At 37.9% G+C, this 124,333-nt stretch overlaps 3 protein-coding genes and 1 long non-coding RNA gene across 18 annotated transcripts; 1 reads left to right on the plus strand and 3 right to left on the minus strand.

Moving 5' to 3' along the window:
- Positions 1-6,890: 6,890 nt before the first annotated feature.
- On the minus strand, positions 6,891-11,637 carry LOC127423783 (uncharacterized). Its single transcript, XR_007894376.1, has 3 exons — positions 9,466-11,637; positions 9,132-9,283; positions 6,891-8,510 (listed from the first exon to the last, which is right to left on the minus strand). It is a non-coding gene; the product is annotated as an uncharacterized LOC127423783 (long non-coding RNA).
- A 5,209-nt stretch (positions 11,638-16,846) lies between these two features.
- Positions 16,847-31,908, minus strand: LOC127423780 (protein SSUH2 homolog). 3 transcript variants are annotated; one of them, XM_051668344.1, is made up of 13 exons: positions 31,746-31,908; positions 31,593-31,642; positions 27,514-27,618; positions 27,261-27,336; positions 23,569-23,698; positions 23,336-23,396; positions 23,012-23,133; positions 22,251-22,313; positions 21,816-21,898; positions 20,783-20,875; positions 20,142-20,247; positions 19,062-19,169; positions 16,847-18,821 (listed from the first exon to the last, which is right to left on the minus strand). In XM_051668344.1, the coding sequence occupies exons 1-13, from the start codon at positions 31,763-31,765 to the stop codon at positions 18,681-18,683; spliced, it is 1,158 nt and encodes a 385-aa protein (XP_051524304.1). In that variant the 5' UTR covers positions 31,766-31,908; the 3' UTR covers positions 16,847-18,680. The 3 variants fall into 3 exon arrangements, with proteins under 3 accessions (XP_051524304.1, XP_051524306.1, XP_051524305.1); XM_051668346.1 differs by lacking the exons at positions 31,593-31,642; positions 31,746-31,908 and adding an exon at positions 29,460-31,556; XM_051668345.1 differs by lacking the exons at positions 31,593-31,642; positions 31,746-31,908 and adding an exon at positions 28,098-28,490.
- Positions 31,909-32,025: 117 nt separating this feature from the next.
- Positions 32,026-82,915, plus strand: LOC127423776 (glutamate receptor-interacting protein 2-like). Of its 11 annotated transcripts, none has more exons than XM_051668334.1 (26): positions 32,026-32,126; positions 33,528-35,035; positions 39,586-39,699; positions 45,418-45,498; positions 48,294-48,429; positions 51,512-51,657; positions 51,939-52,025; positions 54,636-54,711; positions 56,311-56,456; positions 56,907-57,054; positions 57,701-57,855; positions 59,750-59,875; positions 63,098-63,268; positions 64,606-64,792; positions 65,429-65,574; positions 65,723-65,803; positions 65,893-65,956; positions 66,138-66,283; positions 67,058-67,202; positions 73,116-73,255; positions 73,437-73,628; positions 77,281-77,431; positions 79,789-79,909; positions 80,071-80,238; positions 80,349-80,495; positions 81,781-82,915. In XM_051668334.1, exons 2-26 carry the CDS (start codon positions 34,873-34,875, stop codon positions 81,979-81,981), a joined length of 3,438 nt encoding a protein of 1,145 aa, XP_051524294.1. In that variant the 5' UTR covers positions 32,026-32,126; positions 33,528-34,872; the 3' UTR covers positions 81,982-82,915. The 11 variants fall into 11 exon arrangements, 7 of the variants coding, with proteins under 7 accessions (XP_051524294.1, XP_051524299.1, XP_051524293.1 ...); XM_051668338.1 differs by lacking the exon at positions 32,026-32,126 and adding an exon at positions 38,481-38,668 and having other exon boundaries at positions 34,906-35,035; XM_051668333.1 differs by lacking the exon at positions 32,026-32,126 and having other exon boundaries at positions 33,477-35,035.
- Positions 82,916-84,355: 1,440 nt separating this feature from the next.
- LOC127423778 (sodium- and chloride-dependent taurine transporter-like) lies at positions 84,356-115,048 on the minus strand. Of its 3 annotated transcripts, XR_007894375.1 has the most exons (16): positions 114,903-115,048; positions 111,410-111,639; positions 108,480-108,614; positions 103,390-103,624; positions 103,164-103,296; positions 100,854-100,988; positions 100,623-100,726; positions 100,222-100,346; positions 99,301-99,413; positions 95,012-95,149; positions 94,825-94,927; positions 93,393-93,493; positions 93,124-93,294; positions 87,346-87,497; positions 86,379-86,450; positions 84,356-85,528 (listed from the first exon to the last, which is right to left on the minus strand). XR_007894375.1 is itself a non-coding variant. In XM_051668340.1 (15 exons), the coding sequence occupies exons 2-15, from the start codon at positions 111,636-111,638 to the stop codon at positions 86,438-86,440; spliced, it is 1,887 nt and encodes a 628-aa protein (XP_051524300.1). In that variant the 5' UTR covers position 111,639; positions 114,903-115,048; the 3' UTR covers positions 84,356-86,437. The 3 variants fall into 3 exon arrangements, 2 of the variants coding, with proteins under 2 accessions (XP_051524300.1, XP_051524302.1); XM_051668340.1 differs by having other exon boundaries at positions 84,356-86,450; XM_051668342.1 differs by lacking the exon at positions 114,903-115,048 and having other exon boundaries at positions 84,356-86,450; positions 111,388-111,551.
- Between the last annotated feature and the right edge of the window lie 9,285 nt (positions 115,049-124,333).

Here is a 124,333-nt window from a genome sequence, read left to right on the forward strand (position 1 = left end):
CGGCGTGCCCTTCTCTGGCTAGCACTCATTTTCGGCAGGCATCCCGGAGCTGCTGGGCAAATGCAAATGGGCGGCCGACTTCACTCAGTGTAAGGAGGCGGAACTGCTGGCGATGTTGTTCGGGGGTGCGGCCCACCCGTTGCAGGACAGCGGTCTTAAGTTTCGCATAGTCCAGGCGGTCCTCAGCTGGCAGTTGTTGCGCTGCGAGTTGGGCCTCCCCAGAAAGCAGCGGTAGCAAGTGGAGGGCCCATTGGGCTTGAGGCCAGCCGGAGGCTGTGGCTGAGTGTTCAAATTGGCCCAGGAATGCCTCTGGGTCGTCCTGAGGGCCCATCTTTGTCAGGAGGAGGTGTGACTTCATCGTGGTGGAGGATCTGCCTGGAGCTAACCAGCTCCGTAGAGCCTGACGATCCTTGGCCTGGGCTCCTGGAAACGTCGCTCCTGGGCGAGCAGGGCTTGGTGATGGGTCTCGAGGATGCTAGCCAGGGCACGGATGACTTCGCCCAGTGGTGAGATGTCCATGGCGACCAGTCTTCTTCCTTCGATATCCCGGGTTTCGGCACAAGTGTAAAGGTTCCAACAGGAAGGAAGCAGGAAGCGGGTTGGCAGTCCAGGTAAATCAGCTTTTATTCAAGCGTTCAGCTTCACGGACAAAGTATAAGCTTTTCAGCTTCATAAACAAAGAGCAGGCTTTTCAGTTTCACATACACCAAACAGGCTTTTCAGCTTCACAAACACCAAACAGGCTTCACAGATACAGAAGTGGCTTTTCAGCTTCACGCAACTCTCTCTCCCTCACTGGCATTTTCGGTGGCCTTTTCAAGCCCATCTCTGTCGTCACTGTAACGAGAAACAGGTGTTACGCATCATTAATGTGATGGCCCTTACTGCTTCCTCTCTCCCCAGTGACAGACACACGACCATATCCCACTCCACAACCGTTTTGCAGGCAAACCATGAAAGCTTTAAAATAAGAGAATGTAGTCTTACTAGTATTTACATTACTTATATCAATTGTAATGCATAATTGTGATGTCTTATTGTAAAGTGTTACAAAAAAATAAAACGATGTGGTATTTTCTTTTATCAAAACTCTTAGTTTATTTTAACTCATTACATAATTTTTTTAACTACATTTTTACTACAAGTTTGTACAACAAGTTATATTTCAGACTCTTGAATAGTTGTTATTCCTGAATGTCCTCTGAAAAGTGCATTAATCTAAGGAAAGCTTAATAATTCAAGTTTGGTAATACTGAGCTAAATTTCAAGTGTCATAGCAAAGGGTATGAATACTTGTGTCAATGTGATATTTCAGTTTTTTATTTTTAATAAATTTGCAAAGTTATACAAAATCTGTTGTTTGCTTTGTCATTATGGGTTCCCTATCTGTCACTCACTCGACGTTGTGTTGATGTAGTGACACTAGGGGTCACTCTTGGGAGCCCCAAACACCCCTGCTTTTTTGAAAAAAGGCCAATGAGAATTGGCGAGTGGAATTTGCATGCAACTCCCCCGGACATACGGGTATAAAAGGAGCTGGTATGCAACCACTCATTCAGATTTTCTCTTCAGAGCCGAGCGGTTCTGTTCATTGAGCTGAATTCATCCGGCAAGTTCATTCACCTCTCTCTGCTGGATTTTACGGCGCATTCCAGCGGCTTCTCCCCCTCTGCATCTATGGTTTGCAGAGAACGCCCCTGGGCGCTTCGGCAGAAACAACTAAAAGAGCATATTCTAAAAAAAAAAAAAAAAAAGAGTATATTTTCTTTCTAAAAGAGCGGCACACTTGGAACATCTTTTTAAAGATGCCTTTCCGTCTGTGTGTTATTCCTGGTTGCGTTCGATATCTCTCCACATCTGATGGCCACGATCGCTGTCTTTCATGTCTGGGCGCTGCCCACGCGGAGACCTCATTCGTGGATGGATCTTGTCCTCACTGCGAGAACATGACCATGGCAACGTTGTGGTCGCGGCTTGCATTCGTAAGAAAGCAAGCCACCCCAGGGGCTCCCCGCCTCGGTCCTTCTACCTACAGGTATGAGGCCGTGCTGGTTAGCACTGGGGGCGATTTGGGGACCTCAGTGGGACCACCTCTGCCAGGTATCCCCCCACGGACCTCCCATTCCCCAGCACGCTCGCTTGCTCCGGTCGGACACTCGGACGAGATCATCGGCTCGTCTCAGGGCGAGTTCGACATCTCGTTCGGAGCCCGGGAAGAAGATGAGTTATCGAGTGCAGCATCAGAGAGTGGGCCCGTCCAGTCGGACGCAGAGGCTTCGACTGGGCTTCCTACTTCGGGAGTGGTCGTCCAGTCCCAGGCCAATGCGTAAATGATGGACATGCTTTCCTGGGCGGCCGTGAGCGTTGGGCTAGAGTAGAATCCTCCGCTCTCCCCTGAACCCTCGCGGCTCAACGATTGGTTCTTGGGCTCAGGGCGCCACCCACGGTCAAGCCCCGCCCCCGTTCCTTTCTTCCCGGAAGTGCATGAGGAGCTGACAAGATAGTGGGAGGCACCTTTTTTTGCCCGGTCCCGGTCTTTCAGCTCCCCTGCTCTCACTACCCTCGATGGCGGAGCGGCCAGGGGGTATTTGGTGATCCCCCAGGTGGATAAGGCGCTCGCGGTGCACCTGTGTCCGCAGAGCGCCACCACCTGGCATTGGCGCCCGAAACTCCCGTCCAGGGCCTGTAGGTTTACGTTGTCCCTGACGGCTAGAGCCTACGGTGCCTCTGGACAAGCCGCCTCCGCCCTGCACGCCATGGCTCTCCTGCAAGTACACCAAGCCAAGGTGCTAAATGAACTGCACGAGGGTAGTTCTGACATGGGATTGATTCAGGAACTGCGCTCGGTGACCAACCTCGCTCTCCGGGCGACAAAGGTCACGGCGCAGTCTCTCAGGAAGGTGTGTCCACCCTGGTGGTCCAGGAGCGCCACCTTTGGCTTAACTTGGTTGAGATGTGCGAGGCTGACATGGCACGGTTCCTTGACGCCCCCATCTCCCAGGTTGGCCTATTCGGTGACACCATCGAGGACTTTGCCCAGCATTTCTCGGCGGTGAAGCAGCAGACGGAGGCCATACAGCACATCCTGCCCCGGCGTGGCTCAAGACCCCGCACCCCGTCTTCTCGTTGGAAATGGCGTCCTCCTGCAACTACAACACCGGCTCCGCTGCAGCCCACCCCCATGGCCCGGCCCTGGTATGGAAGCAGACGGCACCCGTCTCATGGCTGGCCGCCAAGAACCCGAGGAAGGCTTAGAAGCGCCCCTAAGACGGCCGACCCAGGTGCAAGGAGACCCGCTTCTCCGGAGCTGGTGAGCAGACCACTCCATCCCCCGGTGGAGGGCCGGGAGGAGAATCTTTTGTTTCGTTTTCATTTAATTTGGCCGCATGTCCAAGAGGCTGCGGTAACCAAAAATTCAACAAAAGAGCAGTTTTCTTGTTCCCTGGGTCACATATTCAGTGTGCACTGCCGTCGTCACGACCACCGTCCACCGTCCCATCTTTGCAGGTATGGCACCCCAGTGGCGGTCCCCCCATCCCTGTGTGCCCAGCTGTGGCACAAACACGGCCACACGGGATTGGATCCGGTGGACTACGGGGACAAGACACCTCCTCCCCCCTCCTTGGCCAATCTTATGGTGGTACCCGCGGTGATAGACACGATCACTCAGGTTAGGGCTCCCTCTACGAGGTGCCTGTATGCCTTAAAGTGGCATCTGTTCGCTAAGTGGTGTTCTTCCCGACGCGAAGACCCCCAGAGATGAGCAGTCAGAGCAGTGCTTTCCTTCCTGCAGGAGAGGCTGGAGGGGCGGCTGTCCCCCTCCACCCTGAAGGTGTATGTAGCTGCTATTCACGATGCAGTAGATGGTAAGTATTTGGGGAAGCATGACTTGATCATCAGGTTCCTGAGAGGAGCTAGGAGGTTGAATCCCTCCAGACCGTGCCTTGTCCCCTCATGGGACCTCTCCGTAGTCCTTCGGGGTCTACAGGGAGCTCCCTTTGAGCCCTTGGAGACAGCTGAGCTTAAGGCACCCTCTTTGAAGACTGCCCTCCTGACTGCGCTCACTTCCATCAAAAGGATAGGGGAACTGCAGGCATTCTCTGTCAGCGAATTGTGCCTGGAGTTCAGTCCGGGTTACTCAGGGTGATCCTGAGACCCTGACCGGGCTATGTGCCCAAGGTTCCCACGACTCCTTTTAGGGATCAGGTGGTGAACCTGCAAGCGCTGACCCAGGAGGAGGCAGACCCAGCCTTGGCGTTGTTGTGTCTGGTGCAAGCTTTACGCATCTATTTGGATCGCACGCAAAGCCTTAGAAGCTCCGAGCAGCTCTTTGTTTGCTTTGGTGGACAGCGGAAAGGAAGTGCTGTCTCCAAACAGAGGATCGCCCACTGGGTCATCGATGCCATCACGATGGCATATCAGGCTCAGGACGTGCCACCACCTGCGGGGTTACGAGCCCACTCCACCAGGAGTGTGGCGGCCACCTAGGCCCTGGCCAGTGGCGCCTCTTTGGCAGACATCTGCAGAGCAGCGGGCTGGGCAACACCCAACACCTTTGCAAGGTTCTACAATCTCCGGGTTGAGCCAGTCTCGTCCCGTGTATTGCCAGGCACGAGCAGGTAAGTTCCGGGACAACTGGCTGGGTGTACCGCTTGCGCATAGCGCCTTTCCCCTCCCTTGAGTTGAAGACGTGCGCTCTTGACTCCCAGTCGTGTTCACAGACTGTGATCCCTGGATGACTTTCCTCCTTAGCCCTCTGGCAGCTGAGTTTGTGGAGAAACTCGCTGACCGGCCCAGTACGTGCGCTAATGAGCCCCTGTACTGAGGTAGGTGCTCCACATGTGCTGGCTACCCGAAGGCGACCCCATGTGATATCTTCCGCAAAATTGTTTCCCTGATGGCAAACTGAGTCTTCCTTGGGCAGAGGCCCCCAGTCGCCATGCTTTGTAGAAACTCCTCCCCCTTTGGGTAGGACGTACCATGGGACCTCTCCACATGACATGCTTCCGACAAGACTCGGTAAGAACATGTGACGTATTCCACTCAAAATACCCCCCCTTTTTGGGCGGGGTGTGGTCTCCGCACAAAACCTGAATGAGTGGTTGCATACCAGCTCCTTTTATACCCGTATGTCCAGGGGAGTGGCATGCAAATTCCACTCACCAATTCTCACTGGCCTTTTTTCAAAAAAGCAGAGGTGTTTGGGGCTCTCAAGAGTGACCCCTAGTGTCACTACATCGACACAACATCTCGTTCCCTCCATCAGGGAATGGAGGTTACGAAAGTTACCAGGACGGTATGGAGTGTAGATTGATGTGATTTTTTTTAAAGCATTTTAACATAAGGCTGCAACATAACAAAATGTGAGAAAACAAAAATGAAGGGGTCTGAATACTTTATGAATGCACTGTATATTGAGTTGTCCTCAATAGTATTGCATGCTGCATGAAAAGTTGAATCTCACACAAACAGCTGGTGTGACTTTTTCATGTTTATTCTAAAGACCCATACTCAGGAAACAGGCACATAAATAAATAAGCTACAGCTATGTATTTGCATATAAACGCAGACTGTGATACGAGTTATTTGAAATACACACCTTTAGCATTGCTTCTTATGGTGATCACAATCACTGCAACAGTCATTATAATGAGACCAATAACAATGAAGGAGGAAAAGCCAATATAAGATGAAGACATTCCGTCATGATGATATAAGGCTTCATGGACATAGATTATGATAAATGACAAACAGATGTTTGTATACTAATATACATAACATATAGTACAACCAGCTGCTACTGAGAGTTACTCTGATCAGCTGTTTTTATAATATAGCTTTTCAGATCCCCATACTTTAAGCACATTGGCTAATTTAGCAACCATACTTTTATTTTACTGACCGTATGTGGAGGTCTCGCTTAGCAGGTGCTTTATATCTCCATTAAAATGAAGTTCATGCACACAGGTGAAGGAAACAGGTGGGCTCACGATGGCCTCAATCTGACATATCACCATTCCTAAAGCAGTGTAATTCCTCCACAGTATAGTTATGTTCATTCTCCACTGACAGCTCAAAAGAGCTCCAATCGGACCACTTAATAATTCTGAGCATACACCATACTTTCATATGATCCCTGTCCTTCACCTGCTGGTACACTGTGATGTTAAATAATAATAATAATAATAATAATAATAATAATAATAATGTGTTGGTTGTGTAAAAACTGGGCACATTTATGAAAAAAAAAAAAAAAAGTCTTTATCATTTTAATATGTATAAACGATATAACTGCTGATTTGTTTTAAATTTTTTTCCAGTAACAGACATTTGAGTTCTTATCAGCTTTACTTTCAAAAGATCACAGTACATTTGTGAGGAGCTGTTTGCGACCACATAACCACAGGCAAACCTCTGACATTTTCCATTATACCGTTTGCAGGCAAACCATGAAAGCTTTAAAATAAGAGAATGTAGTCTTACTAGGATTTACATTACTTATAACATATCAATTGTAACGTGTAATTGTGATGTCTTATTGTAGTGTTACAAAAAGGTAATAATAAAACAACATGGTATGTTCTTTTATCAAAACTCTTAGTTTATTTTAACTCATGAACTCATTACATAATTTTTTAACAACATTTTTACAAGTTATATTTCAGACTCTTGAATAGTTATGTTATTCTTGAATTTCCTCTGAAAAGTTCCTTAATTTAAGGAAAGCTTAGTCATTTAAATTTGGTAATACTGAGTAAGATGGTACAAACATCTAAAGGGTTGGAATTTACCCAGGGGCGGACTGGCCATAGGGAGCACCGGGCGGTTACCCAGTGGCGTTTTCCCGCTGGGAATATATATATATATATATATATATATATATATATATATATATATATATATATATATATATATATATATATATATATATATATATATTACACACCGATCAGCCACAACATTAAAACAACCTGCCTAATATTGTGTAGGTCCCCCTTGTGCCGCCAAATCAGCGCCAACCCACATCTCAGAATAGCATGAGATGATATTCTTCTCACCACAATTGTACAGAGCGGTTATCTGAGTTACCGTAGACTTTGTCCGTTCGAACCAGTCTGGCCATTCTCTGTTGACCTCTCTCATCAACAAGGCATTTCCGTCCACTGAACTGCCGCTCACTGGATGTTTTATGTTTCTGGCATCATTCAGAGTAAATTCTAGAGACAGTTGTGTGTGAAAATCACAGGAGATCAGCAGTTACAGAAATACTCAAACCAGCCCATCTGGCACCACTCCATTCATTTGCTCCAGTCTGCGCTGCTTGAGGACACGCAAAGCTTTGGCTTCTTTGAAACTGCTTTCTTTGGTGAAGAAAAAACACTTTTTAGATTTTTTTTTTCTGAAATGTAAGGGACTCGATATTAACTTCTTTTTTATAGGACTGATATACTGTAATGCTCAGAAAAGTTTTTTAAGTGTCTGCACCTAGACCTTTGTCTAAGCTTTTTTAATAATGTATCCTGGTTTACTCTAAATTTGGTGTAGCAACACAGCTAAAAGTCTGTTGTTGTTGTTGTCGATTAACCTACTTTCCTTGCTAAATGTCTGGATAAAGCATCTGCTTTTAATAAATTTAAACTAAAACATAATTGCAGGTCAAGTTTGGCAGCAGCAAGACCCCACAAGTTTTACTATATACTAAAGCATTTTCACTTTACAGTAACAAGACTATTTCAATTACTTTTGTATAAGGAAAGACCTTGCAATCTTTTGCCAGTTTAAGGGGCCATTTACACGACAACGTTTTCAACTAAAAGCGGAAAACTTTTTATGCATTTTGGCTGTTCGTTTACACGACAACAGCGTTTTGGGGCCTGGACTGTGTTTGTGCTGCTCAAGATTTTGAGTTTATAGACACTTCTCCTGCAAAGTGTAGATTTACTGCATCACTACTACAACCAGCGATCGCCATCTTCATTGTTTGTACAGTATTCACCGCTCTGCAGAAGAATGCTTATGTGTGCAGGCGCGTAGTGTTTCTTTACAAAGTCACATCGCCAACTACTGGCCTGGCATGCATAATACAGCGTTTGTAGTCGTTTTCGCGGATCCGTGTGAACGGGTATCATTTTGACAACGTTGTCGTCTGTATGCGAAACTTTTCAAAAACGCAAAGGAAAAACGTTTCCGTTTTTAGTACATCGTTGTCGTGTAAACGTACCCTAATTAAAATGCTATCAAAACCCCATAGTTACAGATAGTGATGTTCATGTAAAAATATTCTCATACAAAATCTAATGAATGTGGCTGCATTTTCTGTTGTTACTGTATTGGTGGTTCTTGTTAAACCTTGACTGAGGAAGTAAAGGGCATTCTAATGTTCTGCTTGTGTTCTTGAAAGAAGGCTGGAAGTTGGACTGCAATCTCCCATGGTCTTGGAGCAAGTTGAATACCAGCATCCACACACTGCCCTTCCTGAGAGAACGGGACAGTTGGGAATCTTCCTAGAGCTGATGGAATGAGCCACACACGTTTCTATGTCAGTTATAAGTTGAATTATTCATCCCAAAACTGTTCTATTTTTACAAATGTATGATTTACGATTAACTTTATGCAAAAAAAAAAAAAAATCACCCAAAAATGAAAATGCTGATATAATTTACTCATCCCTGGCATTTCAAACATGTATGACTTTCCTTCTTTCTTTAACGGAACAAAAAAGTAGAGATTTTTTTACATTTGCTTTGACTAATTTTATGATACTCGAATTGTGCTTTGATGTCATTTTTTAAACTTGAAAGCTTCAGTTCCCATTCATTATTACTGCAAAGAGCACATAGTAGATTCTTCAAAATATCTTCTTTTGTGTTGCACGGAAGAATGTCATTCAAGTTTGGAAAGACATGAGTGTGAGTAAAAGATGGCAGGATCCCTTAAGTAATTATGTTGTAACCAGGTGTAGCAGTGATTTGAAGTAGAAATTTATTTTTATGAAAGTCTTAATTTACTCTTTTGTACCTGTGAAAGGCTCCTGACACAGTTTAATAGATCTGGATTCCATGAAAATCTCCAAACGGTACAGTGAAAAAACCGGAACAAAATAACAGACCTCTTATTACATTTCTACTCACATCCTGACGACATTAGTAAGCTCATAATTCAAGGTTTCCATGTTGGTTATAATTCCTTCTTTGACCAGGGCAGAGCTGTAGCAGTAGTTGTTCGAGATGTATTCTGAAAAAATGTGCGGACTCTTTCCTCTGAGTTGGAAGGAATCTTCTTACTAGCAAAAATAAAATATAAATTTATTGGTGACATTTGTACAAGACATGCACATTCAATAGTGTATGTACATGCAACAGGAGTCATTGTGAGAGATGAAGGATTCCAGAACGTTATGGCCTTTGTTTAAGATTAATAATTTCGCATTGTGTGTTTTTTAAATCTGTAAGGAAAAACCCTTACTTCCACTCTGTTGGCTTTGGGACAGGCTCAGTCACAGGCACTGGTACACATGGTATTGGAGGTGGAAGATATCCACATGTTAAGAGAGAGACACATCAGTTACAAAACTCCATAAAATTCAATTTGATCTAGAATCTTGTAATCATGATACCTGTGGAGCTAGAATAATGACAAAAGTATTTGAATCTGAAATTGGTTCATTTGAAATCTAGATTTTTACAGCATGTTTGATAAATTAGTTTTTTTTAAACAGCAGGATTCTGAGGTGGAATTAGAGGTCAATATTCAGATTATAGAACTAAAGGTTCAAGTACATTTACTTGTACCACCCAGTGGCCAGTGTTTATATTACAACATTTTTACAAGTTTTGCCCATTGTAGTTCATATTCTGGCAATATAAAGTCTGCAATGACAAGAAGTAAGAAGCAAAATAATAAACAAAGGAAAATGAATATGACTTCATACTGTCTGAAAACACAATGATCAGCATCAAAAACAGTTAAGCTTCAGCAACAGTTGTGCAAATCAGTAATACCGTTCATGAGAGACAGATTTTTGTAAACAAAATAATGAATAAGAGGAACATGAGTGCTTATGTGACCCAACAATTCATAATTTTCAGTGGCTTTTCAGTGATACCAAATGTTGTTTGATAGAGGCCCAATTAATTCTTGAATCAATAATGATACAATCTGATAGTGATTCAATAATGCCTGGCCTATAAAAGTGATAAAATATGAATGTAAGTCATATTCCTTTAAGCTTCTTACCACCTCCACTGGCCAGTGAAATAAAAGAAGGGAGAAGTCATATAAAAATGTTGTGTTAATCAGCATTATGCCACAAGTGCTGTTAATTGAGCTTAACTTGTTTTGGACCCGGAATATTCCTTTCATTTGCAAGCATGGATGAAATTCCATTTAAATGTGAAAGATTCTCTAATTTCTCATTGTATTTTGTTTATTTGATCTTATTTTGCTGTTCATTTTTAAATAGATGCAATCGAATGTATCTGCAACAAATTGATGAACAAGCACATTAGAAATATGATGCCATATGATGATCAGTAATGTCCTGACTATACTTTGTGATCAGTTGAATGCCACTTTGGTGAATGAATGTACCAATTTCCTTCAGAAACAGCAAACTCTGTACATTATTCCAAACTTTTGGCTGCCAGTGTGTATATATTTATATCCAACACCTTATCCTTGAGTAATCATGCTAAATTGCTAATTTGGTACTAGAAAATCACTTGCCATTATACCAAACACAGCTGAAAACTATTTGGTTCATTAAATGAAGCTTAACATTGTCTTTGTGTTTGTTTTTGAGTTTGAGTTGCCACAGTATGCAATAGACTGGCATGTCTTAAGGTCAATATTAGATCAAAAATGGCAAAAAAGAAACAGCATTCTCTAAAAACTCAGTCAATCATTGTTTTGAGGAATGAAGGCTATACAATGCTTGAAATTGCCAGAAAACTGAAGATTTTATACAAAGGTGTACACTACAGTCTTCAAAGACAAAGGACAACTGACTCTAACAAGTACAGAAAGAGATGTGGAAGGCCAGATGTACAACTAAACAAGAGGATAAGTATCTCTAGTTTGAGAAATAGATGCCTCACATGTCCTCAGCTGACAGCTTCATTGAATTCTACCCGCTCAACACCAGTTTCATGTACAACAGTAAAGAGAAGACTCAGGGGTGCAGGCCTTATGGGAAGAATTGCAAAGATAAAGCCACTTTTGAAACAGAAAAACAAAAAGAAAAGGTTAGAGTAAGCAAAGAAACACAGACACTGGACAACAGATAATTGGAAAAGAGTTACTTTTGTGGGATCAGCTAGACTGTAAGGTGTGTGAGAAGTGCTACAGGAAGTGTGGGGTGAAATGTCACCCGAGTATCTGGACAAACTGACAGCTAGAATGCCAAGGATCTGCCAAAGCTGTCATTGCTGCACATGGAGGATTTTTTGATGAGAACTCTTTGAAGTAGTTGTGATCAGTTGAATGCCACTTTGGTGAATAAAAGTACCAATTTCTTTCCATAAGAGCAAAATCTGTACATTATTCCAAACTTTTGGCCGCCAGTGTATACAGTATATTGTATATATACTGTAAATACTGTATATGTATACAGTATGTGTGTGTAGTATATATATATATATATATATATATATATATATATATATATATATATATATATATATATACATATACTATATACATATATATATATATATATATATATATATATATATATATATATATATATATATATATATACACACACACACACACACACACACACACACACACACACACACACACACACACACACAACAGGTCTACAACAGTCTACAACAGGGCTAAAGGCACATCATAAGTAAAAAGTATCAAGATCGAGAAAAAAAATCGATTTCTTTTTATTGAATATTGATAGAGAAACAATTTGTGTGAAAAGAAATAATTACAGAAGGTTGTTTTGATTATAAAGTAAGTTTTTAAAAAAAGGTGACGAGGGAGCCTTTTACCCCACACTTGGGATAAAAGGCACCAATGGGTTTTTATAGTGATATTATGCAAAATTTGCCAACTAATGCAAATAATTTTGAGACAGCATGATGCTTTTTTGATTTACAAATCAAGATCATTGGTGGGGGTGCAAGGAGGAAGAGGGAGACGGTGAAATTCAACTCAAAAGGTAATTTACTTTACACTTAAATTTATTTAAAACTCGCTTTCAGCGGACTGTCAACACACTCTCTCTGGGTGTGTGTGCATGGGTAGCTCTTTCTCCCTTAACTGGCATCTGGCTCGCTCTTAAAACCTGTCTTCACTCTCACTGCTATGACAAAAAGCTGTTAGAGACAATCATTGCCAGGTGATGATCCTTAACGTTCTCATCTCATTATCTCGCTCTCGATTCACCAGCTGACATTCACGGCATGCCGCACACCACCTGCAAACATCTCTGTGAATGCCCGGCCAATAAAAACGGGCCATTAGATAGTTTCATTTTTTTTCTCGCCCTAAGTGACCCGCCATCGAATTATGATGAGCCGTCTGGAATAACATTTCCCAACGGCTCTTCGGTATCAACAATTGTGTTGTATCCTCTTTTGTCTGAGCGTCCTGCATCACTCAATACAACCGATCATTTATAATAGAAAAATATGGATATGAGAGTGCGATGTCCAGCTGAAGAGGTTGACCATCAATCACTTTCACTTGGTCGATGGCGTGCCTAAGAGTTTCGTCTCGCATCTGCTCTAGAGGGAAATCCCCTGCAAGGAATCCTCTAAGGGCTGGGGAAGCCGACACTTCCCCCTCCCTTACGTCAGCTTGCCGTGGAACTGACGTAGATGGCCCTGGCTCCGCCTCCCCTGCCAGCGTATCGCAAACCACACACTGAGGTGCTTTGTTACAGGACCCATCCACACAAATTTCCCTCAATAAAGTGTGAAACACTGGCCAATTCGTACCCAAGATTAGCGGATGGGTGATACGAGGACTAACCACCTCCTCGACACTATGGTTTTGTCCCCGGAATTGAATAGTCAGGGTCACTACAGGATAACTATGGATGTCACCATGCACACATCTCACCTTCACCCTGTGACTAGCACCCACAGTCTCGTCTTGAACCAGGCATTGATGGATGGAGGTTTGGTTGCAACCCGAATCCACCAAGGCTTGGTAGGTACCCTCCTTAATACTCACAGGTAAGCATTGGGGACCCAAATCAATGTCCCTACCTCCATCACCGAGCATTGGTCCTGGAAATGCCCAGGCTCCCCACAGCTCCAGAAAACCGGCCCAGAATTTACACCCGTGGCGGCGGATTCACCGACCTGGGAGTGAGAGCGGATAGGGACAGGTTTGGGGGGGGGGGTGTGCTCCCCATTTCCGGGGAGGAGGAATAGGATGAGAGGAAGGGGAGGGAGAGAATGAGGGGAGATAGGATAGAGAGAAGAAAAAAAAAGGATCTCGGGGCTCGCCAGCTCCCGAATACACCGCCATATGGTCCTCTGCCAGCTGGATTAAAGTACCAATTTCCTTCCGAAACAGCAAAATCTGTACATTATTCCAAACTTTTGGCCGCCAGTGTATATACATACTGTATAATATGTATATATTAAACAATACAAAAGCTTATTACTTTTCATTTTTCCAGTTTATAGATATTTAATTCCGGTCAGTTTTATTAATTAAATGATTTGTGGTCATTTATCTGAAAATGTAGCTCAAGATCACCAGCACATTAGTGAAGAGCTGTTGGAGATCACATAACCACAGGCTCATGTGACATTTTCATCGTAACAACCGTAGCCTACATTATTAACTGAAAATATATTATGGCAGCATACTCTTAGGTGCTCTCAGTAAAATTTGCGTTTATGTGCGTAGAATCAGTGTCATGCAAAAACAGTTCTCAGTTAGAGAACTGATGTCACTGTAAAAATGCACTATTCGCAGTCAGATTAATTTATTCAGCGAAAAGCACCGGGTCATGAACTTTACAAAACAAATGCACTCCTTGTCCTCACATACTAATAGTGGAAAATAGGAAGTATTTATGTATAGGCTTTTGACAGTTATTTTATTGGTAGACAGATACAAATGCATAAATGTATCTGATGTGGGAAAAAATGGCATGCTTATTCTTGTCAGAATTCGTGCATTCGAGCAAAAAGCAAAAATATATCATACTATTTAATGCAGAGATTAATGAAGACAGTCTTTCTGTATCTCTCTATCCATACACTGAGTATACAGCAAAAATAATATATGCTATAAAACTTAACTTTCCCATGGAAAATGTGGATATTATTGTTATTAATTGGAGTACAGTATGTTATACAGTTATGACACATTTTTTAATGCTGAAAATGCCTTCTCCTTCCATGCCAGTTTTCACTCTCTATCACTAATACTAAACCACAGCTACACACACATCTACCTTCCACTGAATATACAGTAGGCATACAGTAACTATAGCAGTAGCCTTTTAGAAGTAATAACTATAAAACAAAATATAATGAAAATGCTACATTTGTGGGATTAATCTACAGTGTTCAAAATGTAAATAAAAGAAAAACAAATTGTCATAGTTTCAGATAATTTCCCAAACCAACAAAAAACATTCCAACACAGTCCCAGGTAGACATCATTTAATGAATGATAATCTTACGGTCAGCATTTTTTAAATCAAGCAAGACCACAAAAGAAGTTCAAGATTTCACTCCTTTTATAGAAGTACTGCATGTGATCACTACGATTACTGACTTTCAAGGGGCTTCATCTGAATAATCAAATCTTTTTTCTAGACCCATAAATACATTTCTCAACATAGTTCCCTTTCCACAGTCATGCAATAATATCACAAAGAATGTCACAAAATAAATCCACTGACTTTTTAACCAGACGGTAGACCTTTGTTTGGGTGTAGAAAAAAAACAAAGTATTAATTTGGTGCTACAAAAGGTTTACTGCCCACCCCCTTATCATATGTTGGCATGGGTGGATGTGCCCTATCAATGTTGTAGTGACAGCAGCAGTTCACAAACTTCAGTGCCTCACACAAACAGAGTATAGGGTCAAAAAAGAAACCAAGTATGGGATCAAACCATAATGTTGCAATAAACAGTATAGGGTAGAGGCTAAACTTTAGAAATATGATCAAATATTTGAGAAATACACTTGTATGCCAGAATTTATCAAAATCATGCATGTATGGGTAGAAACAACATAAAGATAGCACAGGCTAAAAGTAGTTGAGAGGGGCATCTGCGAGTGGTATATGTGGACAGTTATGGTTATATTCTATTTTCCTTAAATAGACATATTTAAACAATAAATAGTCCTTTTTTACTTAAAAGAAAATAATGAATATTTTGCACACAAATACACACACATTGAATCATGTAGTATTTTTTCAAATACTCCCTATATAAGTTAGGAAAATATTATAGATTTAATAAGAGGAAATAACTCTGAGATCTGGTGTTTTTGCTATAAGAATGTAACGTGTGCTGACTGCAGGCAATGATGATGAAGACGAAGATGATGAGAACCCAAGTGCAGTTTTAATTACAGAACGTGAAATCCAAAAACCCTAACTAAATATAAACATGGCTTGACTAAAAACTTGACTTGACAAAAACTTGACTTGACAATAAACGTGGCCTGACATAAACTTCTACACTCACATTCAATACTTGACAACCAGACAATGCAAACATGAGGGCTTAAATACAAGACATGGGAGAACATAAACCAATGAACAAACAGAACTCATAACAAGCTAATTAAACAATAACCCAATGAAAACATGACACAAAAACATGGAGGGAAAACAGAAATCACAAGACAAGGGAAACAGGAACACATGACATGAACCAGGAACTAGAATTTCAAAATAACAGACATGAATCAACACAATACACATGACAAAGAAAAGGGAAGTGTTACGAACACTCCCCTCGATAATCACCAGTGGGCGCCGTTACCAGAGTATTAACTGTTCTAACAAACTAAGATTCCCACTATCCTCAGCGGGACTCATTACAATGCACCTGTAACCCATTTCATGGACTATTTGAGCACTGCAAACACAGGGCTCAGTGCAGTCTTGTTTTTCATCTTGATTCTCTGCTGCCTGCCTTTTGACCTTGATCTGTTCCTGGAATACTCTTTGTCATTGTTTTCTGCCTGCCTCGACCCTCTGCCTGTTTTGTGACTAGGATTATTGGATTTGCCTATGTTGCTGTATATTTTGTATACTGATCTCTGCCTGTTGTATATTCTCTGTGACCTTACAAGTAAAGCTGCAAATGGATCTACCTTCTGGTTCTCCTGAGTCTATGTTACAGAAAGATGTACACTGTTCTAGGAGAAAGGAAAGACCAAAGCTGTGGTTTCCATTCATCCAGAAGAATAATGCTTGGATACATTTTTAAGCAAATAAAGTTATTCAGTAGAAGTTACTGTAAAGTTTTTGAATTTACTTAATTGACTGAAAATGTTACGAATGAACTCTATTTATTGCAATAAAATGTAAAGATTTCTGATTTGGCATGATTGGCATAGAAGGAATGAATATAAATGGTTGAATTAAAATGTAATTATAATGAAGAATAGCATGTTAAAGGTTAAAAAAAAACACTGTTCAGGCAGACTATTTGATTGAACACAAAATGTGTGTTGTAATAAATGTGAGTTGCATGCACATCTGATTTTGTGGTCTGGACGTTATATGGACGGCCATACAACAATTTATGGAGGTATATGTTGGAATTCAAAAGACCCTTTGTTGTAGATTTCATTTCATGGAGATCCTGCTAAATTATTAAATGCATCCAAGACTGGCATATAAAATTAAAAGCTGTTTATTATACATAGAAAGACCAAGAAATAGTAATGGCCATTTAAGGCAAGATTTAACATAAACAGACATCTCAACCGCATGGTAGAGATTTGTATCTTCTGAAAATAAAATATGAACATAATTTTTTTTTTTTTTGGAAGTTGTTATTTAGGTGTCTATTAATAAGAATTTGGAATAAAAATAGTTTTCCTTGAATGTTAAAGTGAATGCTAAACATCTAAAATAACACCATCTTTAATATAATATTTCAGTAAGGAATGAGTATACCAATGCAATAATTGAAAAACACTTACTGTAAAATATAAAACTAACAGACCCTAATTATCACATACCATATTTGTATATTAAAAAGTAAAAATACAAAGGAAAAATTTCACATTTCACAAAAGCGGAGCACGAGCAAATGTTGTTTCATGTAGTTCATCCCCCCACACACACACACACACACACACACACACACACACTCACACACGTTGGTGCGGCTATCCTTATGAGGACTTTCCATAGACATAATTATTTTTATACTGTACGAACTATAGATTCTATCCCCTAACCCTACCCCTAAACCTAACCCTCACAAAAAAATTTTACATTTTCAAAAAAACATTTAGTATGTTGTTTGGTTTTTTTTTTTTAATCCCCTTTTCTCCCTATTTGGAATGCCCAATTCCCACTACTTAGTAGGTCCTCGTGGTGACGCAGTTACTCACCTCAATCTGGGTGGCAGAGGACAAGTCTCAGTTGCCTCCACTTCTGAGACCATCAATCCGCGCATCTTATCACGTGGCTCGTTGTGCATGACACCGCGGAGACTCACAGCATGTGGAGGCTCATGCTACTCTCCGCGATCCACGCACAACTTACCACGCGCCCCATTGAGAGCGAGAACCACTAATCGTGACCACGAGGAGGCTACCCCACGTGACTCTACCCTCCCTAGCAACTGGGCCAATTTGGTTGCTTAGGAGACCTGGTTGGAGTCACTGTGCTGGATTCGAACTCGCGACTCCAGGGGTGGTAGTCAGTGTCAATACTTGCTGAGCTACCCAGGCCTCCTAGTATTTTTTTTAATCGATTTGAATTATGGAAACGCTAGAGATGTCCTCATAAACAACATTTATAGCATAATACCCTTGTAATCTAAAAAAATGTCCTAGTAAACCACCCAAATCTATATTTTTACAGCATGTAGTAGTCCTAGTTAATGTTAATTTATCAAAATACAACTGTTCATTGTTTGTTTATAAAGTATTAACTAATGTTAACATTTACAAGTTTATTTCAAACATGTATTAGTATGTTAAAATTAACAGCACTTTTTAACATTTTAATGTTAATGTTAAAGTATTGTTACTAATGTAGTTAACTGATGTTAACATAAACAACCTTACTGTAAAGTGTTACCCAAAAAGGGGGGCAATGTGGTGATGTTTTGTCTCAAAACTTGAGTTTATTTTAATTCAACATGATCTCATTAAATAATTTGTACAAAAAGTTTACTACTGACTATTTTCTCTTACAAATTTGTACTACAAGCTCCTGTATATTGCAGACTCTTGAACAGTTTCTTGATGGAGTGAAAATGTAGTAATTCACACTTGGCAACACTGAGTCATATGCCAAACATCTACAGGGTTGGAATTTACCATGCAACAATTTTGATGGACTACTTTTACTGATAATGCCCAATTCTGACAGGTTATGTTTTGTGAGTGTGAGAGATGTGTAGGCAACAATTATGATGTTTGGATGTAATTACGATGTAATAACTGTGTAGAGTTATGTCAGCCCCAAAAATGACATGTCAGACTTTTCAGAGTTACATCACAGAACAGCAGCAGGTGGCAGGGTAGTCATCAGCGTTCACTTCAAACTCATTTCCATACACAAAGTAAACATGGGGTTTTCCTTTCCACATGTAGTTTACTTTGGTTATGGGAATGAGCTCTATTGTCTGCCTCTGTAATAGGAAATTAAAGAATTTTAAATTAAAAAAGGAAATTAAATTGTCGCAACCAGATTCATGATTCAGCAGTATTGACAAATAGACTGAAAATCATATGGGAAATGTCTTAGTTGCTATTATTATTGTTGTCTCTAGGTAATTTAGGATCTAGACTCTGTTAAGAGTTGATTGAGTTAGATAGCTATTGTAGACAGACAGACAGACAGACAGACAGATAGACAAAGACAGCAGTACCTGTTGTAATATGCGGGAGGTTTGGGCAAATTTCACCTGATGGTCTCTTACTAAACGCTCAGATGCTTGAACAAGAGAGGCATCTGGGAAACCCATCACTGGATATAGCTATAGTAAACACACAATGATCTTCATATTACAAATATACAGTGCAACCATAGAGCCACATTGTTTAATGTATGCATACAGTATACACTACATGGCCATAAGTGGACACTCAAACACCACACCCATACAGTATGTGCTTGTTGAACATTCAATTTCAAAAACCATGAGCATTAATAGAGAGTTGGTCTCCCACAAACAGTTTCCACTCTTCTGGGAAGGATTTCCATTAGATGTTTGAGCATGGCTGCAGGGTTTTTGCTAGTTCAAGCATAGCAGTTCATCTCAAATGTGTTCAGGTCTGGACTTTATGCAGGCAGGTAAAGATCTTCAACACAAGACTAAGTAAACTATTTATTTATGGACTTCACTTTGATTACAGGGGCATTGTCATGCTGGAACAGAATAGGGTCCTTGCCAAACTGTTGCCACACGGTTTAAAGCTGAAGCATATAATTTCTGTGCCACCAAACTGAATTGCAAAAATAAACAATGTTTCCAAAACAGCTTTCCGAATACAGCCCTCGTCAGCTGTTGTTCAAACCATTAGATAGTCCCACCCCAACTCACACCATTGGTTGAGTAACGTTGTTAGGGTGGGTCTAAGTGGGTCACTCTAAAAAAAAAACACAAGAATTTTATAGTGCCACAGAGACACGGTGTTTAGAGTTTGAGAAAATTAACCAATGCATGGCTTACTTACAGTTGTCTCAGCATATTAAGTTGGGATAGAAGTATTTTAACACTGAAAAAGTTACATACTTTTACTTTAAAGCACAAGGATTTAATTGTATGCAGTAGCATAAAGATTAGTTGTCACTGGAATTCCTGGAATAGCCAAACCTTAATTCTAAGTGGGTGTTCACATAGTTTTGGCCATATCGTCTTTCAACATTTCACCCTCATGCTCTTAAGTTTCTTGTTGCTATATAATTGCAGTTTTATCTCTCAATGACCATCCAAGCCTTTGCTTACCATATACTGGGTGTCTCTGAAGAGCTCCTTTCCTGAAACTCTCTCAAGATTGTGCTCTTTCAGACCACTCAACTGTTGTGCTACAAAATCATCCTTCTCTGTGCTCCTGAAATGGTCAGACAGTAGCATTTGGCATGAGACAGTGGAGTCTGAAGACTTTTGAATATTATGAATTGAGTAAAATTAAGAAAAATGTGAGGGGTTAATGGAAATGTAAGTTGTGTTTGCCCGTGCAAAACTTGCTGCTTTGATGCTGGGGTGTTGTGGATGGTTGCCATATGATGCTACGTGTTTGATAAGGTGGTCTTAATGGTTAGTGCATTGCTATGTGGTTGCAAGGGTGTACGCTAGGTGATTACTTACTGGCAAGAACCCATCTGATAGTCTCTAAAATATTCTAGTCCATAGATATGACTTGGGTGCCTCCTTCAACTTAAGTCTGTCTTGTTTTATCATGTGCCAGGTATAAATTGTGAGTCGGATCGCTTTGAAAAATAAAAGCACACCTCTCCTCAACAAGCCGCATGATTTGAGGTATCATTCGGGTTTAAAAAAAACCAACAAACCCTAACCCAAAGTATGGGCAATAGCAATAGTCAAGCTTGTCTTATCAAATATCTCTAATAAATGATGTATCATACCATTTAACATTGAGATTGATGAAGACGAGCAGCTGTCCCTTTCCATGGCAGGTGTCACACTGAAGAGAGCCATTGCCACTGCAAAAACTACAGCTGAAAGAGGACAGACCACAGTTAGATGCACACAAATATAATATATCTATATACTGTATATCTATATCTATCTATCTATCTATATATATATATATATATATGTGTGTGTGTGTGTGTGTGTGTGTGTGTGTGTATATATATATATATATATATATATATATATATATATATATACACACACACGTATATATACACACTATATATAATTTTATATATGTATATACTGTACTATTCATATAGAGTGATAAAAACAAGGTTGGGCAACATAATTTAACAACTAGCTCCATTTCAATTAATGAGTTGGAATTTTAATTGAATTAGCCACACCCCACTGGATTGTTTATACAACATATTGATTAAATTAGAGCATTCTGTGAAATTATGTATTTTTCAACCATCGTCCATAAAATGTAAATAGACAATGCAAATTTCGGTCACACTTTATATTAGGTGGCCATAACTACTATGTACTAACATTAAACACATCCAAGACTATGTATTTACTGTGTAACTACATGTTGTTCTGCAAAATGCCCACATTTGCTGCTACGGAGGTTGATTTGACGATATTATTAACTGATTGATCATATCGTCTAATGATTGAACATGTTGTATTTATTTTAACATGTTTATGGGTCATTCATACTGAAAATGAAATGTATTTATTTATTTGTTCATAAACTAAACTTACTCTTTCAATATTATTTCTTTTTAAATTCTAATTATTTCCTTTGATTCAAATTCAAAATACAACTCTTTGACTTGGAATTGAAAAGGCATTCTAAATTCAATTTCTGAATGGTGCCAAATCCTGGTTAATGATACCTCAGTAAATAATAAAATGAAATAAAGTAGTGCACAGAGGCATTAATTATTCCACTCAAATGATCGAAAAATCTAGGAAAAAAAGCTAAAACCGATACAAGTCGAGTTGACTTACTTCTCACATCCACGCCCATTACAGTGCGTGCAGCGGTCGTCACCTACACGAAGACCAGAACCGTTACACACCCAGCAGACTTTCTGTTCATGCACAACAACAAAGGAAAAATGGTTTGTATAAAGGTAAATGTTCTGTCTTTGTGAATGTTTGGCTTGTGTGCACATTTCCTTTCAATATAATTGTAAACTTTTACAAAGCTGTTTATTTTAATATTCCCAAAGGAACCAGTATTTAATCGAACTGAATCGGAATCAAATCAAGTGCTTTTGCATTGGAATCAAATTAAATTTGGAAATAAGTGCCAATTCTCAGCAACACACAAAAGGGACACTGTCATGGAACACAGTTGGCATATTTCTGAAATTCCTATGTGAACAATGAACTGACTGGCATGCAGATGGTCTGGTCTGTACCAGTCGAGAGGTCACTTACATTTCCAGCTCCAGCACAGGTGGAACACAGGCTTCTTCCCATTCCAAGACACGAATGACAGTTCTGGGATACAAACAGAATTTAATGCTCTAAAATATGATCTGATTGATTGAATATCAGCATTGCTGGTTAGTTAGGTTGCAGCAAAAAGTTTGTGTTTATATTTTTATATATATACAAAAAGCATTTGTATTTTATAGTAACTAATGTATACAAACTGAAACATTTAAATTACTTTTCTAATGAAGAAAGTCCTTGATCCTCTGGAAGTTTTAATTAAACTCTACCAAAACCTTTACAATTTGTAAAAGTCATGCAGAAATGTTTTGATACAGTTGTTTGCTGAATGCTCTGATGTTTGTATTGTTCTTGAGGTTGAAAGGTCATAATTGATCAGTTTACTTAAGGAGATATTTTAATGAATATTGCATCTTTTTCAATACAACGGAGGTGGACATTGCCCCACTTTAAAGCTTAAAAAAGGAACGATATGTCATAAAAGTAGTCCATGAGACTCAAGGGTCAAATACTAAGTCTTCTGTAGACAAATGATAAAAAAAAACAACCTGAAATTTCAGTCATTTTTCAGTGAAAATCTTGAGTGCTTGAGAGAAGTTTGTCCACAGTGCCATGCATGTTCACACGAGAACTTCAACACTAAACAATGCAACTTCTCTCATGAAAACACGGGCCACTGTGAATGAGCTTCTCTCTTAGCGCTCGTTCATTTTTGGGTGAATTATTTCTTTAAAAGGTCAGACCTTGACAGAGGAAGTATAAGGCACTTTTATAGTCTGCTTGTGCTCTTGAAAGAAGGCTGGAGCTTGAACTGCGATCTGCCATGGTCCTGGAGCTGGTTGAGCACCAGCATCCACAGGCTGCCCTGCAGGAGAGCGAGACATAAAGAGTGGAACAACCTCCCAGAAGCCATTAAGAAAAGAAAAAAAAAGGACAAATGAAACTTTTACCACTGTGAAATGAGGAGCCAATGATTTCTTTACTTGAACGGGTCAACAAGTTCTGGCTCAACTAATGGCATGAGTTTGAATCTGAATGATGCAGCAACTGTAAAAGATTTTAGGTACCTGAATAAGGCTCCTGACTCCATTCAGAAGATCTGGACTCTGTGAACGTCTCCAAACGGTACTGAGAACAGAAGCAGTGCAAGAAGTCAAGCCTTGTTGAAAATCACTAACAAACACAACATCAGAATTATGTATATCCAAAATAACTTTGTCTTAATGCATTTACACTGTACTCCATGTGCTTGGGGCAACTGACAAATCAATAAACATCATGAAACTGAATTATGTTTCACCCTGTAAGTATTAAAGGATTCCATGTTGGTTATAACTCCTTCTTTGACCGGGGCAGAGCTGTAGCAACACTTGCTAGCGACATACGTTGCAAGAGCTTCACGCGCTCTTTCCTCTGAAATGGAAGGAATTCTGTAAACAATAAGAAAACAAATCAATATATTGGTGACCTTTGCACACTAGTTGCACATACAATGTGTGCAGCACACCACTTTTCAATCTAGCTTCTATAAGGCCCCTACCACTATTTTAGTGGTCTTTCTAATCTGAAACACCCAATTCAGGTCATGGTGCACTTTACTAATATCTTAAAAGGTGAATCAGCAGATGTGTTAGATAAAGGAAAACAGCCAGGGTTATTATACACTGTTAAAAATAGTAATCGGTAACAGTTACCTTAAGGAGCTATATCTACCTGATTTAACCCTAAATAAAATGTTGTTGGTATAACCTAATGTAGTCAGGTTGATTCAGTGATGTTAAAGACTATTTTTGACTTGTATCAAAGCATTTAATTTAGAAGTTACCACATGAAGCACATTTTTAGGTTAACATTTTTTTTTCAGTGTAGTTTTGAAATTCAAATTAAGTTTTTATTTCTGTTTTTATTTACATTTGAACTTTCAATTTATTTTTGTATTCCCTCTATGATTTTTTTTCAGTGTTTTTTTTATTTTTTTTTATTTCAGATTAGTTTTAGTTTTACAGTGTATTAAGGGTCGAATTCACTAAACAGTTTCACTAAACAGCATTTCAGCGCATAAACCTGCATTATTCAACAACCACCCACAATCTAGTTAGTCTAGTTATGTAGGTGCAACCAGCGCTGAAATAGTGCTGTCTTGAGTATTTAAATTACACTATATTGCCAAAAGTATTCGCTCACCCATCCAAATAATTGAATTCAGGTGTTCCAATCACTTCCATGGCCACAGGTGTATAAAATGAAGCACCTAGGCATGCAGACTGCTTCTACAAACATTTGTGAAAGAATGGGCCGCTCTCAGGAGCTCAGTGAATTCCAGCGTGGTACTGTGATAGGATGCCACCTGTGCAACAAGTCCAGTCGTGAAATTTCCTCGCTACTAAATATTCCACAGTCAACTGTCAGTGGTATTATAACAAAGTGGAAGCGATTGGGAATGACAGCAACTCAGCCACGAAGTGGTAGGCCACGTAAAATGACAGAGCGGGGTCAGCGGATGCTGAGGCGCATAGTGCGCAGATGTCGCCAACTTTCTGCAGTCAATCGCTACAGACCTCCAAAGTTCATGTGGCCTTCAGATTAGCTCAAGAACAGTGCGTAGAGAGCTTCATGGAATGGGTTTCCATGGCCGAGCAGCTGCATCCAAGCCATACATCACCAAGTGCAATGCAAAGCGTCGGATGCAGTGGTGTAAAGCACGCCGCCACTGGACTCTAGAGCAGTGGAGACGCGTTCTCTGGAGTGACGAATCACGCTTCTCCATCTGGCAATCTGATGGACGAGTCTGGGTTTGGCGGTTGCCAGGAGAACGGTACTTGTCTGACTGCATTGTGCCAACTGTGAAGTTTGGTGGAGGGGGGATTATGGTGTGGGGTTGTTTTTCAGGAGCTGGGCTTGGCCCCTTAGTTCCAGTGAAAGGAACTCTGAATGCTTCAGCATACCAAGAGATTTTGGACAATTCCATGCTCCCAACTTTGTGGGAACAGTTTGGGGATGGCCCCTTCCTGTTCCAACATGACTGCGCACCAGTGCACAAAGCAAGGTCCATAAAGACATGGATGAGCGAGTTTGGTGTGGAAGAACTTGACTGGCCTGCACAGAGTCCTGACCTCAACCCGATAGAGCACCTTTGGGATGAATTAGAGCGAAGACTGCAAACCAGGCCTTCTCGTCCAACATCATTGTCTGACCTCACAAATGCGCTTCTGGAAGAATGGTCAAAAATTCCCATAAACACACTCCTAAACCTTGTGGAAAGCCTTCCCAGAAGAGTTGAAGCTGTTATAGCTGCAAAGGGTGGGCCGACATCATATTAAACCCTATGGATTAAGAATGGGATGTCACTTAAGTTCATATGCGTCTAAAGGCAGATGAGCGAATACTTTTGGCAATATAGTGTATGTCATTAGGTGTGTTCGTCTTGAACTACGCCTTGCCTTAACAATCGCCGAGATTTGACGGTTGCAGTCGGGGGAGGAGTTAGAAAGAGAGCAGTCAAGCGGACACTTTGCACTTACCGACATGTGCTGAACCTACATCAGGGTAAACCTTCTTCAAGTCAGACGCCGATCGGTCTGCGCAGTGCTGCATGAACATACCTAAGAGTCATTCCTTTCAAAGCACACAAACGCGCCTCATTTCTATGTAAATTAGGCTCATTGTAGATTGCGTTTTATTCACAAAACTCTATTTGCGAGGTGCAAACATTGTGCTATTACCTCCCGAGGAAAGCAGGCGGTAAACTGGATTTCATTTAAAAGATACGTTTGTGTACATTTTCAATTGATCATGGCAGTAGAAATGTATCAAATTATGCTCAAACGATGGAGAAGAGCATTAAAGCCTGGCATATATCCAGAAGCGCGGTCTAGTCAAGCGCACTTTTGGCATGTTAAAGCAGTCAGAACAGACCAGCAAGATTGGAATTGCGCCGTGCAAATTGCATTCAGCACAGATTTTTCGTTTTGTTGAATGTTTTGCATAATTCTTTTGGTGAATCAGATGCTAAACCAGGGCAGACAGGGCGTGAAAATAAACAGCGCTTTTACCAGGCGCAATTCATTTTTAGGAAACTCCTCCCGTAGTTTTTAGTTTAGTTTTATTATTTTAGAGCTGTCAAAGTTAATGCTTTAAATGATATAATTTTAACATGTTGGTAACACTTTACAATAAGGTTACATTTGTTAACATTAGTTAACAACATGAACGAACAATGAACAATAATTTTACAGTTACTGTTAATTTCAACAGACTAATATATTTCTTTTAACAAACGTTATGTTAACATTAGTTAATGCACCATGAACTAACTAGTAACAATTGCATTTTTGTAAATTAACAGTAACAAAGATGAATAAATGCTGTAAAAAATATTGTACATTGTAAGTTCATTATATCTAATGGATTTACTAATTTTAACAAATGAAACTTTATTGAAAAGTGTCACCAATATGTTTAACTGCATGAGTTTCTTAGGACTATAAAATTTAATAAAATACAAATTAATCTGTGTTTTTGTTAGAGGCACAAAAATCTATTTTAGTTTAGTCTCACTTTTCCCCAGTCATGTTATGTTTTTATTTTAGCCAGGGGTGTCAAACTCAGTTCCTGGAGGGCCGCAGCCCTGCAGAGTTTAGTGCCAGCCCTGCTCTAAAATACCTCCTTGTAATCTTCAAACACTCCTGAAGACCTTGATTAGCTGCTTCATTTATGTTTAATTAACTGTGGCCCTCCAGGAACCGAGTTTGACACCCCTGTTTTAAACTGAAAAGCTGAGGGCCCCCAGGAGCATTGAGATACAATGGTGCAGAACAAACACACCTCAAGCAGGAGTCATTATGAGACATGATGGATAACCATATTGGTACATGTATGACTGTTAAATGTATTGAATGGCAGAGGCGGGTATCCACACAGTGTTTATTTAAGATTAGTATTTTGCATTTTGTATGAGTTTTTTTGTTTTTTGTAAAGAGAAAAACCTCTTACAGCCACTCTGGTTGGTTGGGGGAAGGCTCGGGCGCAGGGGTTGGTACAGACGGCATTGGAGGTGGAAGATACCCACCTGTTATAAGAGAGGCACATCAGCAACAAAACTAGTACAATTGGAAGATTATGTGTGCCTTAATTTGTTGAGTCCTGAACACAGTCTATGTCCATGAGCCCAGTTTCTTTCTAAAGCTGAAGTGTTTTCATCAGCTTCTTTGATGTTTGATAAAGACATAACTTGTGTGCTTCTTACCACCTCCGCCGGCCATAGTTCCCTCATATCCTGGGACGGTGTCGAACATGCTTGCTGGGGGCGCGGAAGGGCCAAAGGTGCCTGCCGCAGGTGGGGCCGACATGGCTGAATGAAATTCAAAGAGACTGGTTAAGGTAGTTTTCCAGTGGTTTACACCATGAATTATAGACAACATTTTATTTCTACTTAACTGACAGCAACCATTGATAAAGTTTCAGTGCAATGAAAGGCTCTTTTACTACAGTATATATTAAAACATTTCTATACACAATATATTTATGCATTTCTATATATTTATACTATACTTATACATTATATTTTTTAACACATTTAGCTTTCCTCTAAATGACATTAGCTAGAATTTAAATTGAATTACTTTACGAATAGTTTAAAAGTGTTCCGAAAAAAATAAAAACATTCACATGGCATGAATATACATCAATCAATACAGCGAAATCCAAATAGTTTATAAACGGTTAAAGGTTTAGGTTATAGGTTATTTTTAGTCTTCAGCTGCTAAGAGAAAATAAGCATTTGAACATATTATTTTTAAAGGCTGCAGTTTGCAATAGTTAAAGACTTACTCTTTGGATATGAAGAACACTTTGAAAAAAGTCCCAATTAATTAAACTATTGTTGATTAAGACATCCAAAATCAGTTGCTTCCTTTGCAGTAACCAGTGAGCTCTGCTTCCTATGGACTTTAGTGCAGTGTACTTACGGTACTAGAATGTGTATATTCTGAGAGCTGCTGCTATTGGATGGCGAAACACAGAGGAAGTGGGTGGAAGATTTAGCAATTGAAAATAGAGAAACTCATTTATTCTCTTCTTGTAAAAGAGCTAAGCTACAAGTTGTGACAGAAGGGAATACCACATACTGAATAATTGCCACATTTATGTATTTTACATTGTGCTCCAACTGTTTTGCTACTTTTTAGTATACCAAAGTCCCTTTCTAGGCAAATCATTCCACTTGCCGGCCATCTTGGGAATGCTCCAGGGCAGCTATTTTCTACAACTGACAATAAGTACAGCTCCTATCTACTTGAATGGGGAAAGACCGAAATCTCCAAACACGGTTGGTCAACATCAAATAACGAATTTTAAATTAGCAGTTAAATCTGACAGCAATGGCATCAAACGGTCCAGTGTCTTATTTAAATTATAATTTACCATGGTAACCATTGTTTCCACAATACTGTAGTTCCTAGTTATTGCATACTAGAATGACTTTAGAACTTTATAAAGATTCGAGCCTGCCTTGTTTGAAGGAGATTTGATTACCCTGCAAGACCAGCATAACCAGCATGCAGTTCCCATGCTGGTCTAGGCTGGTTAATGCTGGCTAGTACTGGTTGGGTGCATCACCATAACTATTCTTTCACCAGCAAAATTTAGCTATAGAAGTTGGTTAAGTTACACTAGCTTCCCATGTTGGGAAACCAGCACCCAAAAACACATGATAAGCTAGTGACCAGAAATGCTAGTCTTTTCAGCAGGGAATTTACAGTAGTAATAATATGTAGCTACTATGGAAATTTGGAAGAACCATATGGTAAATCTTTGTAAAGGATTCTGCATACTATTGTTTAAAAATAGTATATGAAGCAGTATGCAGCGATAAATTTGTCTACAGCAAGTAAAATCTGTGTTGGTTGCACACCAAAAAGTGGTGTTTAGCATTCTATTTTTAAATAGTTCATAAAGCAGTACACAGTGCACAGTGATACATTTGCATAATACTATATGTAGTGTGGCTTTGTACACCATTGAGTGAGGGTTTAGCAGAAACTTTTGGTACTTCCCAAACCTCACACTTCTGCACTATTCTATGTTATTTTGTAGCTTAAAGCTTCACTATGTACAATGTTTTGGTTAAAAATGAACAAATTGCCATTATTGATTGAGTACATCAACAATAAGTGTTGAAAACAATGTCCTTACCTTACCCCGATTCACTATGGTAAGCCTATCAAAATGATTTGTATTTTGAGCTGTTGGGTTCGATTTGGCGTGAAATTGCTGGTTTATGACGTTCATCCTTGCGTCATTACATTATGTCCACACACACAGGAAAGAAGTGCCTGCTGTCTCATGTTCCGGCTGCAGAAACTAACTACGCTGTTCAGCTCAGTTCAGTCACACTCACACAGTTCAGGACAGCATCGTCGCAGTCTAGATGTTTATCTGTTATCCGTTTGGTGAAATTGTTTACCTGCTATAATGATTGGATATGTTTTCTGGTAGGGTTGTTGAAGCTTATATTGCTTGTCATGCTTTTATGAATCGAACATTACTCGTGTGTTAACCGATCGTGATGCATCTACGTTATCCAGTTAAGTTACTTTGACATGTTTAATATGTATGATTTCTGAAACTGACTTCTTGTAATTGTTATATTGCATATTTAAGCATATTATTTTTATATTTAATCAAGAATATTTTATCCCCATAATTATTGAATCCTCCTTTTATGTTTTTAGTTTACGGTGTTATTGTGTGCATTGCATAGACATACTATTGTAGTAACTTAGTCTGGACAATATAGTATAAAAATAATAAAGTCTTCTATTGAACTCGTATCAGCCATATCACGAGTTTAACCTCTTAAATTTAAAACTGTAGTACAATTCAAACTTTAATAGTAGATAAAACACTTGAATAATCATATTAAGATCAACTGGTGGTGGCTGAGGAGAATCCCGTTCTCTTTTCAAAAGTGCTTTGAGTGTAGTGTCAGAAAAGCGATCTAAGTGTAAAATTCATTCAAATATGTAAATAAGAGTGTTGTTTATCTTCATCAAAGCAAGAAATATTTCCGTTTTTAATCGTATAACATAATATCAACATGAAAACAGCACGTTATGACTCTGACTCCAGTCATGATCACACACAGGCGATGTCAAGGTAAACTCAAATTGGGAGATTCATCCGCCAGAAGAGCAGCGCCGAAACACGACTGACGTAATGTATTCTTCTGCAAATTGCTTGCAATTTTAAGTTTCAACCACAGATGTCGCTAGAGGGCACAAAGTTACGTAGTGCAGCTTTAAGTAGTTTGAGTAATATGTTAAAGGTGCACCAAGTAATTTTTTTTCTTCATTTAAAAAGTTTTACTTCTAAAGAAATTAAATGTAATTTTGAAAGATATGCATACAATCATGACTACTCATGTGAGATGAATAGTTAGTAACAGTCATATTAGTAACCTTATAAAAGCTATTTTCTTCTACATGGAACGGGGCGCCTCATGGGGGCAGCCATGTTAGCATCACATGACCAGCTGAATACTACTCGCTTAATCTGAGAAACTGATTACACATATACACAATTCTTTGCTTCAACCGAAATGTAAAAAAAAAAAATTTTTTTTTTTTTAAATGACGGCAATTTGCCCGTAAATATGATGTTCAAACGCAAGTAATGTTAATTCCCACGTTGAAGTACCTCAGTAGATGGGTGCAGAGTATGTATAATATGTATAATTATATTAATATATAATTAAAATAAAGTATTAGACTAAAAGTACACCTGTAAAATCTATTTTCTTTTCTCTTTACATCATTATAACTCTCCTAAAATGTACCTCATGCATTCCCTTCCAGAGGGACTTTGTTCCCGTCTCACACGAAACGCTCGCGCTTGTTAAAGAGTGGCGTGCTGTCATAGCAACCATGTTACGTTCCGTTTCCGTTTGTCCTACGAAGGCCATCTCGTTTAAACGAGACTTGTTTAAAGGAGGACGCTCGGTATACTGCAGCCTTCAAAGGACGCGTCCTACCTAGCATGCAGCCTTCGAAACGAGACACAGCCTTGGATAGCCGTGTTTGTGTAGCTGCACTGTGTTCTTAACTTAGTTTTGATGCGTATCATTCATTAAGAATCATTAACATCATTATCAATCGTTGATATTATGATATATCTCGATAAACACAGCATGAACCAACAATATATTGCGATTACATTTCAGTTAGGGAGAAGTAAAGCTCGAAAGTATTGCGAATATTTACCTCAGTGGAGAGTCATTGTTATAGCGTGTAATGTGGAAATTTGATACAGCCACAACAAATATCTCACCTGATGTTGCAAACACTGGGTTAATGCTGCCATAACTGGGTCCACAGTCACTTCCGGAGAAAGTTTAATAATGTCAGATTGTGTATTCCGAAACACAAACAAACAATCAATGTAAATCAATCCGAATATTCGTTACGGAGATTCTAAACTTACCTCGCGATCGGCCTGTCCATTTTGGCAATGCAATGTGAGTTCCTTAAATCGTTTACAGCTTCCTCTTGTTGTGACCTATTACATTACTCATCATGTGATCTTGTTATTTGGTAAACTATGTCCCTGTTACGTGCGAAAGTGGTCCACAATAAAGCATTGTTCATTTGATTATGGGGGAGTGACAGTGCAGCTACACAACAATGTAAAATCCTCAGCAACTTTATTAAAGTGGAAGTTAACTGCATTACAGGTCAAAAGTGAAAGTAAAAGTTTTAGTTCAGTGTGTCTTTGTGGGTTTCACAAGAACATGTGTTTTATGACTCACCCAGACCACAAACCACCTGCTGCTGCTGATGAGGAAACAGATGCAGTTTGTTGAAGGTCTAGTAATACTGTCTTTATGGTCGTGGTGCCATGATGCTTTGGTAGCCTATTATCTTACTGAATTTAATGGACCTTGTAATGGGGGCAGGTGTGGGTCATTGACAAATAGGGTTAAGGAATCCTTTTAAACATAAGTGTCAAGTTTTTAGAAATGAAACCTTTGTGTCCAATTTAGTTTCAAACATTTTTTTAAACATATATAGCATAAAAAAAAAAAAAAGAAGAAGAAGAAGCATCATCAAGTAAAATGAATTAAATTACTTTTTTCGAACCTTAAATACATGAGGGTGTACACAACTTGAAGGAATAATTCACCCAAAAAGGATAATTCTCCCATTTACCCACCCTCATGCCATCCCAGATGTGTATGACTTTCTTTTTTCAGCAGAACACAAACAAAGATTTTTAGAAAAATATATCAGCTCTGTAGTCCATACAATGCAAGTGAATGGTGATCAGAACTTTGTAACATAGAGGAAACATAAAAGTAATCCATATGACTCCAGTGTTTAAATCCATATCTTCAGAATGATATGATAGGTGTGGGTGAGAAACAGAACAATATTTAAGTCCTTTTTTTAACTCTAAATCTCCATTTTAACTTTCACTTTCAGATGCGAATGTGAAACTAAACAGGCACCACATATGACTTTTAGATATAAAAGTGAAAGTGGAGATTTAGAATAAAAAAGGACTTACATTTTGACCATTCACTTGCTTTGTATGGACCTACAGAGCTGAGATATTCTTCTAAAAATCTTGTGAAGCTTGTGTTCAGCAGAAGAAAGTCATACACATCTGGGATGACATGAGGGTGAGTAAATGATGAGAGAATTTTCATTTTTGGGTGAACAGTCCATTTAATCATTAATTTCAGGAAAGTTTTCAAACATATTTTTCAAGGTAATTATTTTTTTAATTTTTTTTTTACATATATCATGATTTTTTTTAAGTGAAGAATATCAAGAAGTGTTTTTCATGTTACACCACATGATGGCCACAAAATGTGCCATTTCATTATAATGTCAAAACATCGGAAATATTTTTAAAACTTCATACTTAGTCTTGAGGGTCTAAAGGAGTCCTGTCTGTTTTCTGTTTTTTTGTCAGCATTAACAACAAAATAGCTACCTACATGTTAGTTACACCACATGACTTTGATTTGGCTGACACAAATTTTTCAAATACTAATCACATATGAAAACAGTTGTTTCACTGCTTTTTAAGAAAGAATAATAAAATATAATTCTGCTTTACTCATGCCAATTTATATATATATATATATATATATATATATATATATATATATATATATATATATATATATATATATATATAATTTTTTGCTTTTAATGAGACTCTGGATAGTTACACCACATGACAATTTTTACTTTAAAGGGGCCATGGCATGAGGAATCAAATTTTCTGTGATCTTTTCACATGTAAGACCTCATTGTACTATCAAAACATACTGTAAGTTTCAGAACTCAAAGCTTCCTCCTCATTGCAAAAAGAGCATTTGTTGAAACCAAGCTGCCAAAATGACTCGTTCTCTTCTTCCTTAGACATTTGCCTCTGACCGCCTTCATAATAACATATCAATCCCTACTTTACTTTATCATCTCCGTAGCCCTGCCCAGTAGCGGTGAGCAGTAAGATTACAAGGAGAGAGCAGGTCAGTCAAGAACAGAGAGCCAATCACAATAGTGGGTGTTTACTGTCAAGTCATAAAGGAGAAGCAGCACCAAAACTGAGCGTTTCTAACAGAGGGTCATAATGGGGGTTGAAAATGATCATGTTTACAAATATATGAAGTTTTTTTTTACTTTACTACTATTATAAGTGAACCTCAAGGAACATATTAAAATAATAAAAAAAAAAACATGTCATGACCCGTTTAAGCCCCAGAAAAAAATATCAAAATTACTTTGAACTCAGAAATTGAAAATATGCTCATCATAGAAGAGGTATATTCAAGTTTTTTTATTTATTTATTGAATAATTTAATAGATCTGGACAAAAATATGAGTGTCACATCATTGAACCTTGTAAAATTCTGACTTGTTCAATTCAATTTTATGATAAAGTCTTTCTTAATGTAAATAGTTAATGCTATTAGTACTGCCGTTTTGCTTACACCTACAGATGGCAGATAGATTTGAAGTTATGATGGAAAATGAAAAATAATTGTACAGTTGCTGCCAATATCCTACTATATTTATGATGTACCATGTTATTTACATTACAGAATACCATGACATGTCCAAAAACATGGTATTGCCATAATGCATGTCCAAAATAATGTGGTATTACCATAGTATTTTTTGTTAGTGTGATGTCTCAGGATGAATCTTCTCCTGCAGTTCAGGCAGCCTGTGTCTCTGTAGCATGCAGCATCAGTCCATCTGTCCCATCCATGAGCAGCCAACACACACACACACCTGCCCTGCCCGATGTATTTAACTGCATTTGTGATGAAGTCATTCCCAGGTTTGCATGACATGAATATGAAGAGGGTCAAAGGTGTTTCATTCTTAGTAAAACTCTCAAATCTGATTAAGCCGCAGTATTTCCAACAAAGAATGGACAGACAGCTCCGCTGGGATTAAGAGAGATGTAGAGAATAAGGAGGAGGATAAAAAGGAAGAGAATTATAGAGTGAGGAAGTGACCGTGGTTTTATTTCGAAACGCAAAGCAAAGACTAAATAGAGGATTCACATTATATAGCCCAAAAGAGGAGCCATGTGGCGTGTAAATTGTACACTAAATCCTAAACTACTCCCGGACGGGGTCTCTGCTCGGGGGGCTGTGAAGAAAGGACTGACTGGAGGAGTGAAAGGGAAAAGAAGGATGTTCTCTTTTTCTCTGCGATGTCGGATGGGAGTGATCCGAGGACGGGTTAAAGGTAAGAGATAGTGTGTGCACAGGGAGTGGGGCCTTTGCATTTATATACTGTATGTGTGGGTGTGTTTTTTGTGCAGGGGTAAAGGGTGGATTTTATGTAACATAATTGTGGTACACTTTAGGAGTGGCTAAGTGATTATGTGTATGTGCAATATTTTTAATGTGTTTTATTGTGTTTTCTTTAAATGGTGTATGTGTTTGAGCTTCAGAAATGCATACAAGCTTAATAAATGTATCAGTTAAGGTGACCTGCAGAGCTGGCTTCTAGACACATTGGGGCAGTATAGTTTCAAATAACATTTTTAAAACCTGGATTTAGAAATAATCACCCATTCTTTTGCAAAACACAGATGATGAGCTTGTATGTCCTGTTAGTACCAAGTGCCAAGGGAACACATGACATGTTCAGTGTATGTCTAGTGTGTGTGTTTATTTATTTATTTTATTTTTTTGTAGAGTATCAAAATCATCAATTTGCCACAATTTCTCTATTTTGGGCTTGCCCCTACACCAAGACTTTTACTTTCCCTCTAAATTAGTACGTTTGTGTGAAAATAAGGACTTTGTCATATTATCAGAAACAAGAAATTATCAGAAACTAATTTTCCTTTCAGAATATTTCATTTCAGTAATTAACTTAATATTTAAATATTTGCTATTTTATTATCTGAGAGTTGCTCTACTGCCATTATCAAATGCTAATATAATTATAAAATCGGTTAAAATGTAAGAATTTAATTAAAAAACATAGGACTCGTCATTACATCACACACCATTACCATTACACACACACACACACATGTTGGTGCGGCTATCCCAGGCACAGATCTTCTTTCTTAAAATTGCAGAAGCCAAACACTCAAAAGACTCTGTGGAAGGTATCGCCACAAATACTACCCGTCTGGAAAGAAGGATTGTATTATTTTGGTTAATGAAAGATTTTGTTGTTTGGAATTCAAATATATTGCAAATGAAAAGAGAGTTCTTACCCGTCCTGTGCAAAGGGATCGATGTTCAAGCATTTTAAGAAATGCTTGTTGGGATAAAGCTGGGCTAGCCTACTTCATCTGCTCAAATGATGTGAACACATCAAACTTGAACAGCATTTGGCAGCTGGTGGTTGCTGGCCAATATTTGTATCCAAGCAATCACTAATCCCAGGAGTCCATTTACAAGAACAAAGTGGACAGCACATAGCAGGCAGGCACAGGTTGTATGGACCTGAAAACAAACATGTAATTACTATTTGACTAGTATCTGTACAGCACAAGACAAAAGGATAACAGTAAGCCATTATTATGCTTGACCTCACGTCGCCTCCTGGTGGGAAATAAAAAAGTAGAATGAAGTGACAACATACCCCAGAAAGTCACCAAGACAGTCTGCTTTCCTGGGATAATGGTGAAGTCTTGGTTTGGACCACAGGAGCAGATTTGTATTGGTGGAGGAATCGGAAGCAGACACACTGCAGTAAAGAACATTTCAGAAAGTAATATCAGTAATGTCTAGACATTTAGTCAACATAGAGTCAAATAAAATAAAAAATAAAAAACAGTTGAAGCAAACTGCAGACATAGCTTATATTGTACCACTGTACATGTAGAGGATGTGGGTGGAATTGGTTTAAAAAAACATCAATCATGTCTTCTCTGTGATGGAAGACATTTTTTCTGTGGATGATTGAGTCACATGCTGAACAGAGAAACTGACTTCCTGAGGGAACACAGTCTAGACACCGGACAACAGCATCAACTGTTTGACGTTGTTGACAGCAATGCTATTTTACAGTCTCTGCGGCCAACTTGCAATTTAAGAGCTCTGGCATTGCAGACCTGAATTTTTTTTCACAGATGGACTGTCTTCTGGTCCATGCAGACATGGTGGGTGTCTCCTCCACTTCCGCTGATGCAGGGACAGTGACAGAACACAGCAGATTTCTTAGTCTCTGATGGTGTTGATCTAAACTAATAAAATATAAAAAATAATGTAAAAGACAGTTACACTAATGTATTTAAATAAAACAAATACGTCATTTCCTACATGGCTTTGTCACTGCATATGCATCAGTTGCCTATATTTGACATTTTTAAACTGAAAGATAAAGGCTGTCAGAATTCAATATGCGTACCAAGACTTGGGACCTCTTGTGGAATTTCATTTGTCTGCAACTCCTCAACTTCTGAGAGCTCCCTACTGCCGGCAGGTTTAACTGTGAACACAAAATATAATGATGTAGGAAAAATTACTGCTGACCAATAGCATTAAAACTTGTGAACAACAATATAACTGTATTATATTTTACTGACCAGATCGATTCTTCCTAACATGTTGTGGTAGGATGTTCCCATCCTGGTCCCTCTTCCTCCAGGAAACATTGGAGTCTTCAGTTCCCTTTTGCTTTCTTTTCTTTGAAGGCTAAAAGTAAAAACTAAGATGATATATTTGGCTTTACTGGGGCGCAAACCTCCTTTTCAGATGTCTGTGGAGGTGTTTTCTTATAAATTTAGGTAAATGCAATAATAGAGAAATAGTGTATGAAAAATTTAACTTTTTTGTTTCCAACTCATCTGCCATGGTTTCCCCCGCTTCCAGACATTCCTTAAATTGTCTGCACTACTCAGATGCCATTTTTAGATGTTTTTTAAAAGAGAGAATGAATGAAAGGATAAAGTCAAAGTACATAGAAATATAAAGCAAAAACTATGAGTGACAAGGAAATGAGTGTGACAGAGAGAAGGAATAAGAAACTGGCTCTTAAAAGAACCGTTGGATTTAAAATATGTCAATGATAATAGAAAGGTGGTCTGATGTTCAAAGACCTGAAAAATAAAAAAATAGATGAGCTAGGATTAGTTGAACAACCCTGTATTTAACTTGTTGCTGAAATAATCATTTAGCTAAATTCAGAGTAAATTACCACAACGGTCAAAGAGGAATAAGCTGTGTGCCTACAAAAGCTCTGAGAGTACACTAATCAGAACAACCAGGACTCTGTACTAACAGGTTAGAATTGGTCACAGACTGGTCCCTGGTCACTTGTGCCTATAAATCTGAAAGCACTAATGGGGATCATGCATGTTCTGTGTGGCAATAATCTTAAATCAGCAATAACAGGGAATGAACCTGATTCTGACAACCGATTGCAAATCTCACCAATATTGCACCTGCAATGGTTTTAAACATTCTTTAACGTTCTGTACTCCTTTTAACTAGAAGTGGTGGCTTCACAGAATTTAAGCTGAATTTAAGTAATGTTGATAGCTGTAAAACTACTGTGACCCGATAATATTCTGATTAGATCATCTATCAAAAGTTGTGACTCAACCTTAACAGTAAAGAGGCAACATTTTTGGTAACACTTATCAAGATACAGTTTGGGATACATTTACATTTATGCATTTGGCAGATGCTTTTATCCAAAGTGACTTACAGTGCACTTATTACAGGGACAATCCCCCTGGAGCAACCTGGAGTTAAGTGCCTTGCTCAAGGACACAATGGTGATGGCTGTGGGGATTGAACCAGCAACCTTCTGATTACCAGTTATGTGCTTTAGCCCACTACGCCACCACCACTTCGGATACAGTAGGATAACATCGTTTCCTGTGGCAATATGACAGAAATTGCTATTCAGGTCAGAGAATCTGATTAGTCACAGAATTTAGTTTAAAGGTCATATCATGTCTCGGTCTCGTTAGCTAAATTTAATCACTATTTATTTGTCATTCATTTTTATCTATGTACTTCTGCTACCAACAGGGACAATAAAGACAGTAGTCTTTTCTAAGAGAAATGAAATTTGTTTTGAGCAAGTCCCCCTAAATTGTCAGGTATCCAGTTATTTCAGATGAAGGGATATTGCATTATAAAGTGCATGAACTACCTAGCTGGAATGTTTGCATTTGAGCTAGCAACTTATTGATAGGTAAAATCACATTCCTTCAGTGGCATTCACAACTGATTTGTAACTAAAACTGAACTAACTTAGTTACACTTGAATTGCAGACAATCAGCATGATTACTTAAAAAAAAAAAAAAGAAAAATCAATAAAAAAAAAATACACATATACTTACCTTGGCTATGACATTCAGTGAAATGTCTGGGCCACTCCTCCCTCCCTTGGCTCATCACATTTTGAATGATAACGAAGGTCAAAGGTCATTTGATGACGAGACAACCGAGACACGACACTGTTGTTATTTATACGACCGCCAGAGTTCGCTTAACTTTTAAACGTATCTATAGGTCGTAATAAGCTGCTTGCACAATAAATGGGGTCATTTTTTGGAGGAGGACAGTCCTAAACCTAACCCTCACTAAAAAGCATTCTGCATTTTTACATTTTCAAAAAGACATTGTTTAGTATGATTTCTTTAAGCTATTTGAATTATGGAGTCATAAACCACATTTATAACATAATACCCTTGTAATTACCAGTTTGTAACCTAAACAAATGTCCTCGTAAACCACCCATGATTTCATGACCACAGACGTCAGGGCGACAGGTCTGTAGTCATTAAGTCCTGTGATTTTTGGTTTCTTTGGGACAGGAATAATGATTGAGCATTTGAAGCAGCATGGGACTTCACACTGCTCCAGTGATCTATTGAAGATCTGTGTGAAGATGGGGGCCAGCTGGTTAGCACAGGATCGAAGACACGCTGGTGAGACGCCATCTGGGCCTGAAGCTTTCCTCATCTTTTGTTTCCGAAAGACGTGGCTCACATCATCTTCACAGATCTTAAGTGAAGATTGAGTAGCAGGAGGGGGGAGGAAGGGGGTTGCAGGAGGTGTTGGTGTTTGTGTGAAGTGAAGGTCAGAGTGGGTGTGGGGTGTGAGATTGGGTCTATCAAATCTGCAGTAGAACACATCCAGGTTGTCAGCCAGTTGTTGGTCCACCACAGGGTTGGGGATAGGAGTCCTGTAATTTGTGAGTTGTTTCATGCCACTCCACACTGATGCAGGGTTGTTAGCTGAAAACTTGTTTTTCAGCTTCTCAGAGTATCTTCTTTAAGCCACTCTGATTTCCTTATTCAGTGTGTTCCTGGCCTCTATGGCCTGACGAAGCTGCCTGAGCTCTGCTGTAAACCACGGTTTGTCGTTGTTGAACTTTAAATAAGTCCTAGTAGGAATGCACATATCCTCACAGAAACTGATAACAGTATCTGTGAGCTCGTCCAGGTCTGTGGCTGCAGCCTCAAAAACACTCCAATCCGTGCAATCGAAGCAGGCTTGTAGTTCTTTGCACTTTGTATGGTGGAATTTAATAATCATCGAAGCAACATCGTGAAACATTGTGAAACATGAACACCAGCCAAGTGGTAGGCCTACTTCGGTCAGCAGCATCTAAACAGTTTAAGGTTTTTAGAAACAGTCAAGACATTTGTGGGATGTGCGAGACAACGCTGGTCCCGAAAATGAAAGAAATTCTGTTGTTATTAAAATGTCTCAAATGTAAATGTGTCTCTTGTGCAAAAGTACACAAAGAGCATAGAGATGTAAGTGCAAAACAGTAAAAAAACGAGTATTCTTAATGTTCTCACAAAGGCGTAGAACAAGATGACGGGGTCTTTTTTCCTGTCATCTTCCCATTATTTTATTAAACTTTTTTCTCCAAAACTGCATAAAACAAAATTCTGCATAATTTTTCCATTTCCGCTGACATTGTTTTCCTTCATTCACAAGTTGTGCTTAATGGGAAATTCCTAAAAATATATTATATTGTAGTTATTTATTTATCATAATAAGTATTTATAAATATATTTTGTTGCCTAAGTTACCAAAAACAGTTACTTAGGGTCTGTGTCCTCCAGTCCACTGAACACCAAACCATCAACCCTCCCCAACCCCCAGCCGGGAGGAAAAAAAAATCCAAGACCCCCCCACTTCATAACATGTTTGGCCAATACATCTGTGTATCTCAAGTAAATACGATAGTACATGAATATGCAGATAATTACTTTTTATTTTAATTACTGTTTGCCATAAACATCAGTGCAGATAATTGCTTTTATAGGCCAATACATTGGTGCATTTCTAGTAAATACGATGGTGTATAAATATGGTAATTATTAGGTATCATTGTATACTGTATTAAAGTAGCATGGCATTACCATTTGATACTATCACTGTACCATGGTATCCCTACTGCCACTGTACATTTTTATAACAGTGCACTAGCAAAATAGTGGCAGAAAGTACCAAGGTTGGACATATAGTGCTATAGGATTCTTTGATGTACCTTGGAATACCATGATAAACTTGAATATGTGAAACATTCAGCACCCTATTACAGTATCTATCAAAGTACCATATTACCATCTGTTACCATCACTATACATCATTTTGTTTTATTTCTTTATTGATCACACTGGTAGCTAATATCAAGTTACCAGTTTTATTTTAACAGCAATGACAATTAAACTATATTACCATGGTCTGTTTCATGCAGGATGCTTGACTGCTAAATGAAGGGAGAAGGGGCACTTGTGAGAGAAAGAGAGCATGAGGGGGGAGTGTTTGTGCATGAGACACGTGGGGCTTGAGAGAGTGAGGGTGTGTGTGTTTAATACAACGCTATTATGTGTCTACATTATCTTGCCGGTAGAAGGATACTCACTGACAGTGAGTGTAAGACTGTGTGTGTGTTCGTGTGTGTGTGAACAGAGATGATTAATAGGCCAGGGTAGAAAGGAAGAACATGTGTGAATTGCAAGAAGTGAGGGAGGAGCGTTGGAAAGGAGGAGAAAAGGAGACAGTCTGATCTGTCGCTTTGCTTTCCGAGGTGGCTCTCTGCAAAGCACTGAAGCGTTCTGCTACATTCCCATACCGCAGCGCAGTCATAGCTGGATAAACTACCATCTGCTTCGACTCATGCTGCAAACACAGGACTGAATCTGACTGAGCAGAGAAGATTTGTTAAATGGATGATTGACTGGAGACTACTTGCATGTGTTGATTGACAGTTGACATTTGAAGGCAAAGGGGACCACGTTATGGTGTTTAGAAGGGACGAAATGGAGTGACAAAGTGAAATATCTCAGGAAAAATCTAAATCCATTTCTGCAAGATACTTTTTCATTCATTCATGCATACATTCACTCTTACACTCAGACACGTGACCCTGCAGTAATGAATCAGTTGATGTTTAAGTCTTGGAAAATGTGGAACTCTGAATGTTTTGTATAGAGTCTGCCTGTATGGATTAAATAACACAGGAGTTCTGAGTGGACTGGCAATTTGTAGTGTCTGAATTCTTGGATTCTGTTTCTTCAACAATGAATGGATACATCTAGTCTTGTTGCCTTCCCTTGACTAGAAGATTTATCACGTTTTCTTTCAAAAGCAGCTTCAAAGAGTCTTAACTTGAGTTATGGACATACTCTCTGGCATAATTAGGTTAACATGTTATTTTCCAGTTGGGTGATGCAGTAAGGTTGCCTTACGGTTTGGTAAAATTGTATTTGGTTCTCAAACTGGTGTGTTACAGAATGGAGTCGTGACATTCCCAAAATGTTGTGTGGCTTGAGAAGGGAGGGTCGCAACAACAGTGGTGAGTCACAATCTTCTCAATCCATCTATTTCTTTATCCATTGTCTTTATATACAGTACAGACATCCAGTAATGCAATTCCTTTTGAGATGTACAGTTTTCAAACCCAGATGTGAAATAAGTTTCAAGTATCAAAATTACCCTAACAAAAAATTACTGTGGTGGTAGTGCTACCATGGTTTCAGATGGCAGTCCTATGGTACTTTGATATATTCCATGGTACTCAATGATTACCAGGTTCATTTACCATGGTATTTACATGGTATTTTAAGGTTCTTCAAAAAATAACAAGGTACTAACATGGTATTTGTTAAAAAAACATAGTACTACCATGATACATGGATAAAAAATCATGGTACTTCTTTATTGGTATTGCTATGAAACATGTCTGCAACACAATGGCATTACCACTGTACTCCAAGATACTTCAACGATACATGGGACTACCATGTTGCAGTCCAAAAAGCATGGTATTTTCATGGTACCATGTCTAAAACAACGTTGGTATTACCATGGTATATGTCCAAAACATGGTATTACCATAGTACCCTAAGGTATTTCAATGAATACCATGGTACTACCATGGTACAGTCCAAAAACATGGTATTTTTTCTGGTACCATGTCCAAATACATTGGTATTGCCAATGTATTACATAAATCAGCATGTGTTACAATGGTACAATCCTAACATAAAATTGTATTTTCTTGGTACAATGTCCAAAAAATATTTCTATTGTCATGGTACATGTCCAAAACACAGTATTACCATGGTACTTCAATAAAAACTGTGGTACTACCATGGTACAGTCCAAAAAACATGGTATTTTTATGGTACCATGTCCAAAAAAATGTTAGTATTGCCATTGTACATGACAAAAACATGGTATTACCATGGCACTCCAAGGTACTTCATTGAATAGCATGGTACTACCATGATACGGTCCAAAAAACATGGACTTCCCATGGTACTTTTTGTGTACGGTCAAGTTTTAAATGTTTTTGCCTTAAACACAGGATACAGATAAATACAATAAAAAACGTATGAACATAATATAAAGAAAACCTCTTGCTCATACTCTACACTTTTTCTTTAAAACAAAACATTTATATGTTGTATTTTTCAAAATAGATCTGCCATTCTATATTAAAAAAGAAGTTTTAATGGAAAAGCCTGTTCAGTGTTTAGAGCTGAGAAAGTGATGACAACTGGGGCTACTATAAATAAAAGCCCAGCTCTGAAAATAGGCCCTGAGCTTCCATTTGCATTGTTAGAACTTCATCTCTTTAACCTACATCAGGATTGGTGTCAACACAACCAGGGCCACTGGAGTGGTTTGCTCCAAATTAGTTTAAGAGAAAATAGACTTAGAAAACGAGATATCACGGTCCATTATGACAATTTTACTTGGCTCTGTCTTTCAGAGACATCGCTGTATGTGTCTGTTTTTCGTGCTTGTGCCATACAGAAAACGCCACTTTTAAAGATTCATAACATAAAGTATATTATTTTAATGGTGTTGATCATTGCAAGGTCTTAAAAGCATTGGTGTGATGCTGTGACCCTTTGACTTCTAAAACAAATTGTCTGGTAGGCTAATGATTTATTTAGCCTTTTGGCCTACAGAGCAGCTGAACCATCTTTACTGACCAAAAGGATGTTAATTGGCTGTTAATACTCAGAATGGGCTGAAATAGGTTTTGTTGGCCTTACTTTATTTGAGTTGTTGGTACTTAGAAATTACAAATGTTACAAACAAATTTGTGTCTAAATCTTGTTTTTATTCCTTTTAGTATAAAGAATATGTTAAGGGTATCTACAGTATGTCTCATGGATTATGTGTGTTGGGGCTGATGGGGATATAAAGACAGGTACATATACTGTACGTCTTCATTAGCTGGTACAATTCATATGCCTAAACTAACTCTAGGGTTAGCCTGCAATGGAGAGAACAATTCGGATGTATATTATCAGACATTTGGGAGTTGTATAGCCTAGTGTTTAAAGATCTTAACTAGAAACTGAAGGGTTCTAGATTCAAACCCCACCAAGGGACGAGCCTTGAGGTTCACCATTGTTCTTAGATAGCTACTGTGGGGACTGTCCCTGTAACTTAAAGTGAACATGAAACTCCATTTGAAACCTATTTTATTTACATAATATAGCATATTTCAGAGTGAAATAGGGTATTCAATGAGAAAAAAATGTAGGGTGCTACTTGATTTTATCCATCAGGAATTAATTGGATCATGAAAAGAGGGTGTTCCATACCAGAATGGAGTCAGACCTGAATGCAAGTTTTATGGTTGATTTTGGAGTACTATTAGTTAACATTATCCAATATATGTTGTCTGTCGAAAAGGAGTCATTTCAGAGGCGACTTTCCTTTCACGGATGATGTCACCAATCCCACTTATACTGTTTCAACCTCTGACCTCCAATCTATTCTCAATAGATAAAATTAAGTCCCGTCCTCCATATTTTTCCCTTTTAATATAGTGTATCACTGGGAAATACATCAGATTACAGAAGTAAAATGTGTTGAATTAAATTGTTGACTTCAAAGATGCTGTCATTGTATGGCTATTTTTCTTAATTTACGTTGCTTAATAAATTCTGTTTGTTCTTGGTAGTAAGCCAAATAGAGGTTCCATTCTATCAAAATTACTTGGAGTTGAATTTGGAGTCATTAAATTCTAAATATCATAAAAAAGGATCAGTCCTAGCCTGACAAGGGGTTATTCAGTAAAAATGAATTTTTAACCTATAAGGCTGCTTGGCGTGAGCTATCTAAAGAGCATATTCTATTTAGTCTTTTCCATTATTTTTCAGATGATGTCCCGTACACAAAGGGAAACAAAGACTCAGCTGCCAGTGACAGCAGCGGTCTCACCAAGAGGTGCAGTCTTGCTGGTAGGTTGCCATCCAAAACCACAAAGCTTAAAACCTGCAGATAACTTCCTGCTGTTTCAGAAGAAATTCCTGTTCAGTATCAGATGCGTATTCTGTTGCTCTTACATTAAAGGAAAAGTTCACCCAAAAATGAATATGCTGTCCACATTTATTTACCCTCATGAAGATCTAAGCCTGTATGAATTTCTTTCTTCTGTGGAACATAACTTAAATTTCGATCTGTTCCTCATCCAAAGCTATCGAATGGATTCAGAAGCCAATGAGTCTTATAGACCAGTGGTTCTCAACCAGGGGGCCAGGACCCACTAGGGGGCCACAGCACACTTCCAAGGGGGCTTCAAGATGACTTAAAATGTATTTAAAATAAGAAATATTTATATAATTAAAATAATCCTACTTAATTAAAATGCTAAAAAATACTTTAAGATGTATACATACAAATTATAAACCGACTCTTTCTGAAACTTCTAGAATAAAAAAATTATCCACGATTAATTATATTAATCAGACACATAGTTTCGGTCGAGGGGGCCTTCAGATATTGTCTTGGACAGTGGGGGGCCTTGGAGTCAAAAAGGTTGAAAACCACTGGTATAGACCACTTTATAATGATTTTTGTCCTTTTCTGAAGCTTGAAAGCTCCAGTCTCCATTCATTGTATAGTAAATGCATGAAAAAGGAGCAACCAGTTGATTCTTCAAAATGTCTCCTTTTGCATTCCACGGAAAAAGTCTATGGTTTTGAGTGATATAAGAGTAAGTAAAACTTTTTGGCTGAACTATCCCTTTAAGACTCTCTTATAGAGTTGTGTGTGCCGCAACTGACAAACACACACACAGTGTCTTGTACCTTAAGGTAAAGAGACTGTTCTTCTGTGATAATGCTGATATTTGATTTCTTTGGACTGCTGCTGTACCCCCCTCAATCGCTCTTTCTGTTCTTTTCTTCTTCTTCTCCCTTGGGCTTATGAGGAATCATGTCAGTTAAAGTGATGTATCACACTAACATTCTCTATCAAATGGCGATTTACAGCTGCTATTTTTGAAAGACTGCAGGGAGGACACACTTTGGATGGTATATTGTCTATCAGGGACTAAAAACTAAAAATATTTAATTTCACTTCGTTCTAAGCAGAAACAGTATTTTTTTCGTTTCGGTTCCGGCATTTTACAGCCTCCTTGCAAAATGGTAACTGGTTACAACAAAATTAAAGAACAGTTAATAACATTCTTTTTAAAATGACACTACTCTGCACTAAGGGTGGGCGATATACCAGTTGCAGTGTTTCCAGATCTCTCATTAGAATCAAACCACCTGTCGATTAATTTTCTTTCCCATGTAGGGGAATTTTCCGGACAGAAATCATAACAAGCTTAGTACTGTATACAGCAGCCTTTATAAAGTAACGTCTTTTCAATAAATGTATGCTTATTACTAAATATATCCCCAAAAATAATTTTAAATATTTCAAATATTCATTTGGCCACCTAAAATAAATTAATCTCTCTCTCTCTCTCCTGCATGCACGTGCATACTGCGTGATCGCGTTCGGACTACACGTCACCTTTTGAGGACCGGATTATTAGTTTTGTTTTACATTGGTTTTTAAACTAGCAGTTTCCTTCAGAATCGAAGTGCATGCTTATTTCTACTACAAAGAGAGAAGCCTCATTTCTTCGGGCAACAGGAAGTGGTGTAATTCTGAAGATTTACTGTGATAAACCCTTTGGCTTTATGAAAAACTATCGGAACAAAATTAATTGGTTGTTAACTGGTTAAAAGCATAAAAAAAATATCTTTTCACTCTGGAACAATTGAAAGGGATTTTGTTCCAGCTTTCAGTTATGTTCTTCAAAAAATTCAGTTCGTTTTCGGTTTTCGATTTCATTACTTGAACTGTGTATAGTTATGGAATAATGTGTTTTTCATTTGTTCATAAGGATACAAAGGTACATGGTGCAAAATCTCAGTTACTGTAATGGGGTCCCTGAGTATCTTTAGGAGTGGAAAAGAAGAATATATTATGTTCAGTATTTTATAGATGAATAAATGTGGTCATTTAGGAAATAATTTGCAACTAAGAAATACATTTTAAGATTGGTTGTGCATACTGTAATATCCTACAGTTTGGGAAAGAGAGGTTTTGTTTCAATATTTATATAAATGAAAAATAGAAAATATTTTTTTTAATTATTTTAAGGCTCTAAAATTTTCCTCCAGATTTCCCACACTGTTTAGTACACAGAAATAGTATGTAACAAGAAGTTCAGTGTAATTTACCTTAATTCACATTTATCTTTTTTATAAAACATCAAATTTGTCAACAATGAGAGTAGTGGTGGTGCATGTCAACATAAAATGTTATCAAAATGCTTTAAATGTTGCTTTTGTGTGGAACTTTTATTAGAACTAAAAATATACTGTGGAGTGTATTTTGAAAAACCTGGAAATATTAGGGATTTTTTTTTTTTTTTTTTTCAGCCCTGGAAATGTCATGGAAATTAATAAAATCTTAAACGTCATGGAAAAAGCATGGACATATCTATAGTGAATGTACTATTTTGTAATCATGGTCTGATCTAAAACCTTTTATCGGCTAGAAATTGTGCTTGTGTAGAGCTTGTGTAGAGTCAAACTTGCTCACAATCCACAGCAATGTTCAATTTGTGAGCATATTTGCTCTTTTTAATTGATCAGTTGAACCAGTTCAAAAATGTACAGTACTGCAGTAAAAAGTGGTTCCACATTTAACAGGTGAAACCCGTGTGCTGATGCATGTGTGTGTTTGTGTATAGATGAGCAGAGAGGTGTCACCACAGTTGAATTGATAAAAAAAGAGGGCAGCAGTCTTGGTCTAACCATCTCCGGAGGCTGTGACAAGGAAGGCAAGCCAAGAGTGTCAAACCTGAGACCAGGAGGGCTCGCAACCCGGTGAGAAACAGAGAACACATTTTGGAGGAAACTATCCCTTTAAGCAATTTGCTCTTTATTTAATCTCATTGCTGTATAGAAGAAACAATTTAGATATTGAGATATCATTTGTGATTTTTCTAAATGGGCTCATCTATGCTGACAAGCCGGTCAGATTGAGATAATATTTGAGCATGGCGAGTATGTAGATACAGTATGCTTAACGCCAGTGATGTATTATGATAATGAGTGTGTAGTGTTGGTAGGTGCCTTTGTGTTTCATTTTGTGCCATGTTTACTCACAGCTCTTTAACCTCAGGATCTGTGCTCCTGTGTGTGTGTGCGTATGTGTGTAACCTCAGGATGTAGGCTGCTCCTTCACATCAGCCTATGAAAGTGTGATGAGCTGATGCCGTCCTAACTTGACCGCCCGCTCTCTCTGTCACACACACGCACGCACACACACACACAGAGATGAGGAAGATTACAGCTGAATGGTTGGGCTGACCTGCAGGCAACCGCATGACTGATGTGCTTGTTAGTGAGAGAATACATAGTTGCAAATGTTGTTTGCGGACAGGTCATCTAACATTTGCATGAAATCAAATTGTACCTATTTTCTTAATACATTTTTCTGGTCTTACTGTGCACAATTCATCAGTGCATATTGTTTTAAAGAAATTTTTTTCTTTATTATCATTCATCAAAATGTACTCTTAAACAACTTATGAAAATGGGATTATCTTTTTAAGATTTTGGAAATGTACGGGTTTGGGAGTATGTTTATTGGATGGATTAAGTTACTTTATAGATATCCGGTAGTGGCGGTACAAACCAATGGATTAATTTCAGATTACTTTACTCTGGATAGGGGCACCAGGCAGGGTTACCCTCTTTCCACATTATTGTTCTGTCTTGCCCTGGAACCATTAGCAGCCGCGAAAAGAAAGGAGGAGGATTTTCCAGGGGTGATGGCGGGAGGTGTGGTGCATAAGCTTCTGCTTTACGCAGATGATATTTTATTATTCGTCTCTGACCCTTCTAGATCTATGCCTTGCCTCCACAGAATTATTAATTCCTTTTCTAAGTTCTCGGGATACAGAGTTAATTGGTCTAAATCCGAAGCTTTGGCACTGACAGCGTACTGCCCAGTAATGGCTTTTCAGCCGGGTGCCTTTCAGTGGCCCAAACAGGGAATTAAGTATCTGGGTATTTTATTCCCAGCAAATTTGTGTGATTTAGTTAGAGTTAATTTTGAGCCTTTAATAATAAGGTTTTCGAGCGATGTGGGCAGGTGGGCTTCATTACATTTATCAATGATTGGGAAGGTTAATGTTATTAAAATGAATTGTATTCCATAATTCAACTTCCTGCTTCAGTCTCTCCCTATATTTGTCCCTCTCTCTTATTTCAAGCAATTTGATAGCATAGCAAAGTCCTTCATTTGGAATGGTAAACGTCCCAAATTACATTTCAGAAGCCCACCTATCCACATCACATGAGAACAAAAAGTCAAAATGAACTCTAACTAAATCTCTCAAATTTGCTGGGTGGCTCAGCGGTTAAGGCTCTGGGTTACTGATCAGAAGGGCAGGGGTTCAAGCCCCAGCACTGCCAAGATGCCACTGTTGGGCCCTTGACCCTATCTGCTCCAGGGGTGCCATAACATGGCTGACTCTGCACTCTGACCCCAGCTTAGCTGGGATATGTGGAAAAAAAAAGAATTTCACTGTATATGTGCAAATGTATAATGTGTGATAAATAAATAAAATTAATTATTATAATTATAAATTAAATAAAATGCCTAAATACATAATGCCTTGCTTAGGCTATTGAAAGGCACCAGGTTGGAAAGCTGTGGCAGGGCAATACGCTGTCAGAGCAAGAGCTTCCCATTTAGACCAGTTCACCCTGTATCCTGAAAATTTGGAGAAAGAATTAATAATTTTATGGAAGCTAGGTGTAGATCTTACTAGGGTCAGAGACAAATAATAATATATCATCTGCGTAGAGTAGAGAAGTTTATGCACCATACCTAGCTCCGAGGTGTTTAATCGATGGTATATGCTTCTGATGAAGCCACCAGTCCATGTTCTCAGGCTCCCTTCTGGTATGTAATGCCCACTTTTCAAAATCAATTTCAAGTCCCGCACAACATTTGCCCTACATGTACGATTAATATCCTGTTTCACTATGAAATATACCACATTATGGAAGTAAAATGGGTTGTGAGTGCCATTTCTTTTTGCCTTGGAAAAGTATATACAATCTTGGGTTATTGTTATTTTGAAGATTACAGTGAAATCTCTAGTCCAGGTCTAAATGTGTGAGGTGTGTGTGAGATTAGTGTGTATGTTAATGCTTTTTAAAACATTTGCATAATTATGCAAAACCACAAAATTATGTGTTTGGGTTTTGCCTTTGGTTATGTTCTCATGTGTAAATGAACTATTTTTGTGCATTGTCGTTGTGGTTGTGGGTGTGTGCAGTTTCTTGCATGTAGTCGTAGTTAACGTGATGCTTACAGGCATAATCCCAGTGCTGGGTGACAGCAGCGGCTTAAATTAGCTTCTACAACAGTACATGAGGAGTCAGCTCTGCTGACATCACACAGAAATACACACACACACACACACACACACACACGCCCACACACACTGCAGGGATATGCCGCACGACGACAAGCAGGCATTTCTTTCTGCAGAAGATATGTATATGTTCTGTCCTGCACTACCTGCCCCGTGTTTATGTATATCCAATTGAAAAAAATCTAATTTAAAATAAAAAGTTATATATGTTAACATTAGTTAATGCACTTTGAACTAACATGAACTAACAATGAACAATTGTATTTTTGTTACCTAACATCAACAAAGATTAATAAATGCTGTAAAAAATACAATATTCATTGTTTGTTCATGATACCTAATGCATTAACTAATGTTAACGAATGGAACCTTATTGTAAAGCGTTACCGAAAATATATATATAGGCTACTATGAAAGAAAATAAGCAAACATATACTCTTTTTAAATATTGGTTGCCTAAACCTATTTTCAATTTGAATATATCTTTTTCGTTTGCATCTGTGTGTTTGTGGCAGGAGTGATCAGCTCAATGTGGGAGACTACATCAAGTCAGTGAACGGTATAAACCTGTCCAAACTCAGACACGATGAGATTATCAGCATGCTTAAGAACATTGGTGAGCGTGTGGTGCTGGAGGTGGAGTACGAGCTGCCTCCGTTCGGTAAGGACACAAACACACAAGACACGTAGCCAGGATTCAGATTTGCCTTCATCTACATCTACACTCTTGTGTCCTTTTTCTTTTCCTGCTGAAAAGGCCAGCTTAGACCAGGATGAAATGGTGCTGCTCCAAGCTGGTTTGTTCTGTTTAGAGATGATCTCAATATAAGACCTAATGTCATCTTGCTTGTCAAGTACATTTTTTAAAGTATGTTTGCTGTAAAGAAATGTAGATTTCAATCTGTGGAGTTCAGTAACACAAATCCCTCCCTCTGCGTTTAGTTCCCAGCAATCCCTGCAATGTCATCTCTAAAACTATCGAAGTGTGTTTGGAGAAAGAGGGCAACAGCTTTGGCTTCGTTCTGAGAGGTAATAAACCTGATGTTTTTTTGTAAATATTCGATTTGTTTTTACCATAAACTGATGTTATAACCAGTAGCAAAGGCAGAAACCTTTGGGTGGATGGGCCAAGAATAATTATCAATTGCATGAGATCTGTAAACTTTTCATTTATTTTATTTTATTTTACATTTTTAATGTTTAGCAAATTATTTCCAGGGGCATTTTAAGGACATTTAGCTACTAAAGGTTGTCTACAGTACTTTAAGAATATTAAAAGGTCAATCAACAATATTTGTATTTGAGTACATTCAGACATTTTTTATTTTATTTTATATGCATAACATATGGAACGTTAGGAGACCTTGTGGCTGAGAATAGATATTACTTGTTATATGGGGATTCAGTGATTTACCATAGAAATTTTGAAAATTTTACATCTAATAGAATGGACCAATTTTGGTTACAAAATTTGCTGGTGTATCTTTGGATGGATTAAAATGATGGAAATGGGCTTTGTCGCTATGGTGTTCTGTCAATAAAATGACTTTTTTTCTCTGATTGTGTCACTGCGTTACAACTCTACTCTCATTAAAGTGGGGGAGAAATGACCCTGCTGCAATACAGTAAGAGAGAAAAAGCTTAAAGGAATCATGCTCCGAGGTAGAGAAAGATTTCTGAGCTATCTACGTCTGTGACTGTTCCCTAAGTTATGATATTAATTTCATAGCAATAAATTCACCCATATGATATGGATTTTAGTTTAGTTGTACGGGGAAAAAGAGGCTGGAGTTTTCAGAGCATATTTTATCATCCAAAATAACTGATTTAAGAACAGCTTATTAATGCCATCACAAGCTGCTTTTGATGCAACGAATAGAAGTTATACTAGTAAATACAATCCATTCATACATACTGTGTGATATTAGTAATTAATTAACGTTATTTTAGAAAGTGGATGGAGTTTAAGTTTTAGGAGTTTTGAGATCATTTTAACAACCAAAGTTATTTAATTCAGCATCTTATGTCAACTCGATCTGGTTTTGATGAACAGTTACTTAAATATATTGCCTAATTATTACAATTTATAGCAATAAATTCACATACTGTATATTTTAATTTTAATATCCGAAGATTACAAAGTGGTTGGAGCTGCTGCACAATACGGGATGCCCATCAACTGAACGTGCAAGTAATCGTCACATCGGGTGTTTGAAGTAAAATAGTTTTGTTATAATGATAGCAATCTAGATTTATGCTGCTATTGTTTTAAAAGCTTTGATGCTGACATTATCTAGATCAACAGCCTCTGACGTTCGTGGTTCGAGGCCAGCAAGCTTTTGGCTATAGGTGTAATTGGGTGGGCCTGAATGCTAATGAGTGGCACCGTCCCACCCAGGTCCACCCATGGCTACGCCAGTGGCTATAACCCAAAAACTGAGGTGAATTTCACAGTTTTTTGTTTTGTTTTTGTTTTGTTTTTTTAAGAAAAAAAAAAACATATGACCAGAGGTTATAAAGAAACTATGTGCATGCTGTTACCACTGACTTAAAGAAATGTTTCCGGTATATTGCCATGCCTCTTAGTATTCCATTGTAAGTGCATTATTGTAAATGCGTTTTTTGTCAATACTTTAAATTATTTCCTGTGGTAATCAACATCATGTCACAGAAGTTGCTGATCGAGTTTAATTGATAGTTCACCCAAAAATAGAAATGTTCGCATAATTTACTCACCCTCATGCCATCAAAGATTTGTATGCATTTCTTTCTTCTGCAGAACACAAACGAAGATTTTTAGAAGAATATTTCAGTTCTCTAGGTCCATACAATGCAAGTGAATGGTGACCAAAACTTGGAAGCTCTAAAAATCACATAAAGGCAGCATAAAAGTAATCCATGCGACTCCAGTGGTTTATTCCATGTTTCTGAAGTGATCCTATCGGTTTTGGTTAAGAACAGACAAACATATAACTCCATTTTCAATGTACATCTTGTCATTGCAGTCTCTAGGCACGGTCATGATTACAAGCTCGATTAAACTTCCTAGTGCTTCCTAATGCTCAGAGCGCTAGATGGCGCAAGGAAGTGTAATCGAGTGTGAAATCATGATCACCAAGGAGACTGCTGATGTCAAGATTTATAGTACAAAAATAAAAAGTGTTATATTTTGGTCTGTTCTCACCCATAACAGATTGTATCATTTATGAAGACATGGATTGGATAAAGACATGCTGCTTTTATATGCTTTTAGGAACTCTGGTCATCATTAATTTTTATTGTATGGACCAACAAAGTTGAGATATTCTGCTAAAAATCTTCAAATGTGTGCTGCAGAGGAAAGTAAGTCATACACATCTGGGATGGCATGAGGGTGAATAAATGATAAGAGAACTATTCCTTCAAGTTATTTTGAACATGAATGTTCCTTCAAACCTGAATGTTTCCTTTCAAATCTCCTCAAATGATTAAAAAAAAAAAAAAAAAATTCAATTTAAAGAGTTTTTTTAATGGCATTTGTGTTTACTCTGATGTTACACTCAAGGACAGCAGGTGGTGTGTGTGTGTATGTGTTGGGTTGAGTGTTATGACTAAGGGCATCAGGTTGGCACATCAGGTGTGTATTTCATATGCTTTCAGGGGGCTTCCATGAGGACTGGCATAGGGCTCGACCTCTGGTGGTGACCTACGTCAGGCCCGGAGGACCTGCAGACAGGTGAGACAACTATGAGTCAAATTATATGAGTGTGTATGAGATATGTTTATTCCTCAGCTAGAAAGACGAGGATGTGCGGTGTGGCACAAAAATGCCCTGTTTGACCTGGTTGACGTTTATTAATTAGTCCAATGTCTGAATCATCATGAATCTCTCTGACTGTGTGTGTGTGTGAGACCATGCTGATGTGGTAGGTGTTTGTGTATACATTTCTGAAATGGATTTTTTTTTTTGTGTGTGTGTGTGTCTTTATATGTATATATGGTCAGTGTGAGAGCATGCGGTATTGTGTGTGCAATGTATGTGAATGTGGACGGTGAGATTTGAAAGCATACATGCCAACTGAAGCATAGGCTGATTACATTAAAATGAGTGAGAAGGGTAGAACACAACCCAGAGCTTACATTCACACACACACACACACACACAGAACCAAAAACACAAAGACATGCTAATAAAACCCTGCTTTATGCTCAATAGTGAATTAAAATTAGCACATTATTTACAGTGGGCTTCTAAAATTCCTGGAGTCCTGTTATTCCAGTAGCTCAACTGGTAGAGCATAGCAATAGCAACCAAAAGGTCATGTGTGTGATTCCCAGGTAACATACACATTGATAAATGTGCTGAACAGGGGAGACCAGGGCTTGTTGTCATACTGGGAAGTTGTCACAGGGGCTTTATAACTGTACAATACAGTTTGGAGTCAAAAGCCCAATTGTGCAAATGTGTATTTCTAGCAGCAGTTTTGCATGTTGGTTTCAAAAACAGAGTTCAAAACGCTCTTAAAGGGATAGTTCACCCAAAAATGAAAATTTCTCTCACCATTTACTCACCCCCATGCCTTCCCAGATGTGTATGACTTTCTTTCTTCTGCTGAACACAAATTAAGATATTTAGAAGAATATATCAGCTCTGTAGGTCCTTACAATGCAAGCGAATGGAGACCAGAATTTTGAAGGTCCAAAAGGGACACAAAGGCAGCATTAAAGTAATCCGTGAGACTCCAGTGGTTAAATTCATATCTTCTGAAGCCATTTGATAGGTGAGGGTGAGAAACAGATCAATATTTAAGTCCTTTTTTACTGAAAATGTACACTTTCACTTCCATATTCTGGTGTGGAATTGACTTTCACATTCAGCCACATACTGGTTGGGGCATGTCAAAGGTGGAGCTTGATAGTAAAAAGGGACTTAAATATTGATCTGTTTCTCACCCACAACTATCAGTTGGCTTCAGAAGATATGGATTTAACCACGGGAGTCATATGGATTACTTTTATTTACCACTGTAAATGCTAATTAAAATTCAGCATTCTTATAGCTCAACTGGTAGAATATGGCACTAGCAATCCCTAGGTCATGCCATGGATTCATTTCCCAGGGAATACACATACTAATATATACGGTATATATATTAAATGACTTATTAAAAAGACACTTATGATGTTTTTATTTTAAATGCGAGCGTTTGTATCCTTTCTAACTTCTTTGTATCTCTCTCTCTCATCTCTGTACCCCTCCACTGTTTTGTCTCTTTGTGTTTCCACCTGTCTCTCCTTGTTTCTCTATCTGTCTCTATGCCTGTCTCTCTGTCAGGGAGGGTACCCTGCGAGCGGGCGATCGTGTGTTGAGTGTGAACGGCGTTGCTCTGAACAGACAGAAACATGCTGACGCTCTGACCCTGATCATGCAGAGCAGCCAGGAGGCTTTCTTCCTTATCGAGTATGACATCACGGTCACGGGTGAGCGAGCAAACAGATGCGTGCACACGCACGCGCACACACACACACGAGTATGCTTGTATGCACAAATACTCTCATGTGGCCTTAATTAGACTAGAAACATATTCCATTCCCTCTAGATTCCCATAGGAAAGAATAAACACCAATGAGATGTCTTTAATATCTTAATTGTTTCACCTAAACAGCAATTAGATTAAAAGGAAAGTTAATGGAAATGATTTTCATTGATCTGTCATGTGTCTCCTCTGATTTTAATTTGAGTTAAAACATAAACATCTAATTCTTCTGAGACCAAATTATCTAAGCTATGCTATTCACATTCATTTTATAGCTCTATATTCTTACTCTATGCAAACAGTGAAGGTTCCATTCTCTCCCAATCTCTTGATCTTATGTTGTTTTTTCTCTGTGCATCTCTCTCTCTCTGGTTCTGGTTTGGTCTCATGTCAGACTCAGTCCAGAAGTCCTCAGGGCCGCTGCAGGTGGAGATTGCCCACTCCGCAGGCTCAGTACTGGGTCTCAGTCTCACTACCATCTTCTACAGGAACAAACAGGTCATTACAATCCAGAAAATCAAACCTGCTAGTGTTGCAGACAGGTGAGGGCAAATGCACACACAGTCATGCACACTCTCATACATGCATTCAGAGGCAACATTGCATGAAGAATCACCAGCAGAAACGCATTTACAAACACAAATCTATGACCATAACATGGGCAATAGTTTCATTCTAAATTCCCTTAAATCTCTGGATGTGGTTGTAGTGGACAAGTCTCAAAACGTTTTGGACCCCATTTACACCTGTCTTTAGCGCTGTCCTGTTGCAGAACACATCTTAATACCAGGTGTAAACAGGGCCCAAATGTCTTCTTTGATACTTCCATATCATTTTAATATGTTCCTGAATATAACCTTGCACAGGCACTGTAGGTCTGATTATATCCATGCATGTGCACAGTGCATGCAAAACATGATTAAATGAATTTGCGTGAAACTAATTAATTGTAACCTAATTGATCATGCAGTAACAGACCTATTTAGCAATTCTCTTCTCTCGCATTCTCTTTTTCAACCGACACCTTCCCATCTGTTGAGTCACCTCCTGTTTTCACCACGTTTCTTCCCTTGCCCCTTATAAATTAATTTCTTACCCTGTTACAACATCTCTCTCTCTCTCTCTCTCTCTCTCTCTCTCTCTCTCTCTCTCTCTCTCTCTCTCTCTCTCTATTTATTTTTGTCTCAGGTGTGGTGCTTTGCATGTTGGGGATATTCTCTTGGCTATAGATGGCATGAGCACAGAGCACTGCTCTCTGATGGAGGCCCAACAGCTTCTGTCAAACTCTGCAGAACTCACGAAACTAGAGATCCTTCCCTCTCAACACAGCGTTCATGACACAGGTCTGTCTTTTACACCTACATTAGGATATTACACATAGAGAGGTGGTTACGTAGACTGTGCACATAAGCCAATGGACACTTTTCACACAAAAACACGAACTCATATGCTTTGTTTTATAAGACATTTGACATTTATGTTTTTAGTTAGAGCTAATTATATTGACTACAGAGTAACTCTATATTTATTTCTGAGATGATAACTACAAGCTGCTCATGAATTAAACATGCAATGTAGATGTCCTGTGACAACAATGTAACATACCACTGATTGAAATGTTTAAGGTTTCATAATGCATACTTTTTTTTATTTTAAATAATGGATATTCAGTAATACTGCACTGTATGCAGTAAGCTGGTATTCATAGCATTTGTTTTCCACAAGTTGAAGGTGATCCGACCTGATCTATTGTCCAACAGCACAAGTTCATGTCTTTATGTACAGCTCTGCTCTGGGGGGGGGGGGGGGGGTGAGGTTGGTCTCGGAAGTTATAGTGGCCACTTTCTTGCAAGTATCATGAGTCATTCCTAATATGCAGAGTGCTATGGGCAAGACTTCCCCTACCACACACACACACACACACACACACACGTGATTCACTGGATGTGTTTCCAGAAAACTACATTCTAGCTGTATCATTGGATTTGGATGGAATAAACAAAGACAACAGTGGTAAATAATTTGTACATATGCATCCTCTTTAGCTCGATGTTTCCAGCCACAATGCGGCTCAGCTGTTAGAAACAATCTCATATGTGGAATAATTTTCCATGCAATTCAGAACTGAAAACTGAGAATGTGTTCGGAATGGAATGAATACTAGCATACTTTTTACTGCATACTGCACAGTAAATGGGTGTTTCTGGCATTTTCATGCCCCTGGGTTATTTTTTATTTTATATCCCATCGCAATCTCATAAACAAATACTGAACTTTGCATTTTTTATCCAATTTGTGTAAAAATGTATTATTATTATTATTAATCAAACAATGAGTCAAGAAATAGTTGTAAAAAATTATGTCTGATACTCCGGTTATAGATTGTGAAATTCAGCGTCCTATGCAGTGTGCTCTTTCTGAAAATGTAGTAGGTCACTAGCATATTGGATGCATAAATTCACATACTGTGTGCCGTAGTACACATACTGAATAGAATGGTATTTTGAATTTAAGACCAAATTCAGTCTACCTCTTTGATTGACAAATCTGACAGTAAAAACTCTTGCCATGACTAACATGCTATATTTTGACCAAACGCTTGTAAAGATCTGTGACCAAAGTTGTTGGCCACTCAAAGCAATATGGAGAACTAAATAGAAATGGCAGGAACTAGAAAGCAAATCCTCTTCTATGTGAGCGCCTCTCTCTCTCTCTCTCTCTCTCTCTCTCTCTAATGGTTGTGGCATTTCTTAATGAGCATGACAAGAATGTGTGCTTAATTAAGAATCGTTAGCGACACAGCTGCATAGCTACATGTGTCAGAAGGATCCGTTGCTGTCAGCTTTCAAAACAATGTCCTCTGTATCTCTTTCAGAGCATTTGTTTCCTAACACGAGCTACAAGAGAATTTTAAGATGATTCCTCCACTGCTGTCAGCTTTATTGACGCTGGTCAGGAAATGTAAGACAGAGAAATGGAGGGAATAAATGTGCTGTCTGTACACGAGTGAACCTATTAGCAGTGTCTCAGGTTCACACAGACCTCTAAATGCCAATGATCAGCGAATTAGAGTGGAAAATTCTACATGAGATCTTTCTGAAGGCGTATACCAGTTTGAATACCAAAATCTGTTATAGAGTGCTGTAACCATAAGCTTATTCTCAGCAGATATAACCCATTTATCACCCCATTTTGTGTGTATTTGTGTTTGTGTATGAATGTGTGTGTTACCTGCAGTGCGTGTTCAGAGGAGCAGTCAGCGTCAGTGGGACTCTAGTGAGAACTACACCAGCGTTCCTCCATCGTTCCAAAAAACACCTTCAGCCTGGAGTCACACCACTCCTACACCATCACACTGCAGATGTGAGTGACCCCTGTGTGTGTTAGTTTTTGTATATACTTGTGTAATAATGTTTTTTAAGTTTGTGTTAAAGGTTCATTCAGATGTTCCAATGATGATTTAGAATGAGCTTAATTTTTACTGAACCCAGAACAATCGAGGTTACAGTGAGGCACTTACAATGGAAGTGAATTTGAGGGTTTAAAGGCAGAAATGTGAAGCATTTACATTAAATCTGTTAAAACTCATGTATTATTTGAGCTGTAAAGTTTTTTTAAATGGTAATTTTTACAGTTGTTTTAGGGTTTCTTGACATTACATCATCATGGCAAAGAAGTTTTAAAGTTGGCAATATCTTTTCACATGAAAGGTTAGTAAGTGATTTTATCACACAAAAACAAGGTTTACACATGTATTGTTTATGTCTTGTGGCTATACTTTTGAAAGAGTGAGTTTTTTAACATTAAAAAAATTGGCCCCATTCACATCCATTGTAAGTGTCTCACTGTAACCCAGTTTTTTCCTTTGTTTTTAAAGAAAGAGGGGCAAGCCAAAATAAATTTGTTGTAATCAATATTATGCCACAAATGCTGTTGATTGGGATTAATTTGTATTGAACCTGGAATATTCCTTTAAATCAATGTATTAAGTTACTGGTACTAGCCTGACTGGAAGGGGATAACATTTAGGGTATGTTTGGAATGGTATACTACTATGTACTAACACACACACACACACAGGGTTGGGAGGGTTACTTTTGAAATGTATTCCACTACAGATTACAGAATACATGCTGTAAAATGTAATGGAATATGTTACAAATTACATTACTCAAGGTCAGTAACGTATTCTAAATACTTTGGATTACTTCTTCAGCACTGGTAGATTTTTTCACTTGTTTTGACTATAAAAACTCTGCCAGTACAGTAAGACAAAATACACATGTTAAAAATACATTCTCTGAAAAACCGAAATATCTTATGCAGTGTTGTTTCTAAAACAAGAAATCAAATTGAACATGTTTTAAGGATTTAGATATTTTTACAGGAAAATAAAAAAACAATGCAATTTTTGCCCTAATATCAAAGGTCTTACTAAAAAAAAAAAAAAGATCCAACGTGAATTCTTTATTAAATAAAATATGATCGTGCCTGGTAACGTGCATGTAAAATGGCTAGAAATAGCATTAGCTTCGTGCAAAGCTGACAATTTATACAAGGTTTATTTCTATTTCTTCTGCTCCAAACTTACTTCAAACTTCTCTTGTCTGCTCGTATGAATGTAACACATCATAAGAAAGTGTTTCACCGCTGTTCAAATGCACTTTGGATCACATCATTTATATGTATAAATGTTTTCCATCTGAAAGGACTAAATATTAAATGAAACAAATGACAATATAATGCAAAGTAATCTCTTCAGTAATCAAAATACTTTTTGAATGTAACTGTATTCTAATTACCAATGATTTAAATTGTAACTGTAGTGGAATACAGTTACTTATATTTTGTATTTTAAATACGTAATCTCGTTACACGTATTTCATTACACCCCAACCCTGTATGTATGTGTACACACACACACACACACACACACACACACACACACACACACACACACACACGTGCTCAAAAGTTTGCATACCCTTGGAGAATTGGTAATATAGGGATCATTTTTAAAGAAAACCTGAGTGAGCAGGCAAAACTCATTTCTTTTCTTATGGGATTCATATTCAACTGTAGGTTATAAAGGCACAATCATAAAACCAAACATGGCAACAAAGAAAAAAATGCTGACTGGCATTTTCAAGGCTTTGGATATCTTTTTATATCCTTTTCCATCTTTATAAAGTTCCATTACCTTGTTATGCAGGTCTTTTGACAGTTCTTTTCTGCTCCCCATGGCTCAGTATCTAGCCTGCTCAGTGCATCCACGTGAGAGCTAACAAACTTATTGACTATTTATACACAGACACTAATTGTAATTTAAAAAGCCACAGGTGTGGGAAATTAACCTTTAATTGCCATTTAAACCTGTGTGTTACCTTGTGTGTCTGTAACAAGGCCAAACATTCAAGGGTATGTAAACTTTTGATCAGGGCCATTTGGGTGATTTCTGTTATCATTATGATTTAAAAAGGAGCCAAACAACTATGTGATAATAAATGGCTTCATATGATCACTATCCTTAAATAAAAGGATGATCATTCATATTTTCAAAATCAATGCCAAAATTTCACAATTTCTGCCAGGGTATGCAAACTTTTGATCATATATATATATATATATATATATATATATATATATATATATATATATATATATATATATAATATATAATATATATATATATACAAAATACCATATTTGTGAAATAACTGGACACCACTCACCAAATTAATATGCAACATAATGAGGTCATGACAATGTAGCATACTACTGTTTGAAATGTTTACTGTTGCATTCTGTTTCAAATTATTTAAAATTAAGTGCAGTATATACTGCACAGTAAGCATATTTTATACACTAATAGTGTTAACTGAGCCATTAAGAAATGCAGATTCCACCACTGTTTAATTGTGGCCTTTCTGGAGATCTTAAAGGGATAGTTCACTCAACAAAAAAACAAACAAACAAAAAAAACTCTCATTTACTCACCCTCATCCCATCCCAAATGTGAATGACTTACTTTCTTTTGCTGAACACAAGTGAAGATTTTTAGAAGAATATTTCAGCTCTGTAGGTCCTTAATGCAAGTGAATGGTGCTCAGAATTTTGAATCTTCAAAAATCACAAAGGCAGCATAAAAGTAATCTATACAACTCCAGTGGTTAAATCCATGTCTTCAGAAACTATATGATAGGTGTGGGTGAGAAACAGATCATTATTTAATTCCTTTTTTTTACTAGAAGTCTCCACATTTGACCAGCCCTGGCCAGTTGGTGCTAGTATGCACGAAGAATGTGAATCGCCAAAAAACAAAAGAAGAATGTGAAAGTGTAGAATCATAGTAAAAAAGGAATTATGGATGAATTTTATGCTGCCTCTATGTGATTTTTGAAGATTTAAAGTTCTGGCCACCTTTCACTTGCATTGTATGGACCTACAGAGCTGAGATATTCTTCTAAAAATCTTTGTGTTCTGCAAAAGAAAGAAAATCATACACATCATGAGGGTAAATAAATGATGAGAGAATTGTCATTTTTGGGTGAACTATTCCTCAAATGCTCTGTCTCTCTCTTCCAGCTGTGACGTCTGGCATCTCCACAAACACGTCAGGCTTTCACAGTTACACCTGTGGGACTCAGTCATCTTATCCTAATACTTACCCCTGCAGCACCCTGCCCTCGTTCCCCTCCAGCCCCCGCTGCACCGTCACCAAAAGGAGACAACAGAGGAAAGACCACAAGAGTTCCTGTGAGTGAACACTGGATTCTAACATCTATCTTTTCTGCCTTTGGCCAAGATCAAGTGTACCGTCTCTATCAGTACACTCAGTGACGGATAGATCTGTGCGTGCCTGAGTGGTGGGGGGGATCTGGGACCATCCTGCAAAGTTTGGGATCTATACGACATACAGTCTTTACCCAGAAACTTTTATCACAGAAAAGCATAGTAAGAAAATCTGTAAAAATGCAATAGAGTTTCAGCACCTTCTGTGCTTGGACTCCTAATGATTCCAGAACTTTGCAGATGCACATTTAAAAAAAATCAAAAAACAAAACGTAGGTGTTGCACTAAGGCTTATTCTTAATAATTGTGTATTGGACTGTGGTTAATCAGGATTTTGACATTATTAGTTTGATGTGAATAAATAAAAGTACATTTCCTGTATCAACATTATTTGTACTTCAGACCTTTTTGTTTGACAAGAAAAAACTAGCTTCATACCATGTGGCCCACATTTGGTTTTTGGCCATTGAACATGGGTAAAATGTAACTATTTATGAATGGAGCCACATTGAGAGCCCCACATCTCTGGGACTGAACCATTTAGAGCCTTAAAATTGAAGATACAAAAACGAAAGTTTGTTCAGATCCAGAATCTAAAAGGATATGAAGATATCTTAAATACTACTTGAGCTATAGGCACTCCCACTTCGCAAAAACAACACAAAAAAGTGTTTTTTTCCATTTTTGGATTCACACATTGGCATATAATGCAACAGGGGGTGCTGAAATCAACTGATTTTAGTAATAGACCTTCCAATATCTGATGCTGCCACCTTTCTATGGTTATTTTTGATTTTTTTTTTTTTTTTTTTTACCTGTAATTTCACAACAAACCATAGGCAAAACGTCATTTTGACCCCAGCTACAAAATATCTCCGAAAATATTGATTCATAGCATTTATTATTTTGGCTTTCTTCATTTATTTATTTTGAACAGAAAAAAAAATATCAGAAACACAGTAGTGAACCAGGGATCTCTGGTTGATTTTCCATGAAATGACCCAATAAACATTGGGATACATTTTAAATAATTGTCTGATTTCATGATCAGTTAGATATAACTCTTAACTAAATATGGCATTTTTAAAATGTAAAATGTATGGGACATTTTTATCACTTTTGGTGTCATTTGTGCCCGAAACAGTGTTAATTTCTAACCCTGATCTGACATGAAGTTGCAAAAATAATTTTAGTCACTAGTTCTACACCTTTATTGACCATTTTAACCCTTTTTTTTTTTTACATAATATCCCATTTAACCTCTGACATTATTTACTCTGTCTCTCTCTGCCACTCGTCAGTGTCTCTGGCGTCAAGTACAGTGGGCGCTGGTGGTCAGGTTGTACATATAGAGACCAGCAAGGTGGTTCTGAGAGGAGATCCTCTTACTGGGTTCGGGCTTCAGTTACAGGGAGGAGTGTTTGCTACAGAGCCACTGTCAGCACCTGCCTGCATCCGCTTTATAGAGCCAGACACACCCGCAGAAAGGTGAGAGGACGCTACTGCTCCGAGCTGTCAAACTCTAGACATGATGCATACTGACAGGGTTGTCTTGTACATTTAGTGCCTGTGGATAGATGTATTTACATTTGCACAAACACACACACACCTGGCTTCATGTGTGAAAGCTGAGACATTGTATTAAGATCTCCTGTGAATGCTTGGTTCAGGATTGGATATGTTAGTTGCAAAACTAACATTATTGTTTTGACCTAAAAGTCCCAAATTTGCGAACCTGCTGCATTTATCCAAATGGTAAATGTAAAAAGATACTGTATAGCTGTATTTATAGATATACTTGTTCAGATACACCATGATGGATGAACTACAGTTATTGTTCTGTCATTGGAATATGGAAATATGTTAATGACTTGCATCTGTTTAAATGTATTTACAGAAGAGACTATAAAACTACCACTCATTCACTTTTCACTTAGTCAAGTAAAAATATATGAAAAATTGACATCTTCAAATGATAATAAATATTAATTTGTCTTCTGCATTTTTGTATTGATGTGTGTATGTAAATGTAAGTTGCTTTAGATAAGTGTCTGCAAAATGAATACATGTAAAATGTATTTGTGTTTATTTGCATGTGTGTCATACTGTATGTTTGTGTTCCAGGTGTGGGCTGTTACAAGTCGGCGACAGACTTCTTTCCATTAATGGAATTCCCACTGAGGAAGGAACAATGGAAGAGGCCAATCAGCTGCTTCGAGACGCAGCATTGGCCAATAAGGTCACACTGGAAGTGGAGTTTGATGTTGCAGGTAATAAATAGCTGTCAATGAAAAGATCAGTATCTCAAGCTATTAATTATTATAGATTAATATGATTACAAAGCTACAGTCACATGTATTTTTTTAATTATTTAATTCCATTCTTCATGATTCTCTCATGTTTCTCTTTATAACGCAGAGTCGGTTATTCCCAGCAGTGGCACATTTCAGGTGAAGCTGCCCAAAAGATGTGGAGTAGAGCTGGGCATTACTATCAGTGGTGAGTGATGAGATTGATCAACAGGGGGTCAGAAGTATATTCTACAGTTTTTCTCCACAAGTGAATACTATATCAATTGTGACTTGCAGCAAGCAAGAAGCCAGGAAAACCTCTGATCATCTCAGAGATACAGAGAGGGAGTATTGCACACAGGTACACCTACAATACATGTGAAACAAATTCATTTCATATACTTCAATATTGTCAAAGTTCCTATACGTTTGTGTTTTGCAGAGTTTCATAGGTAGACTGTCAATGTTTCACTGTGTTTGTCTTTTTTTTTAGCTGTGCATTAAGCTTTTGGAATGGACCTATTTTGTGTTTGGGTGTTTAGAATAGGAACCCTGGAGCCAGGTGATCGATTATTGGCCATTGATAATGTACGACTGGATAATTGTGGAATGGAAGAAGCTATGATGGTTCTCCAGCAGGCTGAGGGCATGGTTAAACTGCGCATTCAGAAAGATGAAGATAACTTGGGTGAGAGTGTGCGTTTCTGTTTGCACTTAAGAAATGATAATTGTCCTCTGGCATCATTGTTTCTTGAACCAGGGGTTTATAAATTGGGGTCCAGGGGCTGAGAGTGGGGTGCAAGTTGGTCTGTGGAAAATTTCATAACTGTAAAAACAATATTTATATTGTTATATTTGAATTTTGCACTTGCACTTTTGTTTTTGTGGTTTAAACAATTAAACTCGCATTTTACACATTACAAATTAATATTTCTATTAATTAATATTATTAGTTATCATATTCGACATGCTTTAATTTTTTGGATTATTTATTTTGGTAGGTATTTATATTACATACAGAAAAATTATTATAAACTTGATACAAAACTATAATGTCATTAATTATTATTACAACATCGGTTTTATATACCAGCGTTTTCATGCTTTCGCTGACATGAAAAGCTGATGGTTAATATTTCAGTATGTATCGATGGTTATAGCCGATGGTTTTAATTTGTTCAATAATTGGCTGATACATTGGTGCATCACTACAGATGGCTTTAGGACAATAACAATATAAAAGCTAATTATTTAAATTGTCTTTATAATATAACACTTTGCATTTTCTTAACTTTCTCTGGTCTTTAAACACAAAAATATATAGTGACTTACCGGTATATATTTTAGGAGGGGGTCTCTCGCAAAGTGATTGTCATATTTTGGGTCATCGGCATCAAAAAGTTTGAAAACCCTTATGTCTTAACCTACTGTATTTAACATTTTATATGTGCATATTTTGTAGATGAATTGGAGTCGTCCGGTTCTGTTATTTTCACAGTCGAACTCAAGAGACATGGGGGTCCTCTTGGAATCACCATTTCTGGCACTGAAGAACCTTTCAACCCCATTCTGATCTCCAGTCTGACCCGCAACGGTCTCGCACACAGGTACACACAAACACTCATATCCTCGTGTCTGTAGTGTTTTTTGCAGTGATTTATGCAGTAGTACATGAAAATGCACAACGCAGTGAACGCACACACACAAACTTGCATGTTTCATTATGTATGTCATTTGACAGCACCAAGCTCACACGTGAAATCTAGTGCACAGTCTAAGAACTTAAATTCGATCATAATGTAATGCAATGGAATGTAATATAATGTAATTTTTACCCTGCTCAATTTTTTTATACTATTTTCCACCTTTTAGAATAATAGCAAAGTCATAAAAACTATGAAGTAACAAATTAATTATACCAAAGAAACAGTAACATAAATGTTAAAGGAATAGTTCACTCAAAAATGAAAATTCTCTCATCACTTATTCGCCCTCATGCCATCCCAAATGTGTATGACTTAATTTCTTCTGCTGGACATAAACACATTTTTAGAAGAATATCTCAGGCAAGTGAATGGTTGCCAGAACTTTAAAGCTCAAAAAGTGCATAAAGACAGCACAAAAGTAATCCATACTCCAAACTCCAGTGGGTTAAACTGTCTTTAGAAGCAATATGATTGGTGTGGGTGAGAAACAAATCAATATTTATTAGGGCTGGGAAATTTAACATGTTAATTTCTGCGTTTTAATATTTTTTTTGTTCAACACATAAAAAAAATAAAAAAAAACAAATTAACACAATTTATGCAGTTTTTATATCTGTTTTTTTTTTTCTCCCTGAAACTTTACACGATAGGAGAAAGGTGTCCTTAGTTGTTCCTGGAAGGCTACACAGCCTAAGTTGGCTCAACATAAGCAGACTCAGACAACTCGATTTGGATGGGGGTGGGGTGTCAACACTTGTGACTGTTTTCACTGATCTTGCCCTCCTAGTCAGTTAGCCTGCCACAGATTAAAAATAGAGGGAAGGTGTCACACTTAATGACTGCCTTTGACTTTTCTCAATGCTTCACTGTCACGCCCCATTTTCACAGCCAATCAACCTGAAGCTTTTGAATACACAGGTATTTGTTTATACTACTTCAAGAGTCTGCAGCATCTGCTATGTTTGGTTGTTTGATAAAGACATGTCCTATTGAGAATGCATAGCAAAAAAAAAAATGGCATCCTTTTCTTTCACACATTTATTGTTACATTGTGCAATGAGCTGGGCAACAAACGTGTGTCATTTGGTAAAAAGTGAATTATTCAAAAGTATATTAAAGCACCATAAACTAAAATAAAGTACAAACTTGTAAAGTATGCATATTTATACATAATGTTATATAAATGCCCTTCCTGGATCGGGGCCTTGTCGTGGCAGAAGGGCTTACTCACAAGTCTCCGGCTGGCTGCCTCACAGTTGGAGTTTGTCCCGGTAGACGAAAGGGTCGCCTCAATGTGACTTAAGGTCGCAGAGAGGAAAACTTTGACTGTTGTGTGTGCTTATGCACCAAACATCAGTTCAGAGTATTCAACCTTCTTGGAGAGTGTGGGTGGGATTCTGAATAGGGCTCCACCTACAGACTCCATAGTCCTGCTGGGGGACTTCAATGCTCACATTGGCAATGATTGGGAAATCTGGAGTGGGGTGACTGGGAAGAATGGCCTGCCTGATCTAAACCGAATGGTGAAATGTTATTGGACTTCTGTAATGGCCTTTAGGGCCATGGTTTGTCCATAACAAACACCATGTTCGAACACAAGGATGCTCAGTGTATTTGGTACCAGAGCTCCTGGGATCAAAGTTCAATGATTGACTTTGTAGTCGTTTCATCTGATTTGAGGTCACATGTTCTGAACACTCGGGTGAAGAGAGGTGCTGAACTGTCAACCGATCACCATCTGGTGGTGAGCTGGATCAGATGGCAGGGAAAACTTAGACAGACCCGGCAGACCCAAGTGCATCGTGTGGGTGTGCTGGGAATGACTGGCAGAGGACCCTGTCCAGAATGATTTTAACTTGCACCTCCATGAGAACTTCTCCCATGTCCCGGAGGAGGTGGGGGGCATGGAGTCCGAATGGATCCTGTTCAAAACCTCCATTGTGGAAGAGCAAGGTGCAGCGGTGGACAATAGCTTGTTGGTGCCAGTCACGGTGGCAACCCAAGAACCTGCTAGAGGACACCAGTGGTGAGGGAAGCCTTCAAGCTGAAAAAGGAGGCCTTTAGGGCCTGGTTGGCTCTGGGGACTACTGATACAGCAGATAGGTTCCAGCAGGCAAAAAAGGCAGCAGCGGCTGCGGTTGCAGAAGCCAATTCCAGAGCATGGGAGGAGTATGGAGAGGTCATGGAAAAAGACTTTCAGTTGGCCATAGAGAGGTTCTGGAGAACTAGCCGGCAGCTCAGGAGGGGTCAGAGGAGCCTCGCTCAAGCTGTGTTCAGCAAAAATGGAGAAATTCTGACCTCAAATGAGGACATTGTCGGAAGGTGGAAGGAACACTACAAGGAACTCCTAAATATGAGAGAGATGCCTCCCTTACAAGAGGCAGGGCCAGAGACTTCAAGGGTATCAGAGTCCATTTCCCTGGTGGGAGTCACAGAGGTAGTTGGGAAGCTCCTCAGTGGCGAAGCTCCGGGGGTGGGTGAGATTTGCCCGGAACTGATTAAGGCCCTGGATGTTGTGGGACTGTCATGGCTGAAACACCTCTGCAATGTTGCATGGACCTCGGGGACAGTGCCTTTTGGATTTGGAAAACCGGGGTGGTGGTCCCTGTATTTAAGAAAGGGGACCGGAGAGTGTGTGCCAACAACCTGGGTATCACGCTTCTCAGCCTCCCCGAGAAAGTCTATGCCAGGGTGCTGGAAAGGAGACTCCGGCTGATATTTGAACCTCACATTGAGGATGAACAATGCAGATTCCGTCCTGGCCATGGAACAGTGGACCAGCTTTTCACCCTCTCGCAGATAATTGAGGGGGCATGGGAGTTTGCCAATCCAGTCTACATGTGATTTGTGGACTTGTAGTAGGCCTATGACAGTGTTCCCTAAGAAATTCTGTGGGAGGTGCTTCGGGAGTATGAGGTGCCGGGGCCACTACTGCAGGCCATTCAGTCTCTGTACACATGGAACGAGAGCTGTGTCCGCATACTCAGCATGAAGTCAAGCTTGTTCAATGTGGATGTTTGACTCCACCAAGGTTATGCCTTGCAGCCGAGGTCAGGAGGGCATTCTATGTGGGGGCCGGAAGGTGATGTCTCTGCTTTTTGTGGATGATGATGTCCTTTTGGCACCGTCACATGGATGCCTCCAGCATGTGCTGGGATGGTTTGCAGCCGAGTGTGAAGCGGTTGGAATGAGGATCAGAACCTCCAAGTCTGAGTCCATGGTTCTCTCACAGAAAAGAATGGAAAGCCCCCTTCAGATAAGGGGAGTAAATGTACCCAAGGTAGAGGAGTTTAAGTATCTTGGGGTCTTATTCATGAGTGAGGGGAGAAGGGAGCATGAGATCAGTTGCAAACTGGGAACAGCGGCAGCAGTAATGCGGTCCCTGTACCGGACAGTAGTGGTATAGGGGGAGCTGAGCAATAAGGCAAAGCTCTCTATTTACCAGCCAGTCTACATCCCTACCCTCCCCTATGGTCATGAACTCTGGGTAATGGCTGAAAGAATAAGATCACGGATAAAAGTGGCTGAAATGAGTTTTCACTGCAGGGTGGCGGGACTCGCTCTCCGTGGCAGGGTGAGGAGTTCTAACTCGGAGTAGGGCCACTACTCCTCCACATTGAGAGGAGCCAGTTGAGGTGGTTCGGGCACAGGCAACTGGGACGAGACCCCGAGGTCAGCCCAAGACCCGCTGGAGAGATTATATCTCCCAGTTGGCCTGGGAGTGGCTGGGGATCTCCCGGGTTGAGCTGGAGGAAGCTGCAGGAGACAGAGATGTCTGAGCCTCTCTGCTCTCCCTATTGCCACGCGACCCTAATGGACTAAGTGGAAACGTAAATGGATGGATGGTTATATAAATGTAGACTACAATATATTTATATATTCTAAAGCTGCATATGTAACGGTGGCCAGCTGATAGATAGCTGTGCAATGTGTATAAACCTCACTCCTGACCTCGAGGTGCACTAGCGACTGATGCTAGAGGCTGTAGCCTTTAGCCTCCTTGTTAGCGCACCCGCCTCCCATGCCGGAGATGCCGGTTAGAGTCCCGTACGGAGCTGGTAGAACAGGAGCGTCACAATGGTGCCGTGACCTGGATGGGAGTGAGGTTTAGGGGGGTGAGTGTAATGGTGGCCAGCTGATAGATAACTGAGCAATGTGTATAAACCTGACATATGACATAAAAAACACGAGAGCAGATTTACTGTATGGAGAATGGAGACTTCACCCACAAGCGGTGAACCAAGCATGCGAGAGATCGGGGCAAGCTGCCATATCTCTTTGCATCACCCGAAAACGCTCATTCACTTTCATCCGAACTAGTGTCAAAAGCGAAACCGCCCGAGAGAGACCCAACATGTTCGCGATAGAGACCGAGAGGGACATGGTCATTCAACAAGGTACAGACAGGTATACTAGTAGAGACTGAACAGCAGCCAGAGAAAATAATAGTTTTGAGATTTTAAACTTCAGCATTCAATGTTTTATATCTGTATATATAGTGTCTAATAATGAATGGGCAAATGGCAATGTACACTTGTTTCTTTAGCTAATAAAGTTGGATATGAATTAAATCTGCCCATTTGATCCTATTATTAAAAAGTACACTGGAAAATGTCAGGAGATTTTGCCCAAAATGTAATTTCAACATGTCCACTGATTTTATGCCATTTATACATATATTTGGATCAAAGATTAATACCTGTAAAAATATGTCTAATTAACTCCATCCACAAATGTTTTTTTACATTTTAACATGTACATATTTAAATAATTAAAATAAATGATGACTAACCAATTTCTTGCAAGTTCTTTGAGACAAAGTATATTTTAAAAGTAAATATATTTATTTTAAATGTTTGTTGTAATGTGTGATGCCATAAATTAATCGAGATAAATCACATTCAACTGTGCGATTAATTTGATTTTTTTAATCGATTCACAGCCCTAATATTTATAAATCTCCTCTTTCACTTCCACATTCTTGTTTAGTTTTTGGTGATTTGCATTCTTCATGCATATCACCACCTACTGGGCAGGGAATTTAATTTATATTAAAAAAGGACTTAAATATTGATTTATTTCTCCCCCACATCTAACATCATATGGATTACTTTTATGCTTTATGTACTTTATGTGCTTTTTGGAGCTTCAAAGTTCTGGACACCATTACCTTGCATTTGAATTGACCAACAGAGCTGAGATATTCTTCTAAAAATATTTGTGTTCAGCAGAAAAAAGTAAGTCTTAAACATCTAGGATGGCATGAGGGTGCGTAAATGATGAGAGAATTTTCATTTTGTGTTAACTATTTCTTTAAACATCTTACTGTACATTTTAGCTTCTTAAAAGTGGCTACCTTTTGTCTAGATTACAGCTAAACAAAGGTGCATCCTGGGATGCTTTTTAAATGGTATTGAGGAAGTGCCCATGTATACTTGACAGCTTTTGACAGCTTTTCATTCATTGTCTGCTCCTACACATCCATTTCTAAACAGTGTGTTTGCAATTAAAATTTGTTTTGTAACTAAATTAATTTTTACAGTAAACACACTTTAAATTATTATACAAAACTATATTAAGCATTAAAATCATACTTAGACCATTAGATAAAATGTTTTGAAAGATTATGACATAAATTCAGTTGTGTGTCTTGATTTTCTAACCATATACAATTAATATTTCTACTCAAGTCCAAACCGTTGTCAAGATACAATCATTTCAATGCTTTTCTTTTTCCCCTAGCATAAAACTCAATGTGTTTCTGGGATGACAGGCCACATATGATATGGCCGTTTTTAAATGTTTTTGGTGCAGGACTGGCGCTCTTCATATTGGTGATCGTGTCTTGGCCATCAATAGCATGAGCTTGAAGGGAAAACCTCTTAGCGAAGCCATTTACCTCCTGCAGACAGCTGGAGACACGGTCACACTCAAGATCAAAAAACGGTCTGATCGTAAGTGTCACACATACCTGTACACGACTGGGCCAATTAAAATCTAGAACAACCTGTGTGTGTTTGGAGAAGTGTCAATAAACATTTCCTTTAAAAGAGCAGACAGATGACCATTGCCGTGAATAATGCATAACATCACGTCCTCGTGACATATATCTGTCTTTTCTGCCTCCTCTACCAGCGCTTTTGGAGTCAGACAGGGGCAGCCCGTCCCGGACGGCCTCGTGCGTGAGTGACACTGAAGACGATTGCTCAGATTCTCTCAGGCGCGGTAAATACTCAGAATTTCACCGCCTGACCACACCTCCCAGTTTGGATTCAGCTATGGACTCGTGGGATAGCTCTGCCCTGGATGCTGGCTATGGAAGTCAAGGTGAGGAAGACCTGTGATTAGATAATGAAGTAATTGAATGGCATCAAGGGCTGACTGAAGTTTTACATAAGGTCAGCAAGGGTTAATGAACTAATATGGATATTAATCAAGTGGGCTGAAGGGTTCCTCAAATTAGATGACTGTGCCTGGATTAGAGTACGTCCTATGAGTTTTCTGTTATTGAGGTCGCTGCAGGATGATTGGTAAAATTTAAAGCAATAGTTCACCCAAAAATAATATTCTCATTATTTACTCACACATCTGGGATGGCATATGAATATGACTTTCTTTCATTTGCTGAACTCAAATGAAGATTTTTTTGAAGAATATCTCCGCTCTTTTAGTTCATACAATGCCTGTGAATGGGTGCCAAAATGTTGAAGCTCCATAAATCAGCATAAAAGTAATCCATATGACTCCAGTGGTTACATAAATGTCTTCAGCAGCGATCTGATAGGTGTGGATGAGAAACAGATCAATATTTAAGTCCTTTTTTTTTTTATTTAACTAAAAATTCTCCTCTCTGCTCAGTCATTCTCCACTTTCACTTTTACATTCTTCTTTTGTTTTTGGTGATTCACATTCTTCATGCATATCACCCCCTACTGGGCAGAGAGAATGATTTCTACCAAAAAACAGGTATTGATCTGTTTCTCACCCACACCTATCATATCATTTCTGAAGATATGGATTAAAACACTGGAGTCATATGGATTACTTTTATGATGCCTTTATTAGCTTTTTGGAGCATACAAATTTTGGTCACCATTCACTTGCATTGAATGGACCTACAGACCTGAGATATCCTTCTAAAAATCTTTGTGTTCTGCAGAAGAACGTCATACACCTGGGATGACATAAGGGTGAGTGAATGATGAGAATTTTCATTTTTGTGTGAACTATCCCTTTAAGGGATAGCGCACCCAAAAATAATTTTTTTGTCATTTACTCACCCTTATCATTCCAAACAAGTATACATAGAGAAATCTGAAACATGGCAATATCTGCAAAACACATATTAAATATTTTCATATAAGATGTAAAAAAGTCACATACTTGTACAGATATTCAACATACAGTATATTTTAAAATAGGCCTACTAAATCAATGGCCATTTTCATATACAGTGGTGGCCAAAAATATTGGCACCCTTGGTAAATATGAGCAAAGAAGGCTGTGAAAAACAAATCTGCATGGTTTATCCTTTTGATCTTTCATAAAAATAAAAAAAAATCACAAAAATCTAACCTTTAATTGAAGTAAATTTTCTCAAACGCATTGGCTACCCTAGAAATTCTTACGAGTAAAATATATCTGAAGTATATTCCCATTCATATTTAAAACATTTTTAGTGCACCTGTGTGATTAGGAACATGAAATTGTTCAGCCATGACTTCCTGTTTCACAGGGGTATAAATATGAGGTAACACACAGGCCAAATTCCCTTAATCATCAATCACCGTGGGATAGACTAAAGAATATAGTTCATCTATAGAATAAAATATGGAAATGCCCATTTCCACCATCAGGGCAATAATTAACAAGTTCCAATCAACTGGAGATCTTAAGAATTGGCCTGTAAAAGGACATGTGTCTATATTGTCTCCACGCACAGTGAGGAGGATGGTTCAAGTGGCCAAAGAATCTCCAAGGATCACAGCTGGAGAATTGCAGAAATTAGTTGGGTCTTGTGGTCAGAAAGTCTAAAAAAAAATATATCAGACATCACCTACATCACTACAGGTTGTTTGGGAGGGTTTCAAGAAAAAAAGCCTCTGCTTCATCCAACAACAAACTCAAGCATCTTCAGTTTGCCAAACACCACTGGAACTTCAAATGCGACCGGGTTCTATGGTCAGATGAAACAAACAAAAAAGAGCTTTTTGGCAGCGAACACCAGAGACGGGTTTGGCGCACACAGAGATGAAGTAGTCCCCAATGCCCACAGTTAAATGTGTTGCTGGATATTGAATGTTGTGGGGCTCAGATACATGGCATCACGGACTCTATCAAATACCAACAGATAAACAATCTAAACCTGGCTGCCTCTGCCAGAAAGCTTACAATGGGCCCTGGTTGGATCTTTCAGCAGGACAATGATTCAAAACAAACATCAAAATCAACACAAAAATGGTTCACTGACCACCAAATCAAGGTTCTGCCATGGCCATCCCGGTCCCCTGACCTGAACCCCATAGAACATTTGTGGGGTGAACTGAAGAGGAGAGTCCTCGGACATAGACTTCGGAATTTGAAGGATCTGTAGAGATTCTGTATGGACGAATGGTCTCAGATCCCTTGCCAGGTGTTCTTCAACCTCATAAGGCATTATAGGAGAAGACTCAGAGCTGTTCTCTTGGCAAAAGGAGGTTGCAAAAAGGGTGCCAATAATTATGGCCAATGCATTTTGGAGAAAAATATTTCATTAATAATGAGAGATTTCCCCTGTTTCAATTGTTTTACTTCAATTAAAGGTTAGATTTTTTTTTTTTTTTTTTTTTTTTTTTAATTAAAGTTCAAAAGGATAAACACTGCAGATTTTTTTTTTTCACAGACTATGCTCATATTTACCAAGGGTGCCAATATTTTTGGCCACCACTGTATGTAATATATATATATATATATATATATATATATATATATATATATATATATATATATATATATATATATATATAGATATATAGATAGATATATATAGATATATTTCCCCCAATACTAGTGGGATTTGAATATGCACATACAGTATATGCTCAAGTATATGAACTCATTTTATATACTGTGAGTGTTTCTTCAATTCAAGCACTTTTATCACTGTGGATTTCTTAAAGGTATTATACAAAAAACAAAACAAAAATCATTAATAAAAACATGTTAAAATTTTACACCCGCTGGTTTATTTTAATTTGTCTACTAACAATGTCCAACAGTTTAAATACATACATCACAGGAGATTTGTCTTTTTTTTTTTTTTTTTTATGAAAATCATGAAAATTCCCACCACACTGTAATTTCAAGTTTCAATCTCAAATGCTGTATTATGTTTAATAGAATTCTCTTGTGAAAATGATGGAAATGACATTTTAAATGTTTTTAAAATGAAATGTCAGACTTTTGCTAAGTCTAATTCCACTAACATTTTATGTATCCTAAATACACACAATTAAAAAAATATTTTCACACTTTTTGCATAGTTTGGCAAAATTAGAACTTGACTGGAAATGACGGCCAATAAAAACAATTCTGTGCACAAATTATATTGATCTTTTTTTCCTTTTTCTTCAAACATCACTGGTCTCATAAGCATGCTCTTCACTGAGACTTTTGTCTTTGGTTATCAAGTATACTAACTTTTTTAGGAGTGAAATTACAGTCATAATTTTGAAAGATCGATAGAAATCATTTTACACACAAAATGTTGTAATGGTTTGTGAAATAAACTCTGTTAAGATTATCATAGTTTTAAAGATGAAATAATTTGTATTTTTATCATGTATTTTCATAGTTTAATATTGAAAATCTGGATCTTGGACAAGACTAAAACAATAAAATCTGTACATAAAAGGCATTTTTGAAAGTACCAACTTTCTAAGTCAGTTTTAATGTAACCTGAAAAAAAAAAGAGGGTTATCTACCCTTAATTTGTTTTCAGGTGTCTATATCCATAGGACGTCTGATTTTACACTTCACCCTAATGACTGGAGACGGGCCAATCACAGGAGCCCACTGACCTCCAGAAGACACGCCCACCAAACCCCAGTGTATGATGGGAGGTTGGGTGAGGACGACTGGATGTATTCTGGGTGAGAGTTCGCTCAAGTTTATTCAGGGACACAGCATGCGTTTTTATTGTTCATTCTGTTGGTACTGTTAAAACACTTGCCTTCATCTTTCCTATCTTTAGAGATACTAGACAGGAACTAGAAGGTTGAATGACCATAAAGGCTGATTTCAGATTTGTAGGAAAGGGACATTTACTCCTTTGACCTCTCATAAAACGTATCCTAGTAAAGCTTGGTTTATAATTTTCTTTTCTGGTAAACGTACCACATCATTGCTATGCAACAGCTTTCTCTGTTTTATTTGTTTTGCCACCACACATCAGCATCAAAATGCCGTTAAACTCCGTGATAACATTTGGCAGAAAGGCTTTTTGTTCCGTGTCTACTTCGTACCCAAAGGAAGCTAGTTATTTTATCATAAGACAAAATCACTCACTGTTCCTGTAAGCTGTTGACAAAGCTTGACAAAGAGCTTTAGGTTGAATATCTGTCCAATTTGATGACATTTTTTGATTCTTGAGTCACAGTAAACCATTAAGCATATGGACTTGTTCACACACAACACCAAAACAGAACTTTTCTGGTAATGTTACAACTTCTGATTCCGGGAATTTGCTGTAACTGATTACCGGTATTTCCCAACAGGTCCTGTTCAGAAATATCGTAGTATTGTAGGTGCAAAAATGTATTTATTAAAAATATATACTGATTTACATTAGGTCTTAAAGGTGCACTCAGTAATTCTAATCCAATACATTTTTTGTCAAATTCTACAAATACCTCCTCGCAGTCTGCTAGCTGTCCGTTCTGTGGGTGGGCTGAAAAAAAATCTAGTACTTGTGCACAGCCCTGGCTCTGTAAATGGGACAAAAACAAAGTGGATCAGACCAATCCACACAACACTACTCCAGCAATTCAGCAACAGGGGGTGGTTCTTGCATGTGCACAGGAGGGGGGGTGGGGGCAGAGCGAGAGGGAAATTCATTAGAAGAGCAACGGCAAATCTGGCTGATGCGAACTTTCTAAACTCCAAGGAGGACAAATGGCTGAGAAACAAGGATTATAAATCGAGGGCGGAGCTTCCAAAGGAGCACTGAAGGGAGGGGTGTGTTTGTTTAGGCAGTTGAGTTCGAATATCAACAGTGTTTCTCAGGAATCGCTGAGTGCACCTTTTAAAGGAATGTTCTGAGTTCAATACAAGTTAAGCTCAATCAACAGTATTTGTAGCATAATGTTGATTACCACAAAAATGATTGACTCGTCCTTTATTTAGAATAAATAAAAATTGCTGTTACAGTGAGGCACTTACAATGGATGTGAATGGGGCCAGTCCATAAGCATTAAAATACACACTATTTCAAAAGTATAGCCACAACATGTAAAACGTACGTTTGCATGATTTTACTGTCATGTAATTACTTACTAAACTTACCTGTGTACAGTTACAGTTTATCCAATATTACAACTTTCTTGTCATGACAACGTATCACTGGTAAAGTGATTTTATCCCACTAAAATAATGAACAGAAATTTGAACACACTAAAATCGTATATGTTTATGTTTTGTGGCTATACTTTTGAAACTGTGAATTGTAAGTGCCATGCAGTAACAGTGTTTTTTTTTGTTTTTTATAAACCAGGGATGTCAAAATTATTTTCTGTGGTAATCAGTGTTATTATTTCAGTGTCTTTTGAGCTTAACTTTCTGAACCCAGAACACTCCTTTTAAATATTTTTAAATGGTGACAGTAAAACTTAAAATAGTAAATGGATTAAAGACTAGAAATTCTTTAATTTTATATAACAACATATGCTCTCATAATTAATTATACAAATTTGTTATGATAGCTAGTGTCAAAATAATTATGAATTGGGCACTTTGGCTTGAGGTGTCAGCACTATCGTTGTCATTTCTAATGTGTTTAATGGAAATTTCATGGCATTCCTCTAAAAGTTTTTGGTTTTTATATGTTTGTGTTTTTCGTTTCTGTGGCTTATTCAACATTCACATTGTCTAGCACAGAAACCACAAATCTGTTTGCTTCCACTGTCTCTGTTCCTACTTTTCTCTTTTCTTCTCAGGTTTTCTGTCTCTCGTATGCCTTACTAATCATCCGTGGGCCACTTGCTGTCATCCGCCCTGTTGTGCTTCTTTTTCAATCGCTCATTTCTTGTTTTCCACTTTCTGCTGAGGCTGAACCAGGTCGTGGCCTCTTCAGACTCATCTGTTTTTTTTCTTTAACCGCCATTTTTCTTGTACTTGAGAAGGATCTTTTATAGTGACTGTTTCATACGTACAGTTATACATAGAGAGAGAGAGATCCGTTTCCAATACTACACCTGGCCTTACATTACCCAGGTTGTTTGCATTGACACAGATCTGTCAGTCCTGCACGTTGTCATGACAAAAACAATACAGAAGCTCAGGAGAACTACTGGTCGCAAGCTCTTCAGGACCTGGAGACCTGTGGCCAATCAGAAATCCTCCGAGAACTGGAGGTAAATATTATTAGTAATCAACTTGAATTATGTGGTATTCTGCAGGCACAGATTCCAGGCAGGCCTACATATAACATGTGTGAAATCTGTGTGTAAAAGCTTTGCTTTAATTCTCAAGTGGTCGAATACTGCGCTAAGAGAGTGTTTTATGTTGTTTGCAGGCCACTATAATGTCAGGTAGCACACTGAGCTTGGGAGAAGAGAGTGAGAAGCAGAATGAAAGCAGGACCAAAGCTCTAGCACTGAGCCCGGAAAGAACCTCAGAGAACACAGTCGGGCCAGAGGAGATGAAGGACATCCGCTCTTCTCTGCCATTAGAGCTTCATAAGGTAACGTTCACTGTTCCAACAGCTCTTGGGTTGGAGTAACGTCTCAGACCCTGTTTTTTTTTTTTTTTTATTTGGGTCAGATCTTCATTTTCTCTCTCTCTCTCTCTCAGATCTGTTTACGGAAGGATGCTGACAGCAGGGATTTTGGGTTCAGCGTGTCTGATGGGCTGCTGGAAAAGGGTGTTTACGTAAACATGATCCGCCCTGATGGGCCTGCAGACCAAGCTGGGTTACGCTCATATGACCGTATTCTACAGGTGATACACCAGAGTTATCTTAGCCTGACATGACTTTGACAGTTTTCACAAGGGTTCGCAGATAATTTGGTTAAAAAAAAAAATTTACGCAAAAAATAAAAGTTGACAGTTATTTGTAATGAATTAAAAAAATACTTCTGCATTTTTAATAAAAATAAAAAAACAATAATTAAGACTTAAATAATTTGACTTAAAATGCTATTATAATTATTTCTAATTATTAATTAAAATAAAATATACAATAATTGAAAGTGCACAGTTTTGTTTATGAATTAAAAACTACTATTATACTTATTGATTATTTATGAAAAAGCATACAATAATTAAAGGTGCATTGTTATTTTATTAAAATCATTTTTTAATAAAAATAGAATGACTTAAATATGCTATTATAATTATTTCTAATTAATTAAAATAAAACATGCAGTTATTAAAGGTGCACTAAATATTTTTATGAATTAAAAATATTATTATAATTTATAATTATTTATTAAACAAAATAAAATATACAATAATTGTAGGTGCACTAAGTAACATTTTATGAATTAAAAATACAATTATAATTATTGATTATCCATGAAAAAGCATACAATAATTAAAGGTGCATTAAATAATTTTATGAATTAAAAATACTATTATAATAGAAATATAGCACACAGTAATTAAAGGTACATTAAGTATTTTTATGAATTAATATTTACAATTTACTAAACATATACTGTATACTAATATAATGTATAATTCTTAATAGATACATTTTTTTATATATATATAATTTATTCAAAATAAAAATTTACAATGAAGATGCACTAAATTTTATGTTTTTGTTTTATGAATACTAAAAAAAATAATAAAAAAATATACAATCATTTAAGGTACATTAAGTAATTTGTTTACGTTGCACTGGCCTATATAACAGTGGCCTTGAATTGACACCAAATATGTGGATTCAGCATTTATGTACATTTATATAAATATATAACTTGTAAACTAACTACTACAAATACATTAAATTCACAGCCAAAACTGATGATTGGGGAGTTGGTCATGTGATCTCAACATGGCAGCCACTATAAGCGGGGTACCCTCCCTTATATAGAATAAAAGTCTTCCCTTTGCACACATTTGAGTGTGCATCTTTTTCAAAAGTCAAAATTATTGACATTTTCCACTACTGTAGATGTAAAACCTTTAATCTCCAAGTCACTAAAATGTCACTAACCTTCGGACTTTTGTTTCCGATTTCTTTTTTTTCTTTCTTTTTTTTTTTTTATACATATAACAGGTCAATCATGCACGGACGCGAGATTTTGACTGTTGTTTGGCCGTGCCGTTGATCACGGAAGCTGGAGAGCATCTGCAGCTGGTCATCAGCAGAAACCCTCTCACTCAGGCACATGTTTGGCCACCTAAAGATTGTCAGGATGCTTCTAAAATGCTGCCTTTTGTTTCTGCACAATCTAGCCAGAGTCAGTCTCTGACCTGACATCAACAATAACAGCACAATTTATCCACAGAAATGGTTCTCTCTCTTACGTGTCATTTATAGGGCGTCAATTATAGGCAAACTAGAACACATTAACACTGTTTTTATATTTTCAGCTAAGTTTTGTTTTTGTCACAATTTAAGACACACTTCTGCTATTTTTTTACTTTTTACAATAATTTTTGGTTTTTATCACAATTTGACACTTTTTTTTTACTTTTAATTTAACCTACAAAAAAGTTGTCACAATGTGACCCAAACAAACATTCACAAGTCACGTCATCAGTCACAGTCACACTCACAGACTCGCACATGAATTGTTTGTATTCGCACAAAATCTCCATTATAGTGCCACATTTTTCTATGATAAATTACATACACCTATTTAGTTTCTACTCTCAACGGGAACGCTTTGATGAACACACAGATCTGCGGGTACTTACGAAACAAAAAGAAACGGCAAGTCACATGTTCAGCTTCAGCTGTTTTAAAACAATGACAGTGTGGCAATTGATTTTAGCACTGTATATCTCCAGGAAATGCTACATGGATATGAAGCTCAATTCCCCCCCACCAGTCTCAAGTGTTTGACGTGTAAAAATATGAGGTGCATGTGAAGTGGTTTGGTGATATTCGGTGTCATTAGTGTACCATGAGACATTTTATAGAGTTTTGTGGCTTTACGTCATAAAAACCAGGGATAAATTCTGATTTTAAATGATCTAAAAGTTCTTGAAAGGAGCTTGTTTTAAGTGTAACTTTTAAAAGCAAATCCTTCTCTGTATGTCATTGTACCTCTATTCTGTGTATAAACCCCATTTCCTGTATGTAGGATGTTAATGACCTAGAATGCCACGAATAACATGTATATTTAAATTAATATTCTTGGATTAGAAATTATTTCCTTTTTAAAGAAAATAAAGGATTAATACCCGACTGTCTGTGATAAGAATATAACAACCATTTCCAGAAGACAGGTCGAGAACTTTCTCTGTCTTTCCGTTGCATGCGCATGTGTCAGGATTGCGTTCAAGGCTTTTGGATACCATTGACAGTGTTGGCACAGCGTGGCGATGAGCTGTCCTACACCTCACCGCTCTGTCAGAGATCCAAAGCTGGTTGACATGACTGCTTATTTTAGTCCAAGTGCGGATTCTGATTCAAGGAAATATGACACCTAATGCAAGAGCTATGAATGTAATATTAAAGGGTGTAATGCTGATTGGAACGTGGGGTGACAGAGACTAATTCTGAAGTCAAACTAGGACATCTGCAGACTGTGTTTTGACCCTTCACCTCCAACAAATATAACTGATTAAAATGTATTGGTTAACGACTTCTTGCTTTAAAATATGGAGACTTAAATCAGGTGTCTCCATGGCTTGGACCCAAGCCAGTTTTATAAATTAAGCAAATTACATGATTTAAATTTATAGGCCTGGGTTAAAAAAAAAAAAAAAAACAATTATTTATATATATATATATATATATATATATATATATATATATATATATATATATATATATATATATATATATATATTTTTTTTTTTTTTAACCCAGGCCTATAAGTTTAAATCATGTAATTTGCTTAATGTAATATTTACTTCTACATTTTGTTCAGTTATGGTAGTGTAATTAATTACATAATTATATGTTAAATAGCAAATGAACTGCAAAGTTTGGGCCTTGTTAATTTTTTTTAAATATTTTAAAGGTGCCCTAAGTAATGATATGTTTATTAATTAAATATACTATTATACTTGTTAATTATTAATATAAAATACAATATTTAAAGGTGCACTATTTATGAAAAAAAAATTCTCTACAATTATTAATACAAAATATTCAATAATTATTTGCATTGATTATTTTTTATTTATGAATTAAAAGACTATTATAATTATTAATAAAAAATAAAACAAGGTTCACAAAGTATTTTCTGAATTAAAAAAATATTATTTCTATTTATTATTAATACAAAATAAAAAATTCAATGATTAAAGGTGCACTAAGTAATGTTTTGTTTAATTTTGTTTTGGCCATGTTGTTAAAGTTTTAAATGAATATTTTTGCATTGTACCAAGTTAGAAGTTTCCCTGTATAATTGACAGTATTAGAATTTCTTTCATATGTAACTTAAATGAACATTATAACTGAAATAAACCCACATGAATCAGAGTCGGAATCAAACTGAATAGAGAACTTGTGAATATTTTGTATCATTAGATATCCTATTGTATTTATATTTAATCAAGTCTAAAAAAAGGTCACATTCTGGACATAAAATGGGTTGCAAATGTCAAAAGGTTGCGTTAAAGTACACAATCGCAACAGAGCAGTTTCACACATTTCAGAATATCCAAAACACACCAAGATTCTACATTTTTTATTTTGTATCTGAAAGATGCAATATGCATCTTAAATGGTGTCCATCACAAAACGACTTTGGTTTTACAAGACTGAATTTGTTTTAATCAAGTTACCTTATCGTACAGCAAGGTAACAAGTCATTTATTTATGTGAATGAAAAATTGTTTCTTGAATGTCCTATTTCAACCTTATTACAATATTTTCCAGCAGAAATGATAAAAAACTGACAAAGCCACATGTTTACAAATATTGCACACTGCAAATTGCATTTAGGCTCACACTAATCAACATTTAAAAATACATTTCTGAAAACATTCAGAAACAAATAGAGGCAAATGACCAATCAGATCAGGTACAGTATAAAATGGTTGAAATACTAAAAGGCAAATTTTAGATAAATGAAAATACAACAAATGAGCAAACACTTGCTGAAGAGATAGTTTAACCAAAATGTAAAACTCTGTCATATACTCACCCTCATGTTGTTCCAAACCCACATGACTTTCTTCTATGGAAGAAGGGCAGCCTGAAATTGACTTTCATCGTATGGAAGCAAGATGCAATGAAAGTGAATGTTGACTGAGGCTAACATACTGACTAACATCTCAATTTGTGTTGCACAGAAGAAAGTCATGCAGGTTTGGAACAACATGATGTTGAGTCAAGAATTTTCATTGCTGGGTGAGCTATCCCTGAACAGTAAGCTTGGAGGGAAAAGGATGTTTTGTTGGAAACAGAACAGAGGGGCTAGTTAAATTTAGAAAGGGTCAGGTCAGATGAGTTGACGTATGCAAAGACACTGGCGTCAAGAGGGTTAAAGAGGTCAATCTAAGGGCTGGTATTTATGAAGGGGTGGGTGGTCTGGGGTAAAGGACACGGAGGTATTATGGAGGGCAGTTCTTTGCTGTTGGTGATTAGCTTGAATATTTCGAGGTTTTAAGGCTTGGTTCGTAGACAATTCCACGGGCCTTGGGCCAGACAGGGCTTGCAGGAATGGCAGTGTCTCTGTGCAATATTTAAAGCCCAGATTTCCTGCATTCATTCTTAAATCTGATGATTGATATGGTGTTGAGCAGTTTGGCTAGACTGGATCATGTGATAAACACATCCGGCTATTAGTAAAGTGCTGCCACACGGCCCTGCACAGTGGTTACAATCAGCAGATCTCAGATATCTGTAACAGTAAATGATGCTTATTATAGAGCATCAAATGATACTTACATTAAATGTGAACACAGCTGCCTACAGTATTAAAGTTAATCTGAATGGCTCTGTGTGTGTGTATGTGTGTGTGCAAAGGCAGTGATCACTACAGTTCAACGAGAGACCGAAAACAGCAAAGTGTTTAGTTTATAAAAGGTTTTCTTCTGTGTTAATGTACGTACAACAGGGATTAAATGTCTGAGACCACATCTGAAAATCTGGAATTTAAAATTCCATCTAAACCTAGAAATAAAAAGTTTTAGGATTTTGAAAATCTTTAAGCAAAGAAACATTATGATGCAAATTTGTCACATTGACCATGTTAAATCCTTCCATTGAAGCACACAAGATGCTCTTTAAAACATTCTCAAATCATGCTGAATAACATTTTCATTAGGATGGCACAAACTTGTGGAGTCCATGCCATCTGGAGTGCATGCTGTCATTACAGCAAAAGTGGGACTTGTGAAGAAATTAATTATAATTTTATAACATTTCAGTCAAATTGTTATGCTGATCATAACATTTTTAATGGAAAACAAGTGTGCTAAACATAAGCAATTTCAATAGTGGTCTCTGATTTTTGGACCCTATTGTATATGTGTATGTATTTATAAGCTGTGCACAGCATCCGCTCAAAGCGGAGGTACATTCATTTTTCTTCCAGACAAAGAGCATTTAGAATCTCATTGTACAAATGTTACTGCCACAACCACTGACAGACATCATAATGTTGCTATATGTCACACATTTAACGTTGCTGCTGCTGCTGTACGTATTTTCTACAAATTAAGCTCTTAAACTCTTAAAAAACAACTCACTCTTGTTCAAAAGATGTTGAACATATCCTAACCAGACGTGGCGCTGCAAGTCTCCAGCATCAAGTGTTCTCACTGAAATAAAAATGTGAAAAATATTTTTGAAGTACTAAATAATGCTAAATATTCAAATATATATAAAAAAAAAATTTATTTGAAAGTGTAGGGGGAGCGACTCAATTGCGTCATGGGAGTGGGTGGTCGCTGCAGAGCTCTTTGGGTGCGCTTTGTTGGTCGCGACCCTCTTATTGGTGGATCTTTCTCTTCAGGATCATGGGAAGTGTAGTTCTTCACCAGAAATTCCACTGTTTAACACTATTTCTCAAAAGTGAAGTTGAAATGATGTGCACTGATGGCTTCAGCAGAAGTATTGATTCACAACCTCGGAGCTCACGGTAGTTCTGTCTTTAAAGGCTTATCGGTTATCGATAAAAACCAGTTCGCCTATGGAGATAAATACTTCTGGAACCAGACTGTTGCACTCTATATGCAGCTATGTGTAGCAGAATTTTTGGACCAGTGAGATTTCACTGTGGGCGGGACTACCCTGCAAGATGCCACAAAGAATGCAACCGACCAACAAAATGTCTTGCGCATTGAAAGCAAAAACCTACATTTAACGTTTGTAGCTTTACAGTGTTGTATCTGGTTAGGACACTGCTCAACATGGATCAGTGCACTATAAAATAAACCAACAGCCCCTGATGCCTAAGCTCACATCAAGTCATATAATATCAGCATTAATGCTAATACCAGTAATTACAATAACAATAAAAATCCTAACTGGCAAAAAAAGATATATATCGATATACAGTAAGATCATTTCTTGATAATGTTCATAAAAACCCAACTAGACTTGTACTAGTGCAGATAGAGGGAGGAATTCAGGGGAAGGGAGAGGGAAAATAGGATCTCCGATAGGAGAGGAAAGGAGGAGGTGAATATGGGAATCTCTCTTAGAGAGTCTCACATATTAGTTTCTACGATGGTGTGGGTGTGTTTCGCGAAGGCATGGATGCCGTTTGGGTCCAGAGGGTGCAGCAGCTCACTGTTCTTCAGACTGTAGTCCTTTGGACGAGAGCTCGCACCTCCTTTCACAGGTGCCGCCACGGCTTTGATCCGCTGAACATGAGACATTCATTTAATCATTTCTTATTTGAGACCATTATAAAGTCCATTATGTCATTAATGTCTCTAATTTAAAGGAATGTTTCAGGTTTAATATGACTATAGACAATAATTTTGATTTGTCTTCAAACAAACAAAAATGTACAGTAGTGGAATTGCAATGTAAGTCTATGGGGCAAGACTTTGTACCAGGCTAAATGTTAAAATACACACTGATTTGAAAAGTATAGCAATAGACCTTAAACACTTGTGTAGTATTTGAGCAGTTGAGTTGTTTTTGTTGTCGTTTTTATGATCATTTTGGGGTTTTAGGGTTCACAGCACTACGTCATCATGGCAATGAAGATGTAAAATTGTGTAAAGCTTTACACAGACGAGGTTGGTATGCGATTTTATCACACTAAAATCATGTTAATGCATATTGTTTACGTCTTGTGGCTATACTTTTGAAATGATTGGCCCCTTTCACTTACGTTGTAAGTGCCTCACTGTAACCATGATTTTTTTTTTTTTTTTTTATTAACAATTTTTATTGATTCCATGAGGCAAATCACATAGACATAACAGAAAATGCAACATCAAACCACATGAAATCATAACTTTTTTCCCCGAATATGAACCCCCCCCACCCCCACCTGACACAAACAAGCACTCCAGTGGTCAAAAGTCAACTGACAAAGACACACAAATAGACAATAAAATAGAAAATATTTAGAGACATAAAAATAAAATAAAAAATAAAGAATAAAAAAATAAATAAAAAACACTAGTCCCTCTCCGCTGCCCCTCCCTAAGAGCCGTCCAAAAAGGTCAGATAGCCGCCCGACTTCGTAATGTAAATATCCATGTTATCCAGACTTCTATACACCATCTCCTCAAACGCCACCACCCTGCCCAACTCGATGCACCACTCACGAAACGAGGGCGCACCAGACAACCTCCATCCCCTGAGGATTAACCGCCTGCCAATCATCATGCCGGTCAGAACCCAGCTCTCCATGTATTTATCACCCACATTCAGGACCGCCCCATCCCCCAAAACACACAATCTGGGGCAAAATGAAAACCGAGTGTCAACCACTTCACATACGAAGCTCTGAACCCTCAACCAAAACTCTTGGATCTTAACACATGCCCAAAAAACTTGGGATGTGTCCCCATCTTCTGATTGGCATTGCCAGCAGGTGGGTGTGTCTTTAAGACCAAGCCTATACAATCTAGAGGGGGTCCAATAGAATCGATGCAAAATCTTAAACTGCATAAGGCGCAACCTTGCATCTCTAGATGCAGACCTGACGTTTTTTAGAATCTTAACCGAAACTCCCTCCTCCAATACCAAGTTTAAATCTTTCTCCCATAATCTCTTGAGAGTAGTTAAAGCTCCGTCCCCCAGACTCTGAATTAGCAGGGAGTAATACACTGATGCCTCATGACCTTTTCCAAAAGCAGTAATCACCACTTCCAGAGTATCTGCAGCTTTAGGGGGGTGTATGCTACTCACAAAAATAGTACAGAGCAGATGGTGCAGCTGTAGATACCTAAAGAACTGAGATCTGGGAATCCTAAAATGTTGAACCATGTTTTCAAAAGATCTCAAACCTCCACTCTCATATAGGTCACCGAGTGTATTAACCTCCCTCTCAATCCCCTCTGACCAGCAGAAAGGGGACTTATTAATATGTAATTTTAGGTTCCACCATATGCTCGAGGAAACTTTTAAATAAATTCTGAATTAAACACTCTGGACACTTTTGTCTATACTGCGTGCAAATGCGAGATAACGGGGTGTGACTTAACTTCTCTGGTTAGTTTAATAGATAGGCTTTGCAATGGCAAAATATGGGCAAGGACTTTCTGTTCGATACAAAACCAGGGAGGGGCTCTCTCAGGTGGAAGCGACCAATGAGCCAAATATCTGAGACTGAATGCATAATAATAAAACAAAATCTTGTGTAGGCCTAACCCACCTTTATCAGTTGGCCTATGCAATTTATTGAAATGTAATCTGGGACGTTTACCATTCCAAATGAAGGACTTCGCTACACTATCAGACTGCTTGAAATAAGAGAGGGGGACATCTACAGGGAGAGACAGAAGCAGGTAGTTGAATTTTGGAATACAATTCATTTTAATAACATTAACCTTTCCAATCATAGATAAATGTAATGAAGCCCACCTGTCCACATTGCTCGAAAACCTTTTTATTAAGGGGTCGAAATTAACTCTAACTTAATCACACAGATTTAGCTACAGATTAGCGCCATACCTCCCCAATCACTCCTGGAAAATCATCCTCCTTTCTTATCGTGGCTGCTAATGGTTCCAGGGCAAGACAAAACAATAATGTGGAAAGAGGGTAACCCTGCCGGGTGCTCCTATCCAGAGTAAAATAATCTGAAATTAATCCATTTGTTTGTACCGCCGCTACTGGATGTCTATAAAGTAACTTAATCCATTCAATAAAAGTATTCCCGAACCCATATATTTCCAAAATCTTAAAAAGATAATCCCATTCTACCATATCAAACGCCTTTTCGGCATCAAGTAAGATGGCAGCGACCGGAGTCTGATCGTTCGCTACTGACCACATGATATTGACGAAACACCTAATGTTATCAGAAGAGCTATGGCCCCGAATAAACCCCACCTGATCTATATGTATAAGAGATGTCATAACTTTACTTAATCGGTTAGCCAACATTTTTGACAATTTTTACGTCTAGCTGAATCAGGGAAATTGGACGGTAACTCTTATTCTCGCTTGGATCTTTGTCCTTTTTAAGAATCAGACTGATCCGGGCTTGTGTCATGGTTGGCAGAAGTTTTCCATTCTTTAATGATTCCGAATAAACTTCTAACAAATGTGGAGCCAGTTCTGTAGCATAAGATCTAAACAATTCAGCAGCAAAGCCATCTGGCCCTGGAGCCTTGCCTGTAGGCAGGGCCTTAATTACCTGTCAAGCTCCTCCAAGGTTATGTGAGAATAAAGATAATTTTTTTGCTCAGCCATCAGTTTAGGAAGATCTAATGGTTCCACAAAGTTTCTAATATCTTCATCAGTAGAAGAAGACGTGGAACTATAAAGATCAAGATAGAATTCTTTAAAAGCATTATTAATATCAATGGCCGAGGTAAATATTTCACCACCAGCAGATTTTACTGAGGGAATGATAGAAAAAGACTCTCCCTGCTTTATATATCTAGGCAAAAGCTTCCCTGCTTTGTCCCCTGACTCAAAGTATGACTGTCTTGCCCTGAATAGCCAAAACTCCACCTTCCGTGACAAAATAGTATTATATCTGTATTTCAATCGAGTCAGTTCTCTGAGGCCATCAGACGACATTCGGCACTTCAGCTCTGTCTCGGTACTTTTAATATTCTCTTCTAACTCCACGAGTTCTCGTGCTTTGGATTTTTTGATGAATGAGGCATACTGTATGATCCGACCCCTAAGAACCGCCTTAAGTGCCTCCCAAGCCACAGAGGATACTGAGGACCAGTTGATCTTCATTTAAACATTGATTTCAGCCTTTAACATTTGTTGGAAATCAGGATTTTGCAAAAGGGATACATTAAAGCGCCAACTATATGATTTCTTTTTCTCCGTATGTGGCAACATCTCTAAACTCACCAGGGCGTGATCTGAGACTAAAATGTTTCCAATTGAGCAATCAACAACAGATGAAATGAGGGACTTGGATATATATATAAATATATAAAAAAAAATCTATTTTAGAATAAATCTTATGGACTGATGAAAAAAATGTATAGTCCCTACCAGATGGGTTCAAAAGTCTCCAAATATCTGTAAGACCAAGATTTTTACACATCCTGTGAAGCATCAATGTTTCCCTAGGTGGCTTGCACACTCCATCAATAGATTAAAGTCTCCTCCCAATATTATATCATGAGGGGTGCCAGCGGCCTGCAACATCCCTTCAAGATCTATAAAAAAGCCCTGATCATCAGCATTAGGTGCGTAAATATTATCCAAAATCAACCTTTGCCCCTGAATTTCAGCTAAAACTATATTACTACTATCCTAATTTATCTTTAATCTGTTTGAGACATTTGAATTGTAGATGTTTACTTATCAATGTAATGACTCCCCTGCTTTTACTTGAGCCAGCACTAAAGAAAACATGTCCACCCCATATCTTCCCCAATTTTTCAGCTTCCTGCGGAGAAAGGTGCGTTTCTTGAAGAAACACAATATCATATTTCTTACATTTAAGAAAAGAAATAACCTTCCTTCTTTTTATGGGGTGCCCCAACCCATTCACATTCCATGTGGAGAGAGACAATCCACTCATATTAACCTTTGACCGAACTTCCTCCCGAACCAACCAAACAGAAAAAAGAAAAACATGCGCATTAACCCTGCGCACAACAGTGCCAACCGGCGTCCATCCCTCCAAACTCAAAGAGTCCATGTACGCCTGCCAGAGTCCCCTTGCAACTTTGCCGTCAGATTGCTTAAGTCCGGTGATTCTATACAAATTTTGTGAAACAGAATTACACAACAAAAGATAATCTATAAAACAAACTCCAGCCAATAGGCAGAATAAACACAAAAAAAGTGTAGATTCATACACAAAACTGTCTCGAAGGTGCGATCCTTCACAAAACAAACTCCAGCCTGTAGCGGAATGATTTTTGCTTTTTTAAAGTAAATGAGGGATGAGTAACATTTATTTTTTGCTTAAATTGACCTTAACTCAGACTAATGCAAAGTTGTTTTCCTGGAGCAATATCCACCCACTGGAATTATGTTGGAAACACATAACCAAAAGTCCATATGCTTAGAAAAGTAGTCCCAACATAAAAGGATGACTTTATAGCTCAAATAACAGATTTTATATGAAATAATAAAAGTGCTTTAACAAAAATGCATTTCCATTGAAACCCTCCTGAATGTGATTTTTGCTTGTTCTTATGAACTGTCAAAATAATTGTCTGTAAAAATCATCACAATCTGTGGCATAGAGCAGGGCTTCTTAAACTTTTTGATGCCAAGAACCCCCATATATGTTGATTCCCATTGCGAGGGACCACCTTCCTAAAATATAAAGGCAGCTGTATATTTTCCATATTTTCCAATTACCCATTGATACTGAGTGAGATATTGTAAGCGTGGGATAATAAAGACAGCAAGTTGTTTGCAAAATTAATTAATTGGTGTTTACATTATCATTGCACTAATGCAATTTTTTTTTAAATAAATATATATACTGTATATATTAAAACATTGTCATATACTGTATATTTTTTCTTTGTATTTAGTTTGTATCTTTTGTTTTTTTCTACACATAAGTAATGTTGGATGTATAAATCTCAGGAGAAAAAAATTCAGTTCAATGCAAAGCTATTTGTATAGCACTTTCACAGAAAATATCATCCCAAAACATACAGAGAATATTGTCTTGCAACCCCCTGGCATAGAGCATAACTTGTATTGAGCCTGGAACATTCCTTTAAAAGCTAATGATTTTGTAATTAACAGTGACATCCTGAAGTAGTTCTTTTTGGAAGATTTTGCCTTGCATTTACAATAACAGCAATAAATAAACCTGGTGTGCTTTTATGCATATTGTAATAATGTCATTTGTGACCACCTTACCTCTATTAGGGAGCCATCTGATTGGATAATTTTGATGACGACCATCATCGGGATACAAATCATCGAAGCCAGTGCAAGAGCCCAACCCAATCCAATCGACCAATCAGGATATTCATAAAACTTGTTATAGGTGAGCGGCTTGTATTTCACCAATGAAAAGACAAAACAACCCTAAAATAGAAATAGTCACAAGCTCTTCATATTCCTGATGCACAAGCTGGTCTTATGACTGGCTAATTTCTCAAGCGCCAACACACACACACACTTACCACACAAAGGACCGGTGTGATCAGCATCCAGCTCCATTTCATCCAACCACTGGGTCTGTAGCCGATCATGTCCTCTATAGCATCGTAGAAATTATCAGCCCCTACAAACGCACAAACACAGACAGAATAAATGATTTATGTATTCATCATTAGCAACAGTTCAGAGCTTAAATACTTCTTGTGTGGTCATTTATTACATACTTTGGGTAAATTGATCATGTTTTCAGTTACTCTCAGCTCCGCTTAATACATTTCACCAAATTTAAAGGGGAAGTGTGCCATTTTGTGCTGTTAGTGGAAAAGAAATTAAACACATACCTTTAAATCCTTTCCACAGAATTCTGCAGATTTTCCCCAGTAATCAGTGCAGAAAACGTGAGAAAAAAGTGGGGCCACTCATGACTAAAAAGAGAGATCTGAGATAATCCTGGAGGCCTGATGTGATTATATAAAACTAAATAAGATTATATTAGATTAATCCGAGCAAACACTGTTAGACTCTTTTGACTGAGTAACCCTTTATTAGTGTGCCCAATGCAAAGGCCATGAAGCTCCGCATGAGCTCAGTGCTTATGCAGTAAACAGAGAGAGGTGACCGTAGCATATCTCATACCCAAATAATAATTAGAGCATACAGTATGTGTTCACAGTGTGTTTGATTATGCGACTCCTTTTCAGCAAGGTCACATTCACACTCAAGTACCTTTTAACCTCAGTGATTGTTGTTACTACCCGAATGTGGCTTTTTTTATTATTATTGTCACAACAGCCTATTGAAACAAGACATATGTGTTTTGCAGAGAGCACAAATGTAATAATTGGTCCTAAATGTAAAAAAGCCCCTAAATGTAATAACTTTTGGTCCTAAGTGTAAAAAAAAACTTTAAGTCCTAAATATATATACATGTGCCAGATGGGTGTTTGTATATTTGAAGAATGCTAGTTTAAGTTTGTGTTTGTATATATTAGTATATACAGAGATATAAAGTTTATGCACTCATTTTTGATAGCTAATGATAGTTAGTATAATGATCATATATATGAAGGTAACTTTATTACATTTAGGACCAAAAATTATTACATTCCTGGTCTTTATTACATTTATTAAAAATGTAATTACATTTAGGACAAAATTTTATTACCTTTAGGACCGAATGGTTTATTAAATTTAGGACCACATTTTGTTACAATTAGGCCATTTATTACATTTAGGACCAAATGGTATTACATTTAGGACCCATTTTATTTATTACATTTAGGATCAAATTTTGTTATATTTAGGACCAAATTGTGTTTCATTTAGGGCCTTTATTACATTTAGGACCAAATCTGATTCCCTTTGGGACCAAATGTAGTTACACTTAGGCCCTTTATTTCACTTAGTGCCAAATCTTGGCACATTTAGGGCCTTTATATGTATGTATGTACTCACCATAAACCCAGGCTACTGCAACACATTCAAAGAATGCAACCCAGAGAAGACACACACCGCTGGCAGCGTAAAAGTCAAAAAGCTGGAACACGTACATGCCACCCTGAGAAACACACACAGACATTCAGCATTCAAACGCTGCTGGAAGCCAGAAATAAACATGCTCCTCTCACTTGTTATCTCTTACTTTAGTGACCATGGTGAGTCCCAGCAGATAACTGATGATGCAGATCACAGCGATGAAGATTTCTCTCCGGTATCCCTTCCTTAGGAGGGACGGGTATAAATCCACCAGAGAGGTGATCTGACCCTCCACTTCTACAAACTGAGGGGAGAACACATATGATGTTACTGATTTTGTAAGTAATCATTTTGCAGGTGCTTTTATCCAAAACGACTTGTCCTAGAGCAATTTGTCTACATTGTAGCAAAAAAAACAAAAACTTTTTTTTAAATGCTGCACAATATGACAGAATCGCTGCTAATCATGACATATTTGATGTTTAATATGCAGCTTTATAGAGCAGGATTTTGGACCAATGGCTTATAAATGTTTTTTGACATCTTTTCATTGACCTTTGAAGAGTCAATGACAATCATAATAATGGCACCCTTATATATCACCACATAACACATTCTTAAGTGTGTGTGTGTGTGGGCGGGTTTGGTTGGTTTACAAGGAAATTTTTTTTAGGTTACAAACTGGTAATTACAAGGGTATTATGCTATATATGTGGCTTATGAGGACATTTCTAGTGTCCCCATAATTCAAACAGCTTAAAAAACATACTAAATGATGTTTTTTTGAAAATGTAAAAATGCAGAAAGGTTTTTGTGAGGGTTAGGTTTAGGGGTAGGGTTAGAGTTAGGGGATAGAATCTATAGTTCATACAGCATAAAAATCATTATTTCTATGGAGAGTCCTCATAAGGATAGCCGCACCAACATGTGTGTGTGGTGTGTGTGTGTGTGTGTGTGTGTGTGTGTGTGTGTGTGTGTGTGTGTGTGAGTGTGTGGGTGCAGCCCTAAATAAAACAGTGTAATTCCTCAGCACTGGCTCACAGCCACACATAAAGATGATGTTTCACATCAAGACTGATCACTATGCCATACAGTTATGATCTGCTGGCTTAACTCTCATAATGATTGCAATCTGTCACTCCATCACCAGGACGCTCATATGTCACACTCTTTCATACGATACGAATCATTGCTCAGAGGTTGCTCTTTCATGGCTCAGGAGACTTAATGGAGTTCTCAATTATGTTTCAAGTATTAACTTTGTCTCATTTGTTTCTTAAAAAAAAAATGTTTAGGAGAATTAAAAGTATAAACAAATAAGTCAGTTGTAACAACTGGGCTTGTTTACACTTGGCCACTTCATGCCTTTTCACTGATCAGACAGCTATCTGAACATGAAAAAAACAGGTGTAAATACCCTTTGAAACGTATTAGAGACGGACTGCAATCCGATCTCTCAAACCACTTCAGGAGGTGGTTTGAGACGCATTCCAGATGATACTCGGTCAAGTGTAAATGCATCTGGCTGTTCAAGCCACATATAGTATGTAAACTTTCCTCCACCCAAACAGCACTGCGTAAGCATAGGAAAAATGCGAAAAATAACAGCCATCACCGAATATTTGCAAAGGGCTCGGTCACGCAGTAAATATTAACAAACAAAGAAATTAACGTATGTTGTAAGAGAGACACAACTTTTTTCCTCATTTTCCTCATAGCAAGCACAAGGGTTTGTAGCTTGCTAGCCTGCTTAGCATTGCTTATTCTAATTCTTATACATTCATCGTTTTATCCTTTGCCATTTTACCACGTGCTTCGGGTTTTTCCGCTTTTCTACTGTTTCATCTGTGTATTATATCACGTGCACCCTTTTCTCTAGTTTTTTCTTTCTTTTTTCCGCTTTTTCCACTTGTCTACATCTCGTGTCTCGAATGCGTGCATTCGTTTTCTCCACTGTGTTTTACATGGATTATTACATCAATCTCAAACATCGGCTAATTAGGAACCACATCGATCTCTAACCCTCGCCACTCAAGAACAACCATAACAATAACAACAACAACAAATAATTGCGGTAAGTCATGGCATCCGCTCATGTTATTGCTTCCTGTATTACATGCCACATGTTTACTATAGCTTCTTCCGTCAGCAGTGAGGGATTCACATGTGATAAATGTAAGGAGTTAGTCAGGCTGACGGAGAAGGTTAATAAGCTAGAGGCACGCATCGGATAGTACAGCGAGCAACACACACACTTTGGTTCCGGCTGTAGAGCCCCCGCAGCAGGGCGTTTGGGTGGCATCTCGGCAGCATACTCGCTCAGCAAAGCGACATCACTCTCCCTACCTGTTAGGGTTTCCAATTGATTCTCCCCACTCAGTGATGCACCCACTAAGAATCATGTTGAAATAGCCCTAATAATTGGTGATTCTATTGTAGGGAACATGGAAATAGAGACTCCAGCCAACATTGTTAAATGCATTTCGGGTGACATCAGATCAAATTTACAAGTGCTGGCTAATGCTAAATGTAGATTTTCTAAAATTGTTATTCATGTCGGCACTATTGATGTCTGGCTTCGCCAGTTGGAGATCACTAAAGATAATGTTAAAGAGGTGTGTGAACAATGTCAGACACTGTAATATGCTCGGGCCCCCTCCCTACTCATCGTGGTGACGAGGTTTATAGTAGATTAGTGTCACTGAACGGCTGGATCTCTGAGTGGTGTCTGGAGAATAGCATAGGATTTATAGACAATTGGAAGAGCTTTTGGGGTAGACCTGACCTGCTAAAGAGAGACAGACTCCATCCCCCCAGGGAAGGTGCCGCTCTCCTCTCTAGTAATTTGGCTCATAAGCAGACAAACTAGTTAATCCGAACATCTGCTAGCTGCCTTGAGACATCACATAGTTCACATAAACTACATAGAGACTGTACCACCTAGATATCATATAGAGACTGTGTCTGTTCCCTGAACTACCAAACACAAAACTCTCACTAAATCATTCAAATTTGACTTTGAAAAAAATAGGGCTATTAAACATATGATCTCTTTCTACCAAAGCACTAACTGTAAATTAAATTACTACAGATTATAGTTTGGATGCGCTCTGTTTGACTGAAACCTGGCTTAAACCAGATGAATACATTAGTTTAAATGAATCTACTCCCCCAGGTTATTGTTATAAACATGAGCCTCGTCTGAAGGGTCTGAAGGAATTGTTGCTACAATTTACAGTTACGTTTTTGGTGTTACTCAGAGGACAGGATATTTATTTGATACAGATCGCTGATGAAACTGAAGCTAAACATTGATATGAGTGCAGCTGACACGCATGACACATCTTACCTACGACAAGCCCCAGGGGGAAAAACACACAGCGTGCACATCTTTTAAATACACTGCCTGGAATAAGCATAATCACAGAAGTGAACTCTGTTTTATTAGTATATAACACGAGAATTGAAGATTGGATTTATATCCATTTGGCAGAGACACATTGATGTGGCCATGTGTAAATAGGCCCTGTAAGTGGTTTAATGGTTGCCAGGTGCATTAAAGGAATGTTCCGGGTGCAATACAAGTTACGCTCAATAGACAACATTTGTGGCATGATTTTAATTACCACAAAAAATTATTTCAGCTTGCTCCTCGATTATTTTAAAACAAGCAAAAATTATGTTTACAGTAAGGCACTTACAACGTAAGTGAATGGGGCCAATCCATTACCATTAAAACAGCACACTGTTTCAAAAGTATAACCACAAGAGATAAACATTATGCGTGTTAACATGATTCCATCATGTTCTACTTTTAGTATGATAAAATTGACTTCAAGGTTTACTGGCATGATATTGCAATTAAGTTGTAATATTGGCTATAACTTTACACAGAAAAGGTTAGTAAGTGATTTTATCACACTAAAATCATGTTAACATGTATTATGCTAGTGGCTATACTTTTGAAACTTTTTACATATTTTAAGTTTATACTTTTGTATTTTAATGAACTGGCCACATTCACTTCCACAGTAACTGCCGTACTGTAACCACAATCATTTTTTTTGGCATATTTTTATGTGTGATCACAGGTGCACACGGGTGCTATTATAAGTATAACAACTTCAAACAAAGCTCATCCCGTCCAACTATTTAAAAACAAAAACACACACCAAAAGATGTTTTTGGTGTAGTTAGACTAGTTTAGGGTGTATCTTAATTTAAGACCAAAAATGAATACGTGTGGGTTTACTTTGGGTGTAAAATCCCCATAAGCGAGCAAAATCTGACAAAACCTCCCTTTAATGACACTTGGGATAAACAATTCATAAATATAGTACATTCAGTTTTTTAAATTCTGAAATAAAAAAATAAAAAAAATAAAAAATTCTTGAAATCAACAGACGTTTATGGAACTTAGATAGCTGAGTAAACATGTGTGTGTTGAGATCTAACCTGACTGTCTAGGCCCAGCAGCAGAAGCATAATGAAGAAAAGTATGGCCCAGACCGTTGGCAGTGGCATCATTGTAACGGCCTTTGGGTATGCGATAAAAGCCAGACCAGGACCTGAAAACATATGGAACAGCATGTAGTAAATACGGACTCACTATCACATGCCACATTAACACACTGTAATGAAAAACAACAAACAGAAAACATACATAGAAAGAAAAGGGAAAAAATTCTTACATAACAAACCATATTTGTATACAACTATGAAGGAAAATTGCAATCCTGGTTCACAACAAATTAAGTTTTCAAATCAGAAACAAATCCTGTATGTGGTTATTGTCTAAAGTGATGTTCCAGGTTCAATACAAGTTAAGCTCTATTATGCCACAGCATAATGACGATTGCAACAAAGTAATTTCAATGGTAGTGCACAGTAAACGGAGACATTAAACATGAAAATGCACACTCTTTTGAAAATACTCCAATAAAATCACTTACGGACTTTGCCTGTGCAAAGTTACTTTCAATCTTTCAACCTGACCACAGAAATCTGGTAAACCTGGCAACTTTCACATAACACATGCAATGATACCTCCACTCGGAATGTCGGTAACTCATAGCCATAAAGTTCATCCACCTTAGCTGACATTACAGATTAAATAAAACACCTTTTTTATGAATAATTCATGTCTGCTTTGAAACCCTCAAAGTGCCCGGTCCCATGTGCTTTTATTATCTTTTATTGATTTTTTATTTTATTTTATAACTTATTATCTGCTGCAGTAATTAATATGCCACAAATGCTCTCAATAGAGCTTAACTGGTATTGTATTGAACTTGGAATCTTCCTTTAGGACTTTCCATCCTCCCTTTCATTTCTAAAATTGTGAGTAGGCTGGTGGCCTTTAACACTAAGCATTACCCGACTCTGCCACATCGGCAATGGCAACGCCCTGCTCTTGTGCCATGAACCCCAACACGGAGAAGATGGCAAAGCCTGACACAAAACTGGTACCGCTGTTAAGGCATCCGAGTAGCATGCAGTCCCTACAGTAAATACACACACAAACAAACACAGCAAAATGCAAAGTGAATTCTACATATTACACGGCTTCCTGCCAAATAAACAAAAAGGGCATTTGAAATATAGATTTGAGTTTAAATTATTGAATTACATGAAAAGAAACAAACAAGCAAAGTGGCTTAGTGGTTGAATGCTGCGATTGCTCAATCATAATCACATATTGCAGAGAGCCATGGAATAAACATCTTTAAACATTAAAACATCTATAAACAAAAACTATTACGTTATCAAACCCTCACCTGTAGCAGTTATACTTGTATTTGTTGTAGCTTCCCAGTGATGTCATTGCACCAAGACAAATCGCATAAGAGAAAAAGATCTGAGTGCCTGCATCAATCCACACCTACAACAATCCAGAGAGAAAGACAGATTGCCATTAGATGGAACATTTGGATGAAAAAACAAACTGCAGAGAAAAACAGACAACAGACAACAGCTCAAAAAGACTTCTTTTTCACTTTCTTCTATACCTCCGGGTCCTGCAGACGCGTCAGGTCGGGGTAAAGATAAAACCTGATGCCCTCGGCGGCACCAGGCAGAGTCACACCACGAACCAGCAACACAATCAGCATGAGGAAGGGAAACGTGGCTGTGAAATAGACCACCTACAGACAGACCGAAAGGAGGGTAAAGGGGTCATGGATTTCCACTCAAATAAAATAATGTTACACCTACACAAAGCGGTGCAAGTGGAATTAATATCTGTGTAAATCATCCGTATAACCATTCTTACATAAATTGCGTCATGATGAGATTTATGTGAGATTTAGGCCTGTTGTAATTATTACATAAATGCCCAACCTGATCTCATAGAATCACGTAAATGTACCAACATTTTTGCAAAATGATTTTTACGTGGCTCGTTGTACGTATCGCAGCAGTTTCCTGCTGAAATGAACACTAGAGTTGCTACAACAACAATAATCACAAGTAAAACGGCAAATTATCAGTTCTTTCACACTTACCTTTTGCCCTGTCACTTTTACTATAGCACATGACTTGTTAGCCCATACATTTTAACATTTGCATTGGATAACCAACTACATTTACAAGCTTGTTCAAGTGTCATCAATTGCGCAGTTGCTAAACTGATAGATAGAATAGATAGATAGATAGACAGATAGATTGTTGCACTTGCAATGCAAAGGATCGGGGTACGAGTCCTGAAGAGCACGCGAGTCGACACGTGAGCCGAATGTGGCATAGAAGCACCACAAAATGACATGGTTGCTTCAACAATGTTTTTCATTTCACATTTGCTTTTAGGTTAGGTTTAGGGTAGGTAGGTCGGTTTTGTTTATTTAAACCTTAAAACTCTCATCTGTTTGGAAGAAAACTTGCTTTTGGTGCAAAACAGTGTACCTTTCACCTGGGAACTGTCACAATATGTGTAAGGAGCCACATAATATCATTTTGCAAAAATGTCGCCACAGTCACGTTATTTTAATCAGGATGTAAATGCCTGATAGCGATTATTTGTTCTAATCGTGATTATTTGAGATAATCACAATCATTGTTTACTTTAATTCCAATCGCATATTTTGCCATCGAAATAAAGGTAATTTAAGCAAAACGTGTCTCTTTTTCTGGTGCAGTAATGCGTTATGCTAACCAAACAAAACCTTGACGCCTTAGTGTTGACATATTTTCTATTGAAACAGGAAGCTGGGATGGGATATACCGTCCCTTTTTTAAATAGTCAATTAGCCTTTAGTTCAAGTAACAGCTGTAAACATGATTTGCTCCTTGCTACTGCTTTTCAGAGACAATGGTATAGAGTGCAACAGTCTGGTACCGGAAATAAAAATCCCATTCATTTTTTCCATAGGGAATTGATAACTTAGAACTTTTCAAGACAAACCTACCATTAGCTCTGAGGTTGTTAATCGATGGAATATGCTTCTGTTAAATCCATCAGTCTGCATTATTTCAACTTCATTTAAAAACAAATCATGTTTAATAGTGGATTTTCTGGTCAAGAATTACACAACCCATGATCCTTAAGGGAAATGATCCACCAATCTACTTTCGATTACCTCATTCACAATGCGTCATGGGATTGTAGTTCATTCGCTCATGAAAGAAATAAAGCACAGTCTTATACCTTTGTCTTTTTTAAATACTTTTTTGCTTCAAGTTTGTAATGTTGTGATTTACCTCGGAGCTGGTTGGGTTGGTTCAAGGCTTAGAACTCTTTTATGAACGATTTTATGAAAATCCTATGGGAAAAATAAATGAGAAAAATACTTCCAGTACAAAGAAGGCTGAAAAAGTGGGTGGGCACTGTTGCGCTCTATTAGGGGGAGGTACTATTCTCATTCTAGAGACCATTTCATAGGATAGAAGATACAGTCACCATCTGTAACTTCCTGCAGAAAACAGTGCGTGGCGCATTCGGGCATGTTTAGACTTCTCCGATATAAAAAAATCTGGGTTAGGTTATTTATGAAAACTGGGACAGATAATGGACAATGTCGCAATTGTCACTGCAAGCATTTGAAAAACAAATTTGTTTTATGTTTTTAGTATTCTAGTTTTGATGAAACATCAGGGGACCCCCTAAGCTACATTGTTTTGGTCTTATGGAGAGTCCTTTAACTCTTATAGATGAAGTCATCAACATTTTTGATCCATTTTCCAGGAAGTGAGGAGTACACTAGCATATACAGTAGATGACTTAAAAGCTAATAGACGGACTAAAAGCCACAAAAGTCCAATTCTAATTTAATGGGATCTTTAAAAACAACCACTGCGAGAACATGTCAGTTTTCCTCTCTTACCTTGCCGGTGGATTTGACTCCTTTCCAGATGCAGAAGAAGCAGATGATCCACACAGCCAGCAGGCAGAGCGCCAGATCCCACTTCAGCCCGCCAACCTCATCGATCCCTGAAGAGATGCTCAGGACGTTCCGCCTACAGAGGACATCAGAGTAATGAGCACCGGCATAGAGCGTTCGTCCTGTATACACACCCTTAGGCGAACGCACCTACGCGGGCTATACTCACTCCCAGAATTCAGTGACCGGCGAGGTGAAGTTTGTGGCGTTGGCGGAGAGCCAGAGGGTTTTGTTCTTGCGGACGGTGTCCTCGATGCAGTTCGCCGTGTTCCAGCTGTGTCTGCAGCGAGCCCAGGGCAGCTCGTTCTGAAAACACTGCAGCAGGTAGTAAAGACCCCACGCCAGGATCACAATGTAGTAGATGTTGAGCAGCGACACTATCACGACTGAAGCGTAGCCGATTCCTGCCGCATACACAGAATAAAGGTGTCAAGTGTGTCATTTTTTTTTAATACTTTGTCCTATCCCAAGTTAATATGCAATGATAAAAAGCCATTTGTAGATTGATTCCAACATAGTCTCATGACCACTCTTAATAATTTGTACAAGATGGCGAAATCGTAAGATATCGTATGACTTTGCATATACGTATGAAAAAGTACGACTTTTATTCTCATAGAAACCAACCAACCAACAGAGTTTCAAAACAATAAAATACAGGCATCAAATTTTAGCTAGCCTCCTATCCAACAATTTATTTAAAGAAAGGAAATGTCTGTAAGCAAATTTGGTTCTCATTCCATATTACAGATATGTCAAAACCTGTAATACGCTTCCCTCGTCTTGTTCAAAGCCTGATGTTTTCTTTCTTCCATGGTACAAAAGTTATTTTTCTATTAAAATAATGGTTAGGTTTAGGGTTTGGGTAAGGGCTTAAAATTTATGGTTTGGTTTTAGGTTTAGGTTCAAGTTAGGAAAAATCGTAATAACATTGTTTGTTGATTCGTTTATTTTTCTCTATGGGAGTAAAAAAAACATATGAGTCTGGACTATCTTTCTGTCCAACCACTGGCAGATGGGGTAGAGTTTGGGAAACCTGTTCAAAATCTGTTTGGTGACACTAGTGGCACAAAAAATACACACTTAATCTTTAAAGTCAACGTTAAATCAAAATGGACTCTATTAACTTTCCTAAAACTTGTTCCCAGTTGTATTGTGAACTGTTCATCAGTGCACATTATTCTAAAGAAAACAATATTTGTAATTAATATTAATTAATATCAATATTAAGTAACTTGCTGCACCTCTCAAACAACTTTATTTTTCAACTGACATCACCAACCTCTTTTATTTTTCAGTCCCTCCATTCCAACCACTTGTCATCATAATCAATTCTTTTTTTAATTGATTTTCCCCCTTTTCTCCTGAATTTGGTATGCCCAATTCCCAATGCGTTCTAGGTCCTTGTGGTGGCGTAGTGACTTGCCTCAATCTGGGTGGCAGAGAGCGAATCTCAGTTGCCTCCGTGTCTGAGACCGTCAACCCACGCATCTTATCACCTGGCTTGTTGAGCGCGTTACCGCGGAGACATAGCACATGTGGAGGCTTCATGTCATCCACCGCTGCATCCATGCACAACTCACCACGTGCACCACCGATAGCGAACCACATTATAGCGACCACGAGGAGTTTACTCAATGTGAGTCTACCCTACCTAGCAACTGGGCCAATTTGGTTGCTTAGGAGACTTGGCTGGAGTCGCTCAGCATGCCCTGGATTCAAACTCGCGACTCCAGGGGTGGTAGTCAGCGTCAATACTCGCTGAAATACCCAGGCCCCCACCAGCCCAAATCTTTAACTGTTAGCCTACCACCACCCAAAATTTGGAACTGGTCATAAATACTACTTTAATTAGTGATGCTTGTTAAGTTCACACCGAATGCATTTTTGGATCGGTTCACAACTTTTTTTAATTGATTTTCTATGTAAACATGCGCTAGAGTAGACAATCGTATTTGACAGTTGCGCTGCATCATTTTAGACGCCACGTCAGGTTAAAAACAACTTGCGTTCTGTTCAATTTGTTGCACTGCATTGTGCTTTTTTTAGCGCAAGAATGCATTCCATCTGAACAACCTGTAAGACAAGCAACCACACAGCAATGCACTACTAACCACTCAGAATATGTTATCAACCGCATAGCCATGGCATGGTAACAAACAGCATCATGCTGGTGAGTTTTGCACAGAAAGGCACTGATCTAGTTGTTTTTGCAATTTTGTTTAGTGCTACTAGTGGCAAACAAATTACACATTTCACACACATCTAAGGAGATATTTTAAAGACTGCGGCAGAAGAAGTGAGACTTTATGGTGTTCTCTCTGATAGCCCTGCTGTGTTTTAATGAGTCAAGCACAGCTGAGGCCGCTCTATTCTCAGAGCAATGAAGGTTCACCTGTTTCACATGTGAAATTGTATTCTCAGTGTTATTTTTTTAAGGTTAAGGGCAGTCAAAAGGCTGAATGCCAATTTCATGCTATAATTAATACAATGTACCACAGGCTCACTCAATAGTGCCAGGAGCTTGCTGTGACAGCTGACAGCAGAATGCAAACCGCGTGTGAGTGTGTGAAGGGTGTCCATGAGGATTAGAGGCTGGTGACGATGGGGTCTGATTTCACAAAAGCATGAGGACTTAATTGTAGATGAGTATGTGTGTTTGTGTGTGTGTATGTGTTAAAGAGAGAATTGTCAGCTGCCAACGAGTCTAGGAATACAATCATTGTGTGAAAGGGGACAATGGCTCAATGGTGTCAGGAAATATCAGGCTATATCTGCTTAATATATCCACTGTTTAAATTGGGGGGGGGACCTGGACCCCCCATAAGAGTTAAGGGACCCCCCCATAGGACCAAAATAATGTAGCTTAGGGGGTCCCCTGGTATTTCATCAAAATTAAAATCCTAAAAACATAAAACAATTTTGTTTTTCAAATGTTTGCAGTGACAGAATGCGACATTGTCCATTATCTGTCCCAGTTTTCATAAATAACCTAAACCAGATTTTTTATGTCGGAAAAGTCTAAACACGCCCGAATGCGCCACGTGCTGTTTTCTGTAGGAAGTTAATGACGGTGACTGTGTGACACTGGCAGAGTGGATCCTCATTTTCACTTCACAAAAATGGTCAAATGTAATTCTTTGATATACAGTATATGATTGATGCTACTTCTAAATTACTAACATTAAATCATCTTTTATCTTAGAAGGAAACCATCGCTAGAGGTTAATTAATATGCACGCAGTTAATATGCACGTAGATTTGCCTGTTTTTATCTAACACTGTATTTAAGCTCTCGGTCAAACAACTGTAAAGTTAATTAATTGATGATATTTGCTGAAATATCTTTGTCCATTTATTATGCTGCGCCTGTGATGAGCAACCCTATCCTTTATTTACTAAGCTATGTTCATATACGATAGCGACGACAAAGAAAACAATTTAAAATGGAATAAATTGCTATATGAAAAAAAGACACTTCTTATTTACACTATGCATCTCAACCAAGGTGACCACTATTTAAACTCTAAAAAGTATATTCTAATATTAAGCCTAACATCTTACTCTTGTCTTACAACTCATTATAATGTCAAAATGAATCATTTATACAATATATAGAATTATTCTGTGAATTTTTGACATAGGTATTCTTGGGGAGTCATGTGTGCGTCTGACATAATTATTCATTTCAAACGTGGTAGACGGGGTGGACCCCAAAGAGCTCTAATTCAATTCGAACACTGAATATATCCCAGCCATGTGAGCAGAGCACTGCAACAAAAATACCCATTCATAATCAGTATCTTTGTCTTGTTTTCCAGGTAGAATATCTAAACATCGTCAAAACAATGTAAATTTAATTGAGAAGCAAAATTGCAAAATCTATTGAAAACCAAATAGAGTAATGTTAACTAACAGCCAAACAACTATTTAGGCATTGTTTTAGCACACTGACATTCAGACTTGGCTCCATTAAGGTAAGTATCACCCACTTTTCGTAATCCAATCAATTCTGAACACCCTTTAAAAAGATACATTTACTTCAGAAGTAAAGTTCCTAAGATATTATTGGATAATCGAAACAGTAATATTGGATAAAACTTTACACATATTAGGTTAGTAAGCAATTTAAACAACATGTACAATGTTTACATTTTGTGGCCATTACTTTTGAAACAGTGTGCATTATAATCTTTACAGACTGGCCCCATTCACTTCCATTGTAAGTGCCTCACTGTAGCTGTCCTTTAAAAAAAAAAAAAAAGGTAAGAGTCGAAATTATCTTTTGTGTTAATCAACATAATGCCACAAATGCTGTTGATTGAGTTCACTTGTATTGAACTCGGAACATTCCTTTAATATTTTTTGCAATGTTACCGATCAGGTTTTAAGGATGTTTAGATATTTTCATTGGAATACAAGACAAAGATATTAAGAATGGGAGTGAGTGTAAGTATACAGTGTGTGTGTGTATGCATGTATACATAGGTTAGATGCCAGTAAAGAGCGAATTTTATAAATATCTTTATCATTAATCTTCTTATTATATTGTGGCTGGTCCCAACACAACAGCTCCTTATTGGCTCTGGAGCTCAAAATTTCAGACCAGCACCAGAGGAGATCCCATCTAAAACATCTCAGTCACCTCTCACAGCTGTTGCCATGGCGATCGCAATACAAGTCCAAATGTGGAGCAGAGACAAGTGCTCGAGTTGAGGCGTTAGTCAAAGCATGACTGTGCGCTCTGGTTAAGTGGAGAGTGGCGAAAAGCAAACAAATGATGGGAAATTAAACACACATCTAGTGTACATGTGTGTATGAGGGACCCATATCGCCCTCACACTTGAAAGCGCAGAAAGAAAGAACACAGCGCCCAGTTCAAATCAGAACACAAAGATGCGATTAAAGAGAACACAGCGTCTTTTGCTGTTGCTTAGCAACCACAGCTGATGCTGAAAACAGGTCATAGTGAAGATCAGTGCAACGAGCCACCTCATCAGCAAATCATCAGGCTAATCATGTGTCAGCTGTTCCCTTCACACTTCACAGTAACAGCAGTGCTGATTGGTTGGCTGAGTAGCCAGTAGGGGGGAAGTGAGCGCCTTGAAATATGATCACAGTGGAACCGACAAAGATTTATGTAGATTAAAAGGAGCTTAGGCCTGATGAGCCATCAAATATCATCAAAGCCAGACTTATCTCTCTCTCTCTCTCTCTCTTTTCTCTCTCTCTCGCTCTTGATCTGTCCATTTGTCTCACCAGTGAAAATGGGGCAGAGTTTCTCCCAGCAGGTGATTCCTCCCTCAGAGGTGAACTGTCCGAGTGCCACCTCCAGAAAGAAGACGGGCAAACCTCCGCCAAACAGAAATATGAAGTAGGGGATGAGAAATGCACCTGAAAAGATCATCATTAGGTTAGACAGGTGTAAAACTACGGCCAGAAACGTACTTTACACAAATATGTGTATTTGGATGCAAGTGCTTGGCCGACTCATTGGCAACGCGCGGTCCGGTTGAACATGCTAAACATGCATTCTTGTGTTACTGTTGCATTAACAAACCTCAGTACTCAAGAGGGCGATAGAGTTTCCTTCAAAAGTGTCATAATTCAGATAAGTTGCTATAAAAATATTGACTTTAACTTAGCTCAGCATTATTCTCTTCAAACTGCTGCTCCACTATGACAGTAGTTGACTTGGAAGAGAAAACGCACCATAGAAGCGGACAGTTTACACTAATGACCGATATAGCGCCCCTTGTGGCAAAGTTGAGAATGCAACGCATATTAACGTTGTGCTATGAATTACGGTGTGGCGCATTTTGGAATGCAACAACACACTAAATCAAGCTAGAAGCGCTTGCACTGATGTACTTATGTAGAGTATGCTTCGGCATTTAGGCTTTATGGTATTGTCCGCTATAGCGCCCCTTGTGGCAACATTGAAAATGCAACGCATACTAACGCTGTGCTATGAATTATGGTGTGGTGCATTTTGGAATGCAACAACACACTAAATCAAGCTTACATAGCTAGAAGTGCTTGCACTGATGTACTTGCGTAGAGTATATTTCAGCATTTAGGCTTTACAGTAATGTCCGCTATAGCGCCCCTTGTGGAAAAGTTGAGAATGCAACGCATACTAGCGTTGTGTAATGAATTACGATGTGGCGCATTTTGGAATGCAACAACACACTAAATTAAGCTTACGTAGCTAGAAACGCTTGCACTCATGTACTTGCGTGGAGTATGTTTCGATATTTAGGCTTTACAGTAATATCCGCTATAGCGCCCCTTGTGGCAAAGTTGAGAATGCAATACATACTAGCGTTGTGTAATGAATTACGATGTGACGCATTTTGGAATGCAACAACACACTAAATCAAGCTTACGTAGCTAGAAACGCTTGCACTCATGTACTTCCGTAGAGTATGTTTCAACATTTAGGCTTTACAGTAATGTCCGCTATAGCACCCCTTGTGGCAAAGTTGAGATTGCAACGCATACTAGCGTTGTGCAATGAATTATGGAGTGATGCATTTTGGAATGCAACAACGCACTAAATCAGGCTTACGTAGGTTGAAGTGCTTGCACTCATGTACTTCCGTAGAGTATGTTTCGACATTTAGGATTTATAGTAATGTCCGCTATAGCACCCCTTGTGGCAAAGTTGAGATTGCAACGCATACTAGCGTTGTGCAATGAATTTCGGAGTGATGCATTTTGGAATACAACAACGCACTAAATCAGGCTTACGTAGGTTGAAGTGCTTGCACTCATGTACTTCCATAGAGTATGTTTCGACATTTAGGATTTATAGTAATGTCCGCTATAGCACCCCTTGTGGCAAAGTTGAGAATGCAACGCATACTAGCGTTGTGCAATGAATTACGGAGTGGTGCATTTTGGAATGCAACAACGCACTAAATCAGGCTTACGTAGGTTGAAGTGCTTGCACTCATGTACTTGCGTAGAGTATGCTTTGGCATTTAGACAGAAACTAAGCAAAAACCATATTGGTACATCAAAGGAATGTTAAAGGTTAAATACAAGTTAACCTCTTTCAACAGCTTCTTTGTTATGCTGTCCATTTCCACAGAAAAACATTTTACGTCACCCAGACATCTATTTTATGTGTGTGTTTACATCTGGAAGACATATTTTTTACATAGTTTGCTCATTAGCAATACGTTTATAAGACATTTGCTCTCGGATGTCACTAAAACATTCAGCAGATGTCTTTGAAATGTTTATGATTTAGAATGTTTGTAAATCTGATATTTTTAAGATTTGTAACATTTGTTAATTAGACTGTGATGCTTTCCAGATGAAAATATCTAAAACAGACATCTCAGAGATGTACATGTGCTATTTGGCTAAAATACATGTTTCTAATATATAGCTAATGTATAGTTATGAGATCACAGTGTGACAAAATAGGCTGATTATCATTGTGTCAGCGCAAAATTATATATATACATTTTTCAACTCCTGTCATGCATAACCAGAAGTTCATGCACCAAGAAAAGTAGTCTCATCACTAAAAATAGGATATAGATAACTTTACAGCTGAAATAGCACACATTTCTGTAGGGAAAAAATAATATAAGCACTTTAACAAAAATACAAGTTTCACAATTCTGCTTTTAAACCCTCTAGTACACTTGCCCTATAGACTTTCATGGTAAGCTCATTCCTGTAAATGTGATTTTTGTTCATTTTTACAAACTGAGAGAAGAGTCGAAATTACTATCTGTGGTAATCGACAGCAGGCCACAGATGCTGTCCAAAGAACTTAACTTGTATTGTATTTAAAGGAACATTTCTTTAAAGGTCTTTCTTTAATAAAATAGAATCATATCCCATTCTTTAGCAAAGCACAAAATACAATATATGAACGTTTGAAGCACATTGATCAAAGATTCAAAGATCAGAATGTAAAACACTGCTTTTACTTTTGTGAAATACTCTAAGAATAGCAAAGAGATTTGCGCACACAAAAGATTTCACGGCAATGACCTCAAAGGTATTCATGTGTCAAGATCATATTTACATCACAGAGTGTGAAACAAACTCAGACATGAGCAGTTATTTACAGTACACAGAGACGGGACAGTGTCACCTCGAACACAAGCACTCATGAAATGTAGTTTAGTTTCATATTACAAACCTAAACACATACGCACACCCACCTCCGCCATTCTTGTAGCAGAGGTATGGGAAACGCCAAACGTTGCCTAAACCGACAAAACCTCCGGCCACGGAGAGCACGAAATCCAGCTTGCTGGCCCATTTCTCCCGCTGTGGTGGCTTGCCCTCTGCCTCGTCTTCAGGGCGCGTCCCCGGACTCTTACCTGGAGACGGCTTCAAAGTGTCCTTATGGAAATCTTTAAGACACTGCAACTTTTCCTTCTGTGCCATACTGAGTATGAAAGAGAAAAGCAGAAGGAATAAGAATGATGTACATAAATAGTTTTATATATATATATATATATATATATATATATATATATATATATATATATATATTAGTATACTATACTGTATGATTTTTGAGTATATTTTTGTATATTTGTAAGTTTATTCATGTGACTGGGTTTGAAAACCTTTATGGGGACTCATAAGATAAAAAACAAGATTTATAATAGATGAACATTTTTCAAAAATGTACACACATTCACTGAGATTCTACTAAGCACGTTGTACTATAACAGAAGTCACTAAAGCAACAAACAAAATTGCACATTTTAACTGCTAGCTTATCCCTGAATTGCTCAAGATTACATAATTTAACTAGAATTTTTCAGTTTTATGAGGAAAATGTGAGTTGTTCTGAGTGGTTGCCAGAGTGTTGCTATGCAGTTGCTAGGGTGTTCTGGGTGGTTGCCAGGGCAATGCTATGTGGTTGCTAGCATGTTCTGTGTGGTTGCTTAGTTCAGGCTGGTTCAGGGCGTTCTTTAATGCAATTTTTATATTTATTTATTTATTTTGTTTTTTGCCGGTTTTACTGTCTCCCAGGTGAAAAAGTCTGATTAGTTAGAAAAATAAGTGCACACCTTTCCTCTACAAATTTCATGATTTCAGGTATCATATCATAGCACAAATGGATGGGTTGCCTGATAATAATTAGAGTTTGGGGTCTGTTCAGATCCCCAACCCTAATACTGCATGAACAATAGTAGCCTAATAGTAATGCTTGCCTCAGCAAACACCATTAACTAGCCTAAAATTCATCACCGAAAATGTATAAATGATCATATTTGTAACAGAAACCACTACATACTATTCCAACTAAGCAATGTGTTATAGACATTATATTAATCTGAGTAAAACCTGACCTCTTGAAATGAGTCACACCAGCCAGGAATCTGAGAAGACTGTCCTCAAACTACAGTAACTGTCTGATATCCAGTTTGAAACTCACACTAAGCACTGAAACTAATAAACTAGCTCATTCTATTTCAAGTGCCCTAGTTGGCCAGAGCCCTTGTATGTATGTATGTACAGTATGTGGGCTTGATACAGCTTTTGTGCCTATATTTTGATCAGTAGGTCAGTCCAGGACTAATTAACATTCTCCTCTTTTCTATTCCTATCAAAGTTCTCTAATTTCACAGACTTGCAATTACGGAACAGCCGTCTGATAAGTTCTGGACTAGGGCTGGGTAAAAAATAGCGATTTTCCGATGCACCTCGATCTTCACTTGAACGATCCCAATATCGATTCTAAAATCCTTAGTTCTTAAAACTCAACCCTCAACCATGCGAGTAAATAACTCGCATATACAACAACATTTTGCGCTATGCGAATGTCTGTGATTAGCCACTGGCTAAAATGTCAGTTTTCACTTACAATGACCAAAAACTAAAACAATTTTCAATTCAAATCACACATAGCACAGATGCAATGAAGAAGCCGTGCGACTCCACTCTCATTTATATGTACTCAACCGAAACACTTTTGTGAAACGCTCACAGTTATTCTTAAAGATACAGTACCGTTTTAGCACGTGATCTACAAATCAGTGTACAAATTATACATGTAAAAATATAAAAAAAAAAAAAATGTAAACAGTCGGTAATACAATATAATAATAATATAATATAATATAATATATGCAATTTCAGGACATATGTATTCATGGAATACATGGAATTTGTACATTTTTAACAAGCTAAAATCTGAACAAAATGCTGAAAAACTAATAAATTCAAATGTGTAAATTTAATATTACCCATTTTATCTCGTCTGGAGAGCAAGCAATGTATTATAATTCATTGTGAAGAAAAACTGATGAGAACTCCACACCAATATCTCAAGGTCAACTGGTTTGCCTAGTTCAAATCTCCTGGAAAGTTAATTTGGAATGTTGGAGTTGTGGGATCTAAGGGGATACTATAAATGGAAGCAACAACACTTGATGGTTATTAAAAGACTGATTGATCTTTTAAATAAATGTGAATACAAAAATGCGAAGTTTGTACAATATAAAATCCAGGTTAGGGTTCACCAGTCTTTTGGACATGGTACTGTGACGTTACCATGTTTATTTTATTTATTTATTTTATTATTATTATTATTTGTGGTTTTAATCGCGCAAAAAGGGAACAATGTAAGTAAGAAAAACAAGCTACCGCGCGCCTGTTTCTGCAAGGTCATCACATGCCGTGCGTTATAAAATCTGTCTGGTATCAAAATTAAAACTGATTATACAAATATCCCGCACGAGCGTCAGCAGTTTCCCTAATTCTCCGGCGCGCGCATTTAATGAAACTACTTTTTATACTTGTTTAATTTGGAAATCTCTGTGCCTATGGAGCGGAACTAAATTATGAAACCCTATAAACAAGTTTTAAGGATATTGCAAGTTTGCATGACAAACACAGCCATTGCACAAGCCACAATAAAATGCTGCGCGCGTGCGGACACGCCCCAAGCTCTTTAGCGGTGAACAAAAACACCCCTTTTCATGTATTATCCTATTTTAGCTGAGATGCACATCTATCAACGAGAGCATTGCATTTACCACATGATGATAAGTGAAAATCTTGACTGTGTCCTGATAACCTACATTGTGTCTGCCTGCGCGCGTGCTGGTGTTATTATAAGCCACATGCCATTTTCTTAGATCTGTATCTTATGGTGTCAGTGTTTAACATGCACAACTAATGCAGAATAAATGCACGTTAACCTACATCTTATTCATCTGTTAAAGCCTCATGATGCTCTGATGGTCCCGTGGGTGTCAGAAGTCTTTTATTGAGATATTAAACGGGCGCATTGTTAACCAATGCTTAGAATTAATCTTTAATTTCGCTGCTTTTAAAATAAATTAGCATTTAATATTTAATCACATTGAGGCTGCAAATATCGGAGAGACTACCTACGAGAAAAACATTTTTGCACAACAAATAAGTCACATGGAGGGCTTTTAATTCAATGTAAAAAACCTTATTCTGGGGGGAAATATTTTTTAAGAAGATCGTTATTATAATTCCATTTACAGAACTTCTGATTGGCAACATATTTACAATATTTAAAGCCTTTTTAATTTAAAGAAGAGACCAGACATGTATCATTCACCAGACAATGATAATTAAGTTGTAGGCTATAATCTACACAGAGATGCGCTTCAAGATGCAGGTCAGCCTCCACTGATCAGACGAGATCAAGGTACCACTCACCTGTCCGTGCAAAATATTGCTCAAGTCCGTCTCTTTTTCTTTTGTCTTCTTGTGATGAGGCGCCAAGCCAACGAATATAATCTTTACGCCCTCTCCCCCAGACTTCTGTCTTATATGGGGAGCGCATGTAAGAACGGAGAGTGGAAAATCACCAGTCTCTCCGTGCAACAGGAGTGCGTTTCTTAAAGGGACACGCACGCTCATTTCACATCGGCGAACGCGCGCATCACTTCAATCAATTATGTTGCTCGCTAATAACCGTTTCCCATTAGCCAAAATTATGATATTGCTCTCAAGGGGGCTCCTGGCGGCTCAAAAAGACACATCTTCCATTGTGTTGCACTGAACTCTCAGATTGTTTATTTTATCTCACTGAAGGCATTTATTGGCCAGAACTTGTAATCGTTTAAATTGATTAATTCGGAGGATTTTTACCCGACATACAGATTGAAATCTGCCCAGCCATCTCTAGAAAATTAGTTTTTAGAAAACCTCATTAAGTCATCACAAACAACTGTGATTGGTTCGTTATGACCAGCGCTGAGAAAAGTAACATATGGCACATGACACATGCGATACACGCAACACCAGCGCGGATTTTATGCCGCCTGATTTACAGTTGGTAATATAATATAATATAATATAATATAATATAATATAATGTAATATAATATAATTATAAATTGATAAGTTAACATTAATTAGTATTTTTTGGGTGTTATCTGTTTAGAGGTCTGTTTAGTGTTAATTATGTAGTTTCATGTTTAATTACAATGTTTTCTGTAAAGTTAAATTTAGTTTTTTCTTAAAGTTACGGCATGGCTAAACCACACCACCAAATGTGTTTGCCAATCACAGCAAAGCCAGAGGATTTTTAATCCTTTGTCGTGTTTTCCCATAAAGTTAATGCACAGGCAGAATGCCAGATTTCAAGTTACACTTAGGGAGATTAATTTGCCAGTTAAAATGTGGCCTATTAATTCTTGGTTCAGTATTAAACAGAAAAGTATGTGTTTAGAATTTGGAGAACAGAAGTTCCTGGCTGATCGTTTATCTCTTAATTACTTTGCATGGCTACCCCACTAATACACAATACAGTATGATATTACATATAATTATGTATATACCAAAAAGTATTATAATCATAATATTAGCATTATACACAACAGGAGTCATAATTACATTTTAGACCCTTCAAACCTGACCAGTAAGTAACAACCGCTAAGCCCCACCACTTAAAGATCCCTGCTTCATGTGATTTGCCATTCTACCTGATTATTCAATTTCTAATAGATTTTTTGAATCTTGATTTTAAGACTTTTTGCTTGTGCACTGTAAATAAGGAGACTGGTGCTTGTGTCACTGTCCTGGAAAGCCTCAATTACTGACAAAGAATAAAATATATCCGAGGTTGTTCTGAAGCTCCAGTCCACGTGCTAAAGCGGTCTCCAGACAGTTCTGACTGCTGAGGTTAGGTCACATGAAGGGGTCAATGGCATAGCAGGGGGATAATCTACCCAGACTCAAAACTTTGGGATCTGCTTAGAGAAACAGAGAAAGAAAAAAGAAAGAGGGGGTGGGGAGAGCATATGTCCAAAGTCTGATTGTGTATCGAAACAATGCTGAACCACACCACCAAACGTGTCTGCCAATCACAGCAAAGCCACAGGATTGTGATCCTTCATGGTGTTTTTTTTTTTTTTCATTAAGCTATTGCATCGAGAGAGCCAGATTTATAATAAGTCTTCACATGTCCTCATCTCTCCTTTTCTTATCTGCTTTAATAAAATCTTACATAAATGAGCATTAGGTGGACATATTGTGGATATTATAAAAATCCAATGTCAAATATTTTCAAAGGATATGAAGGTCTATTACCTTTTCTTTCAGCTACAATGCAGTATTGTACATTGCAGCTCTTAGAGTGTATAATAAACAGTTTGGTCATCATATTCATGTTTAGCTATGACATAAGCATGTGTGAGTTTGTACAGACAGATGGCTTGTCCATGTGTCCATGCTGTGCTGCTCACCAGGATGTAAGTTGAAGGGCAATAGCTGCATCCATTACACTGTGGCAGACTCATGTTGGTTCTATTCTATTATTTTAGCAACATATGTACCCAGGCATACATTTCCATGCATGTAGATGTACAGTACATACAGGAACATGTTGTGATGATGTAACGGGAGCTAGCTGGTACGTGCTGTGCAGTGTGTAAACCTAACTCCCCTGGCCTCAAGAGGCGCACTAGTGACTGACACTAGAGGCTGTAGCCTTTAGCTTCCTCGTTAGCGCGTCCGCCTCCCAAGCTCCCAAGGGTTCAAATCCTGCTCAGATTGGGTCAAACAGGACTGGCTACAGTGGTGCCGTGACCCGGATGGGAGTGAGGTTTAGGGGGGTAAGTGTAATGGGAGCCAGCTGGTACATGCTGTGCAGAGTTTAAACCTTACTCCCCTGGCCTCAAGAGGTGCACTAGTGACTTACACTAGAGGCTGCAGCCTTTAGCCTCCTCGTTAGCGTGTCCGCCTCCCAAGCCGACTTTCGCCGGTTCGAATCCCGCTCAGAACGGGTCAAGCAGGACTGGCTACAGTGGTGCCGTGACCCAGATGGGAGTGAGGTTTAGGGGGGTGAGTGTAACGGGAGCCAGCTGGTACATGCTGTGCAGAGTGTAAACTTCACTCCCCTGGCCTCAAGAGGCTCATTAGCAACTGATGCTAGGGGCTGTAGCCTTTAGCCTCCTCGTTAGCGCACCCGCCTCCCATGCCAGCGACGCCGGTTCGAATCCCGCTCGGAGCGGGTCGAACAGGACCAGTTACAATGGCACATGCATGGTTTAGTCTGTCAATAGACGAATGTAAGGTACATACAGTAGGTTCAGCCAGCAATTAATTATGTTTTTACTTTTACTATTGTCAGATTTACTTAATCCTCTCATGTTCATATTATAAAAAAAAACATTGAACTCTCAGATTGTTTTTTTTTTATCTCACTGAAGGCATTTGATGACTATAGCCTGTAATCATTTCAATTTATTAATTTTGTGAATTTGTACCTGACATACACATTGAAATCTGCCCCAGCCATCTCTATAAAATTAGTTTTTAGAAAAGCCTGATCCAGTCATCGCAAACAACTGTGTGGTTCGTTATGACCAGCACTGAGAAAAGTAACAGGTGTCACATGACGCATGCGATACACACCAGCACAGATTTTATGCCACATAATATAATATAATATAATATAATAACGACTGCTGTTGATGATTATGCTTTGGTACTAGCTATTGGCTGTTGTGTTCAAATAATTAATTAGGTAGTTCTGTGCAAGGTTTGGGGAATGGTTTGGAATATTATGAATTTATAATTAATCATTAATTAGGATTTATTGGGGGTCATAATTCATTTAGTGTTAATTGTGTGATTTCATGTTTAATTACAATGTTTTGTTTAAAGTTAAAGTTAGTTATTTCTTAAAGAAAAGAGAGCTTATGTCCAAAGTCCGATTGTGTATTGTAGTCGTAACAATGCACGGCACGGCTAAACCACACCACCAAATGTGTCTGCCATTCACAACAAAGCCAGAGGATTTTGATCCAAAATCTGGCAGATTGCTAGATTTAAAGATACCTTTAGGGAGATTAATTTGGAAGTTAAAATATGGGTGAGAAATGAAGGGTAAGCCATTACACTAAGGGGTGGCAGACTCTTGCTGGTTCTTTTCTATTATTTTACCAACATACGTACACAGACGTACATTTACATGCATGTAGATGTACAGTACATGTTGTGATGACAGATGCATGGTTTAGTCTGTCAATAGATGAAAGGTACTGTATATACAGTAGGTTCAGCCAGTATGTTTTTTTTTTTTTTTTACTTTTGTCAGTTTTACTTGTTCATATTACTCAAATACATTTTACCAAGGGAACTTAGTAAAAAAATATAGTTGATTCAACAAAAAATTTTCTTGTCAGCTTTACTTAATCCATTTGCATTGACAACATAAATATTTTTTGTTTGTTTACCTGAAATTGGGCAGAGGATTTCTAGTTCCCAGCATGCTTTGCATGGGACTCGATAGGCAGATGTTTTTTGTGTCTTTTTGAATAGAAAGGAGGAGACTTGTAAGTGTTTTATGTTTTGTTCTCTTGAAATTTAGAAGAATTTCTCTTATGTCATAGTTTTAGGGGTTACTATCATCATGAAGAGTAGAGATTGAGCCTAGGTTGAGGACCAACATTTGGAGCATTTTACGTATTGCTATATCCATTGAGCAATTGCTGTGTTAACCATAGCATTGTGACCAAGTTGCACTCGGTAGTGTTTTCCCTCAGTAGGTATTTAGCATGCTAACATTTCCTGTCAAATTTTGTTGGGTTTACTTGATTCAGTTAGATTCCCTCTACATTGAAGTATTTTAATTGAAATTACATTTATTTTTATATTTATAGCCATTTTAATGTAAGATAACTTATTTTTAACATGTGGAACCACTGTCCATGATTGAATCAAGTTCAGCAAGTTATTTTTTGATTGAGTTGCCTTCGGAAATGTTTTTGAATGAATTTAGTGTCTAAATGTTACTATATAAATGTTGCTATATTAGTCAAATGGTATAAATATAGTTTAAAGCAGTGTTCCACTGTCAGAGAAAATATTTAAAGGCCCCCTGTGTTGGCAAAGATATTTCTTCTGATACTTCTGCTGTAATAATTACAAAGCTGCTTGTCTTTCAAACTTTTTACTTAGAGTATCGAAACTAGGAGTATCGAATTTAATCACAAAATTAATTTTGTGATTGCAGAAATTTCAAGAACAGCATGTCCATCAATAACAACAAGCTGCTGAAGGGAGTTGGTGAATGAAAATGAGAAATATGTCAGCATCTTGATATTTTAGCCTTCCGTTAATTATATTTTAATAATCTAACATATTTTAAATAATCTTAAATTATCTTGATGCCCCCTTACAATGTAAAAATAATAATAATAATAATTTATGTACAGTATGATATGGTTTCCAGAACTTTACACTAAAAACTGCAGAAAAAATTTCCAGGCATATTTTTGTTACTGTATATTTCATAAAATGCTATAACATTGATTTTCCAACCTCTTAAAAAATGGCATGTATTGTCTGTTGAAATTTTGATTTTTTTTCTCCATATCTGATAAGATAAATTACAGTTAAGCAATTAACAGGTTTTACTGTAGTATTTTTCCATTCTTTTTCAATTAAAATTACTACATTTTTTTAGCGTGTTTTCTTATGGCAATAAAAACCACAGTGCAGAATTTTCTCAAACAATTAATATTAATTCAGACACCCATAATGCCAATTTCCATCCTAACATGAGCACAGCAAAATGCAGAGGACTGTATTTTGTTATCAATCTATTGTTTGGAAAGTTCTTACATTACAAATTCTAAGTGTTTCCACAAAATATCCCTTTTGAAAACAAGAATTTTAATAGTTCACAACAAGAGTATATATGAATGCTTTCTATGGGCGAGTGTGTCTGTATACTGTGTTGCCAGGTTTCCTCTCTGGTCTCTGGAGCCACTTGTTACCCAGGAGGAGATTAAAGAGTCGAGGCAATGGAACAGAATGATTTTGATCCATGCCAAAATAACACCTGTAATTCAGCGAAGCTCTGGCTTGCTGAGTTGAACTACATTTTATGCTCTAATGGGTTGTGCAGCGCTAATGTTTTTGTGATGAGATCTCCTATACAGAGTTGTAGACTTTTGATTTGTTTTGTTTGCTTTTTTAATTCAATGTGCAATGAGCTTGTTGTTCATTTGTGTCATTAGTTTTGCATTACACTTTTAGTTTCCTGTGGTTGGATTTGCTTTAGTAAGTTTGCTAAAAAGGATCATCGTTAAGTGTTTTAGCTCTGTTTTGACAGAAATGAGAAGCAGGTGGGCTATGTGAAGAGTCATGTGCTACCACAGTAAGCCTCTTTCACTCTCACATGCACTCTGTGTGTGTGTGTGTATTCTAATGAGTACAGGGCTCCTATAGGGAATTTTGAAAGATTTCATTCACAAGCATACACACAAAAATATATGCAGTGACAAATGCTGCACTTGATTTAAACTGTTAGAACAATGTAGAATGACTCAAATAAGCAAATAAATAAAATCCTCTGGTTACATGCAGCAGAACAGGAAATAAATTACTGTAAATGCTCTGTTCTTGGCCCCTGTAGATAAGATATCAGTACTCACATTTTTTTCAGATTTGTTAACTGATACTTTGTTCATATATTTAAGTTTGGTAGTTTAGCACAACAGGAAATTAATTCTTGTAAACGGTCCTATTCTTTAACCCTGGAGATAAGTTGGTATAGGGGAGACTGGGAGAGTGTTGTAACAACATAGGTTTAACCAATTAGAAATTAGCTGCAGGGGTAAAACTTTACTAATTCTTCTTTACACCCCTACTATGACTGGTTGACTGAAACTATGTTCATGATATTGCATTTGATAGTTCCAATAGTTAAACCACATGATGAAACAAGCAAGAAGATCCAGACCAAAATAAAGAACACTGTATACATGAGCTTCCTCTGTAACTTGTTGGAGAACAAATATATGATGACTTGGGGATTCTACATTTGTTTCCTATTTGAATAGTATTTGGAAGTTGAGGATATTTGCTTTTGCCTGTCAGACACCTGCCTGCAATTTTCCTTTCCAATGAGCAATTATGTTGTCTTAAATCCTGGTATAGGTTACTTGTAAACTGATCCTTAAGACTTGACATATAGATATGAAGAGCTGTCAAAAAGAAAGAAAGGCACAGGATAACATAAAGGTTTGAAAACAGTTCTTTCCCTTTATAGCAATAGGGCCTTTCCCACCTACAGTCCTGGTACTTTACCCTTAGTAACTTTCTAGATGAGAAATCTTAGGAGGAACGGAACACCCAAGGAGACTTTTCCCCTGTTGCATTCACATTCATAAAGTACCATCGTAGTGACGTCATCTGGTATTGACCATTTTTATTCTGACGTTAATTGCACGTGCGTTTCAATAGCAACAACAACAACAACAAAATCAACATCACCGACGTAGGACGCCAGAATCTGAGCTACACTTTTGTTTGTTTAGGGCTGTTTTATACGTACTTTGGCTGCATCAGGACACGTAGGCAGCTACCTTATCATTTAATGGTTTAAACAACAGTGTTTTTGGATGAATGGAACTCTCTGAACAGTTTAAAAAACATCTTATTTCATCCTACCTTCATCCATCCTTAAACAGCCTTCAAAAGGCAGAATTTTCCAGTTTTCAGGTTACAGTTTAAACTGGGCGCATAAGCCACACGTGTGGTGCTCCGTACTGCAGCCACTCTCGATAAACATCTGATTATTTATATCCATCATCCCAGGAAAAAGTCTAAGTGGTAATCCAGAAATCACTTTATTTTCTTTATAGTCACATAGTACAGATGCGATGAAAGCTCAAAGCGTGTCTCCCGATGAAGTCTCACATACACATATGAAACGGGCGATTCTCATTGGATACTTTATGTTATGAATTGTAAAATTAGTGCAATCCTCTCAGTAGCAGGCTAGCAGCTACTTTGTTTACTATGGTGGCTGTGGAGCTCCTCTCCTTTGTCAATGCAGGTTTTCTGTCCAATCACAGGCTGTAGCCCCTCCCACAGTTCCAATACACCCCAAAAGTATCTACCCCTGAGTAGGAGCTAAAAATGTCCCCTAAAACGGCTTTGAGGAACTATATAGTTCCTTAGGTGCGAAAGTGACGAAAAGCACTAGTTCCGGGTAAAGTACCTAAAACGGACTTTAGTACCACCAGTGGGAAAGGCCCTATTGCCAATAAGAGGATTAGTACATGCACTGAAATACAGTATTATCTGAAAAGTGGACATAGCAGAATCTTACAGACATCTCATATTAATTTATTAAAATTTTACAGTAGTAAAATTTAACCCTTACTCTATTACTGTCATTTTGGAGGGAAATGTGATTACTTAATACAATTATGCCAGGGAAGCTTCAATTTATAAAGACAATACAATATCACACAAACCCCAGATTTCTCTATGAATCTACATATAAGACAACCCATTTTTTGCTCTGTAAAGTACCTGTCAGCGGTTCTTAACCATTCTAGAACCATTTTTGAAGAACCTTTTATAGTCTAAACAACCATTTTCCACTACAAAGAACCTTCTGTGCAATGGGAAGGTTCCATGGATGTTAAAAGTTCATAATGGAACCATTTATGCCAGTAAAGAACTCAATAACTTTTTGTTTGTTTCATCTTGAACTTACAGTGACACCTAGTGGTGTGGATGCAGCATCAAACACAATAGCTTTCAATTACTGATACCATTGTAGAAATTCACTGCACAGTCAGTTATGATTAATTTAATCCACAAGGCAAAAGTGTCCAATAACAGGGCTGTTTCTGAGATTAAGAGAGTAGTATTCGGCTGGTCATGTGATCCCAACATGGCAGCCCCCATGAGGGGACCCTCTCCATGTAGATTCATACAGCTTTTATAAGGTTACTGATATGTATGGAGTCTCAAACTCAAGTGAGTGGTCATGATTTTATAAATATGTTTCAAAATTACAAATCTTTTTTTTTAATGAGGAACAAAGTTGCACCTTTAAGAATGGTGTATATCTAATTCACTGCCTCTCTGTCAAGGGAGTGTGTTATTATATGATGAGGAACTAATCAATAAAGATTTAACATTAAACTGTGTGGATGGTTCGATTAACTTTCTCACCTTCACACAAGATTCATTATTATACCTTGTTAAAAGCTGTTCCATGAGTACCATTTGATCATTGACCAAAGCATATACAATAGGCGATTATCAATCAATTTAATAATCCTATACTAATCTTCAGCCCTTTCCCCAAAGAACCTTCTCACAGACACAAAAGACAGGATATAATGTAGACATACAATAATAAACGTCTGATAAATGATCAATAACACATTAAACAAGACTTTTCTCAGCTATTCTTTTTAAATCTGTTATAACATAGTGTGTTTTGCAGACTTAATATTCCTTTTGAGATGACATCATCAGAGCTGGCTACACTCAAACTATTTTAGCCTATTTCTAAGGCATTTCATTTTGGTTTTTAATTTTTATGCATTTCAGTTTCATAACAAAATTCCATGAAATTGAATTGTGTAGTGTTTAACAAAACTAAATTCACAATATTAATTAAAATTATCTTAAAATTATGTTTTTCAGTGTACGACTGAGTGTTGTGAAGTGGCCGTTGTTGTAGTGGTGCTGATGCGGAGGGCTTTGTGATCACTGCAGACCTAGTTAGCATCCTCACATGAGAAAGATCTACAGCAGCTGTCTGCTGTTCCTGGTTAATTATAGATTCATGGCGTGTCTGTAGCAGTCCGTGATTCAGGGACCTT

This window comes from Myxocyprinus asiaticus, chromosome 33, assembly GCF_019703515.2.
Source record: "Myxocyprinus asiaticus isolate MX2 ecotype Aquarium Trade chromosome 33, UBuf_Myxa_2, whole genome shotgun sequence".
Taxonomy (NCBI): Eukaryota; Metazoa; Chordata; class Actinopteri; order Cypriniformes; family Catostomidae; genus Myxocyprinus; species Myxocyprinus asiaticus.

Bases quoted from the DNA above. Each gene is read 5' to 3' on its own strand.
- LOC127423780 (XM_051668344.1), bottom strand. From the start codon at position 31,765: ATGGACAGGCCGATCGCGAG. The intron at 20,876-21,815 runs GTAAGTCAACTC...GTCCTCTTTCAG, and splicing joins AATGGGCGTGGATGTGAGAA to CTGTAGTTTTTGCAGTGGCA. The intron at 20,248-20,782 runs GTATGATACATC...TGACCATTTCAG, and splicing joins ATCAATCTCAATGTTAAATG to GAGCACAGAGAAGGATGATT.
- LOC127423776 (XM_051668334.1), top strand. From the start codon at position 34,873: ATGTGGCGTGTAAATTGTACACTAAATCCTAAACTACTCCCGGACGGG. The intron at 59,876-63,097 runs GTGAGTGACCCC...TCTCTCTTCCAG, and splicing joins TACACCATCACACTGCAGAT to CTGTGACGTCTGGCATCTCC. The intron at 73,629-77,280 runs GTGAGGAAGACC...ATTTGTTTTCAG, and splicing joins TGCTGGCTATGGAAGTCAAG to GTGTCTATATCCATAGGACG.
- LOC127423778 (XM_051668340.1), bottom strand. From the start codon at position 111,638: ATGGCACAGAAGGAAAAGTTGCAGTGTCTTAAAGATTTCCATAAGGAC. The intron at 103,625-108,479 runs GTGAGACAAATG...TGTATGCGGCAG, and splicing joins ACTCTGCCCCATTTTCACTG to GAATCGGCTACGCTTCAGTC. The intron at 94,928-95,011 runs GTAAGAGATAAC...TGTGTTTCTCAG, and splicing joins GACTCACCATGGTCACTAAA to GGTGGCATGTACGTGTTCCA.